This window comes from Danio aesculapii, chromosome 2 (genome assembly GCF_903798145.1).
Source record: "Danio aesculapii chromosome 2, fDanAes4.1, whole genome shotgun sequence".
NCBI classification, from domain to species: domain Eukaryota; kingdom Metazoa; phylum Chordata; class Actinopteri; order Cypriniformes; family Danionidae; genus Danio; species Danio aesculapii.
This window is the reverse complement of record NC_079436.1, coordinates 29,380,075-29,524,253: the sequence shown is the minus strand read 5'-3', so window position 1 is coordinate 29,524,253 and position 144,179 is coordinate 29,380,075. Positions and strand designations below refer to the sequence as shown.

The following is a 144,179-nucleotide window of genomic DNA, read 5'->3' as shown; positions in this document are numbered from 1 at the left end:
ATACTAATTTTACCTGTTAAATGATGTCAATAGTGTATAACGATCCTTGCTTCGTTTCAACGTTCTAGAATGTTTTGAAAATGTAAGATGAAAGAGAATTCAAAACTTAAACAGTAAAACATCAAAATTAGGCATTCGAATTCGTCTTTTCGTTGACCTGCGGCGTGTAAAGAAATGTACATTATTTTATGCGTTTTGGAATGACACCGAGCTGAGTAAAAATGTTGAGCTGAATTTAAAGAAAAGCAGACCTTTTCACCCGGCGTTCAGTGGTGCCACCCGCTCAGGGCATGACTGAAATGTGAGCTAAGGAGAGGTGCACAGAGGGACAGGGATGTATCTCACTTATTAAAGGCTCAGCGGAGCCGAACGCGCCTCTTTAAACTGCTCTCTTATGAGACGCAAGGCCCTTAAGCTCTTTAAGAACCCTCTCAATGGAGGATTTGGGTAATGGGCCTCTGTAAATGTTTTACTGATAAAAACTCAAAATGTTCCCCACTGTTCCTATCTTCTAGCGTTTTGCATTGTTAAAATGTTGTTGTTCCTCTACTTTTTGTTTGTTTGTTTAAAATTCAAGACTTAAATTCGCGACATTAAATGTTTATTTTATTGTCCATTTTATTGTCACCATTTATTAAATGTTTTTAAACATTTTTCGGTTTTAGTTGTCTTTTTTGCATTTCGCGATTGTTGTTTCAAAATACGTTTTGTCAAAGAAAGGGTAAATTGCATTTACTTTTAATTTAAAATTATTCTGCATCGTGGCAAATGAACTTTTACAAGAACACCATATCCTCTCAATTAATATGGACTAATTAAACTTTACAAGCATAATAATTAGCAAAATGCAGTTGAAAATAGTTCTGAATTGATTAAGTAGCTTTTGATTGTAATTGTGTATGAAATTAGGACAACTTACTCCAGATGTTCTTTCAAACAAAAAAAAAAGTAAGGCTTATCCAAGTCATTCTAATTTTGACCCCCAACAGGACATGATGATTCTCGACCTTGACATTGACTCACTTTTTTGTAGGTCAGAGCTAGCAATACCTTGCACTTTGGATATGATAATCTCACTTATCAACTTGAAGTATGTTGTTCTTAGGATGACTGCCCTAATTAAAAACGTTGCCCCGCTTTTTCATTTAACTCTACTTATTAGCTCCGAATGTAAGTACTACTGTAAATCAACCCAAGGGGCATTTTTGTAAGAGGCACTGCTAAAAAAAGTGCATTCCAGCAGGTCACTCTTTGGTTTTCAATTAATGTCATATTATTAAAGTGTAATAGTCCTAATGATATGATCTCAATTTCTTTGGGGAGCAAGCCCTTAATTTAATTTTCGAAATCTGTTGAACCTAAAGACCCTGTACATTTTGTCATTGGCATAATTATTAAATTATTTTATTTCATTTTCCAATTTTTAGGAAGGGAAAATGGTTTCATCTTATTAGACTAAAGGTTTTTTCTAAGACAAATGTGGTGCATGTATGTGCAAGAAGTCATTAATAATAACAAAGAGAGAAGTATTTTATATCTGACATTTTTAAAAACAATCAAGTTTTCATTATGCACTTTAGGAGAAAGTGGCTCTGACCAAACTAAGTATGATTAATGTTTTTTTAGTTGTTGAATTAAAAAAAAAACTAATGAATTGTTTTGCTTATGAACAGTTAATGGGTGGCTAGTTATCAGTTGGGCATGAAGATTTTAAGACACAACATTGCTAAAGTGACCTAATGGCTCATAATTGTTATGCATGGTAATCGCATTAATTTATTATGAATTAATTAGTTATTTGCTTGATATTTTTCAACAGTTGTATTGTGAATACACTAAAACAACATTGCAAGTTTTAGTAATTGGTAGAGATTAACCATCCAGTGCAGTGCAATGAAAAAAAAATTCACAGTAATATCATTATTTAAGATTTTTGCATTAAGAACAAATGGCATTGTGCACATTATATTATATTATATTATATTATATTATATTATATTATATTATATTATATTATATTATATTATATTATATTATATTATATTATATTAATTCCAGATTCTTTTAATTTATTTTGCTTAAAGATAACTTTATTTATATTGTATAATTTGTTTTATTTAAAAAGAATGATGGAACTTTTTTCAATTCATCCCCATGGATTAGAGAGATGGTCTCAAATGTGACACCTCCGAACTTCTGGCATGTCAGAAAGCAGCCTGATGTCCTAGTGGGGCATCTGTCTTTGGCTCTCTGTGATCTCCTCTATACCTTACAGTGACTCCAGCATTGCCTTCGCTGTGCCCCTCCTTAATTACCAGACCTGGCCAGAGACACCCGTACAGTACCCACGATTCTTTGTGTCACACACCATTGTTCAGTAAGTATGGATTAACAAGATCTATCAAAACTTGGGGGATGAAAAGTTCAGAGATGTTTTTATGATGTATGCCATGTGTGACATGATACTCATTCATGTCAAATACTAATGCTATTGTACTGGTGCAAGAGGTGAACAGCAGGGGGAAGTGAAACTATGAACTTCAGAGTGGTTTGTATATAGTTTACTTATGGGAACCAGTTCTCATTTTTAAATAGTTGTTTATTAGCTTGCTTCTTGTCTGATTTTAAGGCAGATAAAGCACTTATTAATGCATATATAAAGCACTATTCTGCATGAACATGTTATAAATATCTTATTTATATCTCACATCTAAACTTCATAGTTAAAAACTACCTTATTAGCTATTAAAAAGCAGTAAATTTGGAGTGTGATGTAAATGTTGTTGTTAATAATACATACAGTTGAAGTCAGAATTATTAGCCCCCCTGTATATTTTTCCCCCAATTTCTGTTTAACAGAGAGAAGATTTTTTTCAACACATTTCTAAACATAATAGTTTTAATAACTCATCTCTAATAACTGATTTATTTTATCTTTGCCGTGATGACAGTAAATCATATTTTACTGAATATTTTTCAAGACACTTCTATACAGCTTAATGTGACATTTAAAGGCTTAACTAGGTTAATTAGGTTAACTAGGCAAGTTGGGGTAATTAGGCAAGTATTTGTATAATGATGGTTTGTTCTGTAGACTATCGAAAAAAATATAGCTTAAAGGGGCTTATAATTTTTACCTTAAAATGTTTTTTTTTAATTAAAATCTGCATTTATTCTAGCCGAAATAAAACAAATAAGACTTTCTCTGGAGGAAAAAATATGATCAGACATACTGTGAAAATTTCCTTGCTCTGTTATGATATAACATCATTTGGGAAGTATTTAAAAAAGAAAAAAATTCAAAAGCTAATAATTCTGACTTCAACTGTATATGATCCCGACACTGAAGTGTTCACCAGTAATTTTTGATTTGCATGGATTCTTATGAAAACGAACCATGGTTTTAATATACATTACAAAACATGCTTTTTGGTAATCATTGTTTTGATACACTAACCAAATGGAAATTGGTGTGGGGGGGAAACATGGTTTATGCACTTTTATTGTAAAAAACGAAACAAAAAACAGCTGTGGTTAATTTGAAAATGTAAATGTTGTAATCAGCGAGTCCACTCACAGTCCAATTAACTGTAATTTACTGATTTATGAAGTTTAACTCTGGTGGTGTTATATATAAAATAAAATTCATGGCTTTTGTATCCATTGTTTCACAAGGTGTGCATTCCATGTGAGAATGACCATAATTACAATATTTCAAAGAGCATTCATGTCCTTGGTGAACTTGTAAATGGAGATGGAAGACACCAAGCTTTTCAAAGCTTTGAATCAACTGAACCAATTGCTTCACAAAATGATTCAATGATTCATTTGGAAGCATTCCAAACACTACATACTGGGCCAAGCCAGCCAGCTTAGGTAATACCAATAAAACATAAACCATGCAACAAAGGAGAAACGATCTTCTTTAAATTTGGTAATTACGACATGGAATGAACATGGCCTTTGACTAGGGCCAGACAAAATCTGCGGACATTTTTTGCTATTTCTGCAGAGAATTTTGTAAAAATCTGTGGATTTATGCGGAAAAATTTAATATATGAAATAAAAAATTTAAATAATTTTTTTTTAATGTTTACAATGCAAATCCAATTAGATCCACTTAATTGGTAAACAAAGCAAGTCTCTTACATAATATATCTACTAAAGACAGAAAATATTACTTTACAAATGTACTGTAAATAAATCATATAAACATTTTCACATTAGTCAATGTTATTACTGAAATGTATTTAAAAACTGAATAAATATAAATTTACACAAGTAAGTAAACAGACTTAATGATGGGCTAAAAATCTGTGAAATCTGCGGATTTCTGCGTGCACAGATTCCGTATGGGCCTACCTATGACCTCTGTACCAGACCAATGCAGGTTCATGTACACTGAAAAAAAAGATTCACAAATGATTCCTTGGATTTACAATCTTTTTAAAGTGGTTAAGTGGTTGTAAACTATTTATTTGGGCTGGATATTAATTTAAATAAATTTGAAAAAAAGTTGAACATTACAAAACTTAATGCGTTTATTTAAATTCAACACATATAAATTAACATGTCTGCAACAATTTTGCATCACGTGAACATCACATGGAATTACTGAGCAAGAACAACAACAATATACTAAAATCTGTTAAAATAATATTAATTATAGAGAACCCACAAGTGTTTTTGAGGGAATAAAAATACCCACAAATCTCCATAAGTAAATAACTTAGCAGAAGTTGAACACAACTCAGGATGTGAGATCTGTTAAGTTTGCGACTTATTCTTAAAAAGCTATTCAGGGTGGGGGAATCTGGCAGAGCTCCCAGAAATCTCTGAGAGAAAGGTTAACTGTCAGTATCCCAGCAGGCAGGGATGGCCGCCTCTCAGGAGGCACTGGCCCAGGAGGAGAGAAGAGGGACACTCGCTTTTGAGACTGACAGTGTGCAAATAGATAGAACAGTGTCTGGCCTATGCGGGTGGGACAGGGGGAAATGGGAGGGATGCGGGCGATGGTGTTTCACAGCAATGACACTCTGACACACATGTCATTTCTACAGCGCCACAGTTCCTGAGCAAAATATATTCAAATTTATTGACAAGCATGATGTTTACACAATGAAATGCGCAGATGTAGATGCTTCACAAAGGATTAGGTCAGCATTACAGAAAAGGACGGCACTTTAAAATTAACCTACAGTATGAGACGTTTGTTCATTTTCAGATTATTTTTAAACTGATGATCTATTCGTTCGTTCCAACTTTTGACAATTCAAAACGATCGTAAAAGTTAAATAAATAAAAAAAAAACATTTGAATTTTGTGTTTTTCAAGACTTCAATGTGAATTACAGTTTAAACATTGAATATTTGATTTAGATATTTATTCAGATATAGTTGAAGTCAGAACTATTAGCCCCCTTTGAAACATTTCCCAAATAATGCTTAACAGAGCAAGGACATTTTCACAGTATGTCTGATAGTATTTTTTCTTCAGAAGAAAGTCTTACTTGTTTTATTTTGGCTAGAATAAAAGCAGTTTTTAATTTTTTAAAAAACATTTCAAGGTCAAAATTATTAGCCCCTTTAAGCTATATTTTTCGATAGTCTACAGAACAAACCATTGTTACACAATAACTTTCCTAATTACTCTAACCTGTCTAGTTAACCTAATTAACCTAGTTAAGCCTTTAAATGTCACTTTAAGCTGTACAGAAGTGTCTTGAAAAATATCTAGTCAAATATTATTTACTGTCATCATGGCAAAGACAAAATAAATCAGTTATTAGAGATGAGTTATTAAAACTATTATGTTTAAGAAATGTGTTGAGAATTTTCTATCTGTTAAACACAAATTGGGTAAAAAATAAACCGGGGGGCTAATAATTCTTCAACTTCAACTGAATGTATACTGTATATACCAAAAATAAAACTTGACTCACCCTTAAGTGGTTCCAAACCTTATGGAGTTTCTTTTTTTTCTGTTGAACACAAAATAAGATAATTTAAAGAACTTTGGAAAGCAGTAGCCACTGACACTGAAAAAAGTACTGTGAAAGTAAATGGCTACCAACATTTCAAAAATATATTTTTTTTGTATGTTCCAAAGAACAACAAAACTCAAACATGTTTGCCAGTGGATGTAATAGTCGGTGAGATTCATTCTTCTGTCACACAGCTTCTGCAAGAACCAATGAGAATTGTTCTAGAGCAGGAATGGGCAAACTCAGTCCTGCAGGGCCGGTGTCCTGCAGAGTTACAAACACCTGCTTGCAACTTTCTAGTGATCTTGAAGACACTAGCGTGTTCAGGTGTGTTTGATTTGATCCTGAGTTTGCTTATCCCTGTTCTAGGACATCAAGTTTGGTTTGGTTCAGTTTGACTCTTCATGAACATTAGAAATGTTTTGGGTGAATAAAGAATCCAAGATTTAATTTCAAATTCCTTCATTTGTGGTTTGAAGATGAGTGGTTGACTTAAGGGGGAGCAATTGTTGACCAAATGCATGAAAAATTCAGTTTAATCATATGGATAAAGTAAAAATGAGCTATGTGTTAATACAATGTATCCTACAATACTTATTAATTAATTCATACATTCATTTTCTTTTCGGCTTAGTTCCTTTATTAATCCGGGGTCACCACAGCAGAATGAACCACCAACTTATCCAGCATATGTTTTATGCAGCAGATGCCCTTCCAGCTGCAACCCATCACTGGGAAACACCCATACACTCCCATTCCCCCACCAATACTGCATGTCTTTGGACTTGTGGGGGAGGAAACCCACACAAACACAGAGAGAACATGCAAACTCCACAGAGAAATGCCAGCTGTGCCTTGAACCATCGACCTTCTTGCTGTGAGGTGACAGCGCTACCCACTGCGCCACCGCGTACACTTATTAATCAAATAATCTTATTTTAAATGTTTTTTTATAATGATTTTCTTTCTTTTCTAAAACCTTTCAGATCTGTTCAAGATAAATCAACAAACGCATTGGAACTGGAGGTTGTAGGCGTCACATGATATTTTCATCAGTTTTTAATTAAAGTCAAATTGATGTAATTGTTGTCTGTCAAGTCCCCTGATACACCACTTGTTTTTATTGCTTTGTGTCTAGTTATTCATCGTAATATCACATGAATGCCAAGGAATGAATATTTGATGCATAAATGCTTTAGGGATGAAAGTGGTTTCGTTCCAAGTCCAATTTTGCCGCATGCCTTTCTGATTTAAATGATGTCAGAATATCATAAATCTCTTTTCTGTTTTGCAGTTGGTGATGCCAAAAGCAAAGTAATTAAGTAATACAGGATGCTGGTGAAGATTCCAAAAATGTTAATGATATCTTTTTTCTTTTATTTTTATCTCAATCTCATTAGACCTCCTTTTTTATATCAGGTGGAAACCAAAAACATTAAATGCCAATTAATAAAATACAATATTAGTTCTTACTAATTTAGATATTTCATTTTAAAATATTTAACTGACATCAAGCTATTCATTTCACTCTTCCAACATAAACCCGATAGCAGCATTTCTAGAGTTTAAATCAACAATCTAGATGCTGGAGATAATATTTGAGCAGAACATGTGAAGGCAGAATACTAAATGTTGGTCTCTAAATGTGCCAACATGCTCATCCTGTGGCTCTGATATTAAAATGCAGAGACTTATTTCTCAGAGGGCGCAGTGCCTCTTTTCTTCCCCCCTGTTTTTTGTTTGTGCTCATAATTGGTTGGTGGTGGGTGGAGACACAGATGCAAAGGATGGTGGGAGTTCCCATGATGCCAGAGAATGGGCACCTCTGTGTTCTGTGGGCAAACAGAGGCCCGGAGTCCGGCCAATGACACCGGAATACATTTCCTTGAAGGTTACTGCGCTCATCACAGTGGCAGTTTGGGCATCACTGCAAGAGCTGGATGGACGCCAGTGTCTCTGTTGTGCTCTAACAAGATAGAGAAATGGAGGAAGGGACAGGGAGAGAGTGAAAGTAACTTAAGTGGGAGCATGTGCAATGATAATTTATGCATATTGATTATATGACAGGAGGAATCTGCTGTAATTTGGTAAGTAGGTCAAATGGGTCATGGCTAGTTTGTTATTTGGTCAGTCTTAGAGAAAATGTGTAAGTTGCTTTAGTTTTGTTTCGTATGACAATATTTTGTCAATATCATGCTTGTTGCATGAGAACTAAGCTCGTTTTTGGCAGAAGCTCAAATGTTAAGGATGACGGCAGGAATGAACCTCATTGGTTCTTGTTCATCAAGCAATCATGACCAAATCTTAACGCTGTAAACATTGTTCACTAATAAATATGTAAACAAAAGGCTACATTTTTGTGCTGCTGCTCTGATGACAGTGAATAAACAATTTTTACTGGAGTTCTAAAAGATGTTGTCTGTTTTGAAAACTTATAACCTCCTATTTATCTAGATGTGCCAACTGTCTCTGTAATTACAGGATGTATTTTAATTTTGGGAAATTTCCAATCACAAACTGAGACGCATTAAATCAAATAATAAAGGTTGCACTATCTATAACAGTACGGTGAAACCTGATTGAGAAATGTGTTTTTGTGGCCCATTCTTGCTGAGAAAACATGACTATTTTACATCTTGGCATAAAAGTACTTGGACAATTTGTACAAAATCAGACCGCATCAACATCCCTGCCTCTAAACATAACCAACCATGGGAGAGTTTTACATAAGCAATAATCTAATATCCTAGAAAGATATAGTTTACCAACAAATCTGTATTTACTCACCCTTTACTCGTTTCAAACCTCTATGAGTTTCATAAAACAAGATATTTTGACGAAAGCTGGAAATGTGTAACCATTCCCCATTGACGTCCATATATGTGGTAACAGGTTTTCAGATTTCTTCAGAAGTCGCGCAAAGCATCACGGGGGAAAGAAAAAGGCGGCTAGAGAGATTAAACGTCAGTCAGAAGCGAAATATCTCTCCCTCCTCAACCGGGAAACGTCTTCAATGTAGCCTACTGCCAATGTAATCAATGGGGCTGTAATAGCCTACATTATATTATTAGTAGTATGTGAACAGTTTTAGCTTTGTGATGTTGAAAACGGATACATGCATAATTCATGATCGCGGTTTTACCTTTGTTCGTTATAATTTTTTCAGTAGAAATATACATTATAGAGATTGCTGCACGGTGGTGCAGTGGGTGGCACGTTCGCTGGTTCGAGCCTCGGCTGGGTCAGTTGGCGTTTCTATGTGGAGTTTGCATGTTCTCCCCGTGTTGGCGTGGGTTTCCTCCGGGTGCTTCGGTTTTCCCAGCCTGATCTCACGAGAAAACGCAAGTATTTTACGTTTTGACAGTTTAGTGGCTAATTCGTATGAATTCGTACGAGTTCAGTCTTACGAAATTGTATGATTTTAAAAAGGAGACGTGGCACCTAAACCCAACCGTCATTGGCGGATGAGCAAATCGTACTAAATTGTACGAATTAGATCGTACGAATTCGTACGAATTAGCCACTAAATCAAAAAGTTACGAATTGCCGTGAGATTGTGTTGGTTTTCCAGACAAGTCTATAAACATGTGGTATAGGTCAATTGGGTAAGCTAAATTGTCCGTATGTATAAGTGTGTATGGATGTTTTCCAGAGATGGGTTGCAGCTGGAAGGGCATCCGCTGTGTAAAACATATGCTGTATAAGTTGGCGGTTCATTCCGCTGTGGCGATCTCAGATTAATAAAGGGACTAAGCCGAAAAGCAAATTAATGAATGAATTATGGAGATAAAAGCTAAAAGTTTTGTGCAGTCTTTGATAACTTTAATGCAAATTTGCCCTATGACGTGGGCCTACACTATAAAAAAAAATCGGTCATTTTACTTTTTTTTCTTGTAAAAAACGTAAACTAACAGAGGTTAAATACAGAAATGTACATAAAATAACGGATGTTAAATTACAGAAATTTACTTCAATTAAAATCTCCTTAAATTTCTGTATAATCTAATGCCCACTATTTTACGGTAAATTACTGTAATTTAATGGTCGTTATTTTATTTTTTTCAGGCACTCGAGTTGCCAGGAAAAAAAAAAAAACAGATTACAGTGTAGTAGGCTACAAAAAGAGAGCTCCCAGGAAGATTTTTTTGTTTTTAAAAAAGATGTCTCATAGATGTCTAATAGACATCTAAACATAGTCGTCTTGTCTAAAACAAGGCTAAGTGAAAATCTAGTAGACGTCAAAGAATAGGCAAAAACTAGTCATCAAATAAACAGAAATGAAGGACTACACATATAAAGTCTGTCAAATCTGTCTATTTGACAACTAGTCTAGTTTTGGGCTATTCTTAGATGTCTATTAGATTTTCACTGAAAAATTTTGCCTTGTTTTAGCCAAGCTGTCTATGCTTAGATGTCCTTTAGACGTCTATTAAACATATAATTGTTTGCTGGGCTGCTTGGCTTGACTTCAATGTGTTGACTTGTTTTGATACACTGTAGTTTAGATATGGTATTTATACTAGAGTTGTTACAGAAATGGTCAGTGAACCAAAATACATGGTACCCATTTTTTCTAGAAGAAAGGAAACATGGCTAATTTTTGTATATTTTAACTGTGAAATGTCTTCATTGAAGTCAAACGATATATTGAATTAAAATCTTTAGTTTCACTAAGCCAAAACAGATCAGCTCTGTCATGAAAAGTGTGGAAAAAATACAAGCAAATGGCTTTTGGCAGTAATGAATTCATCATATAGGCTGCATCAAATGTCAGAAGACTCATTGGCGGGAAGAGGTATATCATAACACCTCGCAGAGAGCAATCTGAATCAGAATTAATTCATCATGTCATAGTGTGTTACATTCTGCTGTGTTGCCAAGTGATTTGATCTGTCCTTCGTTAGCTGTTAACCTTTAATCATGACTAATTTGTGCTGATGGAGGCTCTGGAGCCTGATTAGATTTGCCAAGGATCCCGTTTTAGTCAAATATGACATCAACTGGCGCGTTCGTGATATAAAACGAAAGATTTAAAGTCTTTCTCAGGATGTTAGCCTATAAAATTAATGAAAACCTTCACACCAATTGTAACACAAGGCCTAAATTGCAGAAATCAAAGCTTGTACACAGATGTGATGGCTACACCTGAAAAGCAAGTGGCAAATGTGACCACATGGGTAAAATTGGTCTTAATCAGTCTGTCACGCTGTGTCAGACAGTCAGGTAAAGGGATGTCAAAACCTAATTCTCTCAGGTCAAGAGGTCCCATCCCTGCACTGAATCTAGCTGTCAATTAAATGATCCAATTATGCTTCCAATTGGACGCGTTTCAGAGTTTGTCAAGGTCTTTTAATGTTGATGTTTTTGACCATGTGATGTAGAAACCTTCCTAAACCCTTTCTGAAAGATACGGTTGCTTAAAAAAACAGGAAAAACGTCTAACATTCATGTGTATCATCATGTTATGGTAAATATATGACATTGTTAAAGCACTTGTTGCTAGTCTTTATTAGCAGATGGTTATTAAAATGGGATGTTGTTTGATATTTTAAGTAGTGGCTGTTGGTCGTTTTACTGACTAGTGTGCCCTCACCAGGACAAAAAGAAGACAACAGGTGAAGGCTAGAGGAGAAGGTGGATCATTAGATCACATTACAGCATGGAGGACTTCTTGGAGCAATCAGGTTAATTTACTTTATTTTGGCTATATGACACACAGAGTGCTGGTATATTTAATCTTCAGTACAGGAAGTTCAACATGCAATTTCGAGCATAAAGAATGTCTCATATATGTACATGGTGTTTAATTGTGAGTTTTTTTTTAACTCCTTGTATGTTTTCACAATTCTTGAGGCTACTATAAATGAGACCAAACTATAGTACTAAAAATTCAACACCCTTTAAGTGTATACAGTTTTTGTCAATTTCAATGGACATCAGGTCCAAACATGGTACCAACTTAAAGTACAAAAAAAACATGATTGCTGGTATAATCTTGAAATTTATTTTCAAAACCACAAACGTCAGCATTGTAACATTTTTACTTTAATTTTGAAGTTTTTGTTGTATTGATTGCACCTCGTTTATTACTAACTTTATCTTCATCTTTCTCATCACTCCACATAATGTGCACATCTGAGATATTTTCATTTGCTATGTTAAAGAACTTCAAGATCTGTATATTATGCATATGAACATGTTTCAGCAATGAATTAGTACATCGATACATGAATTAGTACATCGATAAATTTTTTTAATATAAAAAGTTCAACCACCCGAGATTTAATTTCCCTAACAGATCTTTATTTAGTAAGTGCAATCCCTCTTTTTTTACATACAATCTATAAAATATTGGTAAATATATCAATAAATCGGAATTAAATTCGTATTATTTTCAAAATTACTACATGATGAGTCTTACCGCCATTTGATTGGATGAAAATCGTCCACTCTCATGGACTGCAAGCTTTAAATGAGATGAAATGCTCAGGAACCACAAACAACATGGGCTGACATGCGATGTTCATTGTAATGGACACAGGGTCCAATGGGTGAAGTAAAGATTAATGTTGAGACTATATTTGGTAAGGAATCTTAAGATTTTGTATCTTAATTTTAAATGTGTTAAATAAATATATAGTTTATAAGTTAGTGACTATAATGACTACAGTGACCTTCAGAAATCATTATAGTAAGCTGATTTAGTGTTTAAGAAACAATTATTTGCATATATATATTGTAACAATTGAAACTGAAAATGTCTGCAAAATTGTTGCAAAAAATTTATGTGTTGAATTTAAACAAACAAATTGAATTTAGTAATGTTCAACATAATTTGTTTGTTTAAATTCAGCGCAAATGAATAGTTTACAACCCCTTAACTTTTTTTTTTTTTTTTTGTGAAAATTCAAGGAATCATCTTTGAATAATTTTTTTTTCCAGTGTGGAGTAATGGCTGAATGATCCAATTATGCTAAATATTCAACTTTGCTTTCACAAAAATAAATTGCATTTTAAAATAGAAAACAGTTTTGTACGGCTTTATTATATTTTTGATTAAATCAATGTTATACAAAAGTGTAACATATATTGTTAAAAATATTAAATAATAAATATATAAAATGTTATTTGTTTAATTATATTTTTGTCTGAAAAAAAATCACTGACAACCTAACTCATTATTGTTTAATAAGGTATTTATTGTTTTATTAGGCATAAATGTTCTTTTTCTAGGCTTACACCAGAAACTGACATTCAAACATCTACCATTATATTTATTTACTATAAATGCATTTTTAATGATTTTTTTAATTTTAAGAATGTAACAGCTAATTCTAGTTTCCTTTATTTTGTCTCATGATCCTGCAAGACATTGAAACTCATAGAAGACCACTAATTTAAATATCTGACCACACGACTGCTGCACAGTGCATATATTACATAGACTTGATGATTTGCAAATTGTGTACAGAATTTTGTTGTTTTATTGCTGCATCAGCTATTTCTTACTGTATGTCTTTGCTTTATAATTACATGCTTTGCTTTATAATCATTTCCTCGGGCAATGTGTTTCCCGTACTTGAACACTAGGTGGCAGGTTTGTATAACACAGCAGCCAAACAAAGTTCCATTAAAGACCCAGCAAATAAACACAAACCAATCCAAGATACATACATTAATATTAAGTATGTTTCCATTACACATTCACGTACCTGATCATGTAACATTTATGGGTTGAGAATGTCTGCATGTTGTAATAATATGGGTACATCGTTAGAAATCAATTTAATTGGCTCACAATTATATTGCATTGACTTATTAAAGTTCTGTGGAGTAGTTAAAAATTCAATCAAGTGACAGTTGAGCAATAGATGAGAGTCAAACATTTATCAATTACACTGTTCTTGTATTAAAGTTTAAAACCTAGAAAATCTTTCTCATTAATCAAGCGATATATGATCAAAATTATTGTGAAATAATGCTTTGATCATAATTGAAAAATTAATTGCTTGATATCTGCAGGGAAATAACACTTTGCAATATTTTAATGACATTGCAGTTCAAATGAGAGCAAACTTTTTTCTGCATTCAGTTATTAGTTCCAGATGCTGTTTTGAAACACACTATAATACAATATATTAATTTTTTGACTTAAATAAAATAATCTGCCATAATTTTGTTTTGTTTATAACCACTATGAAATTGTAGTCTTTATGCATTATTTTTAAACAACTTAAATGTTGAACATACTTTTTAATCAAATAGTAGGAATAAGTCAATATTTTATATCGTAATAATAATTTATTGTTATATAAAAACAGTAAAAAAATATTACAAACATGTAACATATATATATATATATATATATATATTTATGGTGAAAACTCAAGTAATTATCTTTTTTATCTGTATTAAAAAAATATTTAACATTTATTATTATTACACACTTGAGAAGATGGTCATGTTATATTAATAAGTGAAGAGTTCAGATGCAAAAAACACTAAAAACCTCTGAAATCTTTATCTAAAATTTCCATTTTTAAGGTTGTTGTGTGTAGTTTTGGTTGTGTGTAGTTTTGCTAATAGGTTGTTTTCTTTGCCTTTAAAGTGGAATAACTAAACAAACATATGTAGGCTTAAAAAACGCAAATTTTAGAGAAAATTTTCAGACAGCACTTAGAGGCATCTGAACTCTTCAAGAAGATTTTATTTGAAATTGTTTATGTTTACAATGATTCCTTGAAATTAATATATAAACTTAAATAAAACCACTAAGCTATCTTACACTGGCGATCACGAGACCTTTAGCATTTTTTCAGTTATATTCACACTGATTTATTGTTGCTTTTGTTGTTAGATATAGTAACATATTTTATTTTATTGTTTTAAACTTTCTTTATTGTTTTTTTAAACATTCAAACACAACGATTTGGTCCAACAAACATTCACACCACAATTGACAATAAAACATGCATTATATAAACAAGCTATACAGAAGTATAGTGATAATAGATTGATACAATAAAAAAAAATTACAAAAAGGAAACAAATAATAAAATAATTACAATAATAATAAATAAAAATAACACATAACTAATCATTCATTCATTCATTTTTTTCGGCTTAGTCCCTTTAATAATCTGGGGTCGTCGCAGCGGAATGAACCACCAACTTATACAGCATATGTTTTACGCAGCAGTTCCCTTCCAGCCGCAACCCATCTCTGGGAAACATCCACACACATTCACACTCATACACTACGGACAATTTAGCTTACCCAATTCACCTGTAACGCATGTCTTTGGACTTGTAGGGGAAACCAGAGCATCCGGAGGAAACCCACGCAAACATGGGGAGAACATGCAAACTCCACACAGAAACGGCAACTGACCCAGCCGAGGCTCGAACCAGCGACCTTCTTGCTGTGAGGCGACAGCACTACCCACTGCACCACCACGTCACCCACATAACTAATCTTCTTCAATTTAACTATTTCTTGTAGAATTTATGTTTGTAAAATAATCCATGAAAGGTTGCCAGATGTTATCAAATTTGTCTTCTTTCCTTTTTAGAATCAGATTTTCTTCAGTTCTAAATGTTTCATTACATCCCTCATTTGATGTATACATGTAGGAGCAGCCTTCTGCAGTGATGCCTACAACTGCGGTATAGGGATCTGGATGTATTGGCTTTTGACCTATTTTTGACAATGTTAGAAAAATATTTTTAGTAACATATTTTATGATATCCACGCATCATTTTTATGCACATTATATATTTTTTTGTAAATGCACAAACAGCATTGAACATCAGGCTTTATATTCTTTTCCATGATCTCTGCATATACGTGCACTAAGATAAACAAACAGTTAAAAAACATTCAAATTAGCCAATTAACACAAGTACAAGCTGACACGCCGGATTTAGTTTTAATGACTTTGGCCTTGATTGCCTTTAATAAAGAATTATAGTGAAATATGCAGAAGGTAAGATTACATCCCTGCAAACAAACCTGTGCTACTTACTTATAAGTGCCCCCAAAGTGCAGTTCAATTGAGAGTTTGCTCAATGGTAAAGGATTGGCCACTTACTGGTGGCCCAACTGAATGTCACGTGGAAACATAACTGTTTTACCTTTTGTTAGTTTATGTGAATTCAAACAAGGTCAGTTGTGCGAAATTACGAATTTTTAAAAGGAGGCGTGGCACCAACCCACCCTTAGATCTAACCGTCAGTGGGAGATGAGCAAATCGGAATTGAGATTGTGCAAATTCATACGAATTAGCCACTAACTCAAGAAGTTATGAATTGGCTCTGGTCCAACATGGGCACCCCTCACCTAGCCCACGCCATGATTCTGCTTGTTAACAGCAGGTATTTCTCATAAATTCTCAACAACACCGTTAATCACATAAATATCATTAAATTCATCAACGCGTCTGTATTTTTGAATCTGTTTCTACTATTTAAAAAAATCCCTAACCTGATTTCATCAAGTAGGACGTGTTCTTTAACATCTATGTTGATCCTGGAACAACATTCCAATCAGCCAATCAGAAGTAAGGGATATGTTTACTGTTTATGTTAAGTTTAGGCTTACGGTTAGGTTAATGTACTGCTACATGATTGTTATCTAACATAAAATATTCCCCTCTGATTTGGGGATTAATTTACAGTTATGTTTGAGTTTAGGGGTAGGGAATAGGTATAGGACTACATTTTTTGACAAAAATTATGTTTCAGGATCAACATACCTGGCAAAATCATGACGTGCTTAAAAATCATTATTTGACGGTGCAAAGCTGACATAAAATTCAATGTTAAAGCTTTAAGTATTTGACTGTTGGTTTAATGTTAGTTTAATTCAAAACTTCTGCTATCTAAGGGTCAACCTCAACAGCAGGTGACAAGGTTTCACATAGGTCTGATTTTAGTTGTGTGAGAAGTTTATAAGCGGTAAATGAAAACACCAAATTAACTGTAGGAAAGGGGCATTCACAAATGACAAAATAAGACAAGAAATTCAGTCTATTGAAAGCAAACAGTTCAATAAGCTATGCACTAAAAACTGTCCAAAATTATAAACTGATAGTCCATTAGTGTATATACAATCCAAAACAGTGATACACAAGTTTGCAAGAGCATTCTGGAAAGGTAAGTCCAGCAAAGGAATCATCCACAAACCAGAAAAGTTGGGGAGCTGGTACAGTGCATTTCCAATCGGATATATCACCCTTTGAAGGATACTTCAGTGAAAAAATCAAGACTGCCATATTGAAGTGGCGTTCCAAACCAAAGTGCTCAAAACCGTCCACTTCGAAGGGCCCTTTGTGATATAAGATTTTGAAAAATATAACTGATGGACGTTTCGAGCTATGATACTTTGAGCAGGGAGTTTGTCTGGTGTCACATACTGCACTCAATTCGAAAGGGCTCATCCCAATGCTCTAATCCCTTCCGAGGGACCCTCCGAAGGGACTAGTGCATATAGGGATCCGCCCTTCTGAATGGAACCCATGGTTAGTAGCCCTATTGTGTTGGCCCCTGCTTCCTGTCAGATGGCTCATCTTCTTCCATACTGTTCTTAATGACACACTAAATTGTTACAGCATGTTAAAACATGTCTGTCATGTGTCATTGTCACTTATACAGAATTCTTTCATGCACACAAATAAGGGGAGGAAACATTTCAAATCTCAAATATTCAATTTTCAGTCTTTAACTTCAAAGTGGGGCCTGCCTATCCAGGGCCAGTTTGGGTATAGTGAGGCTTCCTGGGGGTTTGGGGAGGCCAACTTTATTGGGCCAACACTTGCCCATTAAAGGTGCAGTATGTAAGTTTGACACCCAGTGGTTGAACAAGGTATTGCATTCCTCGTTCAAAGCTCACACAAGAGCAGGTTGCCAGATTGACGACACCAGCAGGAGCATCATATTCTATATTAAAGCAATAGAAGGAATATTTTCATATTAAAAGGAGTTTTTTTTTACAGACACCTGAAATGTATATTTCAGAAACTCTTTCAGCTGAACAACAGAATAAACTGACAATTATCACCTCAGGTACACCTCATGTGCTTTATTCAGTGTTAAATGCTAACAATGTCAGTTTGAATGCCATTTTACAGGACATTTATTGCCATATACTGAAAGCAGTAGCAGATAGTTCACCTCAGATCTTGAAAATAAAATAAACCGTTTGAATTTTAACTTTAAAACTGTGACTCAATGAGAGCCAACATATATCAGTGATTCAGTATATGCATTTAATAATGTTAAAAAGGTTTGGAAAGGTTGGTGTGCAGTAAGTGCATTATTCTGTGCTTCTGAATGGCTGTATTTAAATTTACGATGTCTTTCGTCTAATGCAAACAGCCAAATTGCTTATTACTGCAAATCTCATCACATAGTGAGTTGTTTTATACCAAATACCAAGGCAACCAGGCGTTTTGAAATATAATTGGCTAAACTGGAATTGGCCGGGTTAAAGGGACCAAAAAAAAGACAGACATTCTGGCAAGAAAAACATAATATCTGCAAACATTATGGTATTTTTATGCTTTAGAAGAGTCTTTTAATCAAACTCTCAAAGACCCTGCACTGGCAGCCTGCTCTGAGCCTGAATGGGCTAAAGCAGTGTTTCTCATCCACATTCCTGGAGGATCACAGCTCTGCACATTTTCCATGTCTCTTTAATCAAACACACCTGATTCAGATCATCAGCTCATTAGCAGTGACTGAAAGACCTGTAATGGGTGTGACAGACAAAGGAGACATCCAAAACATGCAGGTCCTCCAGGAACGTGGTTGAGAAACACTGGGCTGGACCACACCAGGCCTTTGTGGGATTAATGTGTTCTACTCACATAAAACCTGCAGTGAGCTTGCAGCTGTGGGACATACCTGGGCTAGCCTGCACTGCGCCTGTTGAGATTTGGTGTGGGCTTGCAGTGCCCAGCAAAAGCCAGCATGGTCACTGCACAAGAATGTTTGCTGGGATATTTAGATGATTAACCTTGGGCTACAGTAATTGTAATCTGTTTTTGTCTGTTTTTAATCATTTTTATACTTTGTTTTTATTTTCTTATACTTGTCTCTTTTATTCCTGTTTATGTAAAGGACTTTTAATTACCATTGTATATGAAATGTGCTATATAAATAAACTTGCCTTACCTTACAGTAAGGTCTTTGCAAATTGATAGAGCAAAATCACACAAGAGGCATGCAATATGGCTCAATATGTAAGCATTGGTGCAAGTTTAAAGTGTGTCTATGCAACATTTCGACAGCACAAGTGTGTAAATAAAAAGAAACAATAAACGATGGCTAAAACCCATTTTATAGGAACTGGCCTTACTTCTGCTACAGATTGAGGAAATGTCTCTGTTGCTGATTCCTAAAGCATCACTTTAGAAGTAGTAAAGAAAAAGCGGTGTCTACATCCTGTTTTGTATTTTAAGTCTGATGTTGTTAGTATACTCATATACTCATATATTGACCCCATATTATAAAAAGAAAAAAAAGAAAGGCCTCATTCAGATTCGAGAACATCATCTAAACCTATGTGAAGTTATACATGCTATCAGAATATAGTTCCTAGTCTTAAATTAATTATGGCCTAAATGTCAAAAATAAGTTATTTTTTTAATAAAGCAGGTTGTAAGTTGGGCAGGCCAGATATTTTAAAGGGCACCTATGAGGTAAATCATCTTTTGTGAGCTGTTTGGACAGAACTGTGTGTAGGTATAGTGTGTCCACAGTCAAATTGTAGTGATGTAAAGACAATAAGTCTCTTTTTTGAAATTTCCTGATATTTTCCTTTATCAAAATAGTCCCTCCCATTTTGAGGCTCACCACAACGTGACGTAGGAGTGTGGTTTCTCCGCCCACCGACTTGATTGACAGGCGCATATTAACATGTCTCCATAATAACGCGTATAATCATATCAACAAGACAGGATGTGCGCAAAGCAGCCGGGAATCAAAAAGATCTGTTCAGCTCTCTGTGATCATCAATCATCATCAAATGTGATCAGAAATGAGTTTTAAACATTTTTAAAACAATGCATGTTTGTAATGAATTACAGCACTTTTACTGTATTTAATTTGATTTTAGTTACATGTCCGTACAATTCTAAAAGAAGAAGCTTCAATCCTGGTTTGTGGACGTTAAATCAGGTTTATTTTGTGCATTAACATAACGGATATCCATACAGCAGAGGATATATTAACCTATATCCTATCACATTTGCTGTGCAATAACAGTGCAAAGTTACATGCGTGCGCTGTGTGTGTGTGAATTTTATAACGACATGTGTGTGACTCATTGTTGCAGAAAGGCTTGAATTAACTCCACAACAAATACATCAAATAATCATTGGGAAAGTTCTTACTGTAGTATTTCTCACAACTGTTATGTGAGATCTGCTTCCTTTTTGTCTGTCACTGTGCTGTTTATCTGACGCAGTGGAGGTGTAGATTGAGGCACACTCTGACAGGCACATGGTGGCTCAATGGTTAGCACAGTTGCCTCACAGCAAGAAGGTCGCTGGTTCGAGCCCCGGCTGGGTCAGTTGGCATTTCTGTTTATAGTTTGCATGTTCTCCTCGTATTCACATGGGTTTCCTCCGGGTGCTCTGGTTTCCCCACACAGTCCAAAGACATGCGCTACAGGTGAATTGAATAAGCTAAATTGTTTGTAGTGTTTGTGTGTGAATTTAAGAGTGTATGGGTGTTTCCTAGTGCTGGGTTGTGGCTGAAAGTGCTTTCGCTTCATAAAAAACATGCTGGATAAGTTGGCGGTTCATTCCTCTGTGGCAACTCCTGATAATTAAAGTGACAAAGCCGAAGGAAAGTGAATGAAGTACAGAAGATGGCTTTAATTATATTAATTAAATAAGTTTCCCCCTAAAACAGGCAATAGGATAAATGGAGTGTCTTACATTATTTCTATTACTTCCAACAATAAAGCACTTGAATGAGATGAGCTTGTACTCCTGACTTTAAAAGTGTATTTCAGCTATCATGTGAAGGCTGTTGTTTTTACTAACATTTGTCTCTTGGTGATTGTTTATATAGGCCTGAATATAGCTGAGGCAACTGTAATTAGGCTACTAAGATGATAAATCCATATCAAATTCAGATTGAGCCTCAACAAGAACTATAAATGTGTTTTGTGCCAAAAAGAAAATGATCCATGAGTTCATTTCCTCCACAAAAGGGATTGCAGAAAATTGTTTCTGCATTATCTCTGCTCTTTATTAATATGGTGATAGTTTATCTCTGCAAGGAAACACGTCTTATTGTAACAATAAAGTATCTTGAATGTGTATGACTAAGTATTAAATGTCATTCTGTAAACCACACAGCTGTTGTGATCTGTTTTGAGATTTTTACATGCCACAGTCAATTTATTATGCCAAAAAAATCAATGCAAAACACAGAAAATCTGTGCAAGACTGGAATTTATTGACTTCCACTTAAGAAAGGTCATGGATCCCCCCCTCACACACACAAAATCTTTAGCTATCGGCAGCACGAAGAAAGTGGCGAGCCATAAACTGCAGTGAATGAATGTCAGACGTGATGTTTCAACAGAATGGATCTGATCCCTTGCTGTTTTCTCAACATTCAATAAAATATGCTTCATATTTGTTGGAGAAGATGCCGTTTCCCTGGTTACCATCCACAAAGACATTTCTTTGTGCTGTCTCTTTATTTCTAAAGGCTGAAGAATATAAATATTATGAAAAGTAATTTCTGAATTCCACAAATCCCAGCTCACTGGTCTCAAATCACGACAGAGCTATAAAAAGAGTTTAAAAAAATGTTTTAGGTGCATCTGTCCTTGGTAAAGAAACATGAATTAGCCTATAAAAACTGACCCCACAACACTGATCAAAAGCACACTGTAAAAAAGAAAACAGAAGAAATAAGAAAAAATATACCCTACCAGTTAAAAGTTTGGGTCAGTAGGACTTTTAAATGTTTTAAAATAAGCTTCTTTTGTAATAAAAAATACAGTAAAATTTGTACAGTAAAATTGTGAAATGTTAATGCATTATAGAGTAACTGTTTAAAGGTAGTTTATAATCTAATTTAATTATTTATTCCAGTGATTTTAAAGATGAATTTTCAGCGTCATTACTCCAGTCTTCAGAGTCACATGATTCTTCAGAAATCACTCTTAATTATTATTATTGTTGTTGTTGTTATTATTATTATTATTATTAATGGTAATAGTAATAAAAGCAATAATGATTGGAGTAATCATTTCATTTGAAACTACATACAATAAGAAAGCATTCATTCATTCATTCATTCATTTTCTTTTCAGCTTAGTCCCTTTATTAGTTTATTAGAACCGCCAACTTATTCATATGTTTTTCGCAGCGGATGCCCTTCCTTCTGCAACTCATCACTGGGAAACATCCATACACACTCATTCATACACATACACTACAGACAATTTAGCTTACCCAATTCACCTATACCACATGTCTTTGGACTTGTGGGGGAAAACAGAGCACATGGAGGAAACCCACGCGAACAGGGGGAAAACATGCAAACTTCACACAGAAATGTCAACTGACTCAGCCGAGGCTCGAACGGCCTTCTTGCTGTGAAGGCGATTGTGCTACCCACTGCGCCATGTGCTGCCCTAATAAAAAAAAAAACTGTTTTTTAAAATGTTAAAAAATGTTCAACAATTTTCCTTTTTTTATTTAATAAATGCCACCTTGATGAACAGAATAGTGGTATTTATAGTGTTTTACACCAGTGTTTTCAAATACCAATATCTACACATAATACCTTTGTTACACAGACAAAAACAACCATTTATATTCATATGGTGAATCAATGCAAACAACTTTTCTCACTAGCAGAGAAATATAGAGATGCTCAGTGTCATTCACACAACTACTAAACACCATCATGATAACACACATAAAATTAAAGTAATGCAATGAACATGATTAAAATTAGACATAACACAAAACTCTAATGTACAGTTGAAGTCAGAATTATTAGCCCCCTGTTTATTTTTTTCCCCCAATTTATGTTTAATGGAGAGAAGATTCAATACATTTCTAAACATAATAGTTTTAATAACTCATTTCTAATAACTGATTTATTTTATCACCATGACAACAGTAAATAATATTTGACTAGATATTTTTCAAGACACTTCAGCTTAAAGTGACATTTAACAGCTTAACTGGATTAATAAGGTTAACTAGGCAAGTTAGAGAAATTAGGCAAGTTATTGTATAACGATGGTTTATTCTGTACACTATTGAAAAAAAAGCTTAAATGGGCTAATAATTTTGACCTTAAAATTAGAGAGAGTAATAAAAAGAACCATAGTAATGTCAAAAAAAATAGCATAAAAAGTCCTGAAAGTCAATTTATGGTTATTCACACTGTAATAATAATATTTATCCGACATATGTTTTACGCAGCGAATGCCCTTCCGGCCGCAACCCGGTACTGGGGAACACCCATAGACACTCATTCACACACACACACTCATACACTATGGCCAATAGGGTAAATGTACAGTTAGTGTTTCTTCCCAAACCCAGGGGCGGACTTAACCAATAGGCGAAGTAAGCAGCCACTTAGGGCCCTGACCAATGCCAAGAAGCCTAAATTAATCATATAGCTTTTTCACTTTAATAAATTTACCATCGTATGTTGTAAATCTGTCTATAACCATTAAGATTTTAATGTTATTACTTCTTTTCAAAACCTGGGGCCCATGAATAGTGGAACTTTACTTAATTGTAAATTTAATATTAAATTAAGAAGATAAAGGTTCCACTTGAAATATATTTTTAACATGCAGTTTATTTACAAAAAACAAAAACAAAATATAACAGAACAAAAAAATTCATCTACAGAAAAAAATATCTATAGAGAAAGAGAGTGTTTTGAGTTTCAGTGCTAGGGCCCAATACCTGAAATTGTTTAGGGCCCACCCTGCACATGAGATAAACCTCAGGTGAATGGTTAATGTCACTTTTTTAAATTTTATATGGTTCCTTTTGCAGCATCGATATAGTAAGATAATTAAAATATAATCAGTTTAATAGACTTTAGCATTCATTTAGTTGTTCAAGCGTAAAACGTGATAAAAAGCCATTTACATGCACGCGCTCATCAGAATTAGCAGGTTAGCGCAGAAACTGCATTGAATATACTGGAGTGAAATCAATGTTCATATCTTAAAGACATGGCATAGAAAAATGTAATTTAATGCAGTGCTTCTTGTACATTCTGAGACCCACTTTATATCATATATCAGTCAGGCAGTGAAGATTGTTGATTTTTAAGGAAAACAGACCCTAAACGTGCCGATTTTGTAACGGCATACAGTTCACCGGAAGCGCTTTACCCAAGTTACAGAAAAAATTAAAAGTCCTTCTGCATACTTCTGCACACAGATAGCAAAGAATCCTGGCCCAGATATGACATAAAGCTGGCACAGACAGAGATGGCAAAAGTACACAAATCCCTTACTCAAGTAGAAGTACAGATACTGATACAGATATGTTTGAATGACTCTGGTAATAGTTGATGTACTGATTACACTTTTGTACTCAGGTAAAAGTAAAGAAGTACAGCCTCAAAAATGTCCTTAAGTAAAAAGTACCCATTACTACTACACGCTTTAGTTTTACTAGGAAGGTAAATATCAGGTTTTCCCCATGTATCCTGACGCAAACTCACAGCGTGTAGTTTTGCGGCTGTTGGATCAAAAACAACAGCTGCCATTCATGTTCATACACTCTAAAAATAATTCTGCAGGCCTGTATAGCTTTATAAATAATGTCTTACATTTAACACTGAATTCTTTCCAAAATTTATAGAATTTAATTTTTTTTATATTTGAATATTTTTTATTGAATTTATTGAAAATATAATTTCATATTTGACTGCAAACTTTTTTTTTTTTGCTTTAGCAGCTCATACATAACCCGTTATTTTTATGTTTTTTGTCAGGGTATTGTGTATAAACATTTTATTTAAAGGGCACCTATGGTGAAAAATCTTCTTTTAAAGCTGTTTAGACAGACATATGTGTAGGTATAGTGTATAAAACGTCATATTGGGATAAACACACACAGTCCTTTTGTTTATTTCAAATTTAACAACATAAAAACGGTGGACCAATTGGAGCGGTTTTCAGACCGACCGCAACTTGACATAGGAGTGCGGTCCCCCCACCCACCGAATTGATTGACAGCTGCGTATTAACAGGTCTCTTTAGTAACGCATATAATCATATCAACAAGACAGGATGTGCACAAAGCAACCGTGAATAAAAGGTGTGTTCGGTTTGCTAGGATCATCAAACATCATCAAATGTGATCAAGAGTGAGTTTTACAAGTTTAAAATGTTTTAAAACAGAGCATGTGTGTAATGAATTGTAGCGATTTACTTCAGATTCACTTCATCAACACAGCCGCGTGTCAGAACAATTATAAAAAAGACGCTTCAGTCCTGGTTTGTGGACGCTAAATCAGGTTTATTTGTACATTAACATAATGGGTATTCATACAGCAGTGGAGATTAACCTGTATCCTGTCACATATGCGTGCAAAAAGAGTGCAAAGCTAATCGCGCGCGCTGTCTGTGTGTGTGTGTCTGCGCTGTTTGTGTGTGTCCTCGCTGTGTGTGTGTGCGTGAATTTTGTAACAACATTGTGTGTGACTCATCGTTGCAACTCCACAACAAATGCATCAAATACTGATTGGTAAAGTTCTTACTGTAGTATTTCTCACAAACATTACGTGAGATCTGCTTCCTGAGGCAGCAGAGGGTGGCGACTGAGGCATGGCGACAGGCACGTGGGAACGGTGGGCGGTGAGGACTAGGCTTAAAGGTGCAGTACAAAAAAACAGCAACAAGCTTTTACCAGCTATAAAACAGAAACTTCAGACAGCTATAATAAATAATCTGATGGGTGTTTTGAGCTGAAACTTTACAGAAACATTCTGGGGACACAAAAGACTTATCTTAAATCTGAAAAAACTGGTAACCTAGGTACCCTTTAACTTTGTTAAATTATTTATTGTATGCTAAGAGATACATACACAGGTGTGAATTTTGATTATATTTGTATTCATGAATTGCCAGTATAGTTACTTTTGTTGTTGTAAAACTTTTGTTAAAAATAATAATTGAAGAGTAATATGCCTATATGTAAAATCATATATAGTCAATAAAAAAAAATTATCAATAAAACTGTTAAACAGCATAAATTCTGTATTAGGAAATATGAACTCATTGGAAATAAAGGAAAAACAATCAGTTTTTTAAAGTTTTTATAAAGTATTTGATTGTTTTAGTTCTAAATGTACAAATCTTTACAAAAAAAAAATATTTTCGCGGTATTAGATTGAAAGACAGTGCAGTATGATCGGAAGTTAACAAAAGACAGTTTTACCTTTTTTCATGGCATATTTTTGAACTGGAATGTGTCTCTCTTGTTTACCTGTGATCTGATTGAGCAAAATGTGTCTTATTACTGTGTAAACAGGACAGCATCAGTCATGTTAAATTCACCGTCTCCCTCGGTCTCATCTGTGTAGTCATCCTTGCCTTTCTCATAGTGATCTTCATAACCCTATAGTGCGCAAGCCTTTTTTGGAAAAGCTGCGCTATACAGCACGCAGTCGCACAGTGACAAAAAATAGACTGATTGCATCAAAACGGCGCTTAATTCTCGCAATGACAAAAAATAACACAGATCGTGCCACCAAACACATGAAATTGAAAGTAACGACCATGATTTAAAAATGTAAGGAGTAGAAAGTACACGTATTTGTGTAAAAACGTAAGGAGTAAAAGTAAAAAGATGTCAGAAAAATAAATAGTGGAGTAAAACACTGATACCAGAAAAATCTACATAAGTACAGTAACGAAGTATATTTGTACTTCGTTACTTCCCATCTCTATCCATGGGGCCCAACAGTCCTAAAATGCACCATTTGTAGTTATTTATTTACCTATTTTGCAGTTTTTTCTTATATCACTAAATCTCATTTTTCATGTTTTATCTGTATGACATCTACATTTTAAGTGATTTGTTTTCTTAAAATAGATTCACAACTAAAAAATGACTAAATGGAAAATAATAAATTGTTTTTAAAGCTGAATCTTTACCTGACTCGACTGCTGGATTGCTCCATGATTGGGGGTGTAAGACAAATTTGTGTAGATGTTATAATTACGTTAAAAATTAATTTGTTAGACCCTCACCATACAAAATATGATCGCTTATTGGTTAAATACGCCCATGTATACAGCATGTGGGGCCATCATGGCCCAGGTTTCGCAGAGGTGGCACCATTTTTAGGTGTCACACAAGACTTGGGCCAGATATCAAATGTAGTATTTGGCCCAGATGTTAAAAATTTATGTGGGCCATGGAAGTTTGGCCTATCTTGAGATTTAAAATACATTTAAATTATTTTTGAGTAAAGAAAAAAAATCTACCAATCAGGTCGCTTCGAGAAAAGGTGTGGCCATAAAACAAAATGCTTCATGGGTTTATCAAACTCACTGCAGTCGTGACACACCAACATATCTGGCTCAGTTCTGGCCCAGTTAAGGGTTATTAACTAGGCTGAAACTTGGCCCATATATGGTCTGTTTGTCCCATGTATGGAAGCCAGAATTGGTCGAATCATGTACAGTAATTCACTGTGACATGTGGGCCAAGCAAAAGCTGATTATGTGGGCCAGAGAATGTGGGCATATACCCTATTTAGTTTACTCAATTCACTTGGATTGTGGGGGAAACCCAGACAAACACGGGGAGAACATGCAATCTCCACGCAGAAATGGCATCTGGGTCAGTATGAACTTAAACCTGCGACTTTCTTGCTGTGAGACGACAGTGCTACACTGAGCCACTGTGCTGCTAGTGTATATCATAATACCTATAAAGAAATCATTTCATTTAAAAAACTGTCTGTTTTTCCACCACAGCAGGCTATCTGAATATTTGAGCCAGACTACTTAAAAATAATTCCTGTGCTCTGTGATCTCTCATGTTTGGTTATTAGAATAATTTATTAAACCACGTAGTGTGCAATAGGTAAAAAAACAATAGGATGGTGTATCTGTTTATTTCCCCTGTGAGTCAGAGATGTTTGGCTGTCTCTTTCTATCCCTTGTATCTCTGCTATAAAGGGGGAAGGTGCCATTTAGGCAGGTGTCACATCCATTATTCATGTCTCTATTCCACCAACAAATTTCTTACCTGATGCTTCACTTCAATTAGCCCTGAAAGTGTCTCTTTTTCGCTCCATTTGCAGCCAACTGAGCCTTTGGTCTGTCAGTCTCTTGTCTGTGCATTCACAGATTTGAACATGTTTAAGAAGGAACTGTTCTGTAAAATAAGCTACAGTTTATTCACAGAGACAGCTTAATATGAGTCCTTGCTGCAGCTGAAGTTTCAAGCATCTTCATTGAAGATGAATGAGAGCATAGTATTAGACTTGAATAGAGCCGTATCCTTTCAATGGCTGAATCGTTTTTCTTTAAGGGTTAAATATTATGCAATTTGTCAAGATTGCTTCTATTGATATTGCCATTTCCTCACATACTGATGAACACTTCATGTACAAGTGGGCATGTCAGACAGGGATGGGAGTGAATTAAAATCCAGGCTCTTTTAAGATGTCAAGTAGCTCAGTGTAATTTGCACTGACATTACAGGGGAAATAAATGTTGCTGATGCGTTTTTTTTTAGTAGAGATGACTTCAGGCACTGTCTAAATTGCATGTATGTACTTCACAGCCGGAGAGGTTGAAGTGATCATCTGTTCTTTCAAATTCTGTACATTTTTTAGGATAAAATTCTGTCAAAATTATGTACACTTAAAACTAATGCTTGGAAAACAGTTTCCACAGAAGTGCTGTAAGAACCTTTTTCTTAAAGGGCACCTATGATGCAAGATAAACTTTTGGATGCTGTTTGGACAGAAGTGTGTGTAATATAGTGTGTTCACAGTCATATTGGATATTGTAATAAAATTTATAATATAAATTATTTTTGTTAAATTTCTCAATGTTAAAATAGGATACAAATCCCAATGATTTTGAGGCCCACCGAAATGTGATATATGAGTGGGGTTTTCCCCACCCACTGAATTGATTAACAGGCACGTATGAACATGTTCCCATATTAATGCATATAAACATGTCCACAAAGCAGGATTTGCAAAGGAACTGGGATTAAAAGATCTGTTCCAACTCTCTGTGATCAGCTTCACCTCAAGAATGAGTTTTACTGGCCTTTTTTAACAAACATCTTTTTGTAATGTAATGTAAAGTTGTGCTCCGAAATGGGTTTCAATAGCATTTTTAATGGACTACGGACTGTTTTTGTGACACACAACTTAGAAAGGTGTATGTTAAAGCTGTTATAATCTGTCAGATGTGGTCCAAGCGTGAGAGAAAAACGTTCTCCTATTCACATGTCTGCCGTCTGAAATACAGTGTGTGTGTGTGTGTTTCCCGGGCCTGTCAGCTGTTAGCTCAGCAGCTCTTGAACACACACACACACACACACACACACACACACACATATGTTTATACGCAAAAGCTGCCGACCGGAAGTTCTTGGCATTCTCCTTGCACATACACGTAAAGCATAATGGGTAATTTTGCATTCTAAGAAAAAGGTCTATAGATGGAGTGGAGAGACAGTGATAGAGCCAATTCGGTGGATGGGGATAATTGGGAAGCCATAATGGGTGAGGGCCAATGGAGGTAATTTGGCCAGGACACTAGGGTTACACTCCTACTCTTTATGAGAAGTGCCATGGGATTTTAAATGACCACAGGACCTCAGGTTAACGTCTCCTCCGTGAGACGGCACTCACTAACAGTACTGTATAGTGTTCCCTACACTTTATTAAGGCATTAGGACCCACACAGACTGCAGATTTGTGCTGCTGGCCTCACGAACACCACTTTCAACAGTAACCTAGTTTTTCCCATGTGGTCTCCCATCCAGATACTGACCAGGCTCAGCCCTGCTTAGCTTCAGTGAGTAACCGCTCTTGGGCGGCAGGGTGATGGCTGTGGCCATAGCTTTATTGCATTGATGATGCTTTTATCTATGACACTTTTTTTAATTCTACTAAAGGTTGTTAAAAGTTTTTAAATAAAATGTTTTTCGCACTAAGAAAACAAATCTTTGAGGAATGTTTTACAAAAGTGACTGTTCTCTATTTTGGATGGTTCATTTTTAAGAGTGTACATAAACAGAGGTTAATCAAGAATACCTGTTCTATGCTCTACTCGTTTTTTACACAAGATATTAGATCTTCTATTTTATCTTTCAGATTAACAAACAATAGCAATGGTATGGCGTTGGTAAATTATTAAACTTTACACTGTAAAATGTTGCGTTCCACACAATTGATTTGGGTTTTATGGAATTAAATTAACATATTAGTTTTTACAAATTTAAGTGGATTAAACATAAAAATATTAAGATATAAAAAAAAACACAAGAATTGTGTTGTTTCAGCTCAATTTAAATAAGTGTGTCAAAGCAGCTTCACATAAAAGGTCATAGTAAATTGGAACAGTGTAGTTCAGTTTGTAGTGTTTAAGTTCAGTTCAGCTCAGTTCAGTGTGGTTTAATAATCATTACTGAGAGTCCAAATATTTAAGAGCAAATCCAACGATGCGCAGCTCTATGGATCCCGAACCATGCAAGCAAGTAGTTTGAACATATTTTTTGAGTGTAAATCCTAAAACAGAGTCATCTTAAATTGATATGTATACATATCAATACTTTATAAAATGATAAACGTTAATGTTAAAAACCCCAGTATACTCAACCCTCAAAAGTTCAAAATGATCTTTGAAGTGAAGGTAGATTTTATACCTCCATTTTTATATATCACAAACACAAACACCTGTATTTAGGTTTAACCGCAAAGTGGAATTTTAAGCAGACATTAGCCATTACTTAAGTCTTCAGTTATTTGTAAAAACAGTTGTGCTGCTTAATAATTTCTTTTCTCTTACTTTTATTTACGACCCCTTGCCAAATATGTAGTTTAAAAATGTACAAATCCCCACAGAGTAGTATTCATAATATAACACAGAGTCTGATCAATTTATTAGGTAGCTTTTTAACTGCTTGTTTAATGAAAAATCAGACAGTCATGACAGGAACTTCAAAATGCATTTTTGCATGTAGACGTACATACAGATGCTAAGATAATCTGCATGGTGAAATTCAAACAGAACATCACAATGGTAGAGTCATTTCTAGAGTTCACACTTAGCTGATGATTGATTATAAAGCTTGTTTGACATGCTGTCCCAGGAGAGAGCCCTGAGTTCATAAGATCCTCAAGCCCGGGGCTCCCTCCCGTTTGCAACGTGAGAGGGGAGTTTTAGCTCAGGTAGATCTCGAGAACTTCCCTGCTGTAGTAGCTAATGAACAGATAGGGATTGCTCATAAGAGATAACTACTTACTGGGAGCATGTCTTTGGTGCTGATTTGGATTAGTCAATTTACTTAAATTGCATGTTTTGGACGGTGGGAGGAAACCAGGGAACCCGGTGCTAAACACTGGACCACCGTGTCACCCATCTAGGAGGAGGAGTAGGGGTGGAAGGGGGGATTCTTCAAAATGAAGATGGCTGTGATATGGAACTTAGGGTATTTATCATTGCTTAATTGTCCGATTGGTGAATCATAAATTGGATAATGAGGGACCAGCCCCAAACAATCATAAGCACGTGATCCTCTCGAAATTACTTTATAAATAAACTTCACTTAAGTGACTGGTCAGAAAATTTCAGAAATGACTGATTTTCTGGGATTTTCAACACACAACCATCTGTACAGTTAAAAGACAATGGCTTTTGATTTTTGCACAATAATAAAAAGGATAAACTAATAAACGAGTGGCTGTTCTGTTGGGGCCAGATGTCATAGGAGAACAACTAATTTAAGCTGATATAAAGGCAACTCATTCATTCATTTTCTTTTCACCTTTATTAATCTGGGGTCACCACAGCAGAATGAACCACCAACTTATCCAGCACGTTTTTACGCAGCGGATGCCCTTCCAGCCACAACCCATCTCTGAGAAACATCGACACACACTCATTCACACTCATACACTACGGACAATTTAGCTTGCCCAATTCACCTGTACCACATGTCTTTGGACTGTGGGTGAAACCAGAGCACCAGGAAGAAACCCACATGAACGCAGAGAGAACATGCAAACTCCACACAGAAACGCCAACTGACCCAGCCGAGGCTCGAACCAGCGACCTTCTTGCTGTGAGGCGACAGCATTACCTACTGCGCCTCTGCGTCGCCCCGGTAAAGTAAGCAACTCAAATTAAAAATGTTGCTTATCTTTTAATGGCTACTTCAAGCAGAATAACACACTTTGTCACATAACTTGAATCCTCTCAAGCTGGTTTCTTGAACATGACAATGAGTATACCGGATCTTAGTCCAACAGGGCACCTTTGGGATGCGATGGAACAACACACATAGTTTCAGCATTCACATCTTGAAAACTGCAGTCTTGGTGCCAAAATGATACTAAAAATGTGTTCCATTTGAAATAAGTCAGTAGTAACCATTTGAAGTGGATCAAAAATTTTAATCAACAAGGTGCTAAAACTTCTGAACAACACCCATTTATGTCTTGGGACAATTCAAAAAAAAATTTGATCCACTTTAAATGTTGACTACTGTTTACAGTACTTACACTGATTGTGGTTTTGGTATTACGCTCTATAAATTGCTGTATTTTTTTATCCAGTGTTGGGTCAAATACTGAATAGTCCAAATGCTGGGTTAGAAATTTAATTAATAATTTAACCCAGTGGTTAGCTGACATTATTTCTATGGTATTATTACATGGCTCTCAAGAGTACTTGACACTGATTGGTCAATCACAGCATTGATATGTTTTTCATTGATAACAACCAATTAAACTAACAACAAGCTCATCCACACATATGTGTGTGTTTATTTGTCACACTGCTGTGCATGACTGTTTGGCACCACCTTACAACTGTAAAATAAGTAGGTCAGTGAAAGCTTCATTTTGCCCAATGATAAGAACAAATTTCTTTCTACAAGCTTTACATTTAAAGGAAAATTATCACAGATCAGACCAAGGTTTTATGTCTAATTACTTTTGTGCCAAGCTGCCATGTAATAAGTGGGATAACGTCAGGCTAATCTCACGAGGAAAATGTAACAACTGTATTTTGTATTGTCAGAAGATTGACAAATTAGCAACTAAATAAAAAAGTTACAAACTGTGTTGCATAATGTACACTATCTGACCAAAATCCTGTCCCCTATCCAAGTTTTAGGAACAGCAAAGGCCTCTAGATTACGTTTATTTTACCAAAATAAAATATGATCATGCCTTCTTTTTTATTATTTAATTAGGAAAGTAAGGTCTGACTTTGCTTAGACAAAAGTCTTGTCACTTAACAGCAATAATGTAGAATATAAAGTCATGGTGCAGTGGAAAAAGAATTAATATTGTGTATGACTCCCATGAGCTTGGAGGACTGCATCCATACATCTCTGCAATGACTCAAATAACTTATTAATAAAGTCATCTGGAATGCCAAAGAAAGCATTCTTGCAGGACTCCCAGAGTTCATCAAGATTCTTTGATTAATCTTCAATGCCTCCTCCATCTTACCCCAGACATGCTCAATAATGTTCATGTCTGGTGACTGGGCTGGCCAATCCTGGAGCATCTTGACCTTCTTTGCTTTCAGGAACTTTGATGTGGAGGCTGAAGTATGAAAAGGAGTGCTATCCTGCTGAAGCATTTGCCCTCTCCTGTGGTTTGTAATGTAATGGGCAGCACAAATGTCTTGATACCATGTCTTGATTGCCATCCACTCTGCAGATCTTTTGCATGCCCCTGAATGTAACCCAAATCAGGATCACACACTAAATGTAACCCAGATCATGATGTTTACTTCACCAAACTTGACTGATTTATGTAAGAATCTTGGATCTATGAGAGTTCCAGTAGGTTTTCTGCAGTTGTGATGCTTGAGATGCAGTTCAACAGATGATTCATCTGAAAAATCTGATTGACATTGCTGATTATACACATTCCTGTTATTTCCATTTCTGTTCTATTACTGTTTATGTGTCCTTTGTTTTAACGTATGTAATATGATTTGTCCCCTTAGTAAAAAAAAGGCAAAAATAAAATAGAAGTAAACTCATATCAACAGACTGCCAAAAGCAAGAAGCACTCTGTACTCATTTAATGCAGGCGACTGACATTTTGGCTGAGTGTCCTTTGTTGTAGACCCTTGGTCAAATGATCCCTTTGGCTGGCAGTGAAAGTCCAGACATCATTCCATCAGTACTCGAGCGCAGTTTCTCCACAGAATCCGTGCTTTCTGGAGAGCTCAGATAACCGCACTTCATCCTCAAATCTTAAGAGCGCTTTAATCTGACATTTTCGGCAAGGCCAAGTTTTCTATTTTGCTCAGCGCTGTCGGGAGAAGAGATTCCTGAAGGCGTTATTATAGTTCTTGTTGAAGGCAGTGTAAATGAGCGGGTTGAAGAAGGAGTTGGAGTAACCCAGCCAAAGAAAGACACTCTTCCATATTGGAGGAATGTGGCAGGAGCACAGCGGGGTGATGAGTTCGGTCAGGAAGAATGGGATCCAGCACAGGACGAACACTCCAATCAGGATGCCCACCATCAGAGCTGCGCGCTTCTCTTTCTGCTCGCGCCATGTCTCGCTGTCGGTCTGAAAAGTCACCGTGGCATGACGAACTGTGAAGACCATCTGAGGCTGTTGCCTGGAGGCTTCTTTTACCTGAGGGAATGAATTGGGAATTGGTTGTTTTATTCAATTATTTGTATGTGTTTTTTTTGTATAGTACAGCAATAACGTGTTGTATGCAAATGTAAATAGGGCAAAGCATGTGTTGCACACATATGTAAATAGGGCAAATTAGTACGATTGTAATGCCATAAATGTGCAGATGGACGTGTAAAATGTTGTGAGTGATCTACTGATAATGCATAAGTTAGAAAGCACAGATGAGGCAGCAGCTCATTTTCATAATGTAAACTGCAGTGCATTAGGCGGTGCAAATTAGGCTGTAAAACTGAGCTCATGTAGTAATTCAATAGCCAATTATGTTGTAAAAACACAGGTGCAAGATGGGTGACATTTTTATTTGGGCATTAAAATCAGTGTGAACCAGACTTTGCTGAGACTTTTATTTATTATGTTAATGTACCTTCAACTGAAATGGGATTTTGAGTAGGGACGGGGATTTCTTTTTGTGCATCATGCCATATAGCAAACTAAGAAAGATAAGAAAGGTATAGTTTTGATAAGTTAAAGCCATCAAACTGATGTCAACAGAGAAGGACTGACACTTTAATCATGGAGAAAATGGTCAGGCCTTGATTGAAGATTGCCAAAACAAACATTTGTTTTTGTTTTCAGTAGATTTACTGATGCACAGATTAATTGTTTGACTAAAGAATAAGAATGTGCAAAATAAACATTGTAATTTTTGATTTCACACAGACTTTATGCAATGGTGAGAATACTAGTAAATTCACTGCTGTTAAACTTTCTAAATTTTGTAGCACAATACATTTCAAAACTCTACTCAAATAAATTTTGCATATGAAATAGAAACTCCAACAAGCATATATGTAATGTCCTTGGTAAAAAATCCCTTTGTCCATGCGTTTTGACAGCAATTTTTTAATGCTTACTATTAGTAAATCTGGCCCTAAATCATGCAATATCCTTTAATAAAATAATTTTATTTATTTATTTAAGTATATGCGTTCCTCATATATCTTATATGTGAGCATCAGCTGTACAATTACATTATTTGTCCATTTTAAGCATACACCAATGATCAAATGCAGAAAATATTTAGGAATTTGTACATGTATGAATTTGAACATGTATTTCAATAATGGTGTAGCTGATTTCCTCCAACTATTAGTCTTCAGTGTCACATGATCCTTCAGAATTTATGCTGATATGCTGATTTTGGGCTCAAAAATATTGCGTAATGTGGAAAACTTAAAAATTGAAATTACTATACATTTTTGTCAGGAATTGTTGTTTGTTGTTTACAACAATGGAAATAATCACTTTAGAATTATAAGATTCTTTCTACATTGTAAGGGATTTTACATTCCACATGGCAAAAATTATATGAGAATCAAGTTTTTCCTAAAAAGTCCTAAAAGTCACAAAAAGTACTTTAAAACAAAACATCACATAATGTAAATAAGTTGTCAGAATACAAACGTAAATAACTCAATTTTCACAAAAAAAAAAACCAAAACCTTATAATGCATTAAGAAAGGCATTTGTAATAGGCTCATTTTACAAGTCCTCTAGAGTTAAACATTTAAGTTTTATCTGTCTTTCAGATGAGACGTTAAACCGAGGTTCTGACTCTCTGTGGTTGTTAAAAATCCCAAGATGTCTTTCGAAAGAGAGTAGGGGTTTAACCCCCGCATCCTGGCCAAATATGCCCACTGGCCTCTGTCCATCATGGCCTCCTAACCATCCCCATATCATAATTGGCTCCATCATTCTCTCCTCTCCACCAATCAGATGGTGTGAGATGTGCGGTCTGGCGCAATATGGCTGCCGTCACATCATCCAGGTGGATGCTGCACACTGGTGGTGGATGAGGAGATTCCCCCCATTGTGTAAAGCATTTTGAGTGTCTGGAAAATTGTTATATAAATGTAAGGAATTATTATTATTATTATTATTACAAATCTCAAAAAATAATTTCGATAATTTTATTATTTAAAGCTTTACTATTCTGTAGTTATATTGTGTAGTAAGTACTATTTTGGCTAGGAACTACAGTATGAACTCATCGCAGTTTAATAATCAAGGAAATTTGTTGCAGAATCTTGGCTGCAGCAGGTGAAATGATATTATGCAGTGTTTAGCTAGGGACTATGTATATAGGTAGCGTAATATCTTTGAGCCTGCAGCATGATGCTAATGGTCTAATCTGATTCAATTATCTATGCTAATCTAATATAAAAGTGCTCCCTCCAGCCCCCTAGATTGGCTCTAAAATGGTAAAACTCAACTGTTTAAATCGAAGGGAGTTTTAAAATGAACCTATTTCCACAAAAAAAGAGTTCCTTTAATGCATCCTTGCTGAAAAAATATCACTAAAAACTTTAAATGAAAACTGAATTCAGTCCAGCACATCCTGACCCTGTTCATGCAGGTCTTTCTGAATCACGTCTACTACGATTAAGATTAGAGGTTTAAGAAGAAAAATTGCATCTATCTTCTCCACTATTGGAATGGCATGAAAATAGCCATTTAAGCATAAGCTTAAAACCTCTGACAATCACTGCTAAACCCGTTGAAGTAGAACAGGATGGTAATAGAGTGGAAAATAATGTAGAACTTATCTAAGGAAGGTGTCAGGATTACCATTAGCCCAAGTGTTATGACATGCTCAGAGATTATACCACACTGTTCAAGGTAATCGAGCAAGCTAATGGGACGTTCAAGTTCAATTGCCTATTCAATTGCTGCCTAGTAATGTTCTGAAGAATAATGACAAGCAGAATATGAACAGTCTGCTTAAAATGATAGGCTTTGCAATTTCATAATAGTAAGACATTCGCTGTATAGTACAGTACAAAATTAAAAAGCCAGTAAATTAGTGTGTGTGAATGTTGCTGCATGATGAAAAATCACAACACATCATTTGTACCTCTCCAGCCTCTGCAACTGGAGTGATGGTGTTGGTCCTCTTTGATCCAATACGGAACTTAGCAGCTTTGTAAATCTTCCAGTAGACAAACAGAACAACACAGAGAGGCAGATAGAAGGCCCCGAATGTGGAAAAGATGGTGTAAGACGGCTCCTGGCTCACCTGGCACTCCATGTTCTCCTCCGAATACGTCTCACCCCAGCCAAACAGAGGCGAGAGGGAAATAACAGACGAAAGCAGCCAGGTTAAGCCAATCATCACATTGGAGATCTTCTTCCGGGTCTTCAGAGTGTACTCCAGGTGGCGAGTTATGGACCAGTAACGGTCGAGGGCTATTGCGGTCACGTTCCAAATGCTAGCTGTACAGCACAGGACGTCAAACGATATCCAGACTTGACAGAGAACGCGGCCCAGCTTCCACTGGCGGCCGTTCAGCTCGTGGACCAGACTGAGAGGCATCACCAAAGCTGCCACCATGACGTCAGATATGGCCATGGAGGCTACAAGGTTGTGGGGCACTCTGTGAAATGTTCTGACACGGAGAATCGTGACCAGGACAAGCATGTTCCAGAAAAATGTGGCTACTACAAGCATGGCCAGAAGGGTGAATGTCAAGACGCTGAACACTGTCTGTGGCCTGTAGACATTTCCATAATCTGAGCTTTGATTATTAAAGGAGCTGTTCTGGTTGACGTCAGACATGATACTGAGAGCACTTTTGTCCACTTTACACCACTTATAAAATAGGGAGAAAGGACTTCAGTGGACTGCAACAGCTGCAAAGAGTGAGAAAATAGACATTACTTTTTAAAAATCTGCTTCTGTACAGATTCTCAGTGTTGTAAAATAGAAAGCATATTAATATTCAATTAATATGACATTCAAACTAAATATTTTTGCTTGTAGATTCTGCTAATGTTGAATTATATAATCTACATTAAGATGAACAATTAAAAGGATGGTTCACCAGTGTTAACTTTGTTGATGGAAAATTTTCATCATAATTTTCGTGACGAGCAAGTTTCTACCGATGAAAATGAGGTAAAAATTAAATAAAAATCAAGTGATGATGATGACAACTATAACAGAAATATACAAACATTTTCATTGACTTATATAAATGAGAAAAGGGACGTTTTTTTCTAAATATCCAATCAGAATTAATCTTGGTGTGTTGCATGACGCACACACGCGCATTTAAAAGTAACTGGTCCACAGTAGACACGGGATGTGATTACATCAGCTTCCATAGGGGCGTCTGTCAGATTAAACTAATAAAAGCCAACAGCTGAGAGAAAAGGAAGACTCACTTTAGATGTCAAGACAAAATAATGTAAACCGTATGGGGAGGAAATAGCTGATAAAAACAACAAAACTAAAGCGACATCAGCATAATCCTCCCGAAATTCACACAAAGGTAAACTCTGATCTTTTTTATTTACCCGAGTGTGTGCTTTTGCTTAACTGAAACGGAATAGCCTCTCGCTAGAGTAGATTTAGTCTACTAAAATCGTATCAAATTTGGTCGACTAAAACTAAAATGATTCAGAAGGTTTTTAAGAAGAAATTTTAGTCAAAAGACTAAGACTAAAACTAAATCAAAATTTGCTGTCAAAACACTAACAATGTGGTTCACCCAAGCTTCACTTGTTTGACTTTCTTTCTTCTGTTGAGCACACAAACAAAAACATTTTGAAGAAGGCTGGAAAACTGTAACAACTGACTTTTATAGTATTTGTTTTTCTTACTACGGATATCAATGGTTTCTGGTTTTTTCAAAATATCTGCATTTGTGATCAAGAGAAAAAGGGCTCATAAAGGTTTAAGAGTAAATAGTGAATAAATCTTCATTTTTGGGTGAATTGTCCTTCTAAAGGCCTTGTTCATTGAAAGTGAAATTTGACTGACTCACTCTCAAGCCATTCAAGGATTTCGATTTTTAGCCAAAACTGTGGTGTAATTTATAATTTAATAACCCTATAAGAGTTCAATAAAGTATACAGGAAATTCAACATTAATAATACCAATGCCTCCTGACAAAACAATGAGTTCTTGTGAAGCAAAATGATTGCTCAGTGCAAGAAGCTGAATATTATATACAACTTTTATTAGTGCCTTAAATCCAAAGCTTCACAAATGGGTCTGAGCATGAAAATATGTCTGGAAAATGAGCATCAAGTAACAATGTTCTATAACCTTTACTTTCTTCCACAAACAGAACATCTTGCTTCATAAACCACAGGCATTGTTTTGCCTGCGTATGTTTTTTGGTCTCTTAAAGAGCTGGTAGCTATTGACTTACAATGCATGAATCATCAAGAACCATTGCAAATCTTCTTAAATTAACAGCAAATTATTAGTTTTCTTAATACCCGATACCTTTAATACAGTCGGTGAGTCAATATCACCCTAAAGGGGTTATTTATGGTATATTTTAATATATATTTAGCTATTTTTGTTCATTACAATATATATTATTACTAACACTAACCAAGCCCTAACCCTAACCTTAAATGAGATTACAGCCATTTATCACAGTCCAATGCTATCTCACAGCAATTCATAACTTTTTGAATTGGTCGTTACTTCGTATGAAATCATATGATCTCACTCATACAATTTAGTATGGTTTTATTATCCCCCAATGATTGTTGGGTTTAGGGATAGGGTTGGGTGCCAGGCCTCTTTTTAAAAATCATACATTTTTGTATGACTGAGCTGGTACGAATTAGCCACTAAATTGACAAAATGTAAAATAGTTATGGTCCCACTTAACAGACAGATGAGGTAGAAAAATTTAGTCAAACTACTTTTAAAACCCTGAGAAACAAAATTTTACATATTCCATATTCCAGAAATGTGTACACACTCCTTCGTAGAACAATTAAGGAAAATAATTTTGAAAAGAGCTTTTGGTGTTTTTCAGAGTGTGCAGAACATGTTTACACTTTTAAAATTTCTTAAAAGGGCACCTATTTTACCCCTTTTTCAAGATTTAAGATACGTCTTTTGTGTCTCCAGAATGTGTCTGTAAAGTTTCAGCTCAAAACACCCATCAGATTATTTATTATACCTTTCAGTATATTGGATTTTCTGCTCTGAACACAATACTGTTTTGTTGCCAGTGCCTTTAATATAGGTCTCCCCGCCCACTGTTCCCACGTGCCTATCAGAATGTTCCTCAATCTCCACCTCCGCTGCATCAGATAAACAGCACAGTGACAGACATGAAGGAAAAAGATCTTGCATAACATTTGTGAGAAATACTACAGTAAGAACTTTCCCAATGATTATTATTTGATGTATTTGTTGTAGAGTTGCAACGATGAGACACACACACAGCAGACATACACTTACAGCACGTGTGTTTAACTTTGCACTGTTTTTGCACACAAATGTGACAGGATATAGGTTAATATCCACTGCTGTATGGATATCCGTTATGTTAAAGTACAAAATAAACCTGATTTAATGTCCACAAACCAGGACTGAAGCATCTTCGTTTATAATTGCACTGACATGCCGCTGTGGTGATTTCACTGTGAAAGACAATGAAATCACTGTAATTCATTACAAACATGCACTGTTGTAAAAACATTTTAAACTCATTCTTGATCACATTTGATGATAATTGATGATCACAATGAGCCAATCTTTAATTTGGTGGGAGGGGAACCACACTCCTATGTCACGTTGTGGTCGACCTCAAAATAAGAGGGATTTGGACCCAATTTTAACGTCATGAAATTTAAAAGAAATAAAAAGACTCATTGTTTTTATATCACTCCAATATGACTGTGGACATACTATACCTACACACAGTCCTGACCAAACAGCTTACAAAAGATGATTTTCAGGTGGCCTTCAAAACATTTAGTGATTGAAGTGTGAGCAATAATGTCATCTCTTATCATTATAAAACATTTATTATTTTGTTGCTTGACAGCAAACTTTTCACATTTTACTAACATCATTTAATCCTATAGTGTGCATGTCATGGGGCGTAGGAAAAAAGTGGATGTGCTGTCATGAGCATATAATATAAAATCGAATAATGTAAATATTAAAATATCTGACCTCTGAATGACGTCACGAAGGTCCAGTCGGAATACTGCAGAGAGCAGCGTCATAAATATTTGTTGGTCTAGACTTGCCACATCTAGATGACCCAGAAAAACAGTAAAAGAAAAGACATTTACCAAAGTTTCATGTGAGTTGATACTGAGCTAAAATACATTATTTTTAGCTGACATGACAGGCCAGAGAAAATGTACCACTCACTATTGCTGGTGTGACAGGGCAGACTTTGAAATGGTAGGCTAAGGTAGATTCAGGCTGGAAACATGTCATTGTAGCTGACAAGCGAGTTCTGTGGTACACACGTTATATAGCTACTGGCAGAGAAGTTGAAACATGGGCCTGGAATGTTTGTTAAACAGATATTTACTCAGTTAAGAAGGATTTAATCATTTTCCCCCATCTATCTACCCAAAACTATATCAACTTTGAGTCAAAAGCTGCAGAAAGGAACTTGTGCAGTTGTGATTGTAATTAAATGAAAAATACAGCACACTTCTTCTTCACAGATTGGATTCTATGTGGTTTGTAGACTGATTCTTACTCCAACTACTCTACTTAATGATCAAAGTTTTTTTTTTTGTATTTTGATATGCATCTTGCCAGGAGCCAAATCTAAGGAAGGCTTTGATAATTTATTCATATTTAATGCGAGCGAAAAGCTTAAATCCATATTTTACTACAGGTGCTTACATCGATATTTTACAATAAATGTTCATTCATGACACTAATTTCATCATGGTTCATGACTCCATAATGAAAGTATTGTAATGTATTAGCTGCAAATTGTGACTTGCTGATTAAGCATTCACATATGGCTCGGAGAATCCCATAAGCAAAAGTGATAAACATGTCAAACCGATGAGGTTTAATAGCTGATCTAAATAGCATTCTTGTCTTCTGTGCATGCCTTAAGACGAGGTAGTAGATAATATATGCTTGATGTATGTAAAACAGAACACCTCAAGCTTGAGTGCGCATATAGGTAGAATATATCAATACAATACCCTTGGTCTAAATCACACGTCAGCTTTTTAGTCACGCTGTCCTTCTAGAAATGATATGCATGTGTGGGAAGTTAGGATTTTCATAAACCACATAATTTCCTTTAATCAAATACGAGACATTCAGCAGTCTGTGTCATCCGCTCTCACATAGCTAATGGTTTCATCTTCGAATCATTACTTTAATGACGGTTAAGACAGGGCAGTGTTGGAGGGCTTCATTCTAATCACACTGGCACTTCTTCACTCTTCACAGTGGATTCCTTCAAACATTAGGTGACAAGGGTTCATTTCATGCCTTTACAGTCCTGCTCAGCAACACAAAGCTCCTGCACACTGTTTTTAGCAAATACTTGTAAAGCAGATCTGAAACAGGACAAATCTAAAGGACTTCATTACTTTAGTTCTCGGTTTTAAATGGAAACTGTGGGCATTTTTTGGCATGCTTCTTTGTTAGGTAAGTTACTTCAAAAAAATAATTATTTACTAATTCCATCTTTAAAATGTATTTAAATGACTTTGTCTGAAAGTAATATAATTACTCTGTATTTGTCTAAATTCTACTTAAAATCTCAGCGTATTAACAATAGAAATGAATCTCTTAATTTTTTGAGTTTGACTAAAACCTTTAGCTTGATTTCAGGAGTCGCCACAGCGGAATGAACCGCCAACTTATCCAGCATATGTTTTACACAGTGGATGCCCTTCCAGCTGCAACCCATCACTGGGAAACACCCATACACTCTCATTCACACACATACACTATGAACAATTTAGCTAACCCAATTCACCTCTAGCGCATGTCTTTGGACTTGTGGGGGAAACCGGAGCACCCGGAGGAAACCCACATGAACACGGGGAGAACATGCCAACAGACCAAGGCAAGGCTCAAACCAGCGACCTTCTTGCTGTGAGACGATCGTGCTACCCACTGTGCCACCGTGACGCCTTGATTTTAACATTTCAGAAGTAATGACACCTTTTTTTACATATATTTTACATCAGACCATACCATTTTAAGTCTATTGATGTAAACTTACGGATTTTCCCAGTAATTAAAAAAACTACAAAAAAATCTGTCAAATTTGACATAAAAATTCTGTATTATTACAGTTTTTTTAAAACAGTATATCATATATTGTCATTAATCTCACTTGGTTTACAGTCTTTTAAAAAATATATGATTTTCTTAATGCATTAAGCCAGGTTAATATATTCATACAAGCAAGCAGTTGAACCCAGAAGATGAGCACCCTAATTCCCTAAAAGTATTTCCCTCTCATTGAAAATTATTCAAAAATGCTTAGCTAAGAATCAGACTTTGGGTCAGTATGTAAGATAATTTTTTTTTTTCTGGAGAATTAAAAAAATATATATTTTGGCTAGAATAAAAGCAGTTTTTAATTTTTTAAAACCATTTTAATGTCAAAATTATTAGCCCCTTTAAGCTCTATATTTTTTTCGCTAGTCTATAGAACAACCGTTCTATACAATACATTTATACAATAACTTGCCTAATTACCCTAACCTGCCTAGTTAACCTATTTAGCCTAGTAAAGTATTTAAATGTCACTTTAAGCTGTATAGAAGTATCTTGAAAAATATCTAGTCAAATATTATTTACTGTCATCATGGCAAAGATAAAATAAATCAGTTATTAGAGAGGAGTTATTAACACTATTATGTTTAGAATGTGTTGAACAAATCTTCTCCCGCTAAACAGAAATTGGGGAAAAAATATACAGGGGGGGGGGGAGAATAATTCAGGAGGGCTAATAATTCAGACTCCAACTGTATTTCATCAGAAGTGGTCCGCTTCACTCATTTAGTACACCTGCGTTCACATCAGGAGTAAACTGTCTCAGCTTTTATGAACCGTACTACAGGGTACACATGCAAAACAAAGCAAAACAAAGCTTGCATTATCCAAATGAACCAAAATCTGACATTAAACAAATCCATAAGTGCTAGTGTGAATATCTCCTAAAATGGACTCGCATGGATCCTATTAGCTTCTGGGCTCTAAGCACTCCTGTTGTGATGCATGTGGTTTGTTGATTTTCTGTTTTGTCCCTTTTCATATATATTTTTCTGTCTCATGTAACACACATCTAATAGACGTTCTTGGATTCAATCCCAATTAAATTTTGTGCGTTGTTGGAGGTTCACACTGGTAAGCGGACAGGCTGCTGCACTGCACTGCACTGATCGGACTGTTCCCTGTGGCCACAGAGTGTTTGATGGAGGCTTTTTTCCTTGATCTGTAGCTTGGGAGCTGCGGGTTATCACAGTTTGTTTAATCACTTCAGCAGGGACTGCTTGTTTGGACGTTTCATATTTCCACTTGCACTCATTCTGTCTTGACTGTCTGGTGTATTATGCATGATGATCCACACAATTGCAGTGTATTTACACATTGTGATTATTATAGTATGAAGTAAATGGACGTTTTATGTTAATTGAGGACTGTCTGTAAAGAATAAAATAAAAACTATTATTGTTAGTCAACTGTTGGGAAGTGCAATCTCAAAATAACAGTGACAAAACAGCTCATAATAAAGCAGCCTTTTCCCTGAGCTTAATGTTTCTTCTCTCTTAATTTGCAATATGACTGCATCTCTACAGCTGAATCCATCAGAAAGTACAGTATGTACCAAACTGCTCTGTGAAGGCATCTTATTGTGCATTGATTTACATATGCTGAGCCTGGCTGTTACTGTTAAGCTACCCTCCAATCAACATGTGCATAAATAAGTAGATGTCTATTCAAAATAATCTTAATTCTGCACATATCGAGACTCACATATTTGAAACATTATATAAACAAATTCGGCTATAGTGGAAAGAAATCATTATGAACATGGAAAATTTAGACTACATGTTTGTTAATAGGCGACATAAAAAAGTTACATTTTAAATTTTTCATTCACCTATCTTACTGATAACGTTTTAAATCATTCTAAAGCCATTTAAAAATGACAACTAGGTTGTTTACTGTTTTAATTAGAGGTAATTTGCAATATAAAGTCGTCAAACAATACAACGCAGCCCACTAATTACAAGACTGTACCACGTGACATTTTAGCCTAATTCAACAGTTACATTTCAGCTAATTCACACAGCATCATTCAGCGACCTGCAAGGTTTACTCAAGCGCGCATTCATGGCATCTCCACCTCAGCTGGTGGTTGTTTTTCTCCCCTTCCCGCTTACCTTTTGGAAAGAGCACTTCTGCTTCGTCGAAGGAAGTATCACCCCATTCGGTAGAAAACAATATCCCGAGTGAACAGTTGTGTATGTCAGGCTGTGAAGTGTGGATCTCCAGCAAGAAGATAGACCGACCGACCAGTGCTGCTGCAGTTTCTCAAGTCGCCACCTCGGCGCAGACCACACGCATACAAGGTTAACAACGCACTGTTACCATGTCAGATCAGTGAGATGAAGAACTGAGCTGTCTTTTGGTTGCATAGGTATATGCCTTATTTATTTATTTATTTATTTATTTTACTTTACTGCTTTCTGTAGTTTTGAAGCTGGAAGCCACTTTAAACTTCATAATAGTGTTACGACCTTCTGTGTCTAGGGGTTTTGTTCAGAGGTGTAACAAGACTAAAATTCTTAGTTAATAATATTGAGTTAGAACTAAAAAAATAAGTTAGTTAATAAGAGTGAGTAAAGCTAAACTACAAACAAAAAGCAGCTAAGTTTTGGAGGACTAGCTTACTAAAAGCAAAAAATCAAAGATAAAAATTAACATCATAAACTTCACTGAGCTTCCTCTCTTAACCAGAACCACGTAAAAAGATATATAAAAGAAAATAAGGCACTCACCCTTTAGACACAAGCAAATCCCAAATTAAATACACAAAGTAATACTTTACACAAACCCAACAGTCAACTTTATCAAATGAAATGTGTAGTAAACTCAAAACTGAAAGTTAATTCTACTCATTGGAAAAGAGTTTTGAACTCAGTGTTGAAGGTAATGGGTTAATTAAAAACCTCATTACTTCAATTTAAATAGAGTAAGTTCGCAGTAGTCATATAGACTAGTTTTTGAACTCAAATGTTTTGTTGCAATCGGTTTCCTCATACGGTTTGAGTTGCCTTAACTTTTTGGGCTTTACAGTACTCAGTTGCAGGGGCGTAGCAACCGGGGGGTGTGTGTGTGGGGGGGTACGTCCCCCTCACTTTTAGAGACAGACCATTTAGAAGCAGGTGATTAATAATTATATGAATGTATGATCTCATACGTTTTAAATCTCATACGTCCCCCCCCCCACTTTTAAAATGTCCGCTACGCCCCTGCTCAGTTGGTTTGAGTTCTCTTCATTTATTGGGTTTTACTGTGCTCAAATTGCTTCGTTTACTCAAATGGATTAAGTTCTCAGTACTTATTAGGATTAGTTTTTGAACTTAAATGGTTTGTTGCAATCCTCCTTTGTTTCCTCAAATGGTTTCAGTTACCTTAACTTATTGGGTTTTACAGTGTAGGATTTAGGCAACTTTACCTAAATCTAAAACTCATAACAACTGTTCAAAGATCTTTGAGCATTTCAAACTGGGAGGAAAACTTGGAAGGAAATGTCATCTTCACAATTTGATGTCACAAATTAAGGCATGATTTTTACAAAAGGGGAGACACTGGAAAAATCATAAGTAAATGAAAGAATGAATGAATAAAAAAAATACTAAGTGCTCAATGTTATTTTGTTTTTAGATTAGAATTTAAAAACTTCAATTTAAATTAATACGTTCATTCATTTTCTTTTCGGCTTAGTTCCTTTATTTATCCGGGGTCGCCACAGCGGAATGAACCCCCAACTTATCAAGCACATGTTTTACGCAGAGGATGCCCTTCCAGCCGCAACCCATCTCTGTGAAACATCCATACACACACACTACAGACAATTTAGTTTACCCAATTCACCTGTACTGCATGTCTTTGGACTGTGGGAGAAACCCGGAGGAAACCCACGCAAATGCAGGGAGAACATGCAAACTCCACACAGAAACACCAACCGACCCAGCCGAGGCTCAAACCAGCAACCTTCTTGCTGTGAGGCAATGGCACTACCTACTGCGCCACTGCATCGCCCTTAAATTAATAGATGATCTTGCAAATGTTTGACTGACTTTTGACTGACTTAACCAGTTAAACAATTTCTCAACATGAAACATTCCCTTTCAACTTTTTATTAATCCATAAAGGTGTTATCTCTTAACTGGTCTACAAAATGTGGTCTGAGGGACCCTATAAGTTTACAAGTAACTATAGAATTCCTTTAAATGTAGGCATTATTTTTTGGGGGTCCATGGTGTCCGATCAAAACCCCTGATCTGGCCTACCCTCAGCCACTAATGCAATGTAAAAATTTAAAACTAAAACACTAAAGGTGTTTCTTAGTACTGGGTTGCAGCTGGAAGGTTGACCACTGTGTAAAACATATGCTGGAATAGTTGGTGGTTCATTCCGCTGTGGTGACCTCTGAAATAGAGACTAAGCCGGAGGAAAATGAATGAATACTGAACGTTTTGTATTCATCTTCTCTCTAAATAGAGAGTTTAAAAAGGTGTTTGGTTATTTACTTAATGTAGAATCATACATCTACATATTAAATCAATTTATGTCGAAAACAAAATACAGAAAAAAAAAAAATGAAATGATACGTTCAAATCTAAATTGTTATTTAAGTTACGTTGTTCTAATAAAATGTTTCGTTTCTATACAGTATTCACCATGCACCAAGTGCTTCATATTTGGCGCGTTTATTGATGTAAATAAGCACGTAAAAGATGACGTGCCGATCGCATTTGTAACATGTTGCTCAAATATAGGGGTGTTGTGAAATATGCTTTGTAATAAGTATTACAAAACTAAACGATTTACTTGCACAAAACGACGCTAAATCGAAGCAAATTTATTTGATCATGCAATGTAATAACTATATTTCTTGTATTTTAGATATATTTACAGACGTAACAGCGTAAAGTGAGCAACCCCCCCATGAAAGACATGTAAGCGTCCGGAGCCCGCCGAATCCTCTTTGGCGCTTCTCTACCCTTTTCCTATGAGGCCGGTTGTACGCTAATCTGTCAGTCTCATAATGCTTACTTTCCGTTTTAAAATTGTTTAAAGAAGCCAAAACAATGTCGGAAGACGATTTAAAAGTACCGGAAGAGCTTTTCAAGGACGTGAAGTTCTATGTGGTTGGAGACATTGACCAGAAGGTACACTGAACTGTAATAAGCTATTCATTTAGCATTTGGCTAATACAGGCTTACTGACTGGTGTTAGCACGAAGGCTAATCTACACCAACACTCAGATCTAGTTGAAAAGTAGAGCATACGTGTGGGCAAACTATATTTAATATTAATGCCGCGTACATTACGCTTTATTTTTTCGCGTCTCCCTTTTGTATTTGCTGTTGTTCAATTCTAGGTCCTGCCATTAGGATGGTAGCTATCAATGACAACAATGCGACATTTCTCACATTAGGCTCATCTTTTAGTTATCTAAGCGTTTTACTTGCAAGTGGATAAATAATCCTGCGATCTCTGCCCCTAATGTACATTTTACACTGTTATCAGTAGCTTTTCTCTGAAATACAAACGCAACGTTATAATGTTAGCATCTGCAGCTCTCTTCTGTGTTTGGTTTTGTTTCTTTTACATTGTTTCTTCACTCTCAGTTGTCTTGCTGATATCTGTATTGCTTTTGTTACATTATTGCATTATTTTGAGTTGGGTTCTTCTTGGTTCATCTATTAGGAGCTTGCCTATTTATTATTATAAACTGGTTTTATAGCTAATATGATCATGATCACCTGTTGACTTTTGCTAATAGGTTGTACAACTCTTGAAAGCTGGGAAAGGAAAAGAAGTGTCTTACAATGCACTCGCCACCCACATTATAGCAGAAGATGGGGACAATCCAGAGGTCGGGGAGTCCAGAGAAGTCTTTGACTTGCCTGTTGTCAAGGTAAACATACAATATTGAACTGAAGACATTTATAAGACTTTACTCATGCCCAAGCATGGGTCGATAACTGTTTTCATGGTATACCATGGTTTGGAAAGGTCAAGGTTTTAAAAACGCCAACATTTTCTGTTATATCGTTCTTAAGACATATGTAAGATTTTTTTTTTGCATTTAAAAAAAGTTTTTTAGGATAACAGCATTACCAGCAGAAAGGATATCCAAAGATGCTGTTTTAAATTCAGCAAAAGTCAACGATTGGCCTGACTTGTTTACTGCTCCAAAATATCTCACATTTTTCTCAAAATATAATATATTGTGTTCAAAGGATAAAATTTTTTGTTTTTTTTACCCAGACATTTAAAAAGAGTATATTTTAGAGCAGTAACCACAATACCACGAAACAGTTATATATTTTTCCAAGGTTATCATACCGTTAGAATCGTATACTGGCCCATGCCTACTCATATCTGTAGTGTGTATATATTCATAATAATTTAATGATGCCAATTTATTTCTGTTTCAGCCGAGCTGGGTGATCCTGTCTGTCAAATGTGGTGATTTGCTCCCGTATCCTATTTCTATCTTGATTATGTTGTTGTTGTTTTTTTGATATGTTGAAAAGTAAAGATGAGTGGCCTACACTTCAGGTTTTTTTTGTAAACCTTAACTGATAATTATTCAGAGTTACAGGATTTTCTCCAGAATCAGGACAAGTGTTCTTTGGTGTTATAGCTTGTCTGCCAAATGTAAGTCATACATGCACTTTTTGCATATTCACGCAAATTTTGCCTATTCATTCAGATTTATACATTCACTGTTTTTATGGTTACTTTGTGATGTAATATTAAAAAAAACATTGAATGTTAATGCCAATATGTCAGACCCCCTAGTTTGTCTCAAATGTCTTTTGTGTTTTATTTATTTATTTTTTAGTGATTAAAAATGACTGATTTTCTGGTGGCAATACTCAAAAATTTGAAGACAATTTTGCGGGAATTTTTTTTTCTTATTTACCATATTACGTAGCCTACTATGTTATGTGTGCAATCTGACACAATGACACAAATCATAAATATAAAGCTGCTTTATTTCGGTCTCTTGTCAAGACAATATTAAAGCAGACTTCAAACGGTTGAGATTAATCCATAGGAAGGTTGTATAACTTTTATTTTTATCCACAAACTTTTTGTCTCTCTCAGATTTCACTCCCCAGAGCATCTGACATCATGTACCTCACAGATAGGAAATGTGTTAGGGCTTCCCCCTATCGTAATACACCTAAAACACGGATTGCCGTAAAACTCGTCACAGGGAAGCGTTTTCTCTCGTTAACTGCAGGGAAAGGGTTTTTGTGCCACAGGATGTCTAATCCCATCTTTGCATCGACCTCACATGTAAATCACTCACAGTTCATCCGCGCCTGTTTAGTGCACAGGGTGCAAAACAACCCCCCCCCCCCCCCATGTAATGTTAGGATTGTGAGGCCGCAGATGAGATGTCATTTTTCGAGAGACACTCAAATACATCACATTCGCTGCGTATGCAACATCTATAAGTCATGTAAAACAATCAATTGCTACCTGAAATAAATCTATTTTGATTATATGGTTTAGCATTGGATGTTTTATGAGATTGTTAACATTTTTTTTAGATTATTTTGCGTTCAAGAATTTTGCATGATCGCTAAAATTTTCGACTTTTTGTTGATTTTGCGTTGGATTCAGCGATCGCAGAATTATGAAAAACTAGGGGTTCTGATATTTGTGTTAATTTTAAAAATATTTGCACTAATTTAAGCTGGGTATATATATTTTTAAAATAAGATTAGCATTGAAAAGCAATTGCCAACAAAAACATTGCCTGATGAGAACTCTTGATTAGATAAACGGAGTAACCAGCAGATCGATGTCATCACATCTCAAATGTTTTTAAATAATTCACAAATGCCTGTGCCATAGTCTGTCGTCAAATGACTTGGTCTCACATAATCAAATAAAAATAACAGAAGAACACATAACCACATTTACCATTTCATATGCATGCTCTGAGGAGCAGGTACGTTATTTTATATGCAAAAAGGCCCATAGCGGCTTCTCCTATTCCTGCAACTCTCATTTCTTCTTTATGATATTTGTCCTTTTCAGCTCACTAGATGGAAACAATGCTTCATTTGTTTATGTGATATGCCAATTTTGCACACAAATTAAATGTGCCACTTTGAATGGAAATATAGCTACTGTGATGCAGCAGGATTGATTTACAAGCCTTGTTGTCATTACAGCTGGCAGAGGATCTCAACACACTTTGGGCCTTTATTACATTCTATGGAGGTGACTGTCAGCTCCATTTCAACAAAAAGTGTACACATCTGGTTGTGCCTGAACCGAAGGGGGTAAGCATGTTTTTATTTGTGTGTATATAATATTAAATGCATCAACACAGTGTCTCACTTTATCCTCTTTCCAAAGAAAAAAGAAGAGAAGGTGTGTGAGATTTAGCAGATCACTTAAAGTTTACAACTAATAGACTGCATTTAACAGCTGCTATCTGCAAGACTCTGTCTAGGTTTACGTCTGTGGGTTGTTTGCTATTGGATCAGTTGTGGAGTGGGACTGGCTTGCAGGTTTTGTTTTATTGGCTCTGAATGTTGCATTTTAAAAAGGATTAGTTTTATAGCCCCTCGTTCTTACCGTCTAGCTTTTTAAAGCTTGGCTTTTATTGGCAACTATCCGTAACCAAACAAATGTCATTGGTTATATCCGGTGAGAATGCAAACCTTTTTAAATTAAACTCTGATTTAAAACATTCTGTATAATTTACCAATTTACTGTGCTGATTCATGCAGTTTTCTTTGACTTTTGAGGCCATGGATAATTCAGAATGCATGTAAATTTGTCCAAAAACGTTACAGCTAAAATTGTAATTGTAGTTCAAAGTGGGTTTTTGCATAAAAATAAGTCAGAATTGGTCTACGGTGTTGGCTGACCATATAGTTTTAATTTATCTATTTTTCTAAACTCAGTCAATGCAAATAAAATCTAAAAGTTTGTATTCTCTCTGGACTTCCCCACTCACAGTCTGTGCTCTTCTGCTTGTTTATGGTGGGACGTGACCTGCGGCTGGTTTGGGCACTGTTATATTAGGGGAATTAAGCTCGGCTCACTTTATTGGTTAATAAGCTTGTCACACAAACAGGATGGTCATGCTTTTGCTCTTGGAGGCAGATGTTTTTAAACATAATTATATATTTAACACAATTACTGATCAAATAAGTCTTTGGGGGGGCCAAAAAAAAAAAAAAAGTTTGCCAGCTACCCAAAAAATTTCAACGTAGGAAAAACCCTGGAGTAATATGAACTTGTTTATGTTATGATGTTGCATGCATTTAGAAATAATTTGCTGTAATTACTAAGTAATTAAATGGTGCATAACTAAATAAGAGCATGAAGCATTTGTAACAGCAAAACAAATATTATAATATAAATATTAAAAATTTTGGTTAAAAAATGCAGGAATTGATTAAAGATGGTTGGTGGATGTTATATTCCCAAATGCAGTTTTTCTAAGCAACACAATCTTTTGGCGCACGCAGAAATTGAGTTTCTGTGGAGGAGCATGTATTGTGAAATGTATTTATTTAATTAAATTACAGCTTGTGATTTGATAATCGCACAGAGACATACTGCAATTTTGTTTCATTTCGATCAGTCATGCAGCTCTACTCTAATTTGTTTTTCATTTGTTTTGTTTTTTTGCTGTATTTTCCAGGCCAAGTATGAGTGTGCTTTGCGGCATAATAACATAAAGATAGTAACTCCAGAATGGATTTTGGACTCTGTAAAAGAAAAGAACAGGAAAGATGAGACCCTATATCACCCACGACTCACATTATATGATGCACCGGAAGAGGAAGGCAGTGAGTATGAAAACGAGAGAAGCTCACGATCTGAAGGCAGCTACAGTGACAGGCGCTCGCCTCACAGCCGGCGCTCTAGCCCTACATCATCCCGCGACGCATCTCCAGCAGGCAGGCGTTCACCCTCAACTAAACATGAACGCAAATCAGAGTTGATGTTCGATGACTCGGATGACTCATCCCCAGAGAAGGAGGACCGCAATCTCAATTGGACCCCAGCTGAGGTGCTGCCTCCTGGTCCGGCTAAACGTCGACTTCAACCTGGCAAAGAAACCGGTTTGATCAATCTGTGTGCCAATGTACCACCTGTACCAGGAAGTTTTGGGCCACCTGATGCACGAATAGTTGGTGCAGGTGCAGGTGGAGGTGTGTCTTTGGGGGTGGAGAGATTAGAAGTCATGAGTGGATGGAATTCAGCCGCCAGGACGCTGAGGAACATCACTAACAACACGGATACCCAACAGGCCTCTCGACCCTCTAATGTGGCACATGTAAGGATTACAGTTTTCAATGTAACTTTTACATATAAAAGAAGAATTTCTTAACAGAAGATTTTAAAAGAAGGTGTGATTAGGGCTGGGCGATTTGGCCTAAAATCAAAATCTCAATTAGTTGAACATTTTAACTCAATTACGATTAATGAATGATTATTTTATTTATTTGTTTATTTATTTATCTGCCCTCATAGTTCACTGACAGGTTTTGTACAGTAAATATGCTCACATATTACAAAAGGGAGATTTTTGAATGAATGATGCATTACTTGATTCTAAAAATTAAAGGAGAAACGCAACTACTATCTATGATTACTTCAATGTTGAACAGCGGAAATTAAAACACACATTGCCTTAAACAAACAGTCAATCTTTCTTATATAAAAAAAAATGAAAATAACTTGCACTTCTAGAAACAAAATTAATTGCTATCTTTGTTTTTCATATTAAAAGTAAAAAATAAGCAGTATCTCTTCTAAATAAAATAACTCTTGTATATCCTGTAAATAATATTTTAAACAGTGCATTTCTTGAGTCTTCGGTAAACAAATATTATGAATGTAAATAATTATTTTAATGTAATGGAAAATATGCCGTCTCGAGGCTTTTCTAGCGCAGCATCATTAATGTAGTGCAAATGTGCGACTTGTAGTTATATTTTTTTTTAAAGGGCAAAGGCTGCGCCGGACCACACCCGTGTATTTAACGCAGAAGTATAAATCAGCCTTAACCGAGTGAGGTCACATGACTCCACACGCCATATGTATATGTATGACCATATGTATGTGTATCTGTCAAGATATGTCCTGTGGTCAAGAAGTTGAGGATCTTCAATGGATCACTCTGAAATGAAAATTCTGTCATCGTTTGCTCACCATTTACTTTTTTTTTTTTTTTTTTTTTTTTTTTTCCAGTTTGAGTTTTTTGTTCTGTTGAACACAAAAAGATATATCAAAGGATGTTGGAAACCTGTAACTACCGACTTCCATAGTATTTGTTTTTCCTACAATAGATATATTTTGTTTTCCAACAATAATTAAAATATTTTCTTTTTTTAACGGAACAAAAAATATATAATTGGTTTAACACAAATCAGGGTTGAGTAAATGCTGGCAATTTTCATTCATCCATGCTGCAATTTTAAATGAAGCTTAAAAGATTTTAATCAAGTGAATGGAATTTCTGGATAATTTTTTTGCGGCTCATAAAAAAATTCCAAATTAAGAAAATGTAGAATTAAGAGCTTCTGTTTAACAGCACATAGTGAAACTTCATGTGTATAAAAACTAATGAAGGGTCATAATTAAATATTTTTATATTTGTAGTATTTTTAGTATTTAAATTGTGCAAAAGTAAGCATATTATATTGGCAGCAAAAATGTATCTTTGTTTATTTATTTTTATTTCATTTTATGAAACGTATGCATTTTTCTTTAGATCATCCAGAGTTTTTCAGCATCCTCTAAAGGTGTAGCGGATCATATGGGAAATCAGGGCCAGTCTGGTGTTCCCAACCAGCTTCTGTTTAAGACCCAGCAACAGCTCCCTCCTGAAGCACAGCAGCAATTAATGCAACAACAGCAGCAACAGTCACATCAGCTACAACAGCAGCAGCATCAGATGGCACAACAACATCCCATGATGCTGCCACAAGTCATGCAGATGCACCACCATCAACAACAGCAGCAGCAGCCACCGCAGCAGCAACAGCAACAACAACAGCAGCAGCAGAACCAACAAGGATTTCCTCAAATGGCTCCACAATCACATCAGTTCTTACAGCAACAGATGCATCAGCAGATGTATTCCCAACATCAACAGCAGCAACAACAGCAGCAGCAGCAGCAGCAACAACATGCATTCCCACAGCAAATGCGACCGCAACAGCTTCCGAGGCTGCCCTTGCAGCATCAGCAGCAACACGCGCTGCAACAGCAATTACAGTTACAGCAGCAGCACAGACTCCAGTTGCAGTTACAGCAGCAGCAACAACAGCAGCAACAGCAGCAGCAGCAGCAACAACAACAGCAGCAGCAGCAGCAACAACAACAGCAGCAGCAAAACCAGCAGCAGATGCACCAGCAGCATTTGCAGCAGCAACAGCATTTCCTACAACAACAACTCCAACAGCAGCACATGCAACAGCTGCAACAACAGCAGCAAATGCAGCAGCAACAGCAACAACATCTGCAGAACCAGCAGCCTCTGCAACATCAGAACCAGCAGGTTAATTCACATCAGACACAGACTATGCTTCAACCCCCAATCACATCTGCGCAGCTCTTTGGACACGAGCCTGGCCATGAGAGTAAGTGAATATCTTTGTGATATCACACAGGTGCACATTTTTGTGAGCTCAATACATATAGTTTGTCTTTGTGAGAAAGTATAAACAGAAACAGTGACTTCTCCTGAATAGGGTTGTATCGATTTACAATATACTATGGAGACATTTATCATTACCTTTTCAGTACCTGAAGAGGGATTCCTGGTTGGCTGTATTTTTGCCATTGCTGACTATCCAGAACAAATGGCAGATAAACAGTTACTGGCCACATGGAAAAGGGTAAGTGACTCCGCCACACTCCAACTAATACTGAATTAGTGGTTTAGAAAATGTATTTATTTTATTCCAACCTAGCATGTTGTTTTAGACCAAATTCAACACCAAGACAGACAGCATTTATTTTTTGTAATTTAACTCTTTATTGGCAACTCTCAATCAGAGAGTTATTACAAGTGAGGGAAAGAAACACCAAAATACATTAATTTCACAGTATTGAAGAAACAATATTGGGTGCTAATTAAAACATTACTTTCTGAACTACATTGAGGCAAATAAAAAAACAATCAAACAATTACAAATAAATAAATAAATTAACAAATGACACCCAAGTAAGTCATTACCGTTAAATATCTGATATCGGACAATTTCTGTTCCTTATACACTCTTGGACGAGTTTTTATCATTCAAAAGCAAGAAAACAAGACCGATACAAAACAAGGTTAGATATGTAAGATGGGTTAAATAAAAAAACAAAAAAAAACCAGAAAAGGTTGCCAAACTGTATAGAAATCTTTATTTTTGCCATTGATTGTATATCTAAATTTATATTTGAATAAACTGCAACAGGTAATACATCCAATGAAAGAAGTTGGGAGGAGAATGGTTTTTCCAGTTCAGTAGTAATTCTTTTAGCAATTATTAAGCAAAAGGCTAATGGACTTGAAAAACATCACCCATTGATTTAAAAATTTATGTCAAAAAAGAAAGCCAAAGGTATGATAAAGGGTAGCTGGAGCTTGTCGGCATCTGTCACAAGTAGGATAAATTTCTGCGTTTATTTTAGAAGATAGTCTTTTTTGAAAGTTGTTCAATGCGAGCACTGTAATTTAAATTTAGAATATTTTCAAGATTCATGACAATACACACACACACACACACACACACACATACACATATAGATCTATAGCTCGATCTATAGATCTATCTGTCGATGGATAGATGGATATGGATATATATATATATATATATATATATATATATATATATATATATATATATATATATATATATATATATATATATATATATATATATATATATATATATATATATATATATATATATAAACATTACTCTTCACACAGATAATTCAGCTAAATGGAGGGACTGTGGACTCTGCTCTCAACCGCTGCACTCATTTACTTTGTGAGAGTCAAGTCAGCAACACCTATCTCCAGGTAAGCAAGACAGCTTGCTCTGAAAAGAAGCATGCATGATATATTTTGCCCACCATCTGCTGTACTGCAGTCTTATAAATGCATCTATAATGTTATGTGTCAAGGCTAATCTTAATCATTACTTTTGGTAATGATCTATTATGAAAATGTTTTCCTGTGCCAGGCTCTGAGGGAGGGAAAGCGTTGTGTGACGGCTCACTGGCTCAACACTGTCCTCAAGAAGAAGAAGATGGTGCCCCCTCACAGGACCCTTCATCTTCCCTTCAGCTTTCCTCCAGGGGCCAAACCGTGTGCACAGCATGTAAGAACCAGCCCCTCCATTTATATTCCTTATTCACGAGTTTAACATCATATTAAAACGGCTGGGAAATTTTTTTTATTGCACCTCAGATTATTTCTGTGACTGGATTCGTGGACAGTGACCGTGATGATTTGAAGCTCATGGCGTATCTAGCAGGAGCACGATACACAGGTTATCTGTGTCGAAGTAACACTGTCCTCATCTGTAAAGAGTAAGAAGCAATGCACTCTCATGTTTATGCGTTCTGTTTACATTTACATAGTATATTCACAAAGTTAAAGTTTATCTCACCCAGGGTGGATTTTATATCTGTGTGGAAGCTCAGTCTGTTTTTAATTATTGCTAATATGCTGCCCCCCCACTCCCCTTATTGCCATCAGACAAAGCGGGCTGAAATACGAAAAGGCAAAGGAGTGGAGGATCCCATGTGTGAATGCCCAGTGGCTGTGTGACATCCTACTGGGAAACTTCGAAGCTCTCCGGCAAATCCAGCACAGCAAATACACTCAGTTTAATTTGCCTGACCCACTGGCACCAAATCATCATCTAGTGCACAACCTTCTGAGTAAGACTTATTCCAAATTGCAGCAGTATCATTAATATTGTTGTGGATTTATTGTGATGCTACAGCTGGAATATTTTTATGCTTTTAAGGAGGTAGAACATAACACTCTCATTTTTGATGTCAGGTGCTTGGCGTATTCCTGTGAAGATCTCACCGGAGGCATTGGCGGTGAGTGGCTCTCTCATGGACACACTCTGATTGCTCTCTCTCTTGTTTGAGATGCTAGAGTCTTGCAGTTAAGTCATCTGTGGACACACATGTAACAGCATGTCTGGGCAGAGGCGCATGTGTAGAGACTCGCAGTCATTTTTTAATAATTTTTTTTCTCTTCACACAGAGTTTACGTGTTCAGCTAAAACAGAAACAGGCTGACGTCAGTGTGCAGCCGCCTAGCAAGAGACCCAAGTGAGTTCAAATGGTGAAGGGTTATTTTTGGAACTGAAGATACCTGTGCAATTTTCTTTCAGTCCCTAAACTATACTTGCATTTGGACATTAATGCTAAGCACATGTGTACATAGTAGGGATGCTCATTTTGGTTAATAAAGCCGACAATCGCTGCTTGTTAACTGAATATTAATTTTTAAAAATGTATTGATTTTGTTTATTTTGTGTCTGACACAATAAATATTGCATTTTAAAATACTGATTTATTTTAACATGCAAACAACAGCATACAGAACTTAACAATAGAGCATCTTCACACACCTCTAGTGTTTCTAACAGCATAAAAAAATAATAAAAAGAATAAAATAAATAGGCATGCCCTAGATATATTTTCACTTAAATTACAAATGTAGATTACAAATCAAAAACACTGACTGAATCCTTGAAACCGTCATAGGCTGTTTTTTTCCTCCATTAAATAAAATTAGCAGGCTACCACAAATCGATTACTCAATGGAAAATGTATTTAACAAACCTCTGTCAACATTTTTAATGCAAGTCATTAGTTTAAAGATTATGTCTTGAGCATCTGGTTTTACCTTAGAGCTTGTGTGCTTTCGTTTTCTCTCTCACTCGTGGTTTATGCGGACACTGTGTGTGATGAAAGACAATGACAAGGCTCATACATTGTTATAGGCTACTATATCATATAACAATTTTGCTGTTTACATATGATATTGCTTTAATTTGCATTCATTTTAGCCATAAGCTATGAAATGAAAGCCTCAGTTCGGTGCAGAGTTATTATGCAGAAATCAAAAAAATCATTGGATTTGTTTAATTTGTAGATTAGGCTATTTTAAAAATTTATATTTTATTAGAACTATTAATAACTGTAATTTTCCAAATGGAAAAAGGATGGTTTGTTGGTTGTACACTAAATCATCAAAACTGTAGCCTATTTGTTGTGTTTATGAGTGGTGCTGGAGCGTGCTCTGATGGAGAGAAAATCGAGACCCTCCGACTTGTTTCCAAAGCAGAGCACATTTCAGAAAGTTTTGTTTTGCGGCAGCTTTCTTCAATTGTGCAAATAAATGGAGGTGTTTATGATGCGGCTCTAGAACAGAGACAAACAGCATAGGTGCTGATTTGGCATCAACTCGTCTGTCAAACTGTGACCAGCAATATTCTTTTTTCATTTTGCTGTAGGCACGTGTGGTTGCAGGTGTTACCGTCCTGCAAGTTAACAAACACGTGTGGCACATTTATGCAGCCAAGCTTAAAAAAAATAAAAAATAATATTTTTTAATCGTTTAACTGATACACACCCATTTGGTTAATCGGTTATTATGAACATCCCTAGTACATAGCCTTTGCAAGCATGTTGTGGAGTACAATTCATTTTTTTATCCTATGAAATGTTCTGAAACTTCTATTTTAAAAGCTTAGATATTGCTATTTAACGTTGAGCAAGAAAAGCTTCAGTTTTGCTTTAAATCCATTTTAGATATTACATTAAACTTACTAATTAATATGTTTTATACTTTTTCCATTTGTTGCTATGTAAGAGAAGATAAAATATCTTTTTATAATGGTTGATAATGATTTGAATTGGGCTGTTGGTACACAAGCACAATGCTTGTTTAAATTTTGTCTTTGTCCAGTGGCAGTTTTTATTCAAAAGTTATGACCTATTAAAATAATTTGTACTCCTTAAAGTGGGATTACAAGTATCTCTTAACCTACTTATTCAAATTCTTGGCAACATAAGCATCTTTTTCTAAGATTTTTGCAGTCTTAGTAGGTCTTTTTTTAACATTCACCACCTTGTGGGCAAATTAATTAGTGTGCAGAAAAACTGAACTGATGGTGTTTGCTAAAAAATGAAATGTGTATGATATGAATGGTACGCTAGCCCTAGCGTTTGTGTAAAAACGGAAGCATGCCGTTGTCAAAAAATGTAATATTGAAAGAATGATAAATAAATCATGGCTTTCTGAGTTGAATATTGGACATTGTCTCTTTTCTTTTGCAGGCTAGAGGAATTGCCAACACCTACTAAAAAGCTTCCACCCGATTCAACACCTTATGTCCTTTTCACAGGCTTTGAACCTTTGCAGGCTCAGCAGTACATAAAGGTAACTAAACAGATGCACGCTTCCTGTAGACAGTGGTGACATTGCCAAATTTCAGTTTTACGAAGTGCCATAAAAAGTCTATTGTGTGCAGTCGACTTCAAGGCTGCTGGAAAGCTCTAAAAATGAACATGTTTGTAAAACAGTCATGTGCTCATTTCCTCTGAACTCTTTGAGAGTGCTGAGAAATATATTGCTCAATTCAGATGTGCTTCAGTAAGTAACCCTCATGGTGTTCTGTTTGCCCTCCCCTGCATCCTTTTTATCCTCTCTTTTATCATCTCTTTCTCTCCTCCTTGGCTGCAGAAATTGTATGATCTTGGAGGGGAAGTGGCTGACAGCACTCAGAAGTGCACTCATCTGGTTGCTAACAAAGTGACAAGAACGGTGAAGTTCCTCACTGCCATATCCGTAGTCAAGCACATAGTCACTCCAGAATGGCTGGAGGAAAGCTGGAAAAGCCAGAAATTTGTGGGTGAGTCTGTGTAGAGTTAAATACACCTTTACGTCTACTTTTACTGATGTGAGAATGCTCTGAGCAGCCTTTCTTCCTATTCCAGCTAGAAATGTTTTGTGATTTAAAAAAAAAAATTAAATATTCATAATTTTTTAATGAACACATGGATTTGAATAAAGTTGGTTCTTGAGTTTGCAAACCGTTTTCATAGAAATGGACTAACAATCTCAACCCAGATCCAACTTGAATGTAAAGTAATTTCTGTGCCTGTTAGAAATGTATTAGAATTTAGTTTTGGCATTTGACTGACCGCTGAGGTCTGAGCACTGTACTGAAGAGACATTCAACCAGTGGTGGAAAGAGTACTGAAAAATCATACTTAAGTAAAAATACCATAACTTGCCTAAAAATGTTGTGCGAGTAAAAATTTCTGTTGTAAATATTATTTCTTTATATTCCTATAGACCTTTCAAAAGAACTCAAGAGTAGTGTATATTACGCTGTAAAAAGCTGATTCATTTACATATAATTTGTGGATGTGTGTAAACTTAACATTCTGCTGTGCATTTAGTTATTGCCCTGCAGACACACCATGTCGTAAGACATTACATTTAGGTTGTGATGTCCGGTGACCAAAATTAATTGTCTAAGGATTTAGGTTGTGTTAAAAAGTGACCAAAAACCTAACGTCGAGCCAACATCTTAAACCATGTCAAATACTGACATTTATTTGTCAGGTATGGCAACCAGAAGCCAACATCTGATAGATGTCATAGTGGTAACATTCACAGAACGTCAAGCTGTAACACCATTAGACATTGATATTTGGTTGGACGTTGGGTTCTGATGTCAACCCGATTTTCATTACCAAACAAAATGTAACGTCCCCCCTGACGTTGGGGGTACAACATCAATCTGACGTCATGTTGACATCCTGTGCCTGCTGGGTGTTTAAGGCCATTTCAATCATCACACAGTAAACATCCGTCATCCTCACATCAGTGCCATGCATCTAAACAGTCTCTGGGTCAATGCGTGTAAAGATTTTGGATATCATCTTGGACATTTTAGTGCTTTCAAACAGTTACTACTATTATAAATCACCTGCGTCTTGAGGTAGTTCATTATGTGCGATTTTAAAAGTATCAATACTGCCTTAAAATGTACTCAAGGGAAAGTAATAATACACAATTTTAAAAACTACTTAGTAAATTACAATTTCTGAGAAAAGCTGCTCAATTAGTAGTTTTAGTATTTGTCATTTGTTACTTTCCACCACTGCATGCAACACGTCTAAAAAAAAATTCTTTCATAAATGTATTTTTTACTTTTTATTTTAGCCATTAACAGTATATAATTGAATTTTAATTTTTTATTTTTGAGCTGGTTTCTTATTTATTGGCTAGTGTAGGTTTGACATGGATCACGAGAATGGGTCGTTTACACAACGTTTTAAAACATTTTATGCCGTTTTGCCAGTTCATTTACTTGGAAATTGCAATTTTCTTTCTTTTTTTTTGCTTTTATACTTAAAAAAAAAAAATGTAATAACTTTCTTTTAATAAAAGTGTTATTTGAGCTGCATTCTAATTGGCTTTCTCATGCATTGGGTTGACATTTTAAAAACTTTATATTAGCATTATATTAACAGATATATTTTGCATCTCTAGTGCTTATTAGATTTGTCTTTGTGTTTGCAGATGAGCAAAGCTACATGCTGCGAGATGCAGAGGCTGAGGTGCTGTTCTCTTTTAGCCTGGAGGAGTCACTAAAGAGAGCTCATGCAGCTCCGCTTTTCAAGGTTAGGAGCTTTGAGAATATTAACATACTGTGTCACTTTATTGTGTTCATGTTTATGTGACTCTGCACTGACATGTGGCTTAATTTGAGATCACAGAGAAGCATTGGGTGTCTGCTCAGGAGTCTTTTTTTATTTGTTATTTTATTTATTTATTTTTTTACAGGGGAAGTATTTCTATATAACTCCAGGAATCTGTCCCAGCCTCAGCACAATGAAACTTATCGTGGAGAGTGCCGCAGGGAAAGTGCTCTCCAAACAGCCTTCCTACCGCAAGATCATGGAGCACAAGCAAAACAAGGTACACTAATCAGATCCTCAATACAGGTGCGTGTGGGGCTGTTGTTTTGGTGAAGATGCTGGGTCAGACTCGACTCGTTCGCTTAATGAACACCTATTAACAGCCAACACAACAGCTGTTCTCTGGATTTGGTGCTTTGTTGAATCATTTGGCCTGTTGAATTTAGTTGTCAGTTCAGATTTCAGTATGTAATCCTGCACACACACTTATGAACATTTAAGTGACAGTTGCAATTAGATTACCTCCAGGTGGGAAAAATCCAGGTAGTGGCAACAATATTTGTGACTCTCTCTGTGAAACCTCAGCTAAAGTCACAATCTATTTTTGAGAAAAACAGCATCAAAGTTGTGTAGCTTTAAAAATGACAAACAAATGCTATTTCTGTTTATTGTAGTAAATGACAGATCAAATATCAAGGTTTTGAGATGCAGTACTATATTTACATTGTTTTGCAATTTTAGTGGTGTCTGGGTGTACTTTTGGTAGAGAAACAGCACTTTGTTCTCATATCATTCTGTTTATATATTTCATTTTTATTAGAGACCACAAATACACTAATACAATTTAACATCCCACTAAATGCGCATGTGTCAGGTCAGTATCTGGAATGAAAACAGAGCTGCGACTTCAGCCTTATTTTGTTTTTATAGCTTAACATGTGTCAAGGTAACATACTTACTTTAAATTAATTTATGGCTGATTTATTGGTTTGAAAAACTCCCATTTGGAAATGTCAGCAGTTAATAAGTGCAAGGAACAGAAAACTGATTGTTTAACACCTAATATGATATAAATCGTTGTGGAATTGGACCAAATTATGACATATAACTACAGCAGTTGCCATCGTCTGATCTCATATGAAGCAAGAGATCGCGATGACGTGTCCAGGTGCTGTACCAATTCTTAGGGGTAAATTTTGAAGCCCTTCCCCTTCACACTTGGTTTTAAGGGCCAAGGGGTAGTGGTACTAAAAATAGAATTGGGATTGGGCCTTATTCCTGGATAAACTGGGGAGGAATTTAAAGAAAAGCTTTTCTCATCAACTTTTTTTTTTTTTTGCTAAATAATTAATGCTGTTAGTAAATGTTATTAAATAGATAATTGTCTGTGAATAAAGACGAGAGTTTCAACTTGACTTAACATGAAAAATACTATAGTAATATATTGTAAAAACAGACCAAGAGTCTACAGCTCATTTCTGATAAATGTTCACAGAAGCCCTTTTACAGAGGAGGTCACATTTATAAAATAGTTTGTTAGTGACGTGTTTAAACATAGTGTACCATACTCTATTTATTGCATGGTGCAAGAAGTCACTTGGAATGTGGCAAGTCTTGAGTCACTGATGTTGCCAGATCTTCATTGGAAAAAATAAAATAAAACTGTAAATAAAAATAAGCCCACCATGTTTAACTTGAACTCAGACTTTTTTTTTATCATGGAAAAAGCCACATTTCTAAATATCACCAACTGCACTTGCCTACAATAATGCCTTCTTGAACTGTAAGTGCTGAAATAATTGTTTGTATTAAGTGAACTTGGCAATGCTTCAAGAGCATACTTTACAAAGCAGCCTCCCACACATAAAACCTAATCACTGAACATCGTAACCAACCCAAGTTTTTAAAATGTATAAGAATTGTATTGTTTAAAGCATTGTATTATTTGAGTTGTTACCAAATGTTTTTAAAAAAGGATTCAATAAATGTGGTCTGAGCGTGCTGGAAGAGCACACAATACCTGATTTTGAAATAAGAGTTTTGTTTGTGTTTGGATGTCTGGAGCAAAATGAAACTTGTGCTCTACCTGTGTTTGTTTTAGAATTTACCGGAGATCATTCTAATAACCTGTGAAAATGACTCTCATCTGTGCCGAGAGTATTTCCTGAAGAACATTGGTAAGAGGACCCTGTTCCCATCCCAGCAATTACATTTAACACAAAACCATGGTTAAAAAAAAAACAAACAAAAACAAAAAACGACATGGTGTGCATTTAATACCTGAGATGTACTCTCTAATTGATTTCTTCTGTCTTTATTTCAGAAGTGTACACTGCTGAGCTCATTTTGACAGGGGTGTTGACTCAGTCCTTGGATTATGAATCATATCCTTTTAAAATACATGCAAGATTGAACAGACAAATCATAAACAATCGCCTTTGAGTGACTTCTGAATCAACATATTGTTGACTGAACAACAAAGCATTGCTGTCATTGATCTCGGACTTGAAACTTTGCAATTTTACTGAATTTAATCATTGTTTTTTTTATGCTGGATTTAGTTTTTAGTTTTTTTTTTTTTTTTTTTTTTTAAGGAATCATTTAATTTCAATTTGTTTGAATTGAATTGTGGATGTATGTTTATTTGTTCCGCTCCTTAACAATCTCACATATAAATTCACATGATGTCCTTGTCAGGACAGGAATATTTAATGACTGCTGGTGCCCTGTTCTGGATCAACGCTAAAGGTTGCTTATTATATTTTAGTGTACAGTCATGTTATCTTTCAATGTTTGTATTTTATTACTTGATTATTAAATTTCTTACCAGTTTTGTAAACAAAGTAACAGTGAATCTTATTACATTGCTGTTATTTGTAATGATTGTTTAAATGAAGGCAAAGCTATGTTTTTACTGTGATTTTAAATGTTTGCCCCTTTTGGAATAAAATCTGAATTTGATTGCAATTCTTAAATGATGATTCTCTCATTTGATGTAATTTGTTTAAAGGCTTTTCATGTTTTCATTTGGGAATAGTTCATACTATCAATGTAAATGCTGAAGCTGGATTCTGATTGGTTTTTAATGTATTTATTATTCGTCTGCTAAAAAAAAGCTCTGAAAGTGATTTCAACAATATTATTTCTCTGTGCCAATGTTAGAACTGCAGAGTGAATTCCCTTTAAGTTTGATTCAGTGGTGTAAAGTTACAAATACTGAAACTACTGTAATTGAGTAGGTTTTCCCAGCAATTGTAATTTACCAAGTAGTTTTAAAAATGTGAATTTTTACTTTCTCTTGAGTACATTTTCAGTGCAGCATTGGTATTTTTACTCCACTACTTCTTCAACCTGCAGTCACTATATTTTTTTTCTTGTCTATGGGGATTAGAAAAATCAGTCCTGTTATTCCTGTCCAATCAAATGGCACATAGAAGGTAAATCGCATCATAATGAACTACCTCAAGACATGGTGATTTATAATTGCAGCAAACTGTTTGAAAGCATTGAGTGTCCAAGAAGATGTCCACTTTACACAATGTGATCTTTACACGCATTGACCCAGAGACTGTTTAGATGCATGTCACTGCTGAGAAGATGATGGATGTTTACTGTATGATGACCGAAATGGCCTTAAACACCCAACAGGCACAAGACGTTAACATGATGTTAGATTGACGTTGTACCCCAATGTTGTGGAGATGTTACATTTTGTTAAGAAATGAAAATCGGGTGGAGGTCAATGTCCAACCAAAAATCAAGCAAATATCAATGTCTAATGACGTTACCAATATGACATCTATCAGATCTTTGATTTTGGTTGCCCTACCTGACTAATAAATGTCAGTATTTGACTTCAATATGACGCTGGTTTAAGATGTTGGCTTGATGTTGGATTTTATTCACTTTTTAACAACCTAAAATCAACCAAATATCAATGTCATTTGACGTCGTTATTGGACATCAAAATAACGTCCTTAGACACTGGCTAGACGTTGAATTTTTGATCTGACGCCACGACCTAAAGCTAACCTAATATTAATGTCTTATGACGCTGTGTGCCTGCTGGGCAATAACTAAATGCACTACAGAATATTACGTTTACACATCCACAAATTACATATAAATGCATCAGCTTTTTTGCAGTCTACTACTTACTACTCTTAAGTACTTTAAAAAGGTCATCTTTTTACTCTGAGTTATATTTACAACAGATCCTCAAGTATAATTTTTAGTACTCTTTCCACCACTGGTTGGAATACTTCTAAAATGATTCATATTATCATCCTTGGTGTGAGAAGCTTCTAAAAGACAACCTTAGCTCAAATAACAATTCATAAATCGCAGCTCATATCAAAGCAAAGCTGTTATTTATAATCAGTGGTATTTAAAACCCCAAATACTACCAGTTTAAGCAGAACACAAACCATATTTACACAATGACTCTTCTCAGTTTGGCTTTAGGGAGTACACATGCTGCTCTGTTCTCATCGAGGCATTCTTCTCTTAAAAGTATTATCCCTGATAGACAAAATTCAATTAAATGCTAATGAAGTGTTAGAGTACTTACCGGTGGAAGGCAATTGTGTGCTGTCAGACAGTTCGCCTGCGGTGATCCCCTGGCTCCTGCGCTGGGTTTTGGAGAGGAGCTGGCAGTAATACCCTCTAAAATGGGATAAATTAAAACTTACCCAGCCAAGGTCATGTGCCAGAAATGCAACAGGGGAAACAATAGGTGCTTCAATCACCCGCCTGAGTGTAGAAATATGGATCGATATACCTCAACTCCAAGACTGTCTGAGATGCTTTTGTTTTAGTCTAGCATACATCACCAGGGAATGCCTACAACTCTATAGTGCTATTGTTTTTTTTCTACACAAACTGAACTGAACAGCTTCATACACAAAACCACTGATTGTTCTTTTTTTTATAGCTACAGTAGCCTTAAATCTTTGTATTCATTTTTTAAGTTGACTCCTGAGATTGTCTACTGTATACAAAATATATCTTAACGTGGTTATGTAGTGTAAATTGAGCTGTCGCTTAAGATTTAGAAGTAATAAGGTAAGCTCTCTTTTTTTAAAAGCTGAGTTGATACCAAGAATAAGTATTATAACAATATTCACATCCATCAGTGACTCCGTTCCCCAGATACCAATTTTCTTATCAAAAAGGTGACAGAAAACTGCAGTGTGTTTTGTTGCTTTAAAAACTAGTCATTTTAATTTGGGTGGATTCTGAATAGGTTTATTTATCATTTGTCAGCTGAAAGGTGAATCCAGTTATATTGTTGCTATAGCATAGAGTAGTTATATACAGGCTGAGCCAATTTTTAGAGAGTAAAATATTTACTATGCCCATAAAATTGTAGGTTAGTATGTCACACATTTGGATGTTCAACGTTTTCATGTGGTCACAAGACCTATAGGTAAAAAAAAATTTCTTTCAGATCAGTATGGTACAAACTAATAATATTGATGTTATAAATTAGGGTGGCGTGGTGGCACTGTGGGTAGCCTCAGCTGGGTCAGTTGGCTTTTCTGTGTGGAGTTTGTATGTTCTCCCCATATTAGCGTGAGTTTCCTTTGGGTGGAAAGATGTGATAAATTGTCCGTAGTGTGTGTGTGAGAGAGAATGAGCGTATGGGTGTTTCCCAGTGATGGGTTGCAGCTGGAAGGGTATCCACTGCATTAAACAAATGCTGGATAAATTGGCGGTTCATTCCGCTGTGGCGACCCAAGATTAATAAAGGGACTAAGCCGAAAAGAAAATGAATGAATGAATGTTATAAATTAGGACAAGTAATCTAAAATTAATCACAAACATAGTGAGATAAATTACCTCAAATGTGGAATCTAGATAGTTGCTTAATTTTCATTGAGTAATTTGTAATCAATGGACGCCAATTTCAAATCAACCCAGCACTATATGGTTCCAGAGGTTATCCAGAAAGCAGGTAAGTGTGACATGGCTAAGTTTAAGCACAAGTAGGCCTTTGTGGATAACCTCAGCTCTCAGTAATTCAATTCCAAAAGCAAATACATTTACGGTAAATGCTACATTGTTTTTAACCATACTATAGTAAAAGTACTTGAATTAATCTGTTGTAGTAATTACAGTTAGCCTACTGTGTTAATGTTTTCCTACACCCTATCGATGCCATGCACGTGGCGCCATTTTGTCCATAAAACGCAAGTGCAATGCGTTTGGGCAAACCTGATTTGGGACCACTGTCAGGCGCGGTTTTGGAACAGTCAAACCTCATCAACCGAAAGTTTAAGGTATATGTGACGGTAAGTTAACCTTGTGTTGTGTAATGTCCCCTGCTATTGTTCATAAAAATTGAGCTGTTAAAAAAGATTGTTACTTTTTATATCATTGATGTAACGCTTCCCACTCCACTCCAGATTACCGCCGTTTTAAACAGCACTTTTAACCGCGAGAGAAGCGTTCTTTTAAATGTACAGTCTCTGTTTATCTTAACAGGCTAGTTAAAACTCCAACCTAAAAGTCACATTGCGCCAAATATTCAATTACCAAATAAATGTAGAGCTTAAGGGATAGTTCACACAAAAGTTAAAAGTGTGTTATCATACTCTTGATTGGTTTCAAACCGGTTTGAGTTTCTTTGAAGCATCTCTTGAAAGTATGTATATGCTTGCTGGTTTTTAACATTCTTTCTAAAATATCTTGTTTTGTGTTCAACAGAAGTAAGAATCTCAGACTGGTTTGGAACCATTTAAAGGTGAGTAAATGATCAGTTTTCCTTTTTCGGGTGAGCTGCCCTTTAATCACAAGAAATATCCATAAACCAAAACAGTTCCTATAAGAAATATTAACAATTGTGTCAGGCCTAAACAAATAAAGTGTATAATTAAGTATTTACACTATTTTTCCAAGTCTTTTCTTCATATTGAGCTGGCTGTCACCAATTTTTGGGGTCTACAAAAAGTAATTCTGCAGTTGTGCCATGCAATGACGTATATCTGGCTTTTAACATGGGTGCTCAGACATTCTTCATACATTGAAGAAGTGTGATTGTCTTGGACATTTCATAGTCCAAGAAGAAAAATACATTAGATCAATCACAAAATATAACAATGCACAGCACTATTATCTATTCTAAACAAGTTTTGTGTTGTATTCATCCAATCAATGACACTGACATTGGAAATAGGTTAAACAAATTCCAGGGTTTAAGATAGTAGTATGAAATAAATACCTATGTTTAATTGATAACCCAGATAACTTGTATAAAATGTGAATAAGGATATTTACCTCTTTACCTTTGGTTTGGAATATCAAGGATTTGGAGTATCAAGTGTGAAATGCTATAAAAATGAAATCCAAAGCAAACAGCCATTGCTTGCGTAGCTATTCCAGCCTTAATTCCTTATCTAATTGACACCCTCCTTAACTGTGATGAATTAAAAATGCAAATTAGTGACCAGATCTTTGATTAACTTACACAAGTTCCTTGTTGGTTTGTTAATGTCCTCAAAGATTTATGATGTTGATTCTCTTGTACCATAAAACATCAGGAGACACAATAATTAATCTTAAATGCTAAAAGGACTTGCATTTTAATTACTCTTCTTCTCCTCCTCTCTGTAGCATTGTAGCATTTGGACTCTTCACTTCTTAATGGTAAATGTATTATAATATACAAATTACATGCTAATTAGATGGTGCAAAGCTTAGGGATTCAGTCGTTCGGAAATTTGCATATGAACTAATTATCTTTCATTAAAGCAGGCTAATTACAAATTTGAGCAGGGCCTCGAATGGAAAAGGAAGCTCTTCTTTGTTCACAGAGTTTTCATCTCTAATTAGACATTGTATTGTTTGTGCCTGTATGTGCATTTGAAGAAACTGATAAAATCTCAAAATTCACTTACTCAAATTAAAACCTGATTTCTTTTTTATTTTTATTATGCGTTATAAACAAGCGAATCTCTTCTGGTGTAGTATGTGTGAATGCTAACAAGAAAACATTCACAATTATGACTCTCTGCTGATGGTCGACCACACTATGCGTTTAAACAGGTATGCTAAATTAATTCTTTTAAGACCGAATTGAACTTGGCATTAAAAGTAATGCATATCTAAGCACAGAGGAGAAGTCCAAATTAATAGATGTGCCAATCATTTGTCTCTGAGGGGTTTTGCTGTCCACATAATAGATATGACTCTTACATCAATCAGGTATTAATTGCTTTCATGTCTCATAATGAAATGACTGCTATGGGGCATAGGCATAGTTCTAAAATGGCTTTTGAAACCCATTTTTAAAGACTTTTGTTTAAGATCTCCTCTTCAGTTTATCTGATATCTCAATATAGCCTTTCTGAAATGGTTACTTAATGGTCTGAAGCAGTAATGGGCTACTTTGGTAACACTGTAAAAAGCTCTCATTCAAAGTACTTGATCATGAGGTGAATGAATAAAAACAGAAATCTGTATTTCGAATACAAAAATGTTGATTTTAAATTGCAAGGTCAGTGTTTTTGCACCACAAAGTTCACTTCTGCAGAAATAAATTATTACTGCAAATAGTAAATAAACAATTGTTAACTTTAATAATATTAATAATAATAAACAAGTGGCGGCGCAGTAGGTAGTGCTGTCGCCTCACAGCAATAAGGTCACTGATTGGAGCCTCGGCTGGGTTAGTTGGCGTTTCTGTGCTGAGTTTGCATGTTCTCCCTGCGTTCGTGTGGGTTTCCTCCGGGTGCTTGGGTTTCCCCCACATTCCAAAGACATCATGCGGTACAGGTGAATTGGGTAGGCTAAATTGTCTGTAGTGTATGAGTGTGAATGAGTGTGTATGGATGTTTCCCAGAGATAGGTTGCAGCTAGAAGGGCATCCGCTGCGTAAAACATGTGCTGGATAAGTTGGTGGTTCATTCCACTGTGGCGACCTCGGATTAATAAAGGGACTAAGCCGAAAAGAAAATGAATGAATAATAAACAAGTATTATTTTATTTGATGGCTGTTCATTCCGCTGTGGCAACCCCTGATTAATAAAGGGACTAAGCCGGAAAAGAAAATGAACGAATGGTGGCCTTGAATTTGTATTAGTATTGTTCAAAAATTCCTTTAAAGCTGTCAAATTTTCATAAGCAAGCGCTACTTTTTTGGAAAATGATAATTGTTCTCCTCATAAATCCACTCTGGAATAATAGGGCAGTTATTATTAACAGAAAATCTTTGTTTAAAAGTGACTGGTACAGTTAAGGCATTATATTTATTTATGATTTGTTAGATGAAAATGGATTGCTAACATCTCATAACGAATTGTTCAATAGAGTCCGAATCACAGATAAAGTTTATACTAAAATTTGTGAGGCTATACCCATTGCTTTGTTTAGGTTAATTCAAAGTAATTATTTTGATCCCCCATGTACTTATGTAACTTCTTTTCTGTCTTTAAAAATATCAAATGTTGATATTTTCGATGATAAATGTAACAACAAGCTTATTTACAAAGAATTTAAATGCATTATCATGGGTGATTATAAGTGTTATTATCTAGGAGTTGTTGAACTCTTAGTAGAGGACAAAGCTTTTACATTTTATCTTAAATGTACCTAAGGTTAATGAAACTCATTACAGAATTTTGTTTAGGATACGTCCTGTGAAGGAGATTATTGAAAAAAGATGTAACTTTGATGTTGACAAAAAAAAGTGTAGCTTTTGTTCAAATCTTCCAGAAACACTCGATCACTTATTTTTTTCTTGTGAATTAACTTCTAAACTGGTTTGACATTTACAGTTGAAGTCAGAATTATTCGCCCCCCTTTGAATTTTTTTTTCTTTTTATAAATATTTCCCAAATGATGTTTAGCAGATCAAGAAAATTTTCACAGTATGTCTGATAATATTTTTTTCTTCTGGAGAAAATCTTATTTGTTTTATTTTGGCTAGAATAAAAGCAATTTTAATAAAAAAAAAACATTTTAGGGGCAAAATTATTAGCCCCTTTAAGCTATTTTTTTCCTAATTACCCTAACCTGCCTAGTTAACCTAATTAACTTAGTTAAACATTTAAATGCCACTTTAAGCTGTATAGAAGTGTTTTGAAACATATCTAGTAAAGTATTATATAAATAAATTAGTTATCAGAAATAAGTTATTAAAACTATTATGTTTAGAAATGTGTTGAAAAAAAATCTCTCTGCTAAACAGAAATTGGGGAAAAAATAAACAGGGGGGCTAATAATTCTGACTTCAACTGCATATATGTCTTTCATTAAAGATGATTTCAGTCCTCCCTATTGTTCTGGAAGATATCTTCTTTTACAAATGTGATTTACATTTTTCTTTTAACTGATGTTGTGAACTTGAGTTTACTAATGGGTAAATATCATATTCATTGTTGTAAAAAAAATGCAGACCCTCTTTTAGGTGTTTTCTTTCTGAGGTAGGGAAAGTGACTTAAAGCTTCAAATACTTCAGAAACCAAAATAAAATAACTGAAGCTCTCTGTTCTTCATTTTCAGAATATTTATTATTATATTGGTTTGTTCTTTTGATGTAGGTCTTTTGTACTGCTCCTTGTTGCAGTTGTAACAATTTTAATTCATTTTATTTTAATGGTAAACATGCCTTGCGATGTTGATTGTTCCCTGTTTTGTGGTGTAAAATTTTTGCAAAAAAAGAAAAGGAAAATGAATGAATTCCATTTGAGAACTCCTGCAAGTCAGTGCTGCCCTCTGCAGGTTAATATTAATGTGATAGCAACTAGACAAACTATCCTCAGTCATCCCAATCAGGCCTTTAAACAGGATAAGCTGGTTTATGTTTGCTGGATAGAGAGACGTGATGTTTTTAAGTCCTGTTCCTCGTCTATGTCTGTACTAACAAACACATATTCTAAAACCATTCACACAAACAGAATGAAAGAATAGAACATCGAAAAAACTAAATGACCATACACTGGAAGCCCTTTATTTGATAAACATCTCTGGCAAGCATTTTCTTCCAAACAATTGTTTTGTACAATTTATACAGCATTACAAATATCAGAGGTGATATTTACAGCATTTACCTTTGCATCGTCTATGGTTAAATATCTGAAAAGCATGCATAGGAGTAAGTTTGGCAATTTAAGACATTATTTTCATATCCAATATTGGGACTAATATTTTATCTTTTGGCATCTGACATGAGCTGTTTAAAGAAATACAATAATGGTGTAATACAAAGCTATGCTACACTACACCACTACAAAGGCTGATACTGTATCATACACTCAAACTATATACACTGCTGTTTGAGTCTTTAAATGAGTAAAACTTTGGTTTTATGGTAACACTAAAACTGCATATTATTAGTTAAAACTGGCAGTGCACTGGAGGCAAAGAGCAACAGTTCAGATTAAATTTGGTTAAACTCTTTCAAACTGTCAAATTAAATCAATTCACCACAAACATAATCAAATGATATTTTAAATATACAATGAGCTCCTAAAGTCTGAGGCCTCGAGTGAAACAGTTTTTATTTGGTGGTTTTAATATATAATACATTTAATATACGGTCAAGCGCAAAATGATTCATACTCCAGGGGTATTAATAATTTTGAGCTTGACTGTAATAGGTTTTTACTTTAATATAAAAGTTTTTCATTTAAAATTATAAGCGTTACAAGCTACGTGTGTAAACCCTGTTGATAATCCAAAAATACTCTTATGTGTCAACAGAAGAACATATGATAATTCATAAATTTATGAATCAGCTTATTTGAAAGTGACATTTATATAGTGCATAATCCTAAATATGACTTTTTATTTATTTTTTTGTAAAAATCGTTAAAAAAAGCAATTACAGTGCTCAGCATAATTGAGTACAGCCTATTTTGAAAATTAATGTTTGTATCCATTTCTCAGTGAACACACTGTAGGCAATGTATTTTAATGCATTTAAACAAAACAGATTTATTAAACAAATATATTTATTAAAATAATATTTCAGTCACCGAACATATTTAGAAACTGAAAGATAAAACAATTAAATTCAAGCTAAATATTGCAAAAAATAAATAAAAATTACAACCTCAAAATTTAAACTACATTTTTAACATGTTTTGCTTCTCTTGATTTTTCCTCTTTTTTGAAATTTGTATTTAATATTTTTCTATAACATATAAATTTGGGTGTACTAGTTTTTGGACAGTTATCGTAAGTTATTTTGTTAAATAAGCTCCAGATTTGGCTTCAGTACTGACTAATCTAATGTATATGCACAAATATAAAATATTGTATAGCTTCCTATTAAAAATATGAATTTCAAAGATGGATTTGTGAGGGGTGCACTTATATATGCTGAGCACTGTATGTTTTAAAACACAAAATGTGCTCTCAGACATTTGGACCCCATTATATTTGGCTATTTAAAAAAAATACACAAGAGTGTGTTCACACTTGGTGTTCACAAGAATTCCACATGCCTGTATCGAATTGTAAAGGTTAAGCTTTGTCCTTGTTTCTTTTTGATTTTAGTCCGACCAAAAGTTCAGGGTTCATTTATAAGTGGACCAAGACCCACCTTTTCCAAAGTGCAGTTTTTCACTTATTTGGTACACACTAGAGTTCAGAAGTGTGTCTGCTGGTGTTCAGATGTGTCAATTTCTTATTCAAAAGAAATGCATTAACAAAGCAATCACATTAAAGTTTATTTAAATCAAACTGAGCCTGCCAAGTATGAACACACTCTAAAATATAATGTATTCGTCAAATTTTCTTTCTCTTAAAACAGCAAAGAAAATTTTGTATAGTTCATTAAGGTAAACAAATGCAAGTTTCTAAAATAAAATGTGAACACTGTCGTTTAATTCCTCACATAAACCGTAAATTCAGAGCACCTTATGTGCCTCTATTTTTGGATTTCAGAGGAAGTGCACAAAGACAATAACACCACCCCAAATACACAGCATAGCTAAAACGGTTTCTGTTTGTTAAAGAAACACATGGCCACCTAAAATCCTGACAGAATGAGTGCCAACAAAAAGAGCAAACGAGAGAAATGGATAGTTCATGCCATGTCCCTGGAAAAGGATGCTGGTGTGATAGTGGTTTGGCCACTGCTGGCCTTCAGAGACTTGCTGCTGCTGAAGCTGGGTATGTGTACAGCTCGACCTCCCCGGCACATGGCAGTGGGAGACAAGAGGGAAGGAGAGGAAGGGGACGAGGAGGAGGAAGTAGAGGTCGGAGAGACCGAGGAGGAGGAAGAGTATGAGCTAGAGGATGATGAGGATGAGCAGGAATAAGAGCAGGACTGGCTAATTTGAGTTTGTGGAGGAAGGGTTAGCTTTTGACCTTCAGGCTGCTGAGAGGGCTCAGGAGACTTTGAAGGGGTGACAGGTCTACAGCTGGGCCAGCTCAAACTGAGACATGGGATTGAGGACTTAGAGGAGGAAGAGGTTTGGTTAGTAAGCCTAGACACATTTGAACGAGGAGCACGGGTTGAGCTATGTTTCCACGAGCTAGGCATAAAAGCTGGGATCTTAGAAGCAGGCAAAGCAGGGAAAGCATGTTTACTATTCCCACCAGCTTTCATAGCACTCCCGTTAGCCTGCGAACAAAGATGCCGGAAGACATGGAAAGTCAAGTAGGATGATAACGCATACATGAAAATATAGAGCTCTAGCTATATTTCATAAAAATATTCTACAACACCAACAAAAATATTACTCTTGTAACAAAAATGCATAATTGTTTTCTTTCCTTTTCTCTCACAGTAGGTTTCACACATTAAACATTGAAAAGAGAAAGGGTGAATAAGCTGGAATTTGGCCATCAGACTGAAGAGGCCACAGTTTCTTCAAAATGTCTTCATAATCCAAAAAAAAGGCAATATAAACAATTACTCCCCAACCAGCACAGTGGCATTACACCCAAATACATTGTTTTTTAAAATATTTATTTTATGTTTTATAGGTGACCGTTAGATGACAGCAGTCATCCAGTTTTCCTTTATAGCTGAATTGGTAGAGCATGAAATTAACAATGCCAAGGTCATGGGTTTGATTGCTGGGAAACCCTCAAATTGGTTTAAAAAGCATATTTGGAAAGGGTCTATGTGTAAATGAATAACACAAGGAGTATGTTATGAAGTGTAGGGAAGAGTGAACGCCATATTGGATCCATTTGCATCCACAATAACATTACTCAAAAGGCATTTCCCATCTGTCTTTATGCCTTTGCACTGGCTGCCCTACAGTAAAACTACCTGTCGGAACTGCCTCTGGGAGTCCTGGAGTTTTTGGGGTTTTCCAGATTTTTCCACACTTCCTGGCTGCTGGCGTGACTTGGGTGAGGAAATCCGACTTGAAGCAGGAGAGTCACCAGAGATCTGCAAACATTGACAAGAAAACAATGTCAGAGATGGATTGTGGAGGCTGACAAGTACATGACAGAACAAGGGCCAAGCTTTTAAAGATTTCTCACTTGCAGACATGATTGGGCACAGGAAGAATAGGCAGCATGCTCAATTGTAACATCCATTTCCCAATCATGCATTTTATTAATCCCACAATAGATCAGAGCAAGTTGATCAGACAGATAAAAGGTCTGTAAGGTTCAACCTCACTGAAAGTCTTAACAGTGAAAGTAGACAAAGTAGTTTGAAAAAAGACATGAAGACCATAATCATGTCCACTGAAATCATACAGAGCCCTCAACATAGAACATTTCCAAGTGCGTTCACCCGAAGACACCTACAAAACACATTCACAGTTGATTAAAGTGGTTAGAAAGTCAGTCTTTTAAAGCAAACCCAAGCCACCAGCTGAAAGGTGAAGATGAGGTGAGAAAGACCTGTTTGCTGCTGGAGGAACTGGAAGAAGAGGTGGACGTGCTTGATGAGGTTCGAGACTGTGTTTTGGACCTCTTTTGCAGTGATGACTTGCTAGGTTTGGGCTTCAGAGGTGCAGGCCTCTTTGTGGGACTGGCCTCCTCTGGTCCTGCATGACTGGCAGTTCTCTTTGCTTTTAATTCTTCTTTGTGGGAGACTTCAGAAACCAGTGTGGGCCCAATGTCACTTATGGTGGTCTCTAGTTGCCTAATAGTCTGCTCAAGGCTGTCTAATGTTTGATAGGTAGATTTGCGGAGTTCCTCAGTTCTGTCTTTGGTGCTCTGTGATGGGGCGGTCTGGTTTTCTGATAAAGACCTTTGTGTTGTAGAATTAGTGTCTACATGGGACTTGATCTCATATCTTTTAGCTTCTTTGAGCGGAGTCATGGTTCCATCTGGTTCCTCTTCATCCTCGTAGACGACTACCTGCAGTGTCTTTTTGCCAGTTTTTGTCCCTGTACGAAGGGCCTGGCCAATAGCTACAAGCTGCTTCTTTGGGAACTTAAACTTAAATTTCCTTTTTGGATCTTTAGAAGATCCTGTCTTGTCTCCTTCTTCAACATCAAAAACAGGACTTTCGAAGGAACTCTGCTGTTCTTGAAGCATTGCATTGTTGCCACTTCTCTGGTTGTTTACCCTGTTCTCAGTTCTGCACTGATCTACAACATTATTTCTAGGTGTTTTATGACCGTCAAGACTTCTTGAGTTGATTTCCACTTCTTCTACTTCTTCTTCCTCCTCGTTCTCCTCATCAATCCTCTCCTCTGACAGCACTCTCTCTAGCTCTTCTTCACACTCAAAGATGGTGGACAGGCGTTTGTAGGCCTGACAGATATCCATTGGCTCATCAAAAATTATGATAACTGGCTTCTTGTCAAATCCAGAGTCTTCAGGAGCGGATACATTTGGTTCAGATCCCACTTTTACAGTCTGGACATCTGTACCTTTGCTGTTTACAAGCTGTTGGTACTCTCCATTTGACAGAGCCTGTACCTTGGTTTTAGTAATCCTGAAGGCAATGTTATTTGGAGGAGGAGGGCCTTCTTCTCCTGGAAGGTCTGGACTTAGACTGGCATCTTCAGTGTACCTGATGTGATCTCTAGATGATCTTGTTGCTTCCTGTGTATTTTCATGGTCAATGAACTGTGTTGAATATGGGACATCAGTGTTTAGTTGGTGGAGTGGTTCTTGAACCTGAGGTATCTTGTTAACAAGCGTAACCTGAACTGTGGTTGCACGATGTTTATGCTTTGACTTATCAAGAACAGCTGATGCTTGTGAGACAGGCAAGTGTGTATGTAGTATCTGCTGCTCTAACTTTTCCTCAACAGGTGAAACTTTTCAGGTGGTGGGGGAACTACATGTTTTAGGAACTTCAGAACAGGCTCAGCCTTGAGCTCTTTTCCAGCTTTACGGTTGTCGTTTAGAGATTTGCATGGGCCAGGTAACACCTGATAAATATAATTTGGCTTGCTTTGGACCTCCTTGACTGATTGACATGTCTGAAGTGAAATTTCAGATAAGTTATCTGATTTAAACAATTGTTGCTCTTGGGAAAGGTCAGAAGCATTCTCAAGTGCAACCTTTGAAGGAGAAAATGTTGCTTCCTTGGGCTCCTTTAGGTCATCTGGCCAAGAGGTGCCCTCACTTGATGTCTTTGAAGTTCCGGTGATATAATACATGACCTGACAAAGAAATCAAGAAATCTTTGGACTTCAAACAACATATTGAAGACAAAATGAATGCAACTTGCAGACATGCTCTTACATCACACATAAAACTAACGCAAGCAGTAAAACAAATTATAGTTACCGCAGGAGAACCAGGTGATGCACTATCTTCCTTACTTTCAGATAGTGCTCCTTCTCCTGATTTGCGAGTGGTGTTCTGCTAGGACAGTTTGTTAGCACAGAGTCATTGCATTACAGTGTGACAAACCTTTATTTACATTCTCAAATTAATACCAAGCTAGTGAGTACAATGCAGAAATAATCATCACAAAATGAAACAACAGCGCCATCTAGAGCTGTTAAGCTAAGAATATAAGGTTTGTGTCATGGATAGTTAGAAAGCTACTACTGGAGTTCTAAGAATTGCTTTAGAACAATGTATTTACCAATAGCACAGATGGGAGTAGTAAAATGTAATGTCTAATATTATTAGCAATGTAATATTTAATGGTGACAGAGGCAAATGATAAACACATGCTGGATTTTATTTATTTTTAGAGATATATTAGAGGAAAAATTAACTGTCTAATCTTTGTAAAGACACTTGAGTATCCAGAAGACAGAAACATTCCATAAAACATGAATATGCTTCTAAAAAGTAAACAGACAAATATAAATAATAATAATAAAATATTATAATAAAAAAACTTATATAATCCTATATCTTTTTTTGTCATTAGTCTAAACCTTACGGCTCTTTTTTCAAAGTGAACTCTGAAAGCTAAAAAAAAAAAGGTCAGGTGTCAGAGTGTGCTGAATGGCCTTTGCAACGCCCCGGTCACTCTGACCCGACCCGTCTTATACAGCTTTATCTATTAGCATTCAGCAGAAAGAGGGTGAGTGACAGACCAGTGTTAGACACACATTCAAACATATTACACCCTCTCTCGATGAGGGGTTACGGTCAGGCATTGATGCACATCAGTATGTCAGTATATCAGTATCGGTGCGTATTAGTGTCAGCAGAGCTGGATGTTATGGGACGTGACTGGCCGCGTTAGCACTGGCGTTAGACTGCGATGGGGAGTTAGCACATATTATGTATCCATTACCTTTGTGTGATAAGATAGAGAAAGCCCTGGCTCCGTCTCACTGCCTGAGGGCTCATGGGTTGTGAGGTCAACAATGTATCTGGGCTGTAAATCTTTAATAGTGCATTTCTGAAACACCTGAGAACGGGGGAGGGTATGGACATTAGGAGCTGTATGTATGGTGCTGTTTTCTGTGCTGCAGTTGTGTCATTTTGAGATTTCGGACATAACAAAACACCTTAATACATGGTGTTCCCTAAATATATATTATTATTGTCTTTAATTATGTACTTACTTTCTTGTAAATGCAGTAGTCAATATTTGAAGTGGATGAAAAAAAAGTTTTTAAAATTGTCCCAAGACAAGAATAGGTTTGTTTAATAGCTTCTGGACAACTTTAATTAAAGATTTTGACTATATAGACGCTTAGTAAAAACAAAACAAAACAAAAAAATAATAATAAAAGTTTATATAATTTTATTCCTCATGTATGAGATTTAAGGTTTGGGACTCTGCTGAAGTCTGTTCCGAAATGAAAGCATCAGAGTTTACTTCATTCGCTATGGTTTTTAATTGACAGGTGAAAATCTGATCTACCTGCTTTCACTGCAGACACGAGGGCACAGATCCGATTCATTTCGCTAAAATTTCCAGATATGAACAAGGCCTGAATCTGATTAGAGTAAAACGGAATCTGTTTTTTTTTCTGCTTACACGTACATGGGCCATATCCGATCTGTGCCACATGGGAGGAAAAAATCTGAATTGAGTCACTTGAACCATGCAGTGTAAATGCAGCCTAAAGGTCTGATTCATGCTGACTATAGAATTGACATAAAATCCTTCCCGTTCTTAACAACAGAGGGCAGCACAAGCCAACTTCTATAAGAACAAACAAACCACAGTGCCCTCCTTTTGATGCTTTTGTGTAAATGTTAACATTGGTGTGGCCATTTCTTGTTTGTATGCACTTAGTATTTGTTCCTTAACACCTCATGTTTCAAACTTCCTGTGTGTTTGGTTTTCCACCATACGTGTGAGTGTGAGTAGCTTCTGTGGTGGTTTGCTCACCTGTAGCTCCGCCATGATCTTATCTCCTTCATCCTCCTCGTCTTGAAAGGTGGAGGTGTTGACAGGAGGAGGGGTGCGGGGCTTGGGCTTGACCTCTGGGGGCACACGCGAGGATTTAGGCTGCGGGGCCTCCTCTTCACCCTCCTATAGCCAAAACAACCAGCCAAGTGTGACCGACCCTCACCCACCATTATATCACTCAAAACAACAAAAGCAGCTGGAATCTCCATGACTTTCCATCATTACTATTCACAAAAACAGGACACAATATGCAGCAAACGGCACACCCAGGCAAAATATAGCATGTTGATATTTTAGCAGGTAGTGCTGTTTGTTGGATGTGTTGTTTTCGAATGGTAACAATGATGACAATTGTCAGTTGTCTGGGAATGTGGTTTAGCAAGGTTTGAGTCATACGGATAATGTTGGTCCGATCTTAAAGGGGATAGTTCACCCCCCAAAAAATTACATTTACTCACCTTGAGTGGTTCCAAGTGGTTTCTGTTGAACATAAAGGAAAATATTTTGAAGAATGCTGGTAATCAAAAGGTTGGTGGTGCCCATTGATAAATTTTATAGTGGAAAAAGAAATTACTATGGATGTTAAAGGGATATTTCACCAAAAATAAAAATGTAGTCACCTTAATGTGTTTCCAAATCTTTCTGAGTTTCTTCTGTTAAACACAAAAAAGATATTCTAAAGAAAGCTGAAAAACTGTAACCATTACTTCCATAGTAGAAAAAAATACTATGGAAGTTAATGGGTACAGGTTTCCAGCATTTCTCAAAATATCTTTTCTCTTTAATAGAAGATAGAAACTCATAAAGGTTTGGAACAAGTAAAGGGTGAATAAATGATGGCAGAATTAGTATTTTTGGTGATCTCTTTATAGATCCCAACAACAGTTTGGTTACCAGTGTTCTTTAGTATATCTTCTTTTGTGTTTATCTGATAAAGGAAACCCATTCAGGCTTTGAATAATTGGAGGGTGAGTAAATGATGACAGAATGGTTATTTAGAAATTTAGAGGAAGCTGAAAAAGAGCAACATGCACCTGAGCACTAGTGGACTCTTTTCGGCTGGTGTAGATAACTTCTCCCGAGCGTCCAGTGGTCAGGCCTGTTGCAGAGGGGTAGAATCTGCGTGGTGGGGGAGGGGGAGGTGATTTGGTGGCTGTTTCAGGGTTGGGCTTTGCTCTGTCAACAGTGGCCCTGTGGGGCTTCTCTATGGTCGGCTTCTGTGGTTTTTCCAAACTGGTCTGTGCTGGTTTATCTGCTTTGGGTCCATCCTGTGGTGCGGCTTCTGTTTGAAGTAAGATAAAAAGTGACTTGATTATGGCTATAAATCTGGCAGTGTTTTGATTCATCTAGCTACTCAGCCAGATACTCAGGGTTTATTAATAAATAACTTCTGAACCAACATGAAGATGTTGCAATATTTACAAGTATTTGTCAGCTGATGAAAACAAAACGTGATTCAGTAAAAAAAAAAATAATAATAATAATAACAAAACAGAGAGAACTAATGCAAAGCCTCACAACGGTGGCAAGGTAAACAAAAAAGAGAATAATTTATTTGTTATAAAATTTATAGCAAGCAAGATTTAGTTCCCCAAAACAAACAAACCAAAAACATTTTGAACCACATAAAAAATACAATAACAAAATATTTAATAATAACAAAAACTGCCAAATTACACTTTGGTAAGGCTTAATTTTCCATAAAAAAATCATCAATGACAACAAAAAACTAAATCAACACATTAAACCAAGATGAATAAAAAAGCACATCTTCATTGAACTGGCATATGTGGAAAGGTTATACTTTAATCTGGGACAGATTAGACTGTCCAAAATAAATAGGAGTTTTGTGTTTAATGTCATACAATCTGAATGAGTGATTTATATGAGTAGACAGGCATACCAGGGAGTGGAGACACTTGAAGTGTAGAGTCCACCTCATCTGCCATTGGGCGAGGTGTTTGGGAAGGGGCACCATCCACCTGGCTGCTCACCTCCAGGTCAGGGATGGCCTTCATAAGGCTGACTTGGGTCTGTTGGAGAATCCTGTCCATTTCCTTTTCTGCTTCTGCTCCAGCAGAGCGAATCAGGTCCCCCTCTACAGCCCGTTTTGAAACCTATAGAGATTCCAAAAGAAGTTTTATTACTTCAGTCAGAGAAAGTATATTTGGAGAAAGTTCATGCAGATAAATACAGAGTAACAGAAATAATTATAAATAACCAGGACATTCTTGTCATGCTGCCAACCCACAGATCTTAATCAATCAAAAGTGAAAGGTACAGTGGAGCCACACCTCTTCAGACATCGGCCTGCTTGTGTTGACTTGGATCTCCATTGCTTGGAGTGGGGGTGTGGAAGATCCAGAGGTTGTTAGCACAGCTTCCTGACCCTGGGGAGTTGCTCGCTTTTGCAGGGCAGGACTGTTTTCTCTGCTCCTTGGACTGACCTTCGCCACAGTTGGAGAGTCTCTGCCATGGGTGGGTGTGAGGGGGGGACTCGGGTGGTGAGCATTGGAGGGAACTGTTTGAACACGGTGGACTGTGACTGGAGAAGAGGGCACAGGTTCTGTGTAGATGACTTTGGCTGGTGATCTCGGTTGTGGGGTAGGGGACTCACGAACAGGTTTTGGAGAACTGTGCTCTTCCACTGAATCAGCAGTCAATGCCTTCACTTGAAATGGGTCAGAAGTATGGTTGTGGCTCTCTGTGGCATATCTACAGAAAAACAAAATCCTTATGATGAACCTGCCAAACAATTACAAAGCTCTAAAGGGATTTAAAAACAAAAAGAGTTTCACCTTCTCAGTCCACTAAGAGTGTCAGTCAGAGCTTTGACTCTTTTCAGCATGTTGTCCATTTTGTGAGGCTCCTCCTTCAGGAAACGGACCGCCTCCACCTCCACCCTCAACACAGCACGCATTTTCAACTGCAGGGATGGGAACTCTCCTAAAAAGATGCAGTTCATCATTATTATGTGGGAATACTTGTGTCTCTCTCATTCAGCACCAATTCAAATGTTTGCAAGCTTAGCACCTTTGGCTTGCTTGCTGTTAAGATGAGCCAAATCTTTATGTCCAGGGGAAATGTACAGGAGTTTATGACAGAGTGATGTTGACAAGGGCCAAATCATTATGGCGAGGTAACTGGTTCGGAGTATCTCTGAAATGGCGAGGGTTGCGGGTTGCTCCTGGTCAGCAGTGGTGGGAATTTACTAACAGTTGTTGAAGGAGGGACAAACCACAAACTGCTGTCAGAGTGTTGGGCCAAGTATAGCCTGTCTGAGCCAAATCTGAGGATAGTCTAATCTGAGCCAACAGAAGATTTATTGTGGCATAAGTCATACAAGCTTCTTGTGATGGTCAAGGGTTGTGTTTGGGGCTGTGTATTCCACAACCCAATAAGATGACCACTGTCTACCACTGAAAGCACCAAGACACTAGCATGTGAGTGTTGGATTCGAACATTGGAGCACCGGAAGAAGATTTCCTTTTTGATGAATTCCATTATCTTTTACACATAGATCAAGGGTATACAAGTTTAGTCCTGGAATGCTGAAGTCCTGCAGAATTTAGCTCCAAGCCTAATCAAACACTGAAACCTGAAACAGCTAAAGGTCTGAGTGTTGCTTGAAAGCTACAGGCAGGTGAGCTTTTAACAAGGCCTTATCAAAACTCTGCAGTACTTCGGCTCTACAGAACTATACTTTCATACCTCCGACAAAGATGGTCACGTACACGTGCACTATTTACTTGGCAAAGCGCAGTGAAGGGAGATCCCCAGATCTTAAGCCAGTGGAGTATTTGCTAAATGTTCTGGACCAACAATTTTAATATATGGGGGCAACTCCTCTCCTCCTAGTCTACAGAACATTTAAGGATCTGTTGCCAACACTTTTAGGCACAAAGATACATTTAGGTGCCTTGCAGAGCCCACACCTTAGTGAGTCAACATTGTTTTGAGGTCACCTGGATGACCAGCAATAGGAATATGGTCTTAATGTTTTGGCATATCAGTATATGAAGTCAGTTGCCGTAAGTTTCTGAATCAACTCTAAACAATACAGTAAATGTTTAAGTGGCACTTTTGATAATTTTATAAACCTCAAGACTTTTGAAACGTAGTTCATAATTAAGTATAAATTAATTAAAGTTTGACTCAAGTCCATAGGCCCAAAAAGTACAGATGCAATTACCTTTGAGTGTGGCCAAAGCCTCTCCTACTTTGCGTAAGTTGACGGCCCCTTCTTCCACATCCTTCAGAGTGACCGGTCGCTGACTCATAGCAGAGGTGGACTCTTTCTTGAGCTTTTCCACATAGTTCTCCAGTTCTCTATAAAATTGTTACAACATGGAATGTGTCTTGTCAACAATTATCTCTTTAATTGCAAATGGAGACAGCAGCTTACCTTACAGTATCAAACAATATTACAAAAGCAGTAAAGGACATTTTAACTACAGAAAATTCCAATCCAATAAAGTCCAATAACTGCTTAAGCTGCACATACCCCACAAGCTTTTATAAAACCTAATCTTTATGTCATACTTAATTTTTTTTATCCAAAGAACTTGTTCTGCTCAAAATCTCGATGTTCTCAGACATTTAGACGCTGCTGCTTATATTTATTTTGAATTCATTTAATCTAGCATTTAGCGAAATGTAATACTGTGTGACGAGCAAGTCTTGACAGCAAGTCCTGCTAAAGCTTCAAACCTGTTTAACGTGATTTAGGCTTGTTTGTTGACTGACAGTTCTCATACAGAGAAGTTTAGAAGTGTAAGCAAAGATGGCAACAGAAGTTTGCCCTCAGCCAAATACCATCAGACGATCATCATAACCTGCAGCTTCATCTAATTCTCTGACTTCCTCCCTCTTGAAATGGTTGAGAAGTGTGATTTAACATGAGCTGTACCTACATATAAAGCCTTTAGCAAGGTCACCTGTGCAGGAATCTGCAAGCCAGTGCACAGCGTACTCTGAGATCATCACTTAGCACAGTCTCTATGGGAAATTGTTCATGTTTTTGTATTTTACCTGAGGGGTGTCTTAAGGGTTTTCCCATGCACAATGTCAAAAAGAAATCTTCTTCACTATAGCATGAGCCTGTATTAACGTTGGAACCAGTAGATGTTGGTCATGGGTAAAACAAAACAGGTTTTATGCTGTTATTTTAAAACGGGTTTTATGCTTATATTTGTGTTTTGTTTTTATTAGCAGTTGTTTATTATTATTATTATTATTATTATTATTATTATTATATTATCATCATCATCATCATCATCAGAGTAATTTTAGTACATCAACCTATTTAATTTATTTGCCAAAGCAACTTTTCAGATTTAGTTTTCATCTAATATTTCAAATTTATTTTAACTAACATACATTTATTAATTTTCCTTCGGTTTAGTCCAGGGGTGTCAAACTCAGTTCCTGGAGGGCCACAGCCCTGCACAGTTTAGTTGCAACCTTGCTTTAACACATCTGCCTGTAGGTATCAAACAAGACAAAATAACTCAATTAGTTTGAGCAGGAGTGTTTAATTGGGGTTGGAACTAGGGCTGTGCGAGTTGGGGAAAATATCTAATTGCGATCACACACACACACGCACGCCCGCACGCACACTCATACACTATGGCCTATTTAGTCGATCCAATTAACTTATAGCACAGGTCTTTGGACTGTAGGGAAGACTAGAGCATCTGGAGGAAACCCACGCAAACACGGAGAGAACATGTAAACTCCACACAGAAATCTTTACTTTTAGTTAAAACTTAAATAAAATTCTTAGTTTGTAATGTGCTTTGCTTCATGTTTTGTTTTCGTATTATGCGTATACACCTAGTATTTATTATATTTTGATTCTGAATTAGATTATTTTAAAATATTTTAAGCTATAATTTAATTGAGCATTTTAATCTTCAGGAACATTTGTCATTTAATTTGAACAGTTTTCATTAAATATTTATATCTGACTTTATCTCAGTTTTATTTCAGTTAAAAAATACATTTTAAAAGTTGATTTATTACTTTTAGTTTTAAATAACAGCTGTACAACAACACTTCAACACCCACTTCTTACAAAAACAATCCGACTTACATTTATTTCCCAGTTAGGACAGCAGGCATTCATCATGACAGAAAACATGAAGACTCTTTCACAAGACTTATTCTTTTGAGACAGGTTGGGACAGTGGATTAGTCAGTCATTTCATGCAGTCACACACACGCAGCACACATGCGCACACACTCCTCCACCCAGGGATGGCATGAGTTGTCTTTTTACTTTAAGTTTTACAACACTGAGTAGGATTCAGAATAACACTTGGCACAGCACTAATGTAAAAATCCTCTCCGTTCACATCTAATCACAGTAGTGATCTTTGTTTATTAATGTGTGCATTCAACAGTGACTACAGATGTGGGATTACAATTCATTAGTGAGGGTGATTGGGGAGAGGTCAGCGTTGATTATACACGAACAGTTAATAAGCATTACATTTGGTTGGTTTGTGGCAGTAGCAAATCATTGCCCTGATTTTTCTATGTTCTGTTCATGTACAGCTGTCGCTCACATCCTACAGATGACCAATCCATAATGAAGCCTTCATGGGTAGGTTCTTGATAATGATTTCACTTTTTAAAACTTTAGTTAGTGGATAAAGCTGCTGTTAAGTAACATTAGCAAAGTTACAAAACTTAAAGTTCAGTGCGAAGGGAGATGTTTTCTTTTACAGGTGACTTTTTTATGGTCTTGTAAGAACTCTTTCCCAGGCTTGTCAAGTTTACATAAACCCCTCCCCCCAGGCATGATGTTTCCTTAAACATGCATCAGGCAGTCAGCGAATCAAAATACCCTACGCCAAAACTGACCAATCAGAGAACTTGTGTATTTCTGAAAGTGTGAGTTCATGAAACTAGTAATTCAAGAGCGATTTTTGGTGCCATTTACACTTGCGCTCAAAATGTTGCTTAAGAATGAAAACACCCCTCAACCACACTGGCATTTTTATTGCATGTTATGCATTTTTCATTTTATTTGGGTCCACACTATACAGTCTAAAAACATGATACGTGACCATTCATCCACACTAGAGATGTGATTATTTTGGAATGCTTACTTGCAGTCTGCCAGTTCTGTAATGGTCATATGAGAATAGTTTGACGAATCAGGAAAAAATACACAAAGTTCCAGATGACCAATCAGATTGCGATTGTGGATATCCAGAAACTAAATTGTGGACTTCAGCAGTTTTTGCAGGTTAAAGATGCCAGACTAACGGCAGGGGTAATTCAGTTCAATTCAAGTTTATTTGTATAACGCTTTTCACTATCATTTTTGTTCAAATATTAGCCTTACAAGAGGTGCACATTATTGCTTTACAATCAAAATAAAAAAGTTATTAGTTACCATAACTTTATTAGTTACTAATAGCATTAATCAACTAGTGATTAATACCCTTTAACAGTTTAAGTTATTATATATAAACATAGTTAACATGCAGTTATATGGTATATAGTTTATGTCTATTGGCCCATTTTCCCTGTACGGGTCAGCTTTATCTGGCTTGTGTCTTCACCAATGGTACCCTTTTGGGGGTCGTGGTGTATGACAAAGTTTCAGTCAACGTCATTTTCGCTTTTGGAAATGTCAAAGTAAACCTGTGCAGGTCGTTTACAAGCACTTCTCATAAAACCGATGCTTTATACCCATAAATACTTGTGTATAAATGTTCATTATTACCCTTTGACAGGATTTGATTATAACTGCATATCAATGATCAGTGCAAAATAGCCTACTGTAACGTCTGCAATTATATAAAATAAATAAATGCAGCACATATGGACACATACAGACCCTTACAGTCTCCAATATGTTATCAATTACAAAAAACCTACACACAGCATACATTTAGTCCTTTTTTGGGTTCAAAAACAGCATGCAACATATAGCCCACAGTCTATGCAAACCTCTCATCTGTATCTTTAATCTACACCAGCACATGTAACCTCTTGTTAGAAAGTGATTTCGTCATACTGAGTTCATAATAGCTCAAAAGGTGATGATAACAGTTTAACATGACAGTTTGTTCATGTTAGGTTGCTGATAAGATAATTTGCTCCTTTGTTTTTCTCCGGCTTCTACTGTTTTTTCATGCTTCACTCTCACGTCAGTTCATTTCTGAAATGATTGGATGTCAGAAGGACTTCAATTGTCATGCACAGGTTATTATCATCAGCTCAAGAAGTTCATTATTTCAAATAGACGTGCGGCGAGCTCTCTGAAGAAAGTGAATCTGATCGCGCTTTTAGACGGTCTCGTAAACAACAACAGGACATAATCAGTGAAGTGTATTTGTGTAACCACAACAAAACTTAACAACACCATGGTAAGTAATAGGTTAATAATGAAACATGAATGTGTTAAAGCTTAAGCTATTGAAAATGTTTGACTGACCACCCTCTAAACATCAGGTTCAGTAGCAGCACAGCCGTTATCTTACCCGAGCTGCATGAGGACTTTTTCCTCCATGCCCAGATAGTGATGTCTTTCTTCATCCACCTGGACTCTCTGTCTATGAACAGGGTCCTCGAGGTGCAGCACAGTGTCTGAAACCCTCTCTGAGAGCTCCTGCTCTGCCTGTCGCAGCATTAGCCTCATTGATTCTTGGTTTTGCAGCTGTTTATGCAAAGCAAAAATTATAAGATTGTATGCTGTAACACTGCACAGCAGTACTTTTTTTATTTGTTTAGAGGTATATTGTACCGTTCATTTTGTTTTCTCTAATGCTCACCCAGGTTGCATTTACTTGATAAAAAGTCTAGTAAAATTCAATATAATGTATACAACTTTACTGCATCCAATATATCTATATTCATTCATTCATTTTCTTTTCGGCTTAGTCCCTTTATTAATCTGGGGTCACCACAGTGGAATGAACCACCAACTTATATATCTATATTGAATAACAATGAAACAATTTAAGTTACTCTTTATTGTTTATTCATTTATTATTATCAGTGCTCCAAACACGATTGACATTTTTTAAAATATATTTTGATGTAATTAAGGGAAAAAACATTTAGTAGTATAAAATACACTAACATATATGAAATAGACATATTGTATTACCAATTGTATTAAATGTTTTAATGTAATTTATATCAATAAAATGCTCAAAATTGCTAAATAAAATTATATAAAAAAAGACTTCATGTTTAAAAACCTAAACCTTTTGTGTTATTTACAAGTGAACAATATGAATAATGCTTCCTTTACAATATAATTACCTTACAATTATTGCAAAATATATGTTTTTATTTGACTGATAACTAAATGATTCTAATTCAAATGAATCAGTCAGATGTCCAGAGTTAGTCTGATGTGTACCTGCATCTGTTTGAGCTGGTGAAGCTGCAGCTTGAGGTCAGAGACGTTTCTCCTGAAGGTGGTGAGGATTGAGCTTAAAGCAGGGTCTCTGACAGGGCTCTGAAACTGAGCTGAAGAATCGTCTGTCTGCACAGCTGGCTCCTTAGATGATGTTACAACACAAATGCCTGAAGACAAAAACACAAACATTTTTTATTATTGTTCCAGTTAAAAACACAATTATGACATGCTGTAACTCTGATCATCTAGTAAATTCGAAAGTTAAATTCTGATTTATAGAAGCAAGATGAACCGATAAATTAATCATGTTATAATCAATAACTGATGTTTACTGACCACCATTTTGTGCTGGGGGTCCCATGTTTACTGTTTTTTCACTGTTGAGAAAGACAAAAAAGTTTTCAGTTTCAGAATCAGCTTGCAGAAAGGATAATTATGCAGTTTTAAGGTGTGACACCTTTTTTTTACCTGTTAATTTAGTTTAGTTTATGTTTTTAGAGTAATGGAAAGAAAATGTGTAAAATGTCTTTTAAATGTTTCTTTTATAGTACTTTATCAGTTTGTGTCTGTAGATTTTAATACACACAATACATACTATCAAGGCTGTTTTATCAATTAGTTTTTTTTTTCCTGCACTGATTTAGAAATCTTCACTTCAGAAGCATTTTAAGAGTTCACACTTTGCTATTGCTTGATACAATTTGTGAATTTGGCATGCTGTCCCAGGAATGAACCCTGAGCTTGGAGATACTTAAGCCCAGGGCTCCCGCCTGGTCATGTAGCATGACAGGGGGTCCGAGGTCAGCTAGGTAAAGGAGGAAAGGGGGAGATGGGGTAGATGGGGAGATTCTTCAAAACAAAGATAAGACAGGTAAGATGAATGGGTTTATTTACTGGAGGTTAGAATTCATCTGATTGGTCTAGCAATGATTATTGATTGAAGACCAGTCCCAATCAATCATAACACATGCTCATCTTGAAATTAGTTTGAAAAACTACAATTATACACCAAACTTACAGTTTTATTCATAACAGTATTCTGAATATCTTTAGAGGGATATGTTCATATTATACTGTAATTTGCCTGATCATTTACAACATTTTATTTCATATACTGTAAATTTTAAATATTATTATTGTTATAGTTTTGCTTTTCAAAGTTTTAAAGGGATAAAAGGAGATTCCCCAAATCTCCTGTAAAATATTTGACTCCAATGTAAAACAACAACAAAAACTTTTTGTAAAACTATTTTGAATCTGATTTTATCCAATGTTCTGATATTTGTTCTAGAAATGTGTGCAAATGTAGTGCATATTTAATTAAATAATGCCTCATTTGCAGTTCTTAATCAACTGGGGGAGTATGGTCATAACTAAATAGTTTAATAGTTATTTTTTTAATCTATTCATCTGCAGTGTCTTGCCTTAATCTTCACATTGTACCAAGAGAAATTCATTAATAGCAAGTCTAGGTAATTGTGAATAATATCCTGTGGACATTTACCTGGATACCTCTTTAGCACTTGTGTTTGGCCCTTTCATAAGTGCATGTTGAACGAGTCCAGTAAGACTGGCAATCTGCTGCTCCATGGCCTTTATTCTTTCACTGCAAAACACAAGTCACATAACTCCATTTATAAAGGCAATGCCATAAATGATCACAGGCCAATCAACAGTAGAGTATTAAACAATGTTTAAAAAGCAAAGCAAAGGACTAGCAGGAAAACTATACTATCTTTCTCTGTTCCTAATGGCAAAACTGTGGCGAACTTTGATATTCAAGTCAAAAATAACATCATGCATATATATGAATGTTGGACGTTGCCCAGAGGAACTCTTGTCCTCCTCTCAATTACACTTCATTTACCTCAACAACATCACTGCTGTGTTATTTTCAGTGATGATTATCCCCACAAGCCCTTGATTACTCATGCATTATTTGAATAAATAACAACATCAGAGGAAAGGAAAGGAAGTACTGTCACTGTTTCCTTATATTTAAGGCACATTATATAAGTTTTGCTTTTTCAAAATAATAACAATTGCAGATGTAGTTTGATAACACTATGGACTATGGAATTGTGGGAGTTGTCATACTCAGTCCCAAAGTCTTTAGAAATCAATGTGAAATACATATTGATAGGGGCTCCCTTATATAACAGTTGGGTAACAGCGTTCAAGTAAGATCCATGATAGTTTATTCACACCTGCATTTATTTGATCAAAATATAATATTTCAAATTGGAAGAATATTTCACATTATTTTACTGTATTTTTATCAAGTAACTAAATCTGTGGTCCACAAGAGACTTAAAAATATCAATCAATATGACAGAAAAGATCACAAGAAGAATTAAAACACATTCAAACCTGCAACATCCCTCCACCACCCTACCCCCAACATAGCCACCAATGCTCAACTTTTCTTAAGCATGTGCACCACACAATGCAGATTCCCTCTCACCTCTGCGGATCTCCTGCTCCCAGATGACCTTGAAACGGCTTTTCTTCATGACCGGCCGGAAGGTCAGCAAAAACAGGGGAGGCCATGCTCCCCCTCACCCTGCTGTTCACCTCCATAGCTCCATTACTGTCCTTACGGTAAGACCTCCGAACAGGTGACACCCTTTCTGCTGCCACACCCTGAGTGGGCATGTGGGTGTTCTGGCCTGGGATCATGTCAATCATCCTGACCTCATTGACCCTGTGAGGAGAAGCAGGCGGTGTTTTGGAGCTCATTGATGCTAGTTGACTTTCGTTGTACTTGCGGGATTTTTGACGGTAGACCGCGTGCTGGAGGTCTTGTCCTTCTGCGTATTTGACTGAGGAGCGATGCTGGATGTACGCCGCCCCATCTGGGACGTCTCCGGTGTGGCTGCTTTGGGATGAGGCAATGCTGAGTCTGGCTTCAGGTGAACCGTATGCTTCTGCATACTTGCTGCTTAGATCCTCGTCAGGTTTGACATCCCGTCGCTCAAGGATGGCACTGACGCTAGGTGTGGTGGAGCGACTCGGGGGTACACTGGACAGACGGTCCCTGGGTAAGGTGGCACCAGCGGGCATGGTGACAGAGTGACCATAGGGAATCCTGGAGGGGGAGGAGGGCATAGAGCGAGGTGTAGGAGGAGACATGGAGCCCTGGACTGAATGTATGGGACTGTGAGGAAGAGTGTGCACCGGGCTTTGGCCTCCTGGCTGCTGTCTGCTGCTGTAGAGTCGCTCTCTTGTGATCTAGAACAGAAAGAAGACGGTTAAAGGTCCCATGAAGTTAAACAAAAATGTTTTTTAGATGTTAGTATCAGTATTGTTTAAAGATACCTAGAAGCTAGTGTGCTCCAAAAAAATTTGCATTTAGAAAATAAAAACGGAAATAAACATGTAATGGTTATAGTTTGTCACTTCTGCCTAAATGCATCAACAGTTTTATTAACATCACCACATAGTTCAGTTTCTCATTAAATCATAACCAATCAAATGCTTTTGATTTACTTTTGATTTGATGCACTTGAGCTTAACCACCTTCACTAGCCACAGCCATATCACCCTGCAGCCCAAGACTGGTTACTTAATGAAGCTAAGCAGGGCTGAGCCTGGGAGACCACATGGGAAAACTAGATTGCTGTTGGAAGCTTCACTAACACCACAGTCTGTGTGAGTCCTGATGCCCCAGTAAAGTAAAGGGGACACTATTCTGTCAGTGAGCGTGGTCTTTTGGTCCTGGCCAAATTCCCGCCATCAGCCCTTACAGATCATGGCCTCCCAATCATCCCCATCTACCAAATTGGCTCTATCACTTTCTCTCCACTCCACCTATAGCTGGTGTGTGGTGAGCGCACTGGCGCCGTTGTCCTGTGGATGCTGCACACTGGAGACCTCATGATTGTGAAGCGCTTGTGGTGTATGGTCATACACTATAAATGCACAATATAAATAAACATTACATTAAATTACTGGCAGAGCTGTGATAAAACAAAACTCTAATGGCTGTTTTATTGATTTCCCACCCTCTCTTCGTGTTCCGATTGAGATTCGGTTGAGATTACGTCAAACATTGAATAAAAATGCATATTTCAGAACACTTCACAGGACCTTAAAGGAGGGAATTTGGGTGATGCATGTCCTACGTTGCTGTCAGTCAGAAACATTTCCATGTTTCAAAAATCCATGCAATTGGTCACAATTAAAGTGTGTCAGTGGGTGTTGCCAATATTTAACATTGCCACCAGCAAGAGCATCAAAATTTGCTCTGGCCACCCTGCCAACAACAATATGCATTCACACAACCTCGAACCACAAAGATCCAAAGTTTTCAGGACTGAATACTCTCGAGTCCTCTGAAGCGGTGTATTTTCTGAAACATTCTGTTTAGCTGCTGCCGAACCACATAATAGCTTATTATCATAAAGTTGACGTCTAACTTTTGATCATATATAAAGACAAATTAACAACTTTGATGACTGTTTAAAGAGCAGATGTTTTCTGAAAAGTTGAGAGTTTGAATATACATGTTTTTGTTCTGACAGTGAACACTAAATAAACTACATCATGTTCAGTGCGAATCATCTTATTCTTTATAGCAAGAAGTAATGCATTTAGTCAGGTAAATTTTATTTGACCCTTTTCTGGTTCGTGTTTTTGGTATGTCTTTATGTGGGGTTATGGATAGATTCAACCAGATGACATACTATATCTTACTCTTTGTATACATGCACAACCTTTGATTTAAGTAAGTAAAATGTTTTCCCCTCCCCTATAAAAAGATTGATATGTCTGTTTATTATAGCATAACTGTGCATGATTATATGGGTAGCTAGATGTCATTATCTACATTGCATTTTTTCCCTCCAGCTGCATGTAACCTTCACATTCGGGTCTAACATCCAACCATTTGAAAACTGCTCATAAACAACTCTATGACAAAGTAAGTCAATGGATATGAAAGGACCTTTGAATTTAATGAAAGGGAACATTTTATTAAATATTTGTCACGAAAAAGATTAATCTTTTTCCAAGCAGGAAACGAAAAACAAAAATTGCATTGTACGACTGTGTTGATACAATTTATGTTTAGACAAGTGAACAGATACGAACAAAGGACTGAACCAGTGCAAAAGCACAGACAATAGCCCTGCCCAAACCTGTCTTTGTACAGTGGTCATGCTTAAGCGTGCAGTAATAAAGCCCACAGACAGAGTGTGCGTGCAGCAAAATTATCCACCATTCACTGCACCAACACCCTCTACATTAGCCTAAAGACCAACAACATTCTCCAAACCTGTCCTTATAACCTCAGGTGTCGTTTCAGAGCACATTCATATGAGGAACCAAGGAAATTATAATTGAACTTAATAGCTGAATGCTTGTATCATAAAAACTGTATCAAATGAATGACAAGACAATAAAAGCGGCTTTAAATAAAACAGCTAAGAATTAATTCTGTCTGTCACTTAAAGATTTCCTTTAAGATGTTTGCTGTTAGAAATAGACAAAGTTCTCACGAAGGACTACCCAAAAAGAAGTCAGGCATGTTTAAACAGGTGCAGCCATCGCTTCATTATTGTATTATCTAAGCTCAAAATAGGTGTCTTATTTCAATGGGTACACACAGAGCTCCACAAAACTGGCTTAATATTTCTCATGGGGCCAGAGAAACCAAATTTACTTCAAACGCACATTTACCTTAGGTCTCTCTGATTTATTTTTTTACGTCAATAAAGCAGATTCACAGAGCATCAGTGTTCATATAAATTATGTGTATGAAGGACAAGCTTCAACATTCTCAAGATTTACAGTGTTGATAATCATCTACACTGAAAGGCCAATATATCATCAGCTGAAACATTACAGAAAATGGGTGCTTTTTTTTCTTTAATATTTCAAAATAAGTGGATTACATCAAAAGCATGTCCGCGCTTGTTTGAGTTCTCACGCTCTCAGAGGATTTGCTTTACACATCCAATTGTTTTTTTTAGTTCCTATCATCCCACTAATCTTACATTTGGTTAAGGTGGAAAAAAGGGCTTTCCATGTGGGCAGAGCACAGTGTTTTTGTATAACTGTGCCAGTGTCATAGGTCAAAGATCTTATTGTCCCATAAACACAAACTAATGCATAGAAAAACACAGAAATGAAAAAATGTGATCAAATTTTACCTTAACAATTAGGCAATTATGCTTTCGTCATATACGTCTACTGCACAAATGTGCAATATTGCCATCTTATTTTGTCATCTATTGCAGGGTTTCCCAAACATTTGAGCCCACGACCCTCAAAATAACAATGCCAGTGACTCGCAACCCCCAATATTCTCTTGAGTTGGTTATAAATATATAACGGTGCACACAATAGGTGCAAGTCTATTCATCGTTTAAACGTGAGTGCCATAAAGGTGTCAGAAAGCTTAACCTGATGCCATAAAATCAATGTGCTCTGTCTGACGCTATTGCTGTGTGTTTAATATAACAATCACCCCAGAAGTCGCAAAAAAATCGAAAGGCTGATGTTTTTTATTTGCATGTTGTTTTTTATTATGTAATTTTTATCTACAATTTTTTTTTCTTCAGTAGGTTATTGATAATATATGGTAATTCTAATAGTTAAATAAAATTTATTTGATTTTTTCGGAAATCACCAAGCGACTCCTGCCCCTTCATTGTCTAGCGACCCCTAATACATACTCATGGTCAGTGCGTATTGTTTATAGTCTCTGTATATCTTTATGTCAGATGTCTCTAACTTACTGTTTATATGTAAGCTGCATTGTATGGACCAAACTCCTAAGCTTTGCACACATTGTTTACCTGTAACTGCTGTTGTGTCAATAAAAGAGATGAGTTGAGTTAAAGGTTGACTAGTGTTTAGCTTTATTGTTAGTGATGGTGCTTTGAAGGAACCAGATCTGAATATGGATTTTAGTGTTCACACACAATATGTAAATGTTTTAATGCTTAAATAAATTCTAAATTTTTACACTGAATTTCAAATCACCACTGTGAGAAATGTTTCAATTTTAAGCACCAGGATATGATATTTTTTAAAGACTTACATATTTTAGAAAAATTCACGAGTTAACATTATATTAAAGTAGTTTTAGTGTTTCTAAAATAAAATAACACTGATTAGAAAGGATTTATAATGTAATTAAAAATATAGAAACTTACAAAACTTATAAAAATGTATTATTGGTTAATGTATTCACTTTAGGCTTTCGTTTGCCTTTATCTGTAACTTTCTGTGATTTTTTTTTTTCTTTTTCTTTTTTTTTTTTTAAATGTTTTAACATTTTTTATGAGAGTTAGATCACATTTGCAGAATATCCATGAACTAGTAATTTAGGGTTAGAAATGTTGTAGGAATAAGTTGAAATGTATTAATAAAGTTAATTATAGTCATATTTTTATGTATGTTGGAGGTCAAAATTCATAAATAATTGGGGAAATTATTACTTATATTGGATGATATTATTAGGTGATACTTCCTGACTAATGTGAATTAAAAAATAATGCAATTAACCACTGAGTGCAGATCATGAACTTTGAAATGATTAGTTGCCAAAAAAACTTTATTTTATTTTCATTTTTTTTCCTGACAATAACACATCAATATATATATATATATATATATATATATATATATATATATATTCTTTATCACCTTTTTTTTTTTAAAGAAAAACATATTGAACTAAAAGTCTTGTGAATATAACTAAAGCCAACTAAATTATAGAGGGCTTACTAGTTGACTAGTTGTTCAGACAAGTCCATTTTGCAAATATGCAGTTTTGCACATCCCTCATCTTGGCCAATTCTTAAGGTAAGGTAGTTAAGGTAACTCAAATCACTTGAGGAAACCGATTGCAACAAACCATTTAAATTCAAAAACCAATCCTTATGAGTACTTCGAACTTAATCATTTGAGTAAAGAAAGCAATTTGAGCACAATAAAACCCAATAAATAAATAAACTCAAACCAACTGAGTACTGTAAAACCCCATAAGTTAAGGCAACTCAAACCGTTTGAAGAAACAGATTGCTTCAAACCTTTGAGTCAAACTAATCTATATGAGTACTGTGAACTTACTCCATTTAAGTTGAATTAATGAGGCATTTAATTAACTTATCACCTTCAATACTGAGTTCAAAACTCTTTTCAAATGAGTAGAATTAACTTTCATTCAATTTTAAGTTAACTACACTCATTTCATTTGATAAAGTTGACTGTTGGGTTTTACAGTGTAGCTGTGCATCATCTGGCCAATGTTTCCCATACAGACGTAGTTATAAGCCTGGCTAAACAGCAGTCTGTCTGCACTGTGGGTGGTGTGGTGGTGCAGACAGGAGCCGCTCACAACCAAACTCTCATTAGAGCTGAGAAATACAAGGTCAGACGCATCCGCTGTGTGCTCTCCTGAGAGCTTGACCTCAGCTCATCCACACACCCGACACAGGAATTCAGCCCTGGTTTTGAATGATACTATTCCCGATCTTCCATGACCTTCTGAACTGGAGATACAGAGATAGCAGGAGACTTCTCCAGAAGTGCGTTTAATTAGATAAAGCATGACACCATTGCCCAACAGCTCCAAAATGCGGAATTCACCGTGTTATGAGGCCATGTGTAATTGTGTTTACTTTTTATTATTATGATATGACCTGAGCTTGTTCTTTTGTGTGTTGTTGATGTACAGTACATCAAGTTGCGTTAACTGTGGACTTTGTGTTTGAAGGTAGAGGTTAATTCATAAAAACTGGTAATGTTAGAAAGTTTAATTTGCTTTGCTTATTTTTTAAGATGTATTTTTGAAGTTTTTTTTTTTGCTTTTATTGCGATTGGATAGTAGGTAGACTGTCTCAGGAGAGAGAGAGAGAGAGAGAGAGAGAGGGATGAGGAAAGGTCTATGAGCCAGGATTCGAACTCGGGACATCCAGATGCATTATGTGAGGAAATTGCTGCCGACTAATTTGCTAGATTTTACAATGCAGGTGAACAAAGAGGTGAATGATTTTATATCAATCTTATTTCAATCATGACTGTAATCTTACTCAGTGAAATTGATCATAGATGTATTTATACATAGATGTATTAATAGTTGTAGATAAACTTGAAAAATGTGAAAATAGAGTAAGGCTGTGTTCATACTTGTAGTTTGGTTCCTTTAGACTCTACAAAAAATGTATAAAATACTTTTAATCCTGGTTCACATTGTTATTAACACTGAACCTAAAAACACTGCACAAAAAGTATAAATGCTTTTATGATTTTCCCCCTAACTGAACAATTATATTTGTCATCAAATCACTCTTTAAAGAGAATTGATCAAAAATGCTGATTCATCCAGCAATGAAACATGTGATGTCAATGATATGTCACTTATAGTCATTCATTTAAACCAACATATTGTATGATATTGCTTTGGAAATAGACCACAGCAATTAACATTTACTAAGAATCTATAGAAAAATAAATGTAATTAGTTGGTAAAAATACTTTATTATCACTTTATCATGCAGCTTGTATTCAAACATATTAAAATTAAAATTAATTAGATTAAATTAAATTATTACAGCAGAATCAGTAGCTGCTTTGGTGAGGATAAGATGTTAGATATGTTTTTTTATTTGAAACATTAATTTTTTCGGGATAGATTTAGCAATTTCTTTTTTTTTAAATATATTTTAAAAATATATTTATTATTGATTGTTTTTAATTGTTTTTTTTATTTATTTATTTTGAAAATTAATAAACTTTTTTTATGTATTTAAAATGTATTTAACACATTATTTAGAACGACTGAGATACAAACTTGCTCTACTGTACATTTGTAGGTCAATATCGTAAACTGACAGACTGATGGAAAGCAGATGATTTGGATGGATAACAAGATGCTTAAAGCATGGTTCCATTTAAATCTGTTTCTCAAATCACATTCCACTTGTTGCATAATGAGATAAGAAACAGACGTTGTTTGACTTTTGTATTTAAAAGGTTCACTGGTCTGCAGAGATCATCAATGGCATAGTTCTGCATTATCTACATTCCTGGTGACAAACAAATCACCTTAACGCAGCGTGGCAAACACTATTGTGCCTTCAACACATTATAAACATCTCTGAAAACCCATAAGTCTCAAACTCAATTCCTGGAGGGCTGCAGCTCTGCACAGATTTGCTCCAACCCCTAATCAAACACAGCTGATCCAACTAATCAATGTGTTTAAGACTACTAGAGACAATTAAGCAAGTGTGAGTTGGAGCTAAACTGAATAGAGTTGCGGCTATACTGAATAGAGTTTGAGACTATTGTTCTAAAGGGATAGTTAACTTCAATGTTTGAAATTTACTTAATGGTTCCAAACGTTAATGAAATTATTTCTCTGATGAACATTTTGTTACTGAAGAAACAACTATAGCATAAACCGTACGAAAAAATACTGTGGGAGTCAGTAGCTACCAGTTTCTGACATTCTTCAAAATATCTTCTTTTGTGTTAAACAGATGAAAGAAACTCAGTTGTGTTACAAGTAGAAGTGTTACAAGTTATTTACTTATTTTTTGGATGAAACACCCCTTTAAATTCTGAACTAAAGAACAGAGCTAGAAATTTAACCATCACATCTGGAAACAGTCATGAGTTTTTTGCGATGAACATGAAGAGTTATAATAATGAGAGAGTTCTGGGGGACTACAGTCAGTCTCTGTCACTCACCCTAATATCTCCATTATTGGCTCTTGCGTTGTGATTGAAGGCTTGGGCTGGATCTTTGTGATACACCTTCAGGCAAGATTGTGGTGTGATGTTCCTGTAAATGAAATGTACATGTTACATTCAAATGCTATTTTACAATATTATTTAGGGCATTTCAAATACAATCAGTTAACCCCACAGGTTGAGATTAGTCACATTGTTTAAAGCTTTTGAAATTAGTGTGACTCCAATGATGCATTCATTTGATAAAAAATAAAGATTGTGTAATGTCATTACAATTTAAAATATCCACATGCTTTTTTTTTAAACAAGTGTTTTTATTATTTATTTTATTTATTATTTTACATTTTTCAATAATTATCAAACAACACAACAACAATAAAAAATACACAAAATAAGCATGATAATACAAAGAAAATAATGGTAATAATAATCATTTAAAATAATAATAAAATAAAAATTTTAGTTATTATTAAAAAACAATTAGGTTTTAATGAAAAAACAGAGCGGCAATCAATAGGGGTAGTGAGTATATTAAGCATTACACTGGTGCTCAGAATCAAGAAATCAAGAAATGATGAACATTTCTCCAGGTGATCAAGAAATGTTTGCCATATATTGTAAAACCTATCAAGATTATCAACAACTCCGTAACAGACTCTTTCCATGTGCAGTATTTGAGTGAGATAAGTTAACCTTGTCTTAAATTGAGGAATAGAATCTGAATTCCACAGTTTTAGAATGTCACTCTTAGCAATAATCATTCCAGAAAATGTAGGTGTTTCCACATCCTTTTTTACATTAAAAAACTGTACTTGCATATGTGGATTTTCACCATCATTACATAAGTGAGACACTGAAGGCAAAAACAGATTTCTCATGCGCCTGTCAATTTTGAGATTTTTGACTTTTTGGGGGATTTTTTCCTTTTTTGGCTCATGTAAAGAAAAAAAAACTTTAAAAGCTATTTTAAAGCTTTTATTTTGTGACATGTTGTAGTTATTTAAACACCACACTTCAGAGTTGTATTCATTGCTGTATTCTGAAGGTTTTTACAGAGTTATGCTCATACATTATATATTAGAATTGTATTTTTGTATAATTATTTTTTTCGGGGTTTTTACCCTTAATGGATAGGACAGTAATGAGTATTGACAGGAAAGCAGAGAGAGGGGAAGGATCGGCATAGGACCACGAGGCTGGAATCGAACTCGGGTCGCCATGAGAACCGAACCACTACACTACAACCACTACACCATTGACACAGACAACATTAGAATTTATTTTTTCCTATATACATTATATATATATATATATATATATATATATATATATATATATATATATATATATATATATATATATATATATATATATATATATTATTTTTTTTATGTTATAAACGTATGCAAATTGTTTTTTTGTTTATTGTATATTATAATGTACATTATCATATTTTAGCATGACATTTTAGGAAACTTTAAGATAAATATTAGGTTTCTTTTACCCTATAAACCTGCAGTTTCTTTAATAAGCTAATTTGGCACTCGAGAAACATTTAGAAATGTTATCATGCTTAATAAATTAGCATTAGCTTAATATTTCAGTAAAATGTATGCGTGTGAAGCAATTTAAAAGTATTTGTTGTCACTTTGCAACAATTTAATGGATTATTCATTCATTCATATATATTTTTTTCGGCTTAGTCCCTTTATTAATCTGGGGTCGCCACGGCGGAATGAACCACCAACTTATCCTTCCAGCCACAACCCAACACTTGGAAACACCCATACTCATACACTATGGCCATTTTAGCTTATTCAATTCACCTATACCGCATATCTTTGGACTGTGGGGGAAACCCGAGCACCCGCAGAAAACCCACACGAACAAGGGGAGAACATGTAAAATCCACACAGAAATGCCAACTGGCCTAGTCGGGGCTCGAACCAGTGACCTTTTTGCTGTGAGGCGATCATGCTACCCACTGCGCCACAGTGACGCCCCTTAATGGATTACTGCTAAATGAAAGATTCATTATGAACAAAAAGAATACGAAATTAACTTTTGAAAGGTGGCGTATGATTAGTTTTGTTGGTGTCATGAACACTACCAAAGTGTTATGGTGCAGATAAAACTAATATTCAGGTGCATTGAAGCAGAAGAGAACATAATAACTAGGAGCTGCAGCTCATAGCGACAGAAAGGTTAGAAGCGTGTCAACACAAGCTCCATACTCATAACCTTAAAGCTTGTTAGAAACCAAGCCCATCCTGCCCCTGAATAACACAAACGCACACATAGAAAAACAGATTGATCACGCTCTCTTCTAGTTCTTGTTACGAAGCCGCGGGCCAGTGTAGAGTAGGGTGTGGAAAAGGGAGTCGCCTGACAGTTTGAACACACTTAAAATCAAGCACTGCCTGCAATTTTCTGCACTTAAGAAACAACCGCGCTGTAAAAGGGAACATCTGTGATATTTTTGTTATGCCATAATTTACATTTGCATTGCATTTAGAGATGTAACAATATGAACATTTCATATCGCGATTATAGTGACCAAAATGATCATGGTTATCAGTATTACCATGGTTTTCTTAAAATGAACTGCAAATGTTCAAAACTAAATGTCACACACACTTTTGTATCAACAAATAAAAATGGCAGCTTTATGCAGTTTTGTGAAAAGCAGCATCAACATGGATCTTTGGATTTGTTTACTTATGTTTCTATTGTTTGATGTACATTGTTTTTAGTGCTTCTACTGACTTTATTCTTCATAGTAGAACATTCTTGGCTCAACTTCCGGTCTCATTCACTTCCATTGATTTTTAGCCATAAAAAACGGCTTGTTGTCTTGCTTGATGTTGCTAACTGGAATTTAGTTTTTATATTATTTAAAAATTTCTGTATATTCATAAACACAGTTGTTTGTAGAGCAGGTAGTTTTGGTCGTTTGTTATTCCTAGTCATTTCTCCCTTAGGCAACTGAATCCAAAATTCTAGAACAATTGCAGGAACGAGTGCACTTCTGCATTGCAGAATAAGGTCAATAGGTACATTTGATTTTCTCATTCAATGTATTTTGCTTTAGCTGCATTTGGAACTTTTCACAGGGATCCATATTTGACTTATAACACTTTTGAAGCACTTTAAGATGCTACTTTTAAAGACGCTATAAAAAAACAAGTTTATTGTTATTATTTTATTATTATTATTAAAAAGCTGCTTTATAAAAGTTGGAACGGGCTGTGCAGTTTGATGAAAATATCTGTTCACACTATTTTGATGGTTTGTTTGTTGAATTTAAGTTAAATTGGAACTAATTCTCATTAGATTATAAGTACACTGTTAGGTTGCGGTTAGGGTTGGGGTTAGGGTTGCGGTTAGGGTTGGGGTTAGGGTTGCGGTTAGGGTTGGGGTTAGGGTTAGTATAAGTTGACATGTACTTGCAAAGTTTCTTATGGTCAGTTAAATGTCCGTTGAAGGAGCAGTATCAACAGATATTAAGCTGACAGTCTACTAATACTCAAAAGGGCCATCAAAATAAAGTGTTACCAAATATCTTATTGTATCTGATTGATATTGCAATTTGATTTGTTTCAATTTATGTGATTATTAATTAATTTATTATTATATCATTTCATCTTGTAAATTCAAACTTCAGCTCATTATTTTCAATAGAGCTTGGGAATCTACATTACGGTGAGTTGCGGTCGGCCATGTTTGTGGACAAACGCAGGAGCGCACAATGGAAACCAATGGAAGTCACAACAGAAAAAACAATAATTTTATAGTAATATCTTTTGAAAAACATCTCACACAGTCTAAAATGGACTAATGTGTATATATATATATATATATATATATATATATACCTTTAAAAATGCTCTTTGTGTGTCCGAGAAGCTGAAAATATGTGCTCCGTAACATTGCTATTTGTAATGCAAGCGCTTTTAATTTGACAGTTGATTGCTAATAAATCAATAGACATCAATGTAAATCAGGCTCCCTTGTTCTAAATACCCAAAATGCTTTGCATGGCTATAACACATTCTCATTCACTATGGTGTTCAACATTACATTACGATATATATATATATATATATATATATATATATATATATATATATATATATATATATATATATATATATATATATATATATATATATATATAAATTATATATATCATTGTAGCCTTTTCTAGGCAATCGCAATGTTACAGGATTTACTGTTAACTTTTCAAAATTGCGATTAATCATGGTTTTAACGAAAATGAAATTTTTAAAATGCAATACTAACTGTCAGAAAACTTATCATGGTTTAGCGTGAAACCAGTAATCCTGACAACACTAATTGCATGTTGTGCTTTTTAAAATCATAATTCGAGTCTATTGCAAAATTAACACACTGGCTATGGTAATGTCACAATGAGACTGTATTATGCGAGAAACACACCTGACGTCGGTCAGCTCATAGTACATGTTCCTCATGTCATCTTTGATGTATATCGCCACATTGGGAGAGTCCAGTATCTTCATGTTGAGGTGCTGAGGAAAGGCACTGACGAACAGAGCCCTGATGGTGTCCGAACTGGTCACTTCATTGGGCATTCGGATCTGTTTGGTCTCCTCTCCATACTGCAGGTAGAGGAAACCTGAGAATAAACAAATAAGAGATTAATAGCAGCATGATATGAGAAAAGCAGCTAAAGATTTCTGAAGAACTTTGCTTGAATATCATCACCATCTGCATTATTGTATCATCCCAAAACTGTCTGTTTCAGCAATATGGACATTACTTTAACAAAACAAGCTCTGATGAAACCACATTAGACTTTTTGTAAAGTAGAATCGTACTTTCTTTCTGTAACACTTCTATGCAAATTAACTTAACTTGAATTGAACATTGGAAAAAATAACTATGACCAAAAAGCTGTATAAATAAGGCTTAAATGCATGCAGTAGCTCTATGGAATCCATTTAAGTCGTTTTAACTATTAGACTAATAAGGGTACTAGCAGTAAATGGTGACAACTTCTAGACCCTTCATTAAATGATTGCCTTGAGAAGCCCTAATGGGTTCTGGAAGGAATACAGTGTGAGGATTTTCTTGCCATATGACAAAATGTACAATTTGCTCCCTGGCTGTAATATAAACCAGATATTTAAACATGTCAGAATCTAGAGGATGCTGTCAAAATTAAAGCATAATACTCAATAATAAATTTACTAGGGGTGCACTTAGGATTTTTTTTATCACTGAGATTACATTCAGCTCTGAAAAAACCCCACTTCAAAGTTATCAGTTCTCTGCATTTGCCATTAATATGTTTCATGTTTGGAGTAAAATATACATTCGTTTTAGTTTTTAAATACTGATAACGTGTCTTTTAAAATTTCTAATAATATATTATTATCATTTGGAGCATTTATTTTCAGAAAATTATAATAGGTCAATGTAAAATATTTTGTGTTATATATACATATTTCTATATATATATATATATATATATATATATATATATATATATATATATATATATATATGTATATGTATATGTATATATATATATATATATATATATGTATATGTATATGTATATATATATATATATATATATATATATATATATATATATATATATATATATTTCTTTTAATATTTAAATTCTGAAATCATTAATGACTATATTGAAATTGGCAACACTCTTAAAGGCATGCACATTCTGCCCTTTTTATGGTTGTGTCTAGTGACATCGTGTCCTGTTTTTGTTTTGTTTAGATGTCTTCAGTCCATGTTGTATTCATATAAAGTTGAATGGCATCAGAGTTATATTGGAAAGTTTTTTTTAACAGTGTGGGTTATTAAATAGGTGCACATCAGGGTTTGTAGTTACTTAAATGATCTTCACACAGCAGTCACATTTGAGTTAGTTTTGATTGAACCAACATTGCCAAGTATGAACACGCCATAAAAGTGACAAATCCATTTAAAGGTACAGTATAGGATGAAACCAATGGTAAATATTTTCTATAATTTACATACTACAGTGTTTCATCATATATATGAAATGTATACTTTGTGTCTGGGGAAGCAAAATAAGAACACTGCAAAAAGCCAGCAGGCGAAATGCCAAAGTATTTAAAAATGGCGTCAACATATGGTCTGACCTGCCTAAAGGCAAGCACTTTGTCATGACGTGTTAATATTGCACAGTATTTATTTAACAAAGAGGTTATTTAAGTGGTTTCAACTAAGACTCTTTCTTAATATTTAAACATGCAAAGTTTACTTTTAAAAGTAAATACAAAAAAAACAAAGGAAATAATCTTTGATCCCAAGCATGTTATCGAGCATTTACCAGTGTTTGTACATAATCAAGAAATCACTCAGATACAGTCATACAAGTATTTGGGAATTTACATAGACAGGTCTCTAACATGGGACACTCACATTAACTGGATCTGCGAAAAGCTTCACCAAAGACTGTATTGTCTACGAAGGTTATGGTTCTATGGCGTTGATAAGAAAATCATGTACTATACTTATTTTATCAGGCTGTATTTGAGAGTGTCATCAGGTATGGTATATCTACATGGTATGGCAATCTTTCTGTAAAAAATCAAAAATTGAAACTGAATTCAAACTTGAAACTGAATTGGAACGGAACTCAAAAATGTTTAATGTTATCAGAACTGCTACGAGACTTATAGGATCTGAAACTCTTACTAGTATTTAAACACTTTACAAGCAATGCACTCTGAATGAAGAGCAAAGAATTCTGAACAATCCGTCTCATGTACTCTTCCCATTTTACAATCTTTTACCTTCTGGTAAAAGATACAGAGCCTTCCACTGGAAGCGGAACAGACTTAAGAACTCTTTTGTCCCAGTGTCAATCAGACTGTTGAACACTGATCGATAGTGTGCTTATGCTTTTTTCCTGTATCTAATTCTTTTGCATGTTTGCTTATTTTTAATTTTTATTGTGTCAGAACTTGCTGAAGTGCTCTGTGAGTCCACAGAAAATTTCCTCTTGAGGGACAATAAAGTATAAAAACAAACAAACAAACAAACAAACGAACAAACAAACAAAATGTTTAATATCCTGAAAAAAATCAACAAAAGTGATATGTTTACATCCTTTTTGATGTGCAATTTAGGGATGCAGGATTTTTAAAAAGATTAGAACACTAGATTGAATAGATTGGAATAAACAGTAATGTCTAACGTAATGTTTTATTACCTGTTAATTATTTATTACCTGTTTTATTACCAATTTCTTTTTTCCATTGCTGTTATTATAGATCAGTTGACATGTACTCAGTATCTAAATGTTTTTAACCTTAATCACAGCAGTGTCCATCTTTAAAGCATGTAAGCTGTCAAACATACTTTAACTTTGGGACATAATATTAGAAATAAAGCATTTAATAATAATAATAATAATAATAATAATAATAATAATAATAATAATAATAATAATAATAATAATAATAATAATAATTAAAGTTCAATTAAACTTTTAGCCAATTTTAGCAGTGAGCGTTCACTTCAGGGGTCACCAATCTCGGTCCTGGAGGGCCGGTGTCCCTGCAGGATTTAGCTCCAACTTGCCTCAAGACACCTGCCTGGATGTTTCAAGTATACCAAGTAGACCTTGATTAGCTTGTTCAGGTATGTTTGATTAGGGTTGGAGCTAAAATCTGCAGGACATTGGCCCTCCAGGAACAAGTTTGGTGACCCCTGGTTCACTTTCTAGTCTACAATTGACCATGCCTATTTAAACAGTGTTTCAATGAGGGGTCTAAACAGACTGAAAATAGCCTTTCACATCTACATTATGTTTTTGATTAATTTTTATAACATTATAAGTGAAAAATTGAGAAAAGTGTACACATTTTTTAAAGAGGCAGTTCATGGCCCCTTTAAATAAATCTTGATTTATAACTATATAAGTATATATACTTTAAATATATATGTTTACAATTAAGAAAAAGGTGATTCAAAACACACGCCCAGTTGAAAAGTCAAAAACACTGAGTCAGTTTAATTACCTAATGACCTGTCCTTGGTCTGGTTAGTTGACTTGACCACAGGGAGGCTCGCTCGGGAGCGGCTGCCTCGGGTGAAGGCGGACGGGGCTTCTCCCTCCGACATGGCCTCCAAGCACTCAAGAGGGGCCAAAGAGAGATGCTCCCCTACAGTAGACTGAGGGGTCACGCTGTGCCCAGAACTCCTGATCTGCAAGACCACACCAAATGATCAAAAAAGATGTTAGACAGATCATTTAGAACTGGAGCTGACATCAGATGCTACATCAAAGAGAATGCATTTATTATTAAACGCTAAAGATTTGGGCAGTGTTGTTGTATAGGTGTCATCTTTTCAGACACGTGTATATTAATTTTCTTATATAACTTCAGAATTAAAAGTTAAGAAATCAAGTTTGGAGGAAAAACCCGGATTTTCAATCACAACAAATGAAAACACATTTATTCCTGACCAACTGTCATTTGTATTTTTATTTTAACCCTTCAAATTGACTACCTTTTGTGAACACCCACTAAATTAAACTGATGTAAAAATGTATTAGATAAATATTTTTTTCAATTTTTTTTGGCGTAAATCTGTTAATCAACCTGAGTCCTGATCAAAACTACTAAATGTTTTTAAAAACTACAGGATTTTAACTCACAAATGATGCCACTGATTAGGTGAAAAAACACAAAATAACGTATTTAATATATATATATATATATATATATATATATATATATATATATATATATATATATATATATATATATATATATATATATATATATATTTAATATAAAAAAAAGTAATTGTGGACTGGATTTATTTTACCTTTCATCGAAGTCTTGGACATGTGAATGATTAGTAACAGCATTGGCTTTGATGCATTGTTAAACTTAAATTTTTTCTCCTTAATTTTCTGTTGGTGGGTGTTTTTACTCTATTGACTTCCATTATAGCCACATTTGATAGTGCATAAATACACAGTCTTGGTTTTTATTTACTCCATGTAGTTATGAGAGCTGAGATGCATATTTTAATTTTCTCAGACACATCAAGGTAAGTGCGCAAAGGTCATTCTCACACACTCACGACACACATACCGTACACACACTTTAATTTGCTGTTATACTCCATATAAAATCTAGAAAATAAGCTTTTTTTGCACTTTTTTGCATTTTTGATGATGAACAGTAAAAACACCAAATTTGACCTCTTCCCAACAGGGAAAACCGCCAACAATCAAAAATGCATGATTACATGGTGTCATAGCTTTGTAATCCAAAAAATGTGGTTATAAAGCCACTAACAGTAAATTAGGGAGAAAAAAATCTAAATCAATCAAAAACAATGCAAAGGTAATGTTATTTCACATGTCCAAGACTCTGATAAAAGGTTCAAAAATCCAGTACACAGTGACTTTTTATTTTGAAAATACATCATTTTGTGTGTTTTTTTCACCAAATCAGTGATATCATTTATGAATTTGGCAATTAAAGAGTTAAAATCCTGGAATTTTAAGCAATTTAGTAGTTTTGATCAGGACTGAAGTTGATTTAACAGATTTATGCAAAAAAAAAGTACAAAATATTTATCTGATGCATTTTTACAGCAGTTTAATTCAGTAGATGTTTTCATCCCGAACATCACAAAAGTGTAGTAAATTTGCCCAGAGTGTATCATTGTCACGGATTGGTCAGGCTCTCACGATCCCCACTCACGAAGATCACCATCACCTGACTTCTAATGAGCACACAGCTGCATCACATTCACGAGCACCAGATAAAAGCACAGCACTCCAGTCGCTCATTGTCCGGGCTCGTCTCGACGAAAGCGGACAACTGAGCGACCACTCAGCGTAGTCATCCTCAGCTAAACAAACGATTTACTTACCTGTTCTCTTTGTATTCCTCCCTAGTCTTCCTGGTCCTCCCGTATCGTCCTGTCTTCCAGTCCTTCCAAGTCTGTGTCATCCTCTGTCAGCTGTATCTGGTGTGTGCTGTCCATCCTCGTGTATTCCTGTTACCCAGCCACGGAGGAGAAGACCCCAACATCATTCCTGATCCTCCTGGCTATCCTTCATGTGCTCCTTGTTGTCATTCAATAAACACCCTAACGTTTCCTTACCTCTGTCTCCTGTCCGCTTCATAACAGAAGCCCGGACCTTTAACGACGACAACATGAGCACCCCCGATCACTTTCAAGAGCTGGTGGACCAGTTGAAGCGGATTCTACAGCCACCAGCTCCACTTTCCAACGCACCACCAGCACCGAGCACTTCCGCCTCCACAGTTTCTTCTTCGGCCCTTCCTTCCAGTCCCATGGCCCGACCAGCGCCCTACTCAGGCGGAGCGGGGGAGTGCAATGGTTTTCTGTTACAATGTTCCCTCATATTCGAAATGCAACCTTCTCTATATCCCACAGATAAGTCAAAGATCGCCTACATCGTATCTCTACTCTCTGGACCTGCACTTAAATGGGCTGAGACGATCTGGAACCAAGCCGGGCCGGTCATGAATTCCATCACTACCTTCACGGAGTATTTCAAAGAGGTGTTTGGACGTTCTGATGGGGAAGTAGCCGCTGGAGAGCAGCTGTATCATCTAAAGCAAGGTACTCTATCTACACAGGAATATGCTCTCCGGTTTCGCACTCTAGCAGCTGCAAGTGGATGGAATGAGAGATCGTTGTTGACCACGTACCGGCTCGGCTTGGAACCCACTCTCCGAATCCAACTGGCCACATTAGATGATACAATGGGTCTGGAGAGATTCATCCAACATTCTCTCCGATGTTCCGATCGTCTTCGTTCCTATCAACAGGACACCATCACCCCCTCGTCTGCACTCCTCCAATCGCCTGAGTCAACAGCCTCTCCAGAACCAGAACCCATGATAATAGAGTCTGGAAGACTGACATCAGCGGAACGACAGAGGAGGCTGACCCGGGGTCTGTGTCTATACTGCGGTGTCAGTGGACACACCCGTATGGAGTGTCCCCTTCGTCCCATTCGGACTTCAGTGAGTGTATTCAGTACGAATATTGAACAATGTAAACCACTTACTACCACCGTACAAATAACTACTGCCTCTATTTCTCTCCTTGTCACAGCCCTCATCGACTCCGGGTCAGCAGGGAACTTCATCTCCCAATCCCTCTGTCGTCAACTCCACCTCCGTACTGAGGCGTCCTCGCATATATACCAGATACAACCGATAACCCAGTGCACTCGATCTTCGACCCGTATCCATCGACAATGCGAAGACATCCTTCTTCAAGTGGGGGTGTTACATCAAGAGAGGATTCAATTTCTGGTTCTGGAGGGTGCAAATATGGACATCATTCTAGGGCGCCCGTGGCTGGTGAAGCACGATCCCATCATCTCTTGGGGCACAGGAGAGATAAAGAAATGGGGATCTGGATGTACACCTGCCTGTTTTCCAAATCTCCCTCTTCAAGGTCGGAACCCCATTTCTTTGTTTGCAACATCGGTCGAGAGCCCTCCTGAGAAGCAGTCTATCCACATTCCTAAGGAGTACAGCTCCTTTCATGATGTCTTCTGCCCCAAGAGAGCTTCCCAGCTACCGCCGCATCGGCCATGGGACTGCGCGATCGACCTAGTTCCAGATGCCCAGTTGCCAAGAGGTAGGATCTACCCGCTCTCGCTTCCAGAGAATCAGGCAATGGAAGATTACATAAGGGAGGCTCTGAATCAGGGGTACATACGTCACTCAAAATCACCAGCCGCCTCAAGCTTCTTCTTTGTGGCCAAGAAGGACGGAGGGCTGCGTCCATGCATCGACTACAGGGTCCTAAATAACGGTACAGTAAAATACCGATATCCCCTTCCTCTGGTACCAGCCGCTTTGGAACAGCTCCGAGAAGCTAAAGTCTTCACTAAATTGGACCTCCGCAGCGCGTATAATCTGATAAGAATACGTGAGGGGGACCAATGGAAGACAGCATTCGTGACCCCTACTGGCCACTATGAATATGAGGTCATGCCTTACGGTCTGGTCAACGCCCCCTCCGTATTCCAAAACTTCATTCATGAAGTCCTCCGGGAGTTTCTTCACCACTGTGTAATAGTGTACATAGATGACATCCTCATTTACTCCCGGAGTGAGGCCGAACATCGCCAACACGTTGCGGAGGTCCTACACACATTGAGAGAACATCACCTCTACCTCAAAGCGGAGAAATGCTCATTCCACCAGAAGTCGATTCATTTCCTGGGATACATCATTGACCAAACCGGTATACGTATGGATGGGAAGAAAATTGAGGCTGTTCTATCCTGGTCAGAACCCACTTCCATTAAGGAGCTCCAGAGGTTTCTTGGGTTTGCTAACTTTTATAGACGATTTATCAAGGACTACAGCAGGATTACATCACCTCTCACTAATCTCCTCAAGGGTAAACCCAAAGGACTGGAGTGGACCAAAGAAGCAGCCGCAGCCTTCCGCCTTCTTAAGAAGGAGTTCACAAGGGCCCCACTCCTGACTCATCCTGACCCAAATCTTCCTTTCGTGGTGGAAGTGGACGCATCCACCACCGGCGTCGGGGCAGTATTATCTCAACATCATGATACACCGCCCCGACTGCATCCCTGTGCCTATTTCTCTCGGAAGTTGAGCCCGGCGGAGCAGAATTACAGCATAGGAGACAGGGAGCTTCTAGCAATCAAGCTAGCCTTGGAGGAGTGGCGTCACTGGTTGGAGGGAGCCAAACATCCGTTCCAGGTGATCACAGATCACAAAAACCTCCAGTACATCAAAGAGGCCAAGAGACTATGTCCACGTCAAGCCAGATGGTCACTTTTCTTCTCACGTTTTGATTTCTCCATTTCCTATCGTCCAGGACCCAAGAATCTAAGAGCAGACGCTCTCTCTCGTTTACACGAGCATCACGATCATGAAGAACTTCCAACGAAGATTCTTCCCGAACACATCTCCATTTGTCCGATCACCTGGAACGCTCCTCCAGTCGTTGCCACTCCGGAAGCTCCTGCTCCGCCGGGATGCCCTCCTCATCGGCAGTTCATACCACCTGAACACCGGGTAGATCTGATCCACTCCTTACATACCTCGCTAGGCACTGGACATCCAGGGATCAACAATACTCTCTCGCTAGTATCCCAACGATTCTGGTGGCCAAACATGGCAAGGGATGTGAGGCAATATGTTCAGGGCTGTAAGGACTGTGCCCAATCCAAGAGCCCACGTCATCTACCCGCTGGAAAGCTCCATCCCTTGCCGATTCCGAACCGTCCCTGGTCACACCTAGGAGTGGACTTTATCACTGACCTCCCTTCGTCAGAAGGTAATACCTGTATTCTAGTCATAGTAGATAGATTCTCAAAGTTTGTCAAACTAATCCCTCTGAAAGGTCTTCCCACAGCCTTTGAAACTGCCGACAATATCTTTAATCAAGTCTTCAGGTCATTTGGTATTCCAGAAGATATTGTGTCGGACAGAGGTCCACAGTTCATCTCACGTCTATGGAAAGCCTTCTTCAAGCTCCTAGGTGTGGCCGTCAGCCTCTCTTCTGGATATCATCCCCAAACCAACGGGCAGACAGAGAGGAAGATTCAGGAGGTGGGACGGTTCCTGAGGACCTTCTGCAGTGGTCACCAGAACTCCTGGAGCCAGTATTTGGGCTGGGCAGAATATGCCCAAAATTCACTGCGGCAACCCTCCACCGGACTCACGCCATTCCAGTGCGTCCTGGGCTTCCAACCACCGCTCTTTCCCTGGGATGGCGAACCATCTGATGTCCCCGCAGTGGATCACTGGTTCCGGGAGAGCGAGAGAGTCTGGGACGAGGCTCATCAACATCTGCAGAGGGCAGTCCGTCGAAGCAAGGTAACCGCCGATAGGAGAAGGTCTGAAGAACCCAGATACACACCCGGACAAAAGGTGTGGCTATCCACCCGGGACATACGCATGCGACTGCCCTCTCGCAAGTTAAGTCCCCGATTTGTTGGTCCCTTCACCATCGTGGAACAGGTTAACCCCGTCACCTACAAACTACAATTACCCTCTCACTACCGTATTCACCCTACATTCCACGTATCACTCCTGAAACCCTATCACGATCCTGTTCTTCCCTCCACAGAGCCTGACCACGAAGAGGAACCCCCTCCTCCACTGCTCCTAGAAGAAGGAGCCGTCTACGCAGTGAAGGAGATCTTGCGTTCCCGACGTCGTGGTGGCCAGTTGGAGTACCTGGTGGACTGGGAAGGGTACGGCCCCGAAGAAAGGACATGGGTTCCCAGAGCTGATATTCTCGATCCTAGTCTCATGGTGGAGTTTCATGAGAGCCACCCTGAGTTCCCAGCGCCTAGAGGCAGAGGGAGACCACCACGGCGTCGGAGGTGTCGGCCCTCAGGAGCGGGCCCTGGGGAGGGGGGTACTGTCACGGATTGGTCAGGCTCTCACGATCCCCACTCACGAAGATCACCATCACCTGACTTCTAATGAGCACACAGCTGCATCACATTCACGAGCACCAGATAAAAGCACAGCACTCCAGTCGCTCATTGTCCGGGCTCGTCTCGACGAAAGCGGACAACTGAGCGACCACTCAGCGTAGTCATCCTCAGCTAAACAAACGATTTACTTACCTGTTCTCTTTGTATTCCTCCCTAGTCTTCCTGGTCCTCCCGTATCGTCCTGTCTTCCAGTCCTTCCAAGTCTGTGTCATCCTCTGTCAGCTGTATCTGGTGTGTGCTGTCCATCCTCGTGTATTCCTGTTACCCAGCCACGGAGGAGAAGACCCCAACATCATTCCTGATCCTCCTGGCTATCCTTCATGTGCTCCTTGTTGTCATTCAATAAACACCCTAACGTTTCCTTACCTCTGTCTCCTGTCCGCTTCATAACAATCATTGAGTTCTTTATAAATTTCAAAGAATTTTCTCAAAATATGTGTGAAAAATAAGATGTGTCACCATAAATCAATCTGCTAGCTGAAACACAGAAAAAGTTATGGCCCAATTAAGACTCAAATTCCATTCCCCAACATGAGGGTTAATTGTCATTTTTATTCTGAACAACTGTCAAGAAAACAAACTATGAATTACAATATTTAGATTTTGCAAGAAATATTATCAGATGTTTTGTTATCAGAATATTTTACTTAAAAATAAATTGGTGCATTTGATTATATTTTTATTCAGTTTTAATAATGCATATCATGTTATTTAAGCATCATCTAACAATTCAATTCAGACCTAGTTTTAGATACCATTATTAGCATACGAACCGCTAAACATTTGAAAAAGATTGATAAGTTTATTAACTGTGCTGGGCATTCTGAATGTCAAGATGTGAGTAGATGTACAGTCATAAAAATGCAATGTTCAATAAAAGGCCATAGAAAGGTCAGAGCGAATGGTGGAGAAATAATCAACACCTCGGAGACCAAAAAGCAAAAATGAGACCTTTCAGTCATCAATTAGCATTCAACCAAACTCAATTCATGTGCCTAAAAAAATTAAGTGAAAACAATTATCTACTAATGACAAGGGTGACTACTAAATAAAAAAAGAAGGCACGGTGGCAGCCTGACTACTTTTCCATCTTACACAATGTGGACACGAAGCCATCAACACGCCTTCAAGTCAATTACAGTTCAGTCATGTAATTTAACTCACATTAAAAAAAGAAAATAGAGTGATTTATCTCTACTGACAAAAAAAAAAAGCAGTAAACGCACAAAGCCTAATTAGTGCACTCCGCCACAGACTTTATCCTTTGTAGCCTATAAGTGCATTTACAGTACGTGGTTGTCCTTGCAATAACACTACACAGCCAGCAGACGTAGGATGATGTATACGCAGAGTTCATTGAGGATGGGCTTTCCCTGAGGCTGGAAGTCGTTGCAGTAAAGAGGAAACAGCGACAGACAGAAGGCCACATATATTGAGTCAGAGCGCGTCTCATCACAACGGCTGCATGCGCACTGACCTGCTCTGACATGCACGCCTGCCAGATTAGCACCCTGCATGACCCACAGGAACTTAATCCTTCTATACGGCACTGCTTCATTTTCCACTGTGGTTTTGGTGACAGCGCAATTATGAGGTCAGGCTAGAAGCACACAATTACACCTTTGAATCTGCATTTGACGCAGGCATTTCCGAAAGCGTCTGAAAACATTTCTGTAAACACCTTTTCAGAACTATATTTAAATTCGTTTGCATATTTTACCACGTTTTTTTGTTCATCCCTGCAGATTAGTTTGAAGAATGCTCCATTGTGCTACTCACACTTTCCCTGTTGCAGGTTTTGTGTTATGCAAATCTGGAGAAAAATACAGTCGTACCTTTGGGAGTAGTTTGTGTTAGAGATGCAAAACTCTCTCTATGACATGCTGTATGTCTGGAAGGTGATACTTAAGGTTGATAACTGGTTCAGCCTGAGGGTGGTTCACAGTGAAAAGTGTTTTTTTTTTCATAGAAAAATGTGAGCTTAGCAAGTGAATATTGAAAAATGTTAATAACATAAGCACCACACTGTTTGAATGCTGACGTGTGGCAAAAGACGTAAGCAAAGGTCAAATATGTCCATCTAGAATACACAGAAAGCAAGTAAAAAGGGGCCAAGTGGAATGCAAAAATGTCTCTTTGGGTTGCAGAATGTTACAGAATTGAACCTGTGCGTGCATCGTGTACTCTCACACACTCAGACACATACACACAATATACAGCATATAAAATACAGAAACTAAGCTTGTTTTTGCACAGGCCTATCTAAAGGGTTAATGGTGCCAACTGATGATCAACAGTAAAAACTACAAATTTTACCTTTTTCCAACAGGGAAAACCACCAACAATGAAAAATGCATGATTATATGATGTCATTGCTTTGTAATAAAAACGTGGTTATAATGGAAGTCAATGGGGCAAAAACAGCCACCAACTGTAAATCAGGCAGAAGATAATTAATGAAAATTAATCAAAAACAATGCCTCAAAGGCAATGTTGTTTCACATGTCCAAGACTTTGATAAAAGGCTAAAAAAAATCCAGTCCAGAATTACTTTTTATATTAAAAATGTCATTTTCGTTAAATACAGTTTTTTTTCTTCATCAAATCAGTGACATTATTTAAATATTTGGCAATTAAAGAGTTAAAATCCTTTAACTTTCTAAGCAATTTAGTAGTTTTGATCAGGACTGAGGTTGATTAACAGATTTATGCAAAACAAATGTAAAAGAAAATGTTTATCTGATGCATTTTTAGAGCAGTTTAAAAAGTGCAGAATGTTACAGAATGGAACCTGTGCGTGCATCATGTACAGTTCCACTGAGCTGGTGAACAACCTCCGCTTGAGTAAGGATACTGAAGAGCTCCCTTGATTCTGTTTTAGTCTAGTTTGTGGACATTTTTATGAATTTTTAGAACATTTTGCTCTTAACACACTAGGGCTGCATGATAATGGAAAAATCTGACATTGCAATATTTTGTTTTGCTGCGATATATTTTGCGATATGAAATTAATTTCACCAGATGATTTGAATAGCTCTATTTGGAAGGATTTCATTAGTTAGATCGACTGGGGTGATCAAGCCCTTTTCTATGCAGTGCATCTGCATAAAGTATAATAAATTGCAAGCATATATAAAAACGATTAAAATTAATAAATAGTGCTTTGTGGTTTTTTTTAAGGAGTCTAACAGTATTGAAATTAAGAAATTGAACAATCAAACATAAAATAACATGGTTATCATTGTATAATCAATTTTATATACAATAATAAAAAAATAATAATGATCTCTATCCTTTAATCTTTAATAAATAATCTAATCCTGCAATGTGACTATTGCGGATAAACACATTGTGATATTGATTCCACCCAAAGAGTCGCACAATAACTGCATAATCATTACGACATATTCATTTGGTATTAGCTCTGGGTTTTGGTCACAAATAGCTCATACTGGGACTTTACTGTTCCATAGGTGGTGATATTCAAAAGTATAAGATACTGTGACAATTAAAAATAATTATTATATCAGCACTTATTCATAAACACTGTGAATAATTAATCACATAAACTTTTCAAATGTCCTTTAATAATAACCAGGCGTTGTATTGGCAGAGGTTACTCTTGTTCATCAAATCACTAAAGGTTCAAAGATTTAATAGGATATTTATTTTTCAAATGTAAACATTTTCACAGGTTATTTTGACCTATGAAATGCACAAGATATTGATTGAAAATGATCTGATTGTTTATAGGCCTGTTGTCTGTTAGCACTGTACAATAAAGCTCTATTTGTTAACATTAGGTAACTTAGAAACTCATGATGAAAACTACAAAAGCTTTTGAAGAGTTCATATACAAAAACCTCTAAATGCCATCTTGAATTTCCTTCTACAATGAGCATTTTTCTCTGCTTCTTACATTTATGTTCAGTTATTTCATGTTAAAATCAATGAAAATGACCTATTCTTTACCATAAAAGAAAAATGACTGAATAAAGGACACAGGAGCCTGAGAAAAATGCTGATTTTTGAAAAAAAAAAATTCAGATGGCACTCTTTGTTTTTTAAACACAGATTATGTTAATTTCTTAACTCGTAATTAAAATCAAGTTGTAACTGTTTTATTAAATTATGCTTTTTTTTACTAACAATTACATTGAGCACCCTGAGGAAACCAAAGCGTACATGAGGAGAACATGCAAACTCTACGCAGAAATGCCAACTGGCCCACTTAGGACTCGAACCAGTGAGCAGTGCTAACCACTCAACCATCGTGCCACCCTTGCAAATATATTTTACATGAAAATACATGTTTACTCTGGAAATGTATGTTTAAGTGAAATTCTGCTGTGGAAACCCCTGATTAATAAAGGGACTAAGCCAAAAAGAAAATGAATGAATGAATAGTTTTTTTTATTATACCTGTTAAAGCAAACCTTTTGCAGCTTAGGTCAATATTGTGATAATACCATAAACTCTGATAAAAATATAAGCAATTAATCACAACAAAGAAATTTTAATCCATCATAAACCCTTCTGTATATCCAAGATAGATTTGCATTTGTTCATATAGTAAGCACTCTGGCAATTTTCCAGAATCAATGTGGTGTGGAAGGGTGAAGAAACAAGGTGCATCTAGAACACATTTATATCAGATTCTATATGTATTGTAAACAATGGAAAAGCCATACAGTGAGATGCTAAAGCGTATTCTATGTTAATTGCCTCTAAGAATTAGGGCTGTGTGATTAATCGAAATCCAATCGCAATTGCAATTTGAAACGTTACGATTAGCTAATTGCAAGAGGCTTCGATATGAAATATATATGTATTAGTACCAGAGCAAATGCACACCATCTGTGTGTGACAGTCTTACTAGCCAATTGAGTGAACACACTTTCAATCTGGCCAATCAGAATTGTGCAACCGAACTATGCGGAATGCGGCTTCAAAAGCATTAAGTAAAGTTTAATTTTAAACTAATTTCGAGAGGAGCATGTGCTCATGATTGACCCAGCTGGTCCAGATTAGCTAATCATGATCCTCCAATCAAAGGATCCCAAGTCACTATATAATATATATCCTAATTTCCTCTCTACAACTATCTTCGTCTGGAAGAAACCCTCCTCCTCCACTTCTTCCACCTTTACCTTCCACCAGAATGGGCGGCACGGTGGCCCAGTGACTAGCACTGTTGCCTCACAGCAAGAATACCAATGGCGTTTGGCCTTCACTGGGCCATCTGGTATTTCTGTGTGGAGTTTGCATGTTCTCCCCGTGTCCGTGTGGGTTTCCCCCGGGTTCCCCGGTTTCCTCCCACCATCCAAATGTGCTCTATATTATAGATAAAATAGGCCTAAATCTTTTTTCTAATGTCTTACTCTCAGGAAGTTCACCTTGGCCTCAGCAGCGGGGGAGTTTCAGATCGACCTGAGCTCAATCTCCCCTCGCCCCGTGAAAGGAGGGAGCCTTGAATAGACTCTTGAATAGACAAATTAATATCAAAGAAAAATAGCATTGGTAATATGGGAATATTTTGGTGTCAAAGTCACAGACACCAAACAAAAACAAGTCATTTTTAAGAGCTTTCGCAGAATTGTTGCCAGGGCTTACATATTATTGAGCTAAAGCTTGACTACAATATTATATCGCAGATCAAATCGCAATCGCAATATCTGTCCAAAAAAAAACAACAAAAAAAAAAACAATCGCAATTAGATATTTTACCCAAATCACAGTCCTACTAAGAATGCAAGAGGTCACCTTCAGATTCACCTCCACCTTCAGATTCAGCTCATCTCACCTATAGATTCAATTCAATTCAATTCATGTTTCTTTATATAGCTCTTTTACAATGTAGATTGTATCAAAGCAGCTTAACATAGAAGTTCTAGTAAATTGAATCTGTGTCAGTCCAGTTTTCATGGTTGAAGTTCAGTTCAGTGTGGTTTAAATTTCACTGCTGGAAATCCAAACACTGAAGAGCAAATAGACTATAGACTGCAAAACATTCTTAACAAATGCACTGTTTTTGATGGCTTTGGTGAAAGTGACTGAACTTGTCCATTATGCAGCCAACACCAGAAAGCTCTTTATAAAGTCAAAAACTATGCTGACTGACAGAAAACAGCGCTCTGGCAATTCCAAAAGGAGGCATATCCAAAAATCTTTCATTCGGATGGTCCAGGCTGAGACTTGAAAGTGATGAATATGAGTTTGATGTTATCTTTGCACAGGTGTTGCATTGTGAGTCGACTAACAATCACTCCGGTGTGCACAGACGCGGCAAGAGCAAATAATAGGCTTTTATGTTGACTTGAAAAAAAGTGCATCAAACTGTGGCCAGATTAATGATGCATGACAGCTGGGATCATTTCAGAAATGCATAACACAACCGTATGTTAAACCCTGCATCGGGTGGATTAAATCAAATAAATACGATCGCATTCTTAAGATTGCTTAAGAATAACTTGGTAGTCAACACATCAGTCAGAGCACTTCACACTTGCTGAAAGATTTACTCTGATTATCCAGATGCCCCTACAGACCAGGCGATCACATTTACACCTACTCCACATGCATTATCAAGCCGTGCCAACATACGCTCCCATTCGGGCACTGTCAGAATGCGTTACCTGCAGAATGCCAGGAAACAGAGAGGCCTGAAAACAGCAGTTAAAGCACAAGGGTGGGCTTGAGGGGAGCAGCTCACACGGTTCACTGCACTCTCCTCTAATCACAGGCAGATGAATGGCCACAGACCATGCTTCATCTGAGCTGGTCTAATGCCAGGTCTTTGAAAGCACTGGCAGGGTCAGATAAATCATACCTCATTCTCTTTCTGGAGAATATTGAAAAAAGAAAGAATAGAAAAAAAACAGGAGGATGAAAGACACACTCCCTCCTGCTGGATGGACTTCAGTTTTATTCAGTGCCAGGGGTGTGATATGATATTACTCATGGCTGTGCCCAGCCACAAAGACAACTTACCAAAACAGAGTATATACAGGAATCAGAGAGTGAAATTCAATACCTTTTTAAGACCTTTTTAAGATTCTTTCCATACATTTTAAGACCTTATAACCACTTTTCAACCGGAAACACTGGCAAGATTTTAACTTACTGTATATTTACTAAATATTAATGTAATCCAAAACTAAAACATTATTCATATACTGAATAAAAATCTATTCTAATTCAGCAAGTTGGCTCCTATAGAGCTACAGAAATAATGGTGTTGCCTTGGTTTCTGCAGTAAACAAAGCAGCATGATGTCAAATAGTAGGATTTCATTGATTTCATAAACTACACAGCATCCTGATATTCGTTGATTTAATTCAGGCAAACTTTAGCATACAACCATACATTGCATAATCAAAAATTATATAAGATTGAATAACTTGCAAAATAGCATTTAAGACTTTTTAATACTTTTTAAGGGCTTTAAATTTCTCTACGTTGAGTTATCAACTTTTAACACTTTTTACGACCCCGCGGACACCCTACAAAACTGTGCTGAAAAACAAACACATTGAGTTGAAAGAAACCAGCTATCGAAAGTTTAAATACTTGTGCATCAAAAGATGAAAAATCCTAGTAAAACATACAAAAATTGCTCCAGTGGCACACCTTTCACGGTAATGTTTTGTTAATATAAAGTTATGGTAAGTGCATAATATATGTTTTATGATTATAGTAATGTTTGTGAGTTAGAAGATAAAATCAAAAAATCCTCAAAAAAAGTACTATTAGGGAACTCATGCCAAGGTAAAGATGATTACAGATGTTGAAAACACACATACATTTTTTTGTTATCTCATATTATTATAACATCATAGAATCTCATAAATTGTCAGATGGTAAACGAATGTTTTTTTTTTTTACCATGGTATTAAACTGGTGCTCCAAGCATAAGTAATTTGTGAGTTAAAAACATTAAATCCTCACAAAAAGGACTCTTAGGGAATGCATTACCAAAGATGATTACAGATGGCCATATTCTGTTGCATACATAGTATAATATTTCAAGGTACTTCATAAAAATACCATGGTTTTACCATGTCGAAAACACACATACATTTTTTGTTATCTCATATTATTATAACATCATATTAGAATGTCATAATAAATTGTCAGATGGTAAACGAATGGAATTTTTTCACCATTGTATTGAACTGGTGCTCCAAGCATAAATGATTAGTGAGTTAAACAAAGAGAAATCTTCAAATTCATATAAAAGTACTCTTAATGCACACACACCATGGAAACGTATTGGAAAATAAGAACTCTACAATTTGCATATGATAACATACATGAGATTTGCATGCGTCCTTTTAAATATTTTGATTCATGCGAGAACCAGTATGACGGCTTCTATGTTTACATGTTCAGTTTACACATTCATTACTCAGATGACTTGCAGGACAATGCGTTCATTCAAAGATAAAAACTGTTTAACTTTATACCAATTTGATTTTATTCTATGTACATGTACTAAAATAATTTATTTTCACTACATAATGAGTTGATAAAATCGTACTGCTTAAATCGACTTATCTGCTGACAGTAAAACAAGTTGTCATTTTAGATTCATTCACAGTACCTTAATGCAAAAATTCCACCACCGTTCTTCAGACAAAAAACATATTCCAGATAATAAACAGTAAGTGTCAATAGCAAGAAGTCCGGTTTAGTATCTGAGAGTAGATGAAGGTCTCTGCATAAGTTCGTCTGAGTGACTGATCTTTGAAAGCCGTGACATCAGCGTCTGAACTGAGACACACCCACCTATATGAACTTACCTGAAAGACTTGTTGGGCTGCAAAAAATGTATTAGAAAGGTTTCGAAATGTCTTTTAATCACCTTCTTGTTTACAAAAGTAGCCTAAGCGTTTTAGCCACAGTTAATATGCATTAATATAGCTACTATTTAAATATTGAAAACTAATTGCCTCTCTGGAATAATGTTGGAATATTTGCTAAATCACTGTTACCTGAAAAATAATAAAATAAAACTTGAATTGGATTTACAATATGTTTAATGCTACATTTTGAAACATATTCTATATTTTTAAATAGCAAAATAACAATGAAAACAAACAAAACAATAATATAAATAATATACATATTATACACAATAATGTCACATATTAAATTTACACGTAGGCTATCTTATATTAAAACACCAACCAGTGATATGTTTTGGTGGGTCGGTGACGTTGCAGCTGCGTTTAGTAAACAATTTTCATTCCGTGTCCCGTACGTTGCACCACGTGTGTTTTCCCTCTTGTTTTGCTGCTGTACTCTTTGACCCTTGAATGCCACTACCAACAAGTGATGTACTCCCCAGGAGCGGTAGATATCAGCTGTACTTGAGCGCATTCATCTGGAGGGGACAGGGTATTGCATTTCCACGACAAGCTAAACATGCTCAAACGGCATATGCATTTAATTAAGTCCTTATAATAATATGCCGATGAAAACTTTTTTTACTTTAAAAAAATATTTTAATATAGATTGTAAGTGTTATATAATTATTTAAGGGTATATTCAATTAATCCTTCTAACCGTTCAAGCCATATGTCTACGCCGTGAAGTTAAACTTAACCAGCAAACATTTAATGAAAATGTCAGTCGAAAACTAGCAGCAATAAAAAAAAAAAAATGTGAGAGCTGCTTAATCTGTCAGAACTCAAATAAACGTGTAGATTAACACTCTTTAGTCTGGACTTTCAGAAGTGAAATTTAAACCACACTGAACTGAATTAAACTGAACTTCAACTCTGAAATCTGGACTTCACTAGAACTTCTGTTAAGCTGCTTTTACACAGTCTACATTGTAAAAAGCGCTATATAAATAAACATGAATTCAATTCAATTGAATGGATCAGAGTAAGATGCAGATGAAATAGGGGAAGTCATCAGCGTGTATTTTGGTAGACCAACTACAGAAATTCATTCTCTTTATTGCTGAAATTGATATATAGGCCCTTTAAAATATTTCTGGTACATCCTTTGTGTAGTGACAAACCTGCTCATTTTCAATATTTTTTATTTGCTTATATTATATTTGCTACATAACAGGATATACGAGTTTCAATATTAAGCTCCGTCATTTCAGAAGTTTAACTGAAGTGTTAACCAAGAAGTTGCTTTTTAAATGGCTTTACTAAAGTCTGAAAGGTCTGAAAACAAATGCAGATACATTTGTAGTCCAAAAGAAAATGATAAAACAGTACTGCTGATGTTTTGGCCCATTTCAAGTTTGACCACATTGTTAAAGATTAATGCCAGTTTGTACATTCTTCAGATTAAATTACTTCAACAGAGACTGATGTTTACTCACAGTTATTGTTCAGCTGCAGAATGAAGACAGTTTGTAGTCAAGTCAAGTCAAGTCAAGTCAAACTATATTTATAGAGCACTTTACAAACACAGAAGTTAGCCAAAGCCTTGTACAGAAAATATACAACAAAATAAGCATAATAGTCTGTAAAATACATAAAATACTAGATAAGATATAGATAAACCACCTAAAACGGCACATAAATTAAAATAACCATTTATTAAGATTAGGTGTCAAATGCCAATGAAAAAAAGAGTTTTAAGAGCTGATTTAAATGAGAACATGGAAGAGGCCTGCAATGGGCAATGGCAAATCATTCCAAGCAGATCATGGCAAGCCTAGGACCTACCACAGCGAAAGCACGATCCCCTCTATGCTTACACTGTTTTTGGCACAATCTGGAGAAGCAAGACCTGCTACTCTCTATATACAGTGCATTACAGTAATCTAACAGAGTGGTCACAAAAGCACGGATTACTATCTCAAACTGTTGTTTTGGTATATATTGCTTTAGTTTTGCTAGTTGTCTTAATTTTAAAAAGCTGTATTTAACTACCACTCTAATCTGGGGTGCATTTCTGAAAAACCATCGTTAGCCAACTAAGGCTGCAAGTTGCATCATTACAAACATAGTTTGTTGATTTGGCGTTTCCCAAATTCATTACTCCAACAAACATTCGCAAACTGCGATGCAAACTTGTACGCTTGCAACTACACCTCTCGAGCTGTAGTTAGAAGCATAGTTCATGGTTGTGTTCTTTTCCAGTTATCCCCCTATGCCCTAATCCTTTCGAACCTTCCAACATTTAAACTTGAAATAATAAAGAAAAAACATTAAAGTAGATCAGCCGTGAGTTATATCGCTGTTTGGGAAACACACCCCTGATTGTCAAATTCAAATTCAAATGTCAAAAATCTGAGTGAATTTCACCCTTAATTTTGTTACTGTAGGCTTAATATGCTGAGCTAACAAGTCCAAATTAAACAAAAAAATTAAATAAAAAATTAAAAAAGTCCCAACGGTACCTTCAAAAACCATTACTTCTGTTTTGTTTTCATTAAAACTTGTAAACAAAATGGAAAATTGGAAATGAAATCGCTGTACACAAATATAGCCAAATTAGTGTACACATAGCCTGAATGTTGATTTTAGAACGTGGATGTTTGTGGACGACTAGAAATGTAATCTTTTTTTTTTATTTTAAAGCTTGTTTTATAATAAAATATTTAACATTAAAGTCACCAATGAGCTCCTCTTGACAATTTGCAAGGCCCCAGCCTGTTTGAGATCTACTCCAGAGAAGTTTTGGTAACACTTTACAATAACAGTAGATGAATAATGATGTATTATCATGTAAACGAAACATTACTTTATTATGAATTGATGAAGAGTTAAGGCACACGTTACTCATGAACTAACTTTAACTACAACATAAGTCACAAGTTCATGTTCATGTGTGAATAATTACTACCTTAATTACTTGTCAGTACATGTTAATTCATGTATTAATTAGCATTTGAGTTTAAGTTAAATGTAACCAGCATGAACTCATGAGCTGTTAATGTATAATTATGTAATGACTTTACTTGGAGGGGCACGTCAACATGAACTCATCATTAACTACTCATGAACTCGTGTTTAAACTGTTCATGTTGATGCTGACAGAACACTTTTCTATTGTTATTCAGTTTAAACGAACTAGCTGGACGTGCATAAACAGTTCATGATAAGAATGGGTTAATGATGATATGCCCCTCCAAGTAAAGTCATGATATAATTCAATATTAACATATCATGAGTTCCTGATGGATAAAGTAAGCATAAACTAATGTGATAATTAATACATTTTAATAACAAACAATCATGTACTAACAAGTAATTAAAGTAGCTGTTATTCACACATGAACTTGTGACTCATGTTGTAGTTAAATTTAGTTCATATTTAGCATATGCCTTAACTCATCATTAATTCATAATAAAGTAATGTTTCGTTTACATATAAACACATCATTATTCATGTACTGTTGTTGTAAAGTGTTACCGAAGTTTTCATAGAACAAAAACAAAGTTACTTGCCGATGTTAATATTTAAAAGCCAGCTTACATGTTCTCTGAGTCGTTCCTGGTGTCCCATGATGACAGAGGCATGATGAGGATACTTCTGTTTCAGATGCTCGAGAAAGGCCTCTTTCTTGTGGTCCATGTTGTAAGACTGCATGACGATCACGTCGCCGGCAGTGCGAGGCCCTCCTACTGTGTGTCTCCGAGGGACGGTGCGAGGGGACCAGGACTCTGGCTGCTCGCTCTCATCCGCACTGCTTTGTTTTCTGCTCTGGCTCTCCACATCCTCATGGGAGCACGGCCTCTGGTTGCTTTTCGCTTGCGCTTTGATTAAAGACATAAGAAAATATACAAAGGAATACAGATTAGATAGGGACACTCGGTGGGCGGCTGCACTTGGCTCAAGACCTGCAATTAATTAGTGTGATAAGCAACACAGTCAAGGCAACGACCGGCTTAGAGTCAGACAGCTGCTGGCCAAGAGAGCAATTACTGAGCAAAGCTACAAACAGGCCATTTGTTTCCCATAAACAGCTTGCACCTTGCCAAAAGAGGTCTCCGAGCACTCAGTGTGATGGCTCATTATTAGCCCAGGCTGACTGCATGGCATTGAGGCCCTCCAGTGGGCGAGTCAGACCACTGCGCAGATCCAGGGTCACTAGAGGCTCCGAGTCGGAAGGCACTCAACAGTTGGAAATTCAGATTTTATTTGTAATACACTCTTTTTGGAAGTAACTATTAAAGCTACATTAGGTAAGCTTTTGTATTCAAATATACAGTGTTATGTACTGTATTGTGATGACATATGTACAACGAAAAAATGGTTCATTGTTGCAAACTCTTTATATAAGCTGAATTTAAACAAATAAATGAAGCTGAACATTACTAAATTTAATTTGTTTGTTTAAATTCAGCCTATATAAATTGTTTTCAACCACGTACAAGGGCTGGGCGATATGGCAAAAATGCAATCTTGATAATTATTTTCCATATTAAACGATAATAATGCAGTATATATTTCGATATGAGTTGTTAATGCTTCCAGATTTAAAAGAGTACCCCAACAATGACTGAAGTCACAAAAATTAGAGGGTCAATTAAATGGCATAACATATTTTAAACGATAAAATTTCTTTGGCCTCACAGCAAGAAGGTCGCTGGTTCGATTCTCGGTTGGGTCAGTTGGCGTTCCTGTGTGGAGTTTGCATGTTCTTCCTGCGTTTGCGTGGGTTTCCTCCGGGTGCTCCGGTTTCCCCCACAGTCCAAAGACATGCGGTACAGGTGAATTGGGTAGGCTAAATTGTCCATAGTGTATGTATGTGTGCGAATAAGTGTGTATGGGTTTCCCAGTAATGGGTTGCGGCTGGAAGGGCATCCGCTGCGTAAAACATATGCTCGATAAGTTGGCGGTTCATTCCACTGTGGCGACCCCAGATTAATAAAGGGACTAAGCCGAAAAGAAAATGAATGAATGAATGAATTTCCTCGGCCAAAAAAATTCAGTACATCTCTAATATCAACACATTTTTAGATTCCCATTGTTGCACATTTCAGCTGTGTGATTGGCTCTTAGATCAATATATACATCATTGTTTTTGACATGCATTTTATCGTGATTCGATATGACATCATTTATCGGCCCAGCCCTATCACTTACCCTAAAAAAATGTGTAAATCCAATGAATAATTTTTTTCAGTGCACTTACATCATGCCAAATATTTCAATCGTTCAAATCCAGAGAAATAAGCTATTTCAATTAGTGGTATGGACCATTTTTTAACTAACTCTTGCTTATGGAATACAGAAGGTGAAGAGAAGAACAAATGTCTAGTAAAGAGCCAGGCAGGGTTTGGGAAACCCAAACATTCACGTTTACATTCAGAGAGAGTGACACGGACCGTGTCTTCATGTATTACCGTGCTAATGACGCCACACACTCTTGATTTTCGTTTTGGTTTAATAGAAAACATTGAAACAAAAGACACTTTAATATCTGTGCGGTATAACTGAACCATAAAATGTATTTAGTATGATAAAACAGCACTGCTTGTTTCCTAAAAGATCACGACAATAAAAAGGGGATGCAGTCGTCTGTGGCATATTACAATGATGTTTCAGCTACATTTTTAATTTGCATGCTATGAGGTGGAATCATTTTCACAGAATAACACTAGTGAACATAATTATCATTTTTTTGGAAGGACACTATATACTACTGTATATAATTGCAGGTCAACTATATATAATGCTCACTCTATACACAACTCCTTAACTTTTCTGATTTTGTTTGTAATGCAATCATTTTATAAAGCTGCTTTGAAACAGTAATTCAAGAGTTCACACTTAGCTGATAATTTATAATAAGCTTGTTTGGCATGCTGTTCCAGGAGAGGGCCCAGAGATCTCAAAAACTCCCCTGCTGATGTGACTAAGGTGAACTACTTTGAGAATGAAAATTACTGATTCTGGGAGCTAGACTATGGTGTCCATTAGGCTTTATATATGACACAACCCAGGGGAAACCCACGCGGACATGGGGAGAACATGCAAACTCTGCACAGAAACTCCAACTGGGCCACTGTGCTGCCCAATCTAGGTGAAAGGGGGAGGAGAAGGGGAGGAGGAGGGGGGGGGGGTTCCAGACGAAGATAGTTTTGGAATGAACTTATAGTGGTTACTTATAGTGACTTAGGAATCATATGATTGGAGGATCATGATTAGCTAATGCGGGACTGGCTGTGGTCAATCATAAGCACTTGATCCTCTCGAATATAGTTTATAAATACAGTTCACGTATTGTGCTATACAAATAAACTTGAATTGAATTGAATACTACACTACTCTTGAACAGTATTTAGAACAGATGCAGTACTTTTACTCTACCTGCACTACATTTTTTGGGAATTAATGATATTTTTTCTTGAGTATGATTTTTCAGTACTCTTTCCACCACTGGTTAATATAAAATGAATAACAAAAGGTATTTAAAAATATAAATAAATACTATATTTTATATGAATTTTATATGAAAATAACTGTTCACGTGGGCAGAATTATTTTGCACATACACATTTGATTATTCAGTTTCATGTACTAATGTGGATGTGTATCAAAGACCAACTACAAACATTTTAACTAGTAGTATCCCAAGAGATGATTATTATTTATTTGATTGTTTTACAAAACTGACTTTTTAAGTTTTAGCTATACAACTACCTGATATATTCCATTGTTCATTCACATTATTAGCGAGTGAGAAATGGAACCGAGTTTGAAGTGTAACAAGACAGGCTTGTACTGACTCCCCAAAAACATCAGCATGACTATAAACAACCATTCCTTAATAAGTAGACCATTCCCATGACCTTCAGTATTACATTTTCTGTAGCGATGAATGTGCCAACAGGTTTACTATAAAGAATTATTGCCTCATTAATGGCTATGATGGACACATTCCATCATGGAAAGATAATGAGAGAAGAGCAGTAATCCCACTTCTCATAGTAGCCATTCTAGAGTCTCATGCTTCTCGTTAGGGAAGGATGATAATAAGAACATCTAAGAACCTTTCATCGGGAGATATTCTATGGTATGTGAAGCAAATTACTCATCCTTTACAGCGCCGCTGTCCTCCCTGTGTGGATAAGCTTAACTGAAAAACATGATTGGAAAAGAAGAGGAACTTCTGAATACAGAGTTTGAATATACTGTAGGTTCGGAGATGAATAAACCCACTGACTATTTGTAAATTGATCTGGGCTTCATGTTGGACTTTCTACAAGCTGCACTGTACATGACTGTTGTTGTGCTTAGGCCAGTGATAATCCTGTTGCTTACTGCAGCTCTTCCTTTATTTTTTAAAGCTTTTGAGAAGACTACAACTCCTCCTTCAATTTAGGAGGGACATAACTAAGGCCAGACAGAATCTGCTGACATTTTTGCTATTTTTACGCAAAATTTTGTAAAAATTCAGCAAATTTATGCGAATGATTTTGGGAGTATCATAACTACAAACTTAATATATGAAATAAAAATAATACTTTTTTACTTTAATGTTTACTGTGAAAATACAATTAGATCCAATTAGATTGTAAACAAAGTAAGTCTCTTATATATCTACTAAATGACAAAAAATATTACTTTACAAACTGTATTGTAAATAAATCCTATGAACATTTTCATATTTGTCTGCAATATTACTGAAGTCAATTTAAAAACTGAATAAATATACAGTTTAAGTCAGAATTATTAGCCCCCCTGAATTATTAGCCCCCTGCTTATTTTTTTCCACAATTTCTTTTTAACGGAAAGATTTTTTTAAACACATTTCTAAACATAATAGTTTTAATAACTCATTTCAAATAACTGATTTATTTTATCTTTGCCATGATGACAGTACATAATGTTTTACTAGATATTTTTCAAGATAATTCTATACAGCTTAAAGTGACATTTAAAGGCTTAATTAGGTTAATTAGGTTAACTAGGCTGGTTAGGGAAATTAGGCAAGTTATTGTATAACGATGGAAAAAAATTAGCTCAAAGGGGCTAATAATTTTGACCTTAAAATGGTTTTAAAAAAATTAAAAACTGCTTTTATTGTAGCCAAAATAAAAAAATAAGACTTTCTCAAGAAGAAAAAAACATTATCAGACATACTGTGAAAGTTTCCTTGCTCTGTGAAACATCATTTGGGAAATATTTAAAAAATTCAAAGGGTGGCTAATAATTCTGACTTCAACTGTATATTTAGCCCTTTATTCATATATGAGTTGATGAGCGATCAAAACATTTAATTTAGATCACAAAAGGTCAAGCATGCTTGCTTGATGTATGAAGTCCAGTGACACACAGTTGAGCTTCTGAAAGAACAAATGAGGTTTGCTCTTCCGCATCAAGCATGTATGGATTACAACATTCTTCAGAATATCTTCTTTTGTGTGCAACAGTTGAAAGAAACTCAAAAAACGTTTGTATCCACTTCATGGTGAGTAAATTTTCATTTTTGTGTGAACTAACCCTTTAATCTCTTTAGCAAGGGTCCACAAATGCCCTTTAACTGTCCGATGTATTTTCCTGACCAGAACCTTTCCCAACCCATTGCTTACTTCGAAAAAAAAAGACTTTATAAAAGATTTGTTTCCCCAAAAAGACACAAAACAAAAGAAAAATCACACTGTCAACAAGACCGAAGAGGGTCAGACCAATGAAGATGAAACCGTTTCCAAGTTTGCATGCCTTTGCACTTATCCCCTCCCATAAAATATATTGCATGAGCGAGTATAAATCATTTCTCTCATTTTGGTGAAGAAAGTGTCACATATTGTGAATGAGGCATGTTGAGAAAGAGTGATAACTTACATCTGTACTAGAAGAAAAATGGAACATTTTTACAGGGCGCTTCCCAGCTCCGACAGGAAGAGAGATGTTCTCTCCATTTTCACCTCCCATTTGATAGAGAGGGGGGAAAAAAGATGCTTGGTGTGTGATCAACATCAGGCATCTGGACGGCCCCGAGAGGAAGGCCACGGTTAATGCTGCTGAATGGTCATAGATAACTGATGATGGCCAGCTGCTCCTGCCGTGATTATGTTTGAATGGCTAATTGTTGTAGGACTAAACAAACATTCATACTCCTCTAGAAGCTATCACACACACAGATAGCTATTCTAATGATATTGCAGTTATTCTGAGAAATGTGCAGGATGTAATGCACATGCCTTCATTGTCTGCGGTGTACAGTCGGGATTTAGAATTTTCATGAAGAACTTTTTGTGATCTAAGATGATAATAAATAGTAATATGATGATTTAAATAAATATACAATTTTTCAAACATTTGGGGTAATATTTTTAAGAATGCTTACAAAGGCTGATTTATTTTACCCAATAAATAGTAAGTACGTAAGTAATGTGTATTTATATAGTGCATTTATTGTGTATGGCCATACACCCAAAGTGCTTCACAATAGAGGCCTGTGCGGGACTAATTTTTTAGTCCTGCTCCTGCAAGGTTTTATTCTGCACGCAACTGCTCCCACCTTACATTTAGCCTTTGCCCCTGTCCCATTTTCTACCCGACCTGACCGTTCCCGCTAAATTTAGATCTGGTTTTCAAAATCTCATGTTTAAATTGGGTATTACCAAAAGAGAGAGATAAAAGATAAAACTGTATGTTGTGCATAGGCTAAATGCCAGTTTTGTTTGCCAGTTTTGTCAGTAAACTGAGTGTTTTCTGATGCAAGCTGAAGGACAGCGCATCTTCACTTTGCTCTTCCATGTTGGTAAAGCCTGCTCTGAGGGCCGTAATGATGATGCACGCACAGACTGTGCAAAAAAAAAAAGCATGTGCAGAAAGCACTGGTCATGCGTTCATCATGTGGAACACAGTCGTGAGCACTGGCTGTACCAGAATAAGGAAATCATAGACATGGTGTTCCGAAATAACGTCAGGACTTGGGAACACTATATTGTTGGACCGCCCGCTCCCAATAAAATTACACCAGAGTTACCGATGGCTACTGTGTTTTATTAAAAATGTATTTCTGCATCGTAAGAAATCTAGTCGGGTCCCGCGGATAAGGCACGAAAATGCAGATCTCTACTTCACAATCATGAGAGAAGAGTCTCTCACCACCACCACCACCACCAATGGGCAACATCCACTTGGATGATGCGATCGAAGTCACAGGACACACCTGCACTCACCATGCACCAGCTATAGTTGAGAGACAGTGATAGAGCCATTTTGGTGGATGGGGATGATTGGGAGGCCATGATCGGTAAGAGCTGATGGAGGGAATTTGGCCAGGACACCGGGGTTACACCCCTGCTCTTTACAAGAAGTCCCATGGGATTTTTAATGACCACAAAGTTTAACGTCTCATCCGAAGACGGCACTCACTGTCAGTTTACTTTACTTCACTTTACCGGGGTATTAGGACTCACACATACTGCAGGTTGAGCGCCTCCTGCTGGCCTCACTAACACCACTTTCAACAGAAACCTAGTTTTCCCACGTGGTCTCCCATGCAGGTACTGACCAGGCTCAGCCCTGCTTAGCTTCAGTGAGTAACCAGTCTTGGGCTTCAGGGGGATATGGCTGTGGTATAAAATAGTCATATCTAGTTGTCATAAACTATCTTTCAAAATAAAAATGTCCTGTTATATTATAAAATGTAATCTATTCATGTGGATATATCTATTTAATTTGCAGTGTCACATGATCCTCAGAAAGCATATACAGTATTATATATAAAGGCTGTTTATACCATTATAAGGTAAAATCATTATTTTGAGAACATATTTTATGTTATGTATAGTTTTATAACAGAGAGCTGTTTTACTTATAATGTATCTTAGGATTTTAGTTGTTTCTGTTCATCCTTCAATTCAGTCAATTAATCATCTACTATATATCTTTATTGTCTTTTAATTACCTTGGATGAACAGAAGATGAACTATAACATTATCTCCAGCCCTCTGGGTAACTTTCTATGTTTGCATCCAATTTCTTCGCGTGTAAAACTCTCGCCTTAATGGTCTTTTAATGTTATCCAGTTGCAAGTGTATGGATTAGAAAAAAATAAAAACTTCCGCTATCCTTTCACGTCCTCAAGTGAAACAGGCAACTACTGGAGAAAATCCAGGCATTGTCTGTCATTTTCCAAGCCTGTAAGGTCACTTTATGGAGAGGAAATCCTCTTTCCACTCACATGTGTTGCTTATGCACATGAGACTGGATGACAAACCTGTATCTCCAAAACTGAAGCATTGTGCTGTGGATGTGCTGAAGCTCAGGCGTACTGTTTAGCATTAGCCATTTATCAACACATTTCAAAGTCTCCCTCTGATGTTACTGTAAATCTGAAGTGTCACATTAAACACTAAATCACATTAAATCACTTGCAAAACTTCAAACAGGACTTCCGGTGTGGATGATTTCAAGAGGATGAAGGATTTGCAGGCATGTTGCCATGAGTATTTGCTTTACTCTGAGAAATAAGTACATTTGAATTCCTCTGCCTTTTTTCGTGAACGGTGAACTCTTGATGATAATGACCTTGGACCACAAAACCAGTCAATTATTATGCGTTTTATTTTAGCATTGCATGGGTAAATAAAGTTTCTGTTGATGTATACTTATATACTGTTATGATTGGGCCAGCTGAAATATGGCTGATGAAATATATCTGAAAATCTGAAAGCTGGAAGGTTAAACAAAAATCAAAATACTATGGAAAATTCCTCTTTAAAGTTGTCTGAATGCACATTAATAACCAAACTTTTAGCTTTAATATATTTAAAATAGGACATTTACATGATATCTTCATGAAACATGCTCTTTACCTAATCCTTTTATGGGTTTTGACATTTTGACTACTCAAAAGTATGCAACATACAATTCCAAGGTCATAAATATAGGTATACTAATCACATGCTATGTAGACACTGTTTTTGTTTGAGTTTTTCCTGAGAATAATTAGTCATAAATACATATCAGTCATAAAAAATTGTCACAGATATTGTGAAAAAGAAGCAGAAGAAGAAATATTTATTGTATGAGACACAATGTTAAAATGCTACAACATGCTGACTGATGTAATAAGCAAAAATAAAATGAGAAGTACACTCAATACAAAATAAGTAAGGAGTGTTTTGGTACACTGTAAAAAATATCTGTTAATTAACCGTATTTTGCGATTCACAAGTGTTTTCTGTTTATTTATGGTTGTGAATTGCATTATGGGAGTTTTATATATGTTTACTTTTGATGTTGAAAATTCAACTCAACAGTTTAACAAAAGGACTTTTATTGATATTTTAGAGAGTTTTTTTTTTTTACATTTAATTTACATTACAAATATTATATACAGACAACTAAACCTGTAAAATAGCAGAAAATGTACTGCCAGCTTATTATAAAGTTTTTGTACTGTAATTTACAACACCAACCCAGACAATATATCACTGTAAACTATTTAAAATGTCAATAAATTCACTTTTTCGAACGTTTCAATATCAAAAGCTTTTGGAGGCAAGATCAAGATCCCATAATGCAATTCAAAAGCATGAAAAAGCAAAGAAAAAAACATAAATTGGCAGCACGGTGGCGCAGTGGGTAGCACAATCGCCTCACAGAAAGAAGGTTGCTGGTTCGAGCCCTGGCTGAGGTCAGTTGGCGTTTCTGTGTGGAGTTTGCATGGTCTCCCCGTGCTTGTGTGGGTTTCCTCCAGGTGCTCCGGTATCCCCCACAGTTCAAAGACATGCGTATAGGTGAATTGGGTGAGCTAAATTGTCTGAATAGTTTGAATGGGTGGGTATGGGTGTTTCCCAGTTATGGGTTGCAGCTGGAAGGGCAACCACTGCGTAAAACTGGCTGTTGACAATTTAGCTTTGTATGGAAATAAATTACATTTAAATAAGTATATCAAAATATGTGAAGTACAGTGTATCAAGTTATGATATCTCACAATGATTTAATTTTGTTGTATTTTTGATAAAAGAATGCAACCTTGGATAGCATAAGAGATTTATTTCATAACATAAACATAAAAAAATTACAGACTCCATCTTTAGACTGGATGAAATGATTCAGCGAAAGGTTGTATTTCTGTAGTTAGAATACAGATTGAACACTATATACACAGTGAAACAATGATTTTTTTCAGGTAAGCTCTCTTGTTTTAGCATTTAGAGGAAAAGTTTTTAAATATGCGAGAACAAATTTCTCCTGACCACTTCTAACTGGCACTGCAAACATCTTAATCATGGGAGTTAACATACAGCAGCTGGCTTGGTTCTAGTATTTTGTGTTTGCATCGGCTTGAGTGCAAGTGTGCAAGTCTTCTGGCTGCAGTGTATAGTGATTAGTATTCAGTGTGGTGTCTTTGCTTGAGAAAGCATTATGTAAAACTGAATGGTCATAAAATGTGGGACTTTTTAATGACTTGCTCAATCGGTTTTCACTACCGTGCTTGCAATATAGGTGTTGCCGTCTGTGCTAACCATGATAAGCAGCTTTGCATGCTTACCTCTCCTTCCTGTTATGGGAGAATTGCTTTATCTTTCAAATCCTGAACTACAGTATGTTTGGCAGCCGTTTATATTCCAGCAATAAATTCTCTAAAATGTTACGTAACTCAAGGGACACTTTGTGAATGAAATAAAACCAATACATCAATCATTTTAGTCAACAGACATTAGTGAGTGTTTCCCTCACATGTTCCAACAGATTCTTATAGCTAAACAAAGTACAAAGTGCAAACCGCTTTGATGATGACTGAAATGACTAATCTAATCTCTGAAATCAAGAATTTGATCATGAGAGTAAATTCAGTTTGTCTTTGATGCTATATATCGGTTTCATCAAGTGTTTAATAAAACTGATAGCTTTTACACTAAATACTTTGAAATGACAGTTTTTATTTGTGAAAGGAGGACAAGTAGATATTTAAATATTAGATTGTTTGATACATATTTCATAACGCTGAGCACAGCCTCTAAAAAGCAGTGACTATTAATTTAATATGGTAGCAGTCTGTAACGTGAGTGTTTTTCTTGGCCATCTTTGAGCTTCACACACTGAGAGAAACATACCTCCCCTGTAAAGCTTATTCCATGACCTTGCAATTGTTTTGGTAGCCCCTCTCATAGTCTAAAGTAGACAGTGTCCATAGAAACCTATGAAGTGCTTTATTAGCCAAGAGAATCAATCTCAGTGTAGCAACTGCATATGTAAACCACACTGTTCAAACAGGGAGAACTAGACAGGACTTTTAGCAAACCAACAAAACTTAAGAAAACTCAACTTCAGGCTGTTTGGTGAGATTTTTGTTTGCTCAAGGAGTCAGTGCTCCATGCAGAGAACTGTTCATATCACAGAAGTTTTAATTTGAAATATTAAAATGATATTAAAAAAAAGATTTTATTTATTTATTTTTTATTATTTATAAATATTATTAGCAGAACCTCTTTTAACAGTCAGTAATATATTCATTCACTTTTATGGTACCCGAAAGCAGACACGTTTTGTGATAATTCCTTTCAGGACTGGATTGATAAAGTAGTTGGCTATGGTCCATATGTGTGTGATGAGATATATAGTCTAACAAGCACAAACGTATTTTGTTGGAAACAGGCAACTCCTCTTATTAACCACAAGAGGGAGCTGCAAGAGAAAATTGCATAGTGTTGCTTTAAGAAAAAAATTGCACAGAGTAGCGATAATAGGGTTAAAGAGCTAGTGTTTCTTCCCATACTGATAATCTTCCGGTGAACGGTTAATGTGGCTTGTTGAATTTTATACAGTTCCTTTTACAGCATCGATGTTGTCATGTAATTAAAATATAATCAGTTAAATAGACTTCGCCATTCATTCAGATGTTGAAGCGTAAATTAAGATGAAAAGCCATTTACAGGCACGCGCCTGTCAGGATCAGCAGACGAGCGCAGAAACGCCATTGGAAACACTGGAGTAAAATAAATGTAAATATTTTAAAGACATGGCGTGGAAAAAATGTAATTAATGCAGTGCTTCTTGTACAATCTGAGACCCACTTTATAGCGTATATCATTTAGGCAGTGAAGATGCCGATTTTGTAACGGCATACAGTTCACCGGAAGCGCTTGACCAAGGTTACTGACAAATTAAAAGTCCTTCTGCATGCTTCTGCATATACCCTATTGGCCAATGGAGTCTTCAGCATTCAGATGGGGTCAGAAATTTGTTTTTATAACATGAAAGCACGGATATATTTCAGCCCAGGATCATTGAAGATATGTGCCCAGGGCTACATTTTTGAGAACTGAGAAATACGTACCGGGGGCTACGTTTGCTTGCAGGTTTTGTTTTCACAAACTCCACATGAGGCTGCTACATTTTTTTACAATCTAAAATACGTTACTGGAGCACATTTTCACACACATGCTATTTCTTGTAAATCTGTAAGTGGCCACTGTGTGCATTTCTGCAAACCTCAATGTCCTCATCACTTGTGTCTGTGAGAGAAGCTGGTTTGCTTGTTGTCATGCATAATATATCAGCTTGCTATTGACTGACTCACCTCCCTCCTTAAACCCAACCAATAATCATTTCAAAAGTAAACTAGTCAATGCGTTTCACATGCTTTAAACCCATTATTAACCTGTTTTTTTGTTTAGTTTTACCAGGATTTTTGGAACCGTCCTTTGCCAGACTTGAACTCTGATCTGCCTCTCAAGTATGATGTTATACATAGCGAGCTACCAAACGAATCAGTCACACTGGAAAAGCTGTTCATACAGAGGTATGCATTGAGCAGTACTGCCCCATAATGTTTGTTTTATTCACAAAATGCAGGCATTATGTAGCTCGGGCACATAATTCTCAGTTTTCAAAAGTGTAGCACTGGGCACATGTTCTCAATGAGCCTGTCTTGATATATTTTCTTGGGCCCCCCTATGTGCATTATTAAATGTCAGAGTTACCCTGATGGCTGCATTCACCGGGTAACAAACCTGCCTTGTCACAAACCTCAGATCATCTCAAACTGGTTTCTTAAACATGATATTAAGTATACGTGAATGACCTCGCATTCACCAGATCTCAGACAAATTAATCACATTTGGGATGTGCTGGAATGGGAAATTCACATTGTTGTTATTGAATGTTTCCAGCACCATGTTGAAAGTTTGTCACAAAAAAAGCAGACCAGAAAACAAAAGTGAGTCCATCCTTGTACTTGCAAGATGCATCTAATATTTGTGTGTTATATTTATATATTTTATGAAACAGTATAAACTACAGATACTTAGACAAATATATACTGAATACATACGGTCAAGCCTGAAATCATTTCGTACCCCAGGGCATATCCCCTCCTTTCCTGCTGTTCTATGAGTTAAGCATGTAGGAATCTTCCATTAATTTGCCACTGCGTTAAGCACAACACACTGGACATAACACACTCAGGAAATATAACCCTTGCACAGTCTTTCTCATTAACTCGTCCTTGACTGTTTTTCCTGACCCCGTATATTTCACACAGACTAACAATAAAGCCAAACCAGTGTGTGAAAGTGTGGCCAAACCACTAAACTTTTCCGAGCTGACAAGTTACACAGTTTCAGCTGCAGCCCACCCACTGATACAAGTCATACATCCTATTTAATCTAAAACTTATTAATGAATATTGCACTAAATATATTTTATATAAATAACATTTTTTAAATAGTTGACAGCTGCATACTTGAGTCTCATCAAAATAATTTCTTATTAGCATAATTTTTTATTAATTATTACTTTTTATAAAAAATATTTATTATTTATCAGTCATTTAATATTTTTCTTTTTTAAATCTCAAAAATGTTGCGTGGTGTGACTGTCTCAAGCACAGTTATAACTGCAAAATTTACAACATCATTAATAAATTAATATTAAATCATTAATAAATACCTAAGGCCTAATTTAATAAGTGGCTATTTTAGTAAATGGCAGTGTCAGGGAAAATTACTTTCAAAAAAAACACATCAAAAAAATTTTTTTTGGGGGGAATAATGTTATCTGAGAACTTTCTGACCCCAGAGCTCCACATGCTGTATATATAGATTATTGAAAGTTTAAAGCAGTGTCTTTGCTACATTTTAAATATTTGGCTTAAGCAAAATCACTGTTCATTGAGACAATCCCCTTTTCCTTTTCTTTGATGCGTTCAAAATAATTCTCACATTCTCTCTTTGACTGCGTGGTTCATCATGATTACTTAATTTTAATTCAGCAATTTATTTTTTTAAAAGCTAATTAATTAAAGTAAAAAGTCGCATTACATTTTCAAAAACTCAAACTCAAAATAACTCAAATATTACTTATTTTTTTAAAGTAATGCGTTACTTTCCTTGTTATTTAACCAACATTATTACATAACTCATGTTACTCGTAATGCGCTACACCAACACTAGTAAATGGCAAACAATTATTTTTAAATATGAAAACATAGAAGCTTGATACATTTTGTCACTGAAACCATCTCCTCTCTGGTGTGACACTATATGCTAATTTCAAATCGGCAATTCCACAGAAAACTTTAAAGAGTTAAGGATTCATATTTATAAAGATCCAGCTGATAAATTGATAAAATCCAACAAGACAACAAGTCCTCTAGAAAAAAATCATAACTTCATATAAAGACATGCCACTATAAGAATATAAGTGTTCAACAATGAAGAAAGAAATCACTCTCATGCTATTTCTACTATTAAGGTAATTTTTTTCCATCTAATTTTTACTATGTCAGACCATAGAACATATTTTAGGGACAATTAAAATGTAAAAAAAAAAGACCTTTTGAAAGTCAGTGACCGCTTATATTTTCTCAAACACAGGACGTCAAACTTCATGAATATAACAATTTCATTTTTAAAACAAAAAAACATCTACTGCCTATTTTTCAACTACCCATGTGCTTTCTTTGATGGACTGTGATTAACATTTCAGTTTGATTGTACATAATCATATTATCAAAGTGATTCCAACAATATTGCTATTTTGTAGTCATTGCTATTTTGCTGTTCTTAGGATTAGAACAGTTATTAAATATTTAGTTCACATTGTTGTTCTTTGTGTGAACGAGCCTTTAATACTGCTCCTCCTTAATTATTGATACAGCCCTGTGAGGGGAAATGTGCTGTAAAGTTTATGCCAATGCAGTTTTCATAAACAGGATAAGTGACAACAGGACAAAAGCCTCTTAGCGGATATTACGCAGCAACACAGCATTCATGACTTCAGACTGTTCTT

At 36.1% G+C, this 144,179-nt stretch overlaps 3 protein-coding genes across 4 annotated transcripts; 1 reads left to right on the top strand and 2 right to left on the bottom strand.

Moving 5' to 3' along the window:
• Window positions 1–34,525: 34,525 nt before the first annotated feature.
• Window positions 34,526–38,483, bottom strand: htr5aa (5-hydroxytryptamine (serotonin) receptor 5A, genome duplicate a). Its single transcript, XM_056476678.1, has 2 exons — window positions 37,782–38,483; window positions 34,526–34,861 (listed from the first exon to the last, which is right to left on the bottom strand). The coding sequence occupies exons 1-2, from the start codon at window positions 38,481–38,483 to the stop codon at window positions 34,526–34,528; spliced, it is 1,038 nt and encodes a 345-aa protein (XP_056332653.1).
• Window positions 38,484–48,920: 10,437 nt separating this feature from the next.
• Window positions 48,921–66,637, top strand: paxip1 (PAX interacting (with transcription-activation domain) protein 1). Of its 2 annotated transcripts, XM_056476666.1 has the most exons (21): window positions 48,921–49,093; window positions 49,711–49,845; window positions 50,369–50,412; window positions 50,528–50,591; window positions 52,127–52,237; window positions 53,614–54,252; window positions 55,693–56,563; window positions 56,727–56,821; window positions 57,907–57,999; window positions 58,163–58,300; window positions 58,390–58,511; window positions 58,681–58,865; window positions 58,990–59,033; window positions 59,203–59,270; window positions 61,287–61,389; window positions 61,693–61,861; window positions 63,544–63,644; window positions 63,808–63,942; window positions 65,764–65,839; window positions 65,986–66,050; window positions 66,336–66,637. In XM_056476666.1, the coding sequence occupies exons 1-21, from the start codon at window positions 49,013–49,015 to the stop codon at window positions 66,345–66,347; spliced, it is 3,351 nt and encodes a 1,116-aa protein (XP_056332641.1). In that variant the 5' UTR covers window positions 48,921–49,012; the 3' UTR covers window positions 66,348–66,637. The 2 variants fall into 2 exon arrangements, with proteins under 2 accessions (XP_056332641.1, XP_056332630.1); XM_056476655.1 differs by lacking the exon at window positions 66,336–66,637 and having other exon boundaries at window positions 65,986–66,249.
• A 7,954-nt stretch (window positions 66,638–74,591) lies between these two features.
• Window positions 74,592–129,727, bottom strand: si:ch211-207d6.2 (sickle tail protein homolog). The gene is given in 21 exon segments (XM_056476699.1): window positions 74,592–77,235; window positions 77,893–78,015; window positions 78,480–79,849; window positions 79,852–80,200; window positions 80,328–80,402; window positions 81,298–81,414; window positions 82,348–82,491; window positions 83,403–83,650; window positions 84,272–84,485; window positions 84,663–85,083; window positions 85,167–85,314; window positions 86,561–86,697; window positions 90,867–91,042; window positions 91,754–91,920; window positions 92,090–92,130; window positions 93,258–93,359; window positions 94,218–94,984; window positions 102,458–102,551; window positions 106,919–107,117; window positions 110,521–110,707; window positions 129,447–129,727. Coding segments are annotated over 21 exon segments (5,733 nt in total). The 5' UTR covers window positions 129,561–129,727; the 3' UTR covers window positions 74,592–76,695.
• Between the last annotated feature and the right edge of the window lie 14,452 nt (window positions 129,728–144,179).

What these genes read in the sequence shown, in the direction of transcription:
- htr5aa (XM_056476678.1), bottom strand. Translation starts at nt 38,483, where the DNA reads ATGTCTGACGTCAACCAGAACAGCTCCTTTAATAATCAAAGCTCAGAT. An exon ending in CAGTTGCAGAGGCTGGAGAG is followed by an intron (nt 34,862 to 37,781) that starts GTACAAATGATG and finishes TCATTCCCTCAG; the next exon opens with GTAAAAGAAGCCTCCAGGCA.
- paxip1 (XM_056476655.1), top strand. Translation starts at nt 49,013, where the DNA reads ATGTCGGAAGACGATTTAAAAGTACCGGAAGAGCTTTTCAAGGACGTG. An exon ending in AAATGTGGTGATTTGCTCCC is followed by an intron (nt 50,413 to 50,527) that starts GTATCCTATTTC and finishes ATAATTATTCAG; the next exon opens with AGTTACAGGATTTTCTCCAG. An exon ending in AGGCTCAGCAGTACATAAAG is followed by an intron (nt 61,390 to 61,692) that starts GTAACTAAACAG and finishes CCTTGGCTGCAG; the next exon opens with AAATTGTATGATCTTGGAGG.